Below are 124,510 nucleotides of genomic sequence, written 5' to 3' on the forward strand. Positions count from 1 at the left end.
TGAGAGATTTTGGCCAATAAATTTGGCTTTATCAAAATTTGATGACATAACACCATGAGATTATGCCACATCATCACCTAAGTTATCAAGTTTAGGATTAAAAATGACCTTGATACCATACTTGGATTAAAAAAATACAAATACAAAAGTGGCTCAAATTGTCAAGTTAAAAAAGAAGAAGCACTAATCTTAAAAAAATAAAAATTATAAGTTCAAATTCACTGATATTCATATATTTTTTTTAAACATTAATCTCATTATAAGTTATTATTAAATCTGTTTTTTTTATAAAATATCTAAAACTATTCATAATCCCTTTTCCAACTAAGTGCACTAAAATCCACGTCTTATTACATTGATAAGGATATTAATACTAATCGAACTAAGATTCAATCGGCTTATATCCGTATTTTTTAATATTGTATTACTAAAAGGAATTATTATAAAAAAACTATAGTTCCTTATTCTTTTAAATGATTAAATTAAATAAAACTACTGATTTATCACATTAATATTTGAATAGATTAGGATTTAAAAACCGGTGTCTAAGCCCAAACCCGAAATTTTCCGGATATTGACATGGGTTAACGGCCCGACCTTTGGGCTTATCTTAACCATAACCCTGGCCCGTTCAAAGTAAACTTCCTGGTTCCCAATAAATACCAGCTTTTCTTCGGGGAGCGTGAAAATCACAGCCCAACCACTTTGATAGCTCAAATTACCTTTCTGGGATTCTATATTTTATGGACATTGTTGATGGCAAATCTTCAAAGTAGGGCGTTCTTTACACGCGACATCGTTTAGCGCGTATCAGCAAGATCAACACCGGATTTATGTTGTACTATACATCACGTTGAAAGGACCTTTTCGTAATTTTAACTCAACCTCCATTCTCAGGGTAACTAAAAACCATTTTTTTCCCTCTCGTTCTGAAAACCAGAGAGAGAAGAGAAAGAGAAAAAAGGCAAAAAGGCGCAAATCCAACACCGTTACTCTTTGCTTTGCTAACTTACGCTTCTGCTATTCTACGCACCTTTCTGTTCACCTTTTTCCCTTCTTTCTCTCTCTCTCTCTCTAGGATTTTTTTTTCCTTTTTTTCTTTTTTTGTCGTTCTCTCACTAAGACCTCCGCAATGAGGAGGAGACTCGCGGCTCTCTTCTTCATTTGCGATCTCTTTGTGTTGTTCGGTTTCGCCGCCGCCTTCGACGCCGAGACCTTGTCGGCTGCGGAGTTCAATGCCACCGCTGCCCTGACCAATGTGTCAGACCCGAGATCCAGAGAGGATAGTTTCGCTGACATGATCGATCGCGCTCTTGAGAAGGAATTTAATGACACCGACCAAAATGAAGGTACGTTCTAGATCTGAACTCTCGCTCACCTTATCATGTCGGATCTGCATTTGCTTTAATATCAATGGTGCTTGAGCAAGGGTTTTGAAGCCTGTGGATCAGCTTTAATTTCCCTTAATTTGGCTTAATTTTCTGTTTTCAAGTGCATTGTTTAATTTTTACATTTATTTTATTTTCCACATTATCATATATATATTGGTTTCGTAGTTCGTAGTATTTTATTTAGATTTTAGCGAGCATTTCCGTTAGAAGATATTTTTTTGTTTGTTTAAGTTATATGACAAAAAGCTGGTGCAGCATCATTGAATTCCTCTATTTTTTCTTTAGTTCCATATTATTGGAATTCTTACTAATGTTTCTCTTTTGCAGCCACTGATCCTGGTAGTTTCAACAATAGCGTTGCGGGGAAGCAGGTTGGTAGTTGGCTCGTAGCATTATTTACTTGTGTTATTCATTTGCAATTACCTTATTACCATATAATTTTCAAAGTGATAATGTGCTCGTCTAAAGCATTCTAACGTAGGAAGTCTTTTTTTTTTTTTTTTTTTTGCATTGCATGAGGCACTCTTATTTGGAATTGAAAGCAACCGTTAAGGCAGTTGGCTGATGTTAAATTGCAATCTCAGTTTAGTGTTAAGAGGACCTTAAACCTGAAAAAGGAAAAACTTTGTTCTAGTTTTCAACCGAGAAAAACCTTTAAGATAAGAATGCATCTTGCAATTAAGATGAGCGTTTTGTTTTTTGGTGATGGCAAAGGGAAGTATATTTTGTTGATCAATGTGAGCTATATACAGTGGTCTGGCTTTGACATTTGAGTATCAAAGAAGCACTTTTGCTTTCAGCTGGTGGTAGCATAATTGGTTTATTTTTTGTTAGGCCGTCTTGGAGACTGTTGCCAGAGTTAAGTCCAAGAAAAATGAGACTAAGGAAGAGAAGTAAGTTATTTATTTTCTTCGACAAAAAAAAAAATCATAAGCAAAGTAGTTTTATCTCTTATAGACTAATTGTTGGCATTCCACTTCACTAGCCCTCATTAATTTACAGCTTACGTTTTTTCTTGAGCCTTATGTCAGGTCGTTTCAGCTCCATGATGTTTTCTATTTGGATAATGAAAATCGAGCAGATGATGCACCAACATTGATAGATCAAAATGTATGTCCAGAAAAAGTCTCTGAAATTTCTATCAGTTGATAATTTGCCTTGGTGTTTATATGAATTATGATGATGCTGCTTCAAGCACTTATACTTTGTGTAGTTATATTTGAAGTGTATTACTTATTGATCATGTTGAGGTTTTTTCCTCAGGACAATGTCTTTATAATATCCAACCCAAAGTCAAAGTATCCTATTCTACAATTAGACTTAAGGTTATACTCTATATTTATATAATTTTTTATTCTTTTGCTGCTGTTACAATTGTTTTCGAAGCAAGTTTTTGATTGTTCAAAAAATTCCTTGTGCAGATTAATATCAGATCTGGTAGTTGTCATTGTCTCTGCAACATGTGGTGGCATTGCTTTTGCTTGTGCTGGACAACCGGTATCGCTGCCGTACCTTATATATTTTTATTCTTAAGTTTTCACCCTTTGCAATGTGGTGCAATGGGAAAGTTTAACCCTTGCATTCTCAATTTTCAGGTTATTACTGGGTATCTACTTGCAGGATCCATTATTGGGCCTGGTGGTTTTAGCTTCGTCGGTGAAATGGTGCAAGTATGTTTCTTTTTCTTCAATGCTTTTGGCAGTTTATCTTCAAATTTACTAGTCATTATTCTAGTTTCTTTAGATATATTCATTGGAGGATTAGATATCAAGAAAAATAAGTGAGGTTCAAGTTGGTTACCATATTACCTTGCTAATGCCAGGACCAAAACCTTTCACCCAATTACCCTTGCTTTGAATTGATGTGTAATTTAAAAAGAAATAAAATTCAGCTTTGGTTAATATAAAATTCTCCTTAGTTCTGATTGTTGGATTTCTACTGGCGTGCATGAGTTCCTCGAAAAAGAATCAGGCCAAATAATGCATTTATATGTATAAAATTGTAATGTGCGTTCTATTACTTATGCCACTGTAGCAAAGAAAACAGTTTGACTGGTTCTTTATGAATTGTTTTAAGGAAATTGTGGTAGTGATAGAAGCTTACAAATTTGTATGGTACCTTTTAATTTTTAATAAATTTCACATACTATTTCCGTATTTTTATTTGCTCATGATTCAGGTTGAAACAGTGGCACAATTCGGTGTAATCTTCCTTCTTTTTGCTTTAGGCTTGGAGTTTTCAACAACAAAGGTTTGCTCATTGCCTTGTACTTCCATATTTGTTTATTCCTATATTCAATAATATTAACCTTGGTAACAATTCTTGCAGCTTCGTGTTGTTCGAGCAGTTGCTGTCCTTGGAGGCCTTCTCCAAATTTTTCTATTCATGTGTTTGTGTGGTATAACAGTCTCGGTATGTTTATCACTTCCGCTTTGAACTTTTGCGCTTCTGTCTACTATTTCCTGCTGCATAATAGTATTCTCTCAGTCTAGCTCATTTTAAATTGCAATGGTTAAGGCTAAACTTACTTCTTCCCAGTGTTCCTCATACCTGTTGGAGTAAGCTGCATGCTGTTATTTGTTTTAGTGGGTGCTAAGGATACTACAGTTTTGGTATTCTCATGGCCCCATATGCTAAAAGATAAATGCATACACCGTCAAGTTGGCTTTTTCTTTGGCTTGAATTATGGTTCTCTCTACTTTCTGTCTTAATGGTTGTTCTGCACAAATATGTGAACAAAAATGGAGGTGTCGATCATTCCAACAAAATTTAACTTAGAAGCTTTGATATATTTCTTATATTGTGATCCATCAGTCATGTACTGTCCTTCTAAAACATCTGTGGCATAAGTGAGCATCATCCAATGGTTGTTAGGGGCTACAACATGAATTCTACACTTTTTCATCGGTTGGGTCAGGACCCATTCATTTATTTGTTCAATTAGGCATGTGGACTGAAGTGCTGCCTTTTTACTGGAGAAGATATGCAGTTCTCTTGCTTTTTCCTTCTTAAACTAGTGTTATGGTGTTTTCCTTCCCTTCTACTCGGATTACTATAGCTATGAGTTTTTGATGGATGCAGCTACATGCTTTTTGCAGTTATGTGGGGGTAAACCTTCTGAAGGGGTTTTTGTTGGTGCATTCTTGTCTATGTCTTCTACAGCAGTGGTAAACCTCTCTGAACTGCATATTGACTCTGATTTTGGTTTGCTGAAATTTTTCAGTGGTTCTTTGTTGACATATATCCTAAGCTAGTAGGATAGTATATCTCTCAACTTTGATAGACCAAAATGCTCATTCAAGGAATTACTTCTGGAAATTCGAGTTCCATAGGCAAGTAGTTTTGCTCAAATGACTGGTATGTCTTTTATGATTCCAGGTTTTGAAATTTTTAATGGAAAGGAATAGTTTAAGTGCCCTTCATGGTCAGGTGACAGTTGGAATTCTTATCCTACAGGTATTTATTTTCATGGTCACTACATCAGTTAAAAGAATATTTACTTGATTTGCGCGTAGATGCTTAGCAAGCATGAAGTTTTGAACTATCGTTGTTTGGCAGGATTGTGCTGTGGGCTTGCTGTTTGCTTTACTTCCAGTTCTAGGTGGCAGTTCTGGCATTCTTCAAGGAGTATTATCCATGACTAAATCGTAAATGCAAAATTCTCTATGATCAGCTGTCTTTGATGTAGTTGTTGCAAAGATCATTCTGTGTTTGTAGGTTCCTAATGATAAATTTTCTCTTTCAAATTTCAGGTTGGTGACTTTGATTACATTTCTGGCAATTTTGACAATATTATCCCGGACTTGTGTGCCGTGGTTTCTTAGGCTCATGATAAGCTTATCATCACAGGTGTGTATACTATTTAGTTCAATTTTTTAATGTATATAGACATTTACTGATACATTTGTTTGTGCAGACTAATGAGCTCTATCAGTTGGCATCTGTGGCGTTTTGCTTGCTTGTTGCTTGGGTTCGCTCATTTCCTTCTCACTTCTTGCATTATAATTAACTTGTGCATTGTAGTTAACTTCTTGTACTTTGCTCATTCTTGCAACTTTTTTCCCCATCCATCAAGATCGATGTGTCTTTTCATTCACTTAGCGACATATGTATGTTTGTATATGCATAACATAACTTGTTGTGACACTCCAGTGTAGTGATAAGCTGGGTCTAAGCCTTGAGCTGGGCTCATTTGCTGCGGGAGTGATGATATCAACCACTGATCTTGGCCAGCATACACTTGAACAAGTAAGACTTCTACCCTTTTTAGAACTTTCAATGCCTAGTTTGATGTAAACTTGTTTGTGATCTAAAAGTATGTTAACTTGTGATGTAAATTTGTTTGTGATCTAAAAATATGTTAACTTGTGATGTAGATTTGTTTGTGATTTAAAAATATGTTAACTTCCTACTTAAAGTTAAATGTTATGGGCTAAATGCTCAATTTGGACCTAAACTTTGGAGACTCACCCCTTACATGAGGATCAAACCTTTCAAAGTGGTCAAAGAAGGACCAAACCTGGACAGATCTGCTCACGTAAGGATCAAACCTTTCAAAGTAGTCAAATAAGGACCAACTTTTTTTTTTGTACCTGCTCAAATAAGAGCTAAAACTTTTGAGCCGTGCCCAAATAAGGACTAAGATTTATTGTAATTATGTTGCATTCCTTTAGTTATAATGGTGTGAAAAAATCACTCATGTATGCTTTACCTTAGCTTCATGATTACTGAACATAATAGTATTGTGATATATATTTTATTTGCCATTATATGTAGAATGGTTTACCTTTGTCCTTGTTTGAGCAGGTCCAAAAAAGTCTGGTCCTTATGTAAGCAAACCCTCCAAGGGTTAGAGGCCCAAAATGAGCATTTAGCCACTTCTATGCTAGCTCATTGACCATCTCTCTACACGGTTAATTTTGCAATCCCTTTAAAGAACGAGTTGTCAGTCTTAATGTTATTGGATCAACTAAATCCAATTACTTATGGTGTGTAGAAAGGTAATTCAAGGTCCTGCCTAAACTGACTGCAGTTAGCAAACTCCTGTCCATCAGGGCTCAAGCAGTATTCTATTCTTCTTGTCTAGTTATTTAGTTGATATTTTCTGCTTACTGGAACTTACGCCCCCTTTTTCTAATTTGGTTTATGATGCTTGTTTGACTTTGGGAGTATTATTGTGAATATGACTACCAAATTACGAATCTCTGTTGTTATTCAGTTTTGTTGATAGTACTCTAAGCTAAGAAAGTGTGCCACTAGAATGTTGTTGCCTTGTCAATACTTACTGACCGCTCGAGTCTCTCTTTTGTATACAGGTGGAGCCCATTCGCAATTTCTTTGCTGCTCTTTTCCTCGCCAGTATTGGGATGTTGATTCATGTACATTTCCTTTGGAATCATGTTGACATATTGCTAGCAGCTGTAATATTGGTGATTGTTATTAAAACAATGGTAGTTGCTGCAGTTGTCAAAGGATTTAGATACAACAACAAAACTTCACTTCTTGTATGAGCTGAACCTACTATTTACGTATTTGTATTCATTTTGTAAAGGTTTCTAAGTTCTTTTCACCTTAATGTGTAGGTTGGAATGTCTTTGGCCCAAATTGGGGAATTTGCTTTTGTTCTTCTCAGCCGAGCTTCTAATCTTCACCTAGTTGAGGTCCACACATCATTACTGTAACCTTCATTTAGTCAATGTTATGTGTTGTTAAGTAGACCACACAATTTTTCTCAAAACATGTAGTTCAGTTTAGTTCATTTATTTTATTTTTGGCTAGTTCATTTATTTTATTTTTGGCTTCCTACCTTCACAATGTTGCTGGATTTTTTGTCATTACTTCAGGGTAAACTTTACCTGCTACTTCTGGGCACAACGGCTCTCAGTTTGGTACGTCAACTATTACTGCCTTGCTTTCACATTTGTCATTATATTCTTGTAAAGAAGAACGGTTCCTTCTATTATGACTGTGAGTACCGATCATGCAACTGGAGGGTAGTTTGAATGCACTTGTTGCAATACGTGTCTACTGTTGCTTCTTCATGCTTTTTCAAGAACAATGTTCTATGACTATCAGAAACAATTCAATCAGTAAATCATTTTCATGTCAATTTGGAAACCTTTACTTCTAAGTACCTGATTTAGCTGCTACTACACGTTTTCACAAAGTTCTTTCGATGTTAAAATGGCACGAACTGGTTTTTCTCTTGAGATTTCAAAATGTTCTCATAATATAAACGTGCAGGTGACTACACCGTTGCTTTTCAAGCTCATCCCAGCTGTTGTTCATCTTGGCGTGCTCTTGCGATGGTTCCCCCCTGATATTCAGAGCGAGGTAATCTTGCAATTCTTTAAACTTTTATCCGAATTCTTGCTGGAACAAGTATTTTGAGGTTTACATGATTTCTCCTCTCAGATGGGTTTTAAAGGAGATAGTCTCCGCTCAGACAGTGGTAAGCAAAGTAATAGTCTCCGCTCAGACAGCGGTAAGCAAAGTAATAGTCTCCGCTCAGACAGTGCGAAACGTATCACGTTGTTGGTCCAAGGCTCTCATGATTCATGATATTAATATATAAAAAACCGAATCAGAAAGCAAAGCAAATGCAAAGATTCAGCATTCACATGATGGGGTTCTTATACTGTGGAGGACATGCATAAAATGTGCACAAAGAAGTGAACAAAAACAGGTTCTTTACTTCTTTTTTATTGCAAAGCTCTTCATATGTTTTTTTGCCCATTTACAATGACAATTTCTGACAAGTCAAAGCCTGTTCAAAAAAGAATGTCAGCCCCGACATATGAACAGCATATATATGATGTCCCCCTCAGCTTACACATTATAAATATCGGTTTCAGGGTCATCACACTAAAAACTGACAGATGACCTTTTGTAAAATAGCTTCCATTTTGTGATGTAATTCATTTCAATCTTTTTCATGTTCCCCGCTCCCATCTTTCATTGATTGATTTATTTGTTTTTTATCTCATCTTTGTTTTTTTTAATTATTATTATTTTGAAAATTTTATGTTGTGAAATAAAATTTTGTTTGGTATGTTGAGTTCTTTGACGAGGTTTGTAACAGTGTTGACAGAAAGGATGCTTAATGTTAGATAATAAAGAATTGTGAAATTTTAATAAAACGTGATTCTTTCTTTTCTTTTATTGAATTATGAAAATGTTTTATCTTTTTTTTTTTTGATAAGTAAGTTGTATTATCTAATGAGAAGATTATTGCTACATCCAACAATTCACAATAAACTGTACACTAAGAACCTATACAAAACCAAGAAACACAATAGATTACAGCAACCAAAACCAAAAACCTAACCTATACATTTCTCAAACTCCGTTGCAAACATAGTTGGTTATTGACAAGGTCTGAATCAGTGGGACATCTGCCACTAAGACGGAGACACAGAATATCTTTAACTTTCTTCAACAAAACTTCAAGTAGAAGAATTTCCAAAAAGCCTGTTATTGTTTTCACGCTAAACAAAGTACACAATTGCATTCTATGCAAGCTTGAGTGTGCACACAAAGAATGACTTACCTTTCAAACAATAAATTGTCCGTTTAAATTCTTGAAGTCACATACCAACAGACCTCTTGATGCCATATAAACTCAGAACAAGTTGCCACAAACCTTGAGAGTAGGTACACTCAAAGAAAATATGATTTCGAGATTCCGTAGCATCAAAACATAACAGGCAACGACGATAAAAACCATACCATGATTAAACAATTTGTCATGAGTGGAAAGTTTGTTTAAGATAGCCATCCAAGCAATTGTTGAGTGTTTAGGCACATAGAGAGCGAACCAAAGGAATTTATGCCAAGAGACCTTAACAGCTTTACGAACTTTCCAAATTTTATGAGTCGGCACAATTGTCCCAATCGGAAAGTTTCTCGAAGAACTAACAACAACATCCTTAAACCACAAAAATCTCCTCCAATTCCAGCTACTAGCTGAGTCGGCAGCAGCAGGCGAATAAGAAGCACCTTTTTTTTATCTCGTACTTTGAATTTTGTATAAAATGAAATTTTGATTCATGATATAAGTTTTAAAAATCGGGTAGAAAGGAGAAAATTGACGTAATTTACAAAGAATTCACTAAATTTTACACCTATATACCATACTTAACGCATAAAAAAAGCTATGCAAATAATTAAAATAATAACAAAAGGCGACACTGGTACGCTATAATATCTTTTTGGCTTTAGGCTTAAAAAGTTTCTGTATTTTAAAAACAATAATTAGGTCCTTCGGTAAAAAAAATGTTAAAAAAACATCAATTAGATTTTTAAAGTCAATTTTACATCTATTTAATTAAAAAATATTTTTTTAAAAGTAAGGAATAGTAATATGAAGGTGTTTTTATCTTACCTTAATATTTCTTTTAACTTTTGCACTTATTATCTTTTTATTACTTTAATCTTTATACTCTTTTTTTTTATATAAAAAAGAAACTAAAGATAAATTACATCAAATAATCTATTTCCTCAAATAGGGATATTTAAAAAATTTGTAGTCCTTGACTATTCAAATGAACCAATTTGACAAGTCTATTAGTTTCTCGATTCTCTTCTCTAAATATATAACAGATATTTCAATGTTGAAATCGAGAAAACTATTAAAGAATTCTCCTCATTAGAGTAGAGTTAGATTCTCCTGTGAGCCCCATATTTCTGGCACTAACTACTCTAAGATTATCTGTCCGAATCAATATATTATTATGGCGTTGGTCAATGAAGATATCTAAGCCATTTAAGATGTCTCACAATTCAATACCGAACACAGAATAACTCCCAAAAATCTATTAAAGCCACAAATCTAATTCCCAACATGGTCTCACACAATTCCTTCTGCAGAATCAGAACCATCCTCAAGTCGCACATATACATCAATATTCAAATAGACCCAATTTTCATTTAAATTAGAGGACAAAGTTGAATCTTGAAATGATCACCATAGGCCTCTAACAATCATCATAAACTGTTTGTCCCAGCTAAAAGAGACGTTAATCTTTATACCGTATAATCCATTACTCCAATTCAATTTTCCAATCATAGATACTTTATTATATCCCTCAAAATTCAATTTTTGAAAAAAAATTTTGTAAATACTTTTTTTTTACCCAGAAAAACTAATATATGATAATCATGTTTACCAAAGTCCCTCTTTTTCTTCTTTAAAACCAATCATATCCAAACACTGTTTGAAAGCGAATCTTCCACGTGTCAACTCCAGGAACTCCCATGACCCTAAGAAAACGTAAAATGATGCTATTTGCACTACATTATGCGAGCGACTTCCAATTGCTTCGGGCTTTTATAATATCGTGTATCGTCACGGTGAAATCTCCGCCCTTCAAGTCTTCACAGCTAAAAGATGCCGGCCGGAGAACTCCGGTATCCTTCTTCGATCTCTTGTCCGCAGATTTCTCAAGCAACGGAAACCCCCATGGAGGAAGACGAGGCGTGGGTGTGGGCGCAGATTAAAGCCGAGGCACGCCGCGACGCCGAGTTGGAACCGGCTCTAGCTAGCTACCTCTACTCCACGATCCTATCTCACTCCTCTCTCGAGCGCTCCCTCGCCTTCCACCTCGGCAACAAGCTCTGCTCCTCCACGCTCCTCTCTACGCTTCTCTACGACCTTTTCCTCAACACTTTCTCTTCCGATCCTTCGCTTCGAGCCGCCGCCGTCGCCGATCTCCGTGCGGCTCGCGTTCGGGATCCCGCTTGCGTTTCCTTCTCTCATTGCCTACTTAATTATAAAGGATTCTTGGCATGCCAGGTAAATAATTTTTCTCAATTTTGAATTTCCTCTTATTAATTCACATTTCGCGAAAGGAATTTTAAGCTTTATTTAGTTATTTATCTGTTCTCATTTTTAAGTTTTGTACGCCATTAATTAAAGTTTTGAACAGGAAAACTGATTTTCTTCTTGTTAATTGAATGTTGTAAATGGAATTTGTGTAAAGCGTTGTTTGTTTTTCATAAGAGTAAAAAATTGATGATCATTGGATTTTCCTTCTAATAATACCTAGAAAATTTGTGTTATTATAGGCTCATCGAGTTGCACACAAGTTATGGACTCAGTCACGTAGGCCGCTAGCATTGGCATTACATTCTCGAATCTCCGATGTTTTCGCCGTTGATATACATCCGGCAGCAAAGATCGGGAAAGGGATCTTGTTAGATCATGCCACCGGTGTGGTGATCGGAGAAACCGCGGTTGTTGGCAACAATGTGTCAATTTTGCATCACGTTACCCTCGGTGGGACCGGGAAGGCATGTGGAGATCGGCATCCGAAGATTGGTGATGGAGTTTTAATTGGAGCCGGTGCAACCATATTAGGGAATGTGAAGATTGGGGAAGGAGCAAAGATCGGGGCAGGGTCAGTAGTGCTGATCGATGTGCCACCTCGGACCACGGCTGTAGGAAACCCTGCAAGGCTCGTCGGAGGGAAGGAGAAACCGTCAAGGCATGAGGAATGCCCCGGAGAGTCCATGGATCACACTTCATTCATCTCTGAATGGTCAGATTATATCATTTGATTCAGTTTTCTTTGCTATTAGAATTCTCTAGTCTAAAGCTGTTCTGTTTTTGCATGCTATATGGTGTTGAAGCCTGATAAAAATTGTAGTCTCTTTCTATCTTTTACTTAGCCCTATGAGTATATTCAACTGTTTTTCTCGTATCTTTATACTCGTGCTCGAAAATTATATCGAATAAAGGTGTTAGACAGGTGATAGCTGTTGCCTGGATGCTGATATCTATGTCTTTTTGTTGTTTATTAACTGAACCAGATGCTGTTGCAATGTCTTTTTCCTACTTGTTTATTAACTTAGTACCCTCATATATATAGTTTTTCAAGTGTGTTTTTATTCTAATTGAGTGCTCAACATATTAGTATTTTTTTAATCAAGTTCGTCCATTGGTTTAGCTTAGGCCTTAAATGTGATTTAAATCACATTAATCAAACTGTAAACAAGCGGATACCTATTATATGGAGATGCATGAGATTCAAGTTAACTATGGGTAAAAGTACTATGGTAGTCCTTGTACTAAGAGTCGGATTGCATATTTTTTACTCTAAAAATGGGCATATTAGTCCCTATACATTAGATCAAAGAGTAAACTAGTCTCTTTTATAGAGGTTTCATCTATTTCTACTGTTAAAACTAGTCCATGTAAGTCAGAATAAGGTATATGTGGCACACAATGTGTAATTATCTAGTTTTTTTTGTCAGTCACCAAGGGCGAAACTAGAAAATTTATTTAGGGGGCCAAAATTAAATTATAATTTTTACGATAGTAAAAATACAATTTTACTATTTCATAGCTTGTATTTTTTATAATTTTTAAAAGATTAAATTAAATTTATAATCCTTAGGTCACTGGTTCGAATCCGGTAGGTTGGATAATTTTTTCATTTAGTAGTTTAAAATTTTATTCATCCAAAAAAAAGTTATATTTTTAGCTGAAGTCGAAGTATAATTTTACTTTTATTAATTTAAAATTTTAATTTTAAAAGATTTAAATGGAAAAAAAATTATTTTAAGGGGTCGAGGTCCCTATAAACTCTCTAATTACGTTTTTATCAATTATACCAGTTTTTAATAGAAAAATAGATAAAATTTTAACAAAAATAAACAATTTGATCTTTAATGATCTTTAATTTAATATACAATTATTTATTTATTTATTTATTTTACTAACTATGCTACGTGTTATAGATGAAAGAACCTAAATATAGATATTTTGAAGTTAAGAGTGACATTAGAGAAACATTGGCGAAAAGTATCCTTTTGGAGTTTACAACCATTTCTTTCTGTCTAATCTGTGTCTCGAAGAATGGTGCACTGAAGGTAGATATTTTGCATTAAAACAGCCCAGCTGAAGAGGTGAAGCAAACATGATGCCAAATTTGGCCGATTGATTTGTTGTTTTAACTTTTGTGCCATCACAAGATGGCGATTATTTTTTATGGCAATGAAACCATGACCTGGATATGAATTTCAATCCATTTTTTTGTTTTTTTTAAAGAAAAAAACTATCTTTAAATCTTATAGTTTTATAGACTTAGACACCAATTTTAATTTTTTTTCAAGAATTTTTGCTGGCTTTTATCTAATTCACGTTAAACGTTCAACTGTTATAACCAAGTGTCACTCTACAATGTTTCACAACGCTTTAGTAAAATTTAGTCTAGAAATTTATTTAATTTTGTTAAAATATCAAAAAATAATATTATTAAAATTTACTGTTAAATTATAGACATGAAAATTAACAAAAAAAATTTAATTATTCAGTTTTTATAAAGCACTAAAAATGCATAAAAAATCATAATATTAAATTTAATTTTTAACATATATTTTTTATCAAAAAAGTGAAATCCTTAACAGCATGGGTATATAATAACTACGTTGTATATTTTAAGCTAACATTACATCATTTATTTTGTATACATAATTTAAAATTATAAAATATTTAAAAAATAAACATGTTTTAATGTTTTAGTATTCTATTTTTTTAGGAAGTTAAAAAATTCGGTTATTTTTAAAATTTTTGAAATGAAATTTAGCTGCAAAATAAGATCTAAACCGTAAACTTGAGGGAGACGCTGTCGTTTTGGTGGTATAGTGTTTGATAAATATCATAAACATCAAAAACTCATAAACACACAAGGCCCTGCAAGCAAATTAATAATGGCATCATTGGTATCGCTTCAAAACAGTGGAAATTCCATAAGCTTCTCTTCCCACTTGAAGTCTTCAATCACTACCAACCACTCTTTCCCTCTCAACAACAACAAACTAAAGCTCAGTTTCTCTCAAGACCCAAACAAGCTTAGCTCTCTATGCACCTACGCCGCCTCCGATAACAACAAAACGAACAACTCCACCAGGGTGTATCGCCGCCATGGTTCCAACACTCACCACCGCCTGGCCACAAAAAACCGACCTAACCCCCGGAAGCTCAACACTGAAAATCGAAACGAAAACCACCAATCTCCTGCAAACCCAACATTCCAAAGCGTTGATGTGGATTTGATCAAGCTATGCCAAGAAGGTAAGGTGAAAGAAGCTTTAGATTGTATGGGTCAAGGCGTTTCAGCGGATTATAATGATTTCGGGGCGTTATTGGATGCTTGTGCGGACACGAATTCGCTTGAATTGTCCAAAAAAGTTAATGATATGTTGAGAAGGTCGAAGTTCGCGGGTGATATCGATTTGAACAATAAATTGATAAGTGTTTATGGGAAATGCGCTAGTATGAGAGATGCTCGTAGGGTGTTTGATAAAATGCGTGAACGGAATTTGGCCTCTTGGAAGTTGATGATTAATGGCTACGCTGCGAATGGGAATGGAGCTGATGGGTTGTTGTTGTTTGAAGAAATGAGAAACGGTGGATTTCAGCCGGATAACGAGACTTTTCTGGCTGTTTTATCGGCTTGTGCAAGTGCAGGCGATGTTGAGGAGGGAGTAAAGTACTTTGAATTGATGAAAAATGAATATAGTATTGCTCTGGGGATTGAACATTATATAGGGGTTATTAGTGTTTTCGGGGAAGCTGGGCATTTGAATGAGGCTGTGGAGTTTATTGAGAATATGCCGATTGAGCCGACAATCGAGATTTGGCAGGCAATTCGGGGCTTTGCACGAATTCATGGAGATATAGACCTTGAAGATCATGTCGATGAGTTGTTGCTTGAATTTGATCCTTCGATAAGCAGTGAGAACGAACTCCGAGTTCCTACGAAGAAGAAACATTCTACAATTAACATGATTGAGGAGAAGAACAGAGTGAGTGATTATAAGTGCATAAACCCTTTCAAGGGAGAAGGAAATGAGAAGTTTAAAGGCTTGAATGGGCAAATGAGGGAAGCCGGATACGTGCCGGATACAAGGTATGTGCTTCATGACATCGATCAAGAGGCGAAAGAGCAAGCCTTGCAATACCATAGTGAGCGATTGGCGATCGCTTATGGTCTTATTAGTACTCCAGCGAGGACACCTCTTAGGATCATTAAGAACTTGAGAATTTGCGGAGATTGCCACAATGCGATCAAAATCATGTCCAAGATTGTTGGAAGAGAGTTGATTGTAAGGGACAACAAAAGGTTTCATCATTTCAAGGATGGCAAATGCTCTTGTGGAGATTACTGGTAAAGCTGTAGAAAACCTGGCCTTGATTTTGTACTTACTGTTAATCGCTTGCATCAAGACATTGTGGAATGCTTGTATTGAAATATAAACATCCAGTCAATAAAATTTAAATCCAATAGCAACCTTTGAGTCATTGAAATATTTGTTCACGTCAAACAAGTTTTTGCTTCTGAACATTCAAGGTCGCAATGATGAAAAAGAGCATTTGTTTCTTTTGCAAATATATCATTAAGAACTTAGGTCCTCAGTATTATACACGCACATGCATGCATGCATACATATATACATACATGGCGTTTGCTTTAGTAAACTGAGACATGAACAGGGCTCTGATATATATTTCTCAACCCATCAAAACCTAGGTCCTCAGTACTATTATAGGTAGCCATATATGAATCATCAATGCATGTTGAACCTAGATTGGCTAGCATGCAAATATGCATACATACATATATACATACATCATACATGGCATTTACTTCAGTAAACTGAGACCGGAAAAGGTCACTCATATTAATTTCTCAATCCATCAAAATCTAGGTCCTCAGAACGATTTTAGGTAGCCATAAATGAATCATGAACACATGTTGAATCCAAAGTGACTGTATATATGCATACATATACATAATGTTTGCTTCAGAAAACTGAGAAATGAACAAAGCACTGATATCACTTTTGAAAAGTTGATAGAGAGCAGCAGTCAAAATTCTTTATTGATTTACACCCAAAATTATGTACATTGTTTATGAATCTAATTTTTCTATGGAGAAACTGCTCCAAGAATATGCTAGCTGCACCTATTACAAATTTTATTAGGTGGGGAATGGAACCTATGGATGTCCTATTTTCGGAGCTTAAAACAATGGAATGTACAGGTTAGATGGCCTGATTTAATCAGTTGTAACATGAAGAATTTTAAAGTTGAAGCCAAGCTCCTTGCTAGCTAATATAAAGAATAAATGTGATGAATATTACTTTTTTTTTCCCTAAGTGTGGAGAGATGATGTTTGGGTATTTCCTTTATTTGTTACCACTTCTATCACAGCTTCATCATGGGATGGAACTCTCAGGTATGATTTCATCATGTCATAAACTGTAAAACCAATTGCAACAGATGGTACAACCTGTAGTAGACACAAAATTATCAATAAAATGTTCCTAATGGAAAGTTATGTTGTTCTAACTCTTAATTTTTCTTGAAGTACTAGTATCCAACACCCATGTCCGACATATTTTAGGACATGAGTATGTGAAAAATGAACATATCCATGCTGGATACATACCCGTATCCAACACACACAAGTCCGAGAATATAGATGAGAAGGGGAGTTTTCTTACCTTAAGGTAGTTGATACTCAGCCCTGAAAATAATTGCTTCCAGCCTTGATTTTTAGCTATCATAACGAGTGTTTCCATTGTTCCTTTCAACTCAGGGCTATTGGATGCCAAGAGCCTTTGGACCTAACCACAAGAATTCTCATTATTACATAAAAATCCCAGGTTTGATCACTTTTCAACCATGAATTTGGGTTTAAATGAGTTTGAAATACCTGCATTTGCCTCCTCACAACATCAAGAGGATATGTGAAAGTTTGTCCCAACAAACCAGCTACTGATCCACACACCAGATTCACCATTATATTTTTCTTCTGATTATCTGGGACATGGCGTTTCATCTCCTCGTAGAAGTAGAACTTCAAACCCGCATACGGGAAGATTCCATAAAGCGATGGAGCTGCAAATCGAATCCCACAAGCATGAGTCCACCGAAACACAAGTTAAAAGATTCAATAGCACTAGTGTTGAAATGCATACCGACACCACGGTAGAGACCCCTGAGGCCTGACCCTCTGTAAGTTTTTGAAAAACAATCAAGAATGCCATTATAAACTTGTTCTGTATTAACTACACCTTTCACATTAATCTTCGGTGGACCAACAACCTGCACTAGCCAATCTTACGTGTTATAACTCACAGGGAAGGATCCAAATTCGAAATTTCCCGGGTACTCCTCAGAGTGACTCTGGGTTTATATTCAACTACTAACCTGATAAGCTAACTTAGTCCGAACCAAATCAAGAGGATAAGTAAAAAGCACAGCAGTTCCACCAGCAAATGATCCAGCCACAAGATCAAGCACAGGGCCTCTTCCAATGCCAGGAAAACTGTCAATGATCCATCTTCGGTACTGTTCGTAAGTCATGTAATGAAGTGCGGCATAGGGAACTATTCGAGCAACACTAGCACCATTCCCTCTACAAGACATCCCAAAAACTAGGTAAACAAATTGAAGATAAGTAACAATCTTTCATGTTAAATGAATTGGTTATTGATTCACCTGTAAAAACCCATTACTCCTTCGGTTTTTGCAATCTTTTTGAATGATCCAAAAAGGCCTACGCTGTGAAATTCTGCTCTTCTTGTCTGAAAAAGAAAAAGATCGCTGAATCAGTTTCTTTTGCTAAGCCATTCCCAAATACTGTACAAGATCAATATATCATCACCTAATTGATGTTCAAGATTATCAGAAATAAACCCATTTTTGCTTAAATCATAAGCAACCTCAAAACAATATGATCTTTCACCTTTTAGTTTAAGCTTGAAAAAAACAACTATGGATGCAAACCCATTAGTGAAAAAAGAGTCAAAAAAGCAAAAGAAGTCCCCCAAACCTCACCTGAAACAAAATCTTGACACGCTCAAGCGGAGCAACGGCGGTCTTTGCAAGCCCACCAGCAACACCACCAGCAATCAATTCCTTTACAAACAAAGGCATGGACTCTATAATCCCATCAAAGAACATCCCCATCTCTCTTTCTTCACCTTTCTTACCCATTTCAGCAAACACCTTCAAGACACAGAAAATATAGAGAAAAAAAGAAACAGATTTATCCTATAAAGAACGGTAAAAGAGCAAGAAAGGCCAAGAAAAAAACAGAAACAGGAAAGTTGCTGTCCTTGGGTCAGATTGAGTAGGAAAATTGAAGAGTCTTTATATGTTATGGGCAACTAACGAACCTGAGAAGTACACGCGTTGCTTCCACGATAGATTCCTAAAGAGAGGAGAGAAAAAGGGAAGAAGATTTAATTGGTTAAAACACGAATTTGGTGGACCTAATCTCAGTATCTTTTTTATACCTGTTTGTTTGATCAAAGAATCTCGTAACCTTAGCCGTTCAATTACTGCATCTAACTTTTTCTAGCTGAAAGTTTTTTTTTCTTGTATTTCTTAGATATCAATTAAATTCTGGGGATCCAAACAAAAATTAGTGAGAAAATTCAATACTCAAACGAATACCATAACCATTCAAAGTTGGCTCCTGCAGCACGCCGCATCTATTTTTCGAATATTATTAATATTATAATTTTCGAATATTATTTTGTATTTTTTTCTCAACGGAATATATTATTTATACACTGTTGAAAGTCAAGGGAGGTGAAAGCATCCTATTTATTTAGTAGTGAGCAAAATTTAATTCGATAACAATTCGTATTATCTAAAAATCTAAATAAGAAATGATAAAATTATGTCGTTTTGATAAATATTTATTTTTTCTAAAGTTAAAAGTCAAAATTATTAAGTTAAAAGGTAAAATTCGTTATTTTAATAAATATTTACTCATTAAGTTAAAACGTAAAATAATTATATTGTTTATGTAGTTAAATAATCTTGTTCTTCGTCTACTAGTTAAATAATCGGTCTATGTAAACGCAACATCGAGTATAAATAATATAATTCGTTAACTCGACTCGACTTAACTCGAAATTTTTTTCACTTGATTCGATTCTATTCAAATCGAAAAAATTTAAATTGAATTTAGTTGCTAAAATATGATTCGTCAACTCGATTAACTCGAATCTTTTTTACTCGATTCAATTCGACTCGGCTCGACTCGATCGAATACTCACCCCTATACCTATGAGTCTATTTGCATGGATAGCACATGGTTAAATTATGCTATTAGTCCCCTATACCTTATGAAAGTTATGAATTTAATATTTTTTATTTTATTTTGATCAATTTTAATCTCTATACTTTTTAATTTATTCAATTTTAGTCCCTATATAGATTTCTTTTTCCATGAATTTTTTTAGGATTGCCATGAATTCCAGTTAATTGAAATTTTATATTTTCATTTCTTATTATCCTTAATTGATATTTTATTATTTATTATTATTTATTGATAATAATCTTATCAATTATTAAGATAAAAAAACCTTAAAAAATTGGAAAAATAATTTTTTCTGATTTTAAGTTTAGAATGAATAGTTTTTTTTGTTTAAATTAAATTGATCGAATCAATTAAAATATAAATACATGTGACTAGTTGGGTAGCGAAATTTGAAGTTTGTTCTTAATCAGTTCAATTTAAATTATTGACATAAGAATATAACTCAATAATCAGACTAAATTGGTTCTTAATTGTTTGGATGATGATTAATGGAAATTTAATATTCAAGTTAATAATCAACTTTATTAGGATAAATTAGGTGGAGATATAACAAGTAGCTAATTTGCTTTGTTAATTTTATTTAGGCATAATGATTTAGTTGGTTCTCTAACTTTACAAATCAACAAAAAATGGATAGAAAAGTTAAGTCAGTTGACTTTTGCTAATATGACATACATTACGTAGATATCACATCAACAATTAATTATTTTTTAAAATTAAAAATTAAAAATTTATTTAAAAAGTATAAAATTATAAAAAAATATTCCTTAAATTCTTTAATTTTTTTTAATTTTTTAAAAAACAATTAATTACTAATATGATGTCACGTGAATGCCACATCAGCAACGTTAACTTTTACATTTATTTTGGAGTGATTTGATAAATAATGCAAATTCAAATGCCAATACCTATATTTACATTCTCTTGCACTAGCAATACCTATATTTTCTTGTATTGACAACACTGACATTATCTTATATTGAGAATGATGCTGATACCAATCGAATTAATACTCAATCGATAATTTTTTTTATTTTTGAAATAAAAAATTTTCACCAATAGAGTGTGTTATGGATTCTAATATTACAAAAAAATTTGAGATGGATACATATTATACGGGAGACTGATCGGTCGCTAAAACTTTGCTGGCAGTTTCTTAAGAGGGGTATTGCAGTAATTTTATAATTCCTCCCGCGGGTTCAGCGCGCGCACTAAAAAATAACAATACTGTTTTTTTTTCAAACAAAGAAAGACCAAAATTGATTTCCTTTATTTAAAAACGACAACAAATTGAGATCCTGCTAAAAAAGAAATTTTTTTTTACGAAAACGTGCAAGGGCAATTCGGGAAGAAAAAAAAGGAGAGCAAAGGTTTATAGATCGTATAACGACGAATCCGCGATAGAATGCTGCCCAATGCTGTGCGTTTCGTAACGAAATTTACCTTTATCTACGTCTTCCTCACTGTCTCCGCCGTCTCCGCCATCAATGATTCTCAGGTAATAATAATAATCCCAAAGCCCTACCTCTTTATAAAAAATCCGATTAAGTACGATCTCCATTTTTTATTAACTTTTATAATTTATCTCCCTTAAAAAAAATAATAGTTCTAACATTTTCTTTTTAAATTTACGCAGGTATGTAGCAGAACCTGCGTAGCTGAAAACTGTGATAGTAAGCTCCATTTTCTTTTACGTCTCCAATGGACTTTAATCGTTAATTTTACGTGATAATCAATTAATTTTTAAAAATCTGGAATGTAGCGGTTGCGATCCGATACGGAAAGTACTGCGGCGTAGGGTGGTCCGGCTGTCCCGGAGAAAAACCGTGCGACGATCTGGACGCTTGTTGCAAGATCCACGACGAATGCGTCGGGAATAAAGGTCGAAAGCATGTTTTACATTTGATATATTCATCGATTCGCTTGAAATTTGAAATTATGATAATGAATTTATTTGTTTACTATTATTATTATTATACAGGTTTGATTGACGTAGAATGTCATGAAGATTTTAAGGTTTGCATAACGAAAGTACAAGAATCCGGGAAAGTTGGATTTTCTCGGAAATGTCCAATTAATATGGTGGTGCCTGCGATGATTAAAGGTATAGATATGGCTATTTTACTGAGCCAATTAGGCAATACTAAATATGATGAACTCTGATTTTTTTCCCAAATTAAAAAATTCATTTGAATTGGGACTTTTCGTTTATGTGTGGATTTATTATATTTGATGAATAATTTTGTTATTTTCTGGGCAATTTAGTATTGATTTTTTTAACAATATTCTGATTATATTTGTTCTTGTTGATACAGTATTTTGAATTAGTTATAGTCTCACCTCAACTCATAAATAAAAAGATAATGCGCTTCAGCTCGAACCCACATCCTCCTGTATTGATAATAATGTCTATGTCAATCAAATTAAAACTTAATCGATTATTGATTTTTTTTTAATTTTTAAGAATTACTATAGTTAGCACTTTCAGACTAACAATCAGATTATATCTAAAGCTAAATTAGTATAGTTATCAAAATAACTTATATATGATGAGATTTAATTTATAATACATCTCTAATCAATTCATTTGTGATTTATATGATATAAAAGTCGAATCTTAAGATATTAACATCCTATTTATCGGTACTACGAAGTTCCCATTCACAATTTCAAGTACTTTTATTAATCAAACCAAATAAATAAACGAAGAAAGTTTTAATTTCACAAACAATATTCAATAATACGATCACGTATCCTATAATTTTATTATTTTTATTTTTCGACAATCTAAAGGATGCCATCTTTTTACCCTTTTATTGTGGAATATATATCAAATAATTATCCTATATGTATGTATAAAAAATATTTTCTAAATTAAATTTTTAGAGATTAAAATATGCTTCAAATCCTTGCACTTTTTTTACATTTAAATTTAATCTCTTTACTTTTATTTCTATGAATTTAGTTAATTTACTTTTTAAATTTGGCAATTCAAGTCTAATTGTTAACATTATTAAAATTCTCCATTAAATTTGTTGGCACAACATTTTGAAAATAAAAATCACTTAATTGTCATTTAACAAAAATATCTTGCAATAAACTTGAATTTAATAGAAAGCATTTAACGACACTAACAATCGAACTTGTATTTTTAAATTAGAAATAAAGAAGAACTAAATTCCTTGAAATAAAAGTAAGGGCTAAATTTCAACAGAGTGAAGAGTAAGGGGACTTGGAACAAATTTTAGCCTTTTTTTTATAATATTAAAGTAAAGAAGTGGGTGGAATGGGAGCAATCAAAGTAATTGGGCCTAAAATGATGGTTTTGGGCTAGATTTTTTAAACCCAAAACCCAACAGGGAAAACTCTGAAAACCCTAGATTCAGGAATCAATATATTTTGGCCAAGCTTCCGTCTTCCTCTTGTTGCCTCTCTTCTGTGTTGTAGCTTTCTGCTTTGCTCTTTTTTGGGGGTTTCAAAAATGGTTGAGAAGACAAGGGGAAGAAAGGAAGAGGTTGTTACCAGAGAATACACCATCAACCTTCACAAGCGTCTCCATGGCTGGTAATTTGATTTTTTCCTCTTTTTACACAATTTTTCATTACTTGCTTTGTGGATCTCTGTTGTTTCGGTTCTAAATTAGATTTTTTTTTCTGTTTTTTTTCAATATTTCGATGATTTGTTTTCATTTATTTTGTATTCATCTTGTTTATAATCATAAACTTTGTTCGCTAAGTATTGGCCTTTCACGTGGATAAGAAATGGTGGAATTTAGGGTTTAGATTCATGATATTTTTATCCGTTACCGGCAATAGATTCGTGGTTTAATCTTAAACTAATTATATTGAAATTGATGATGTTCAATGTAACGAGCCGAGCTCAATACTTGGTTCGAGCTTGATCGAGTTTCCTTTTGAAGTTTGAGCTTAATTCGAGACAAAAATCGAATTGCTTAAGGTCACTTAGATTGGATAATTCTTGTGCTCGACTTCGAACTCAATTATTTTCCGCCCAAGTTTTATCTTGAATAGAAAATGATTGTGTAAGATTGGACCTTTTTCGAATCAAATCCCAGCAGGTTGCAAGTATAGTTTGAGTGATTTGTTTTTTAATGAAGTCCTTGGTAATCTTTGTAAACAGCACATTCAAGAAGAAAGCTCCCAAGGCAATAAAAGAGATCAGGAGATTTGCAGAAAAAGCCATGGGAACCAAGGATGTGAGAGTTGATGTTAAACTGAACAAGCACATATGGAGCCGAGGGATCCGAAGTGTCCCCAGACGGATTAGGGTTCGCATTGCTCGGAAGAGAAACGATGATGAAGATGCAAAGGAGGAGCTTTACTCTCTGGTATCGGTTGCCGAAATCCCAGCCGAAGGACTCAAAGGTTTGGGCACTAAGGTCATCGATGATGATGATGAGTAATCTCCGATCTCTAGTTTAAGAAAAGCATTGCATTTTGTTTACTGAAAAGTTTAAACCCAGGTTTTGGCTAGTTTAACGATTTTGTTCATCAACTGTTTTTCCTTTGATACTCGGTTTATCGTTGTTTAGACTTTTAAGCTTGGTGCAATATATGTTTCAATGGCGGAATCAGGTTCTTTTTGCAATTGAGTTTCGCATACATTACGAAGCATTGCTTTATTATATTCATGTCATGAATAAGCCGATTATGCACGAACTGCTGTAGTTTTATCAATGACTTGGACATGATTAATGTTGAGACTACCTGGTTATGGTGCGAACCACCTGTAGTTATATTAGTGACTCAGACATGATTAATAACGGGTCTGAATTGCTCTCGGTTGTTCGATGGCTGTCATTCTGTTATTAATTGTAGGAGATTCTTGTTGTCGAAATATAACCCTAAGCCGGGTCTAAGGCCTTCAATGATGGAAGTGTAGCCATTAACATCAAGGGTCATCTAAATAATGACAAAAACTACATCAAATTCTTAATCCTGATAGACAATCTAGTGTTTTGAAAGCTATTTGCAAGTCCATTGCAATTTCATTGTACAAAGATTGTATTAGAACTCCATTTTTATTTTCATGTTATGTGGACTAAAGGTGTAAGTGTTGGATACAAGTATTTTTATTTTAAAAAAATGTATTTAGAGGACTCTTGTAAGATTTTAACTTCATATATTTGGAAATATAAAAAAGAATTGTTGCCTATGGAAGTAAATCAAATATATTGAATCAATTAACTGTTGATATTGTTGTCTATGTAAGAGAATATGGGTTCAAGCATGTTAAATGTTAAAGTGTATTTATTCTTCTATTGAAGGAGATATTATAAGTAATGATTTTTTCAAATTTTCATCTCATTAAATTTATTTCCAGGAATATCTCGAAAAATGCAAAGCAAACAAATTAGATGAATTTTTATAATAAGGTCGCAATAAAATTCAGAAAATTTTTTTATATATCTTCTATTTTTTGGTCGAAAGATACGCTACAAATTAACAAATTTCTCTACTTATACGACTAAAAAAAGGGAAATACCTAAAATATACGAAAATACTAAATAAATTATACAGAATTGTATAATAAGGATATTTTTTAATGAATTAGGATATCATTTTTTTTGTTAAAATATACTGTCCCTATATCCTTTATATATTTGAAATTTAATCTATTATATTTTTAGAAATTTGATTTTTTTACTTTTCGAACTTAATCATGTAAGTCTTATTTTTAACATTGTTAAAATTCTTGTTAAATTCATGTCTATTAAAACGCTTTTATTGCTTACATTGTTACCAAGTATTTTTCTATTTCAAATCATCACAGATCATTAGAAATAAAAATAAAGGGGTTAAATTTGAAATGTGTAAAGAGTCCAGGCACTTAAAGCATATTTTAACCTATTATTTTTACTTATGAAATAAAGGCTTTCACCTTATCAGGTCTTAACCCGGCCCAAAATAATCAACGCTATATAAACTTACCAAAACCCTAACCCTAAGCTGTATCATACCTGCTCACCGCCAGAGGCGAATTCGAAGAGCTAAAAAACCCGCAGTTCAGCAACCGGGGAGCACTCATTCGACAAGTCCGCCATGGGTAAATCTCAAAAGCTTTCTCACTTAGCTTTCTCTTTGTTATTACTTAGTTTTTTTTTTCTTTTTACTGTGTGTTTTGACACTGATTATTTTGAATCGCGTTGATTTATTTCAGGTAAGGTTCATGGATCTTTAGCTCGTGCCGGTAAGGTGAGAGGTCAAACACCTAAAGTGGCTAAGCAAGACAAGAAGAAGAAGCCCCGTGGCCGCGCTTACAAGAGGATGCAATACAACCGTCGTTTCGTCACCGCAGGTGATTATTGTTTCTCTCCCTCTTGTCAATTCCTTTGAATTTTTGTTGTTGGGTTTTCCGTCTTCAATTTGGATAAAATGCTACGAATATTATCTTATTGATGGTTCTTTTTACATGGCTAAAAAGAAACCCTGTTTATGTGTTTGTTTATAGTTAATTATTGTTGGGATTTTCACTGAAAAGTAATGGAATTGTTCTATGTGTGTGTATGTTCATTAATTTTGATTAGTAATTTACGTCTGAAACAAAAACCCTAAACCGACGGGTTTTGACCTGAAAGGATTGGTTTTTCTTTTTCCTTTTGGAAATGGGATTTGGGGCGGGGTGGGAGCCAATGCTCTATCATCGGGTTGGGGGTGAGCAAAAATTTGACCTACCTTTCCCGATTCATTTCTTTTGTGCGAAGAGTGGAAAGTGGTGCATTTTTTTGCCGTTCATTGACCAAGTACCTATATTTCCTGACTGATGAGTGATCTATGTTAAATCTCTGGTTTTTGCAGTGGTCGGATTCGGCAAAAAGAGGGGACCTAACTCATCTGAGAAGTAAGAACTATGCAATTTAAAAAAGTTATTGTTTGAAGCTTTTATGGATTTAATCTGTATTTTTCCCTGTTTTTTTGTAATGTTTTATGATACTTATTTTTATCCACTGGTAGTAAGGATGAAGTTGAACTTGAAGTTTTGTTATCTAAATATTATGTGATTTTGATATTAGTTAAGCTTAATTCTTGGTTCATTACGTATTTCTTTTCTGCTTCATCGCTGCTGAATTATTGCCATTTCAAATGCTTAAAGTTTTATCTATCTATTTGTGAGGTTTGAAATAACTGTATTTATCTGATTATTCATTTCTTTATCCATATTGATATAATTGTGTCTGGATTCATATCCTTGAAAATTTTGAGCCTTTGGTTGCTCGGCAAAGGCCTCGAGTATTTTGGTTCATGTTACATCATGTGATCTTATGAGTTTTATTACGTTTGATTTTTATTGGAATTGTGCGAGTCTTTCTTTGTACCGTTCGCGACCTAGGATTTTATTTTCTCATCAGTCCAATCACTGCTCACGGTTTTTCTTATTCTTTATCAATGAATTGATTTCTTTACTTATATGACTTAGAAATGTATTTCTTGAAATATGATTCGATTGATGGGATTTGGTATGATATCGATGATATTCAAATATTTTAATAGTGTAAAGGATAATAGGAGCTAATTGTATCAAACATCTCCAAACTATGACATTTATTTGAAATGGGTCCTTGAACTTGTAAACGACATATTCTCAAATTACTGATGATATTCAGGTCTTTGGACCTTACATTTTTGAAGCCATTAAATGATGTGGAAAATTTCCTGTCATGTTATTTAAATTTAAAAAAAAAATTAAAACATCGGATGACTTTTATAACTAAAAATTAAAAATAAAGTAAAACATTTGGAAAATTTAAAATTTAAGATTTTTATAATTATTTTTACAATATTGATATTTAATTTTAAATTTTATTTTAATTGTCATAAGATTCGATGTTTCGGTTATAACATTGATAGTTTGATTTTGATGTTGTGTTTAGAGTTTGAGGATTAATTTATAATGAAGATTATAATTTGAGGATTTTTTTATTTTTAAAATTTTTATTTTTAATTAATTAGTTGATTCGTTAATTAATATATTTTGGTTGAACCAGTTATGTTTTTTAAATTTTTAATGATTTATTTATTTTGGACTAATCAAATAAAAAATTGGAAATTTGATTAGTTTCATCATTTAATCCGATTTTAAAAATCTTGAATAAAAAAATCACTATTGAATCATGAAAAATTTTGAGGAATTTTATGGCCGCAAAAGTATTTGCATCAACAATTCACTGTTCTTTTTTATTTTTTTAAATTACGATTTGGGAAAAGAGAAATAACAACATTGATTAAATCTTGAACTCTAGGATGTGAATCAAAGGTTTTAATTTATTTTATATTAAACTGGTAATTGAATCAATCAAGTTATAATTTATTAATTTGATAAATTTGATTAAAAATTTATTAAAATAATAATAATTCAATTGTGAATTTAATTGACTTGTATCGATTTTAAAATTAATAGATTTAAAGTCATTTTCAAAATTTATAAAAATACAGTTGTGATTAAAATTTTATTTATTATCTATAGAGTTACATATTCTAATAGTCGATTTAGTAAAAAAAACATATAAAATGTGATTAATAATTATTGATTTTTTTTAAAAACGTGCTTAATATTAAGCTCTTGTTGATCCCCTTTGCCATATTTAACCTTTAATCTAGAAATATTTAAAATAATATAAAATATTTTATTCATAAAATAATACATAATCTTTTAATTTATCAAATAACATTTCAATCTTAAATAAATTAAAAAATTCATTAAAAACCCATTTTAAACTCGTTTAGAAAATTTTAAAAAGTCTCCTTAAAAGATTTAAGGAAGTCAATGCTATTACATATTAAAAAAACTAAAGCTTGAATACCATATTTTAATATTGCAGCACTGAAACGACGGCGTATAAATGTATGGAGCAGACGGGGCCCAATCTATTCCATTAAACCGACCTAGTGGCTGCCACGTGGAAAGCCGACAATTTCAACCGTCGTGAAGACGAGGCAAAGCTAACGCAGTTTATTTCCCTCGTAAAACAATACGCTGAAGCAAAATAAAAAAAAGGGAAAATCAAAATCAAAGTCCTCAAATCCCTAAAATCTCTAAAATCTCAAGTTTTACAGGTTAGAAGATTTCCCCCTTTATGTAAATATTCTTTATTTTTTATTGATTCTTTTGTTTTTTGTTTTTTTCCTGTTATGAGTGATTTATTGATTGTTTTATTATGTTTGTTTTGATCTGATCTTATCGTTTTGGTGATTGTTGTTGAACAGGAGATCGGGGATTTTGATCTCAAAGAGTTCATCATGTTTAATCGACTGTTCGGGAAACCTAAGCAGGAAACAAATGCTCTAACCACGTTAGATAAATTAAATGAGGTGTAGTATTTGATTTTCTTTTGTTTTTTCACTTTAATTGGGAAATCAGTTATTCATTTTTGTATTTCTCTTGCTTTGTTCGAGTTCAAAAATTTGAAAATTGGTGATTTCGGTGTGTTGAATTCAGTAGTCATGACTCGTTAATTGACGATTGATTATTGCTTTAGGAATTTGCTTGAAGGATTTGAGTTGATGGCTGACGGGTTTATGGAATTTTATGATAACTCCTTGTTTTGAATTCTTATATTGTTTGATTACATTTCGGAAGTGTTGTTGATTTGTTGTCAGTCGCTAATGAGCAATAACATTGAAGTTGAATAAAAATTTCATACACAGAAAGAAAGAAAGAAAATTAAATTACTTGGCTGAGATGCACGAAGAGAAATTTATCCGCCTAGTAGATCAGTCCTTCAGAAAATCAGACACTTAATGGAGATGGGGTAGTTGTTTACTTTGGTTGATAACTTGGACGTGAAATTTTTGCAATAAATGTAATAGTTTTCTGACCCAAAACTGGTTAATATATGGAATTCATTTGTTATACTTAAAGAACAACTTATCTAGTATTGTTATTTAGTTGAAGAGAAGGGTTTCAAGGATAAAAGGAATGAATATCTCTTTTATCGTGTATGCATATTCCTTGCTGATCTCGCTAAAAGTTGATACTATGATGGACTGTGATCTTTTCTGTATTTAGAAGTTTGTGTATTAGGGATAATTTCAAAATTTTAAGAATCTTAATTTTAGTGATTTTTATTTCGTCTGGTGCTGCAAAATGCAAATTGCAGTCTGTATTCGTTTCCACTGAACGACTTACATTGTTTCTTTTCTACGTTTTGCATTAATGGGATCCTATATTGATCTCTATCATATAGACCCTTGAAATGTTAGAGAAAAAAGAAAAAGTACTTGTGAGAAAAGCAGCTGCAGAGGTTGAAAAGGCGAAGGAACTTGCAAAAGCAAGAAACAAGAGAGGTATGGTTGCAATGTATATGCAAATATAGTTATTGTTTTCCTAGTTTTCATTGATTTTCTCTGTTGCAAAAACATATCGATGATCAATGGAACTGGCTGACTTTTGACCTTGTAAATTACATTAATTCCCACCTTTGGTTTCTTGATGATTCAGTATAAATATGTGGAAAGGGATATGAAATGCTGTATAATAGAATTATCATGATAAATTATTGATATTATTTTAGTATTTATATTAGAAACTTTTTTTGATGTTTTCTCATAATAATCCTCAGCCGTCCCACTTATGTCCCCCAAAAGGAAGGAAAGAATTTTTTAGTTGCCCCTGAAGAAAAAAAATGAAAAAGAACTCAAATGTTTTACAGCGTTGCAAGCTTTATCTTTTGGGGTCCTTTGATACCTCAATGACTGTAAATCCTGGAGCTTTATCATATCATATGACTGTGAATGTGATGTGCTCATGTCATATGTACTTCTGACTTTTGAAGTTATTTTCCTTGTGTAGGAAAATAAATGAAAGTATTTGTTTATCATCTGACTTATGCCAATTTAGAACCCTGTTGAATACATTAATTGCCAACTTTACTTAGTTAACTCTTAGCACTCATCGTTACTACTATCAAGCAGCGGCTGTACAGTGCTTGAAGAGGAAGAGACTATATGAACAGCAAATAGAACAGCTTGGAAACTTCCAGCTTCGTATTCATGATCAAGTGAGCTTGGATTTTGTTTTGTTTTGTTTTTCCTTTTTAGCGTTTTAATTGTGCTCCAAAAGCTTTTCTTGATTTTTTTAACATTTCTTATGATGCTATATTTATTGGTATATATCAACGTCTACTGTTCCACAGATGATAATGTTAGAAGGTGCCAAAGCCACAACCGAGACTGTAGATGCTTTGAGAACTGGAGCATCTGCAATGAAGGCAATGCAGAAAGCAACGTATGTGATCAATATTGTTCTTTGTTAGCTAGAAATTTGCTTTTCAGATTTTTCTTTATTATAGTTGTCCCTTATGAGGCACAGACAGGCAGTGCCTAATTTTCCTTGTTTTATTCAAATGGCTTCTTTACAGTAATATAGATGATGTTGACAAAACAATGGATGAGATCAATGAACAAACCGAGAACATGAAACAGATTCAGGATGCACTTTCAACTCCTATTGGAGCTGCAGCTGATTTTGATGAGGTCAGTACTTTTCTTTTATGCACACTCTCTTCTTATTCTCTTACCCTCTATTATTATCTATGTTTACACCTATCATGGCTAGCATTTATTCACATCGAAAAATGAGTTGGAAACTTTCGATGCTGCAGGATGAATTGGAAGCAGAACTCGAAGAACTTGAAGGTGCTGAGTTGGAGGAACAGCTTCTGCAGCCAGCAACAACTGCTCCAGCAGCTCCAGTCCAAGTGCCTGCTGGCAGACAACCAGTTCGTCCTGTTCCTCAGAAGCATACTGCTGAGGAAGATGAACTTGCTGCATTGCAGGCTGAGATGGCACTTTAAGGTAATCCATTCTTGTCCAGTTTTTAGAATCACAGATGGTGCAGAAAGCATTGCTAGTCGATGTTGATATGGATAGCTAAGTCACCAATTATAGCGTAACTGGACTGATCCTTTCAATGCTAATCGTTTTTCTTTCTTTCTGCAGGCATCTCAAGTAGAGAACTGTTTTTGTTGCTGTCTGCAGTTCATGTTGCATAGAATGAAAGAGATACCACACTGTATTATTGAATCTGCCCCTTTGATTTATGCGCATCTAATCTTTTACGTACACTGTAAATGGAGATCGCGTGAACCGAACAAAACCCTCTCGTTTTTTTCCGTGTTCTTTCGATAAACACTTGTTATATTACACGAATCCTTGTAGCTATCTTGACTTCCTGTGTAATGTCAATAAGAACATTTGATGTTTTTTTTAGTCCCAATGAATGTGCTTTATCGTGGTTGGAAGCTTGGAATCACTCGCGGTGTTGCAAAGTGATTTTGGCCAGAGTGAGAGGCTCGAGTTACTACTAATTTATCATAAAATTATAAAGCTTGGAATCACTCGCGGTGCTGCAGAGTGATTTTGGCCAGAGTGAGAGCCTCGAGTTACTACTAATTGATAATAAAATTATAAAAATGTTATCGTAAATTTCTTTTTTTTAAAGAATTTTACTATTTTTAAATAGTGAAACAGCCCGCTGAACCAACCAATTAAACTGCATTACATATTTGAAATTACATATTTGAAAAGTATTATTTAATTATATGATTTTTTTTTTATTGTTTACCCATCCTAAATTATTAAATTTTCATAATGTTTGTGTGATTACACAAACATTATTTAATCACAAATTATTACAATATTAATATTATAAATCTTATTTTTTTATGCAATATTAATTAATACAAAACCTTACTCAATTAATACATATATTACAAACTCTGTCATGTTATAAAAACACAATATTATCTAATTAAAAATTTATTACAATTTTTCTAATATTTTATTTAAGTTGCACAAAATATTACCTTATTAAAAAAATATTATAATATTAGTAAAAAAATTAGTTGACATATTCATAACTAAATTTATAAACAATTCTAATATCTCAAAAAGTGAAATAAGTAAAGAAAATTCACTAACATGTGCATATTTACTTGTAGTTTTCAATAAATTTTTTTTCACTTAAAACCTATAATATAAACTGAAAAAAATAAAAATAAAATTTTTATCATGAAAATCTAATAAAATATGGGGATCATTCTTGATATTATGTCATTTTTATCTGATAAAGTCAGATACCTTTGCTGACTTCACCTATTTTCACTCCAATTCAAAAAAAAATTAAATAAGCAATAATATTTTCTTAGCAATTTATTTTATGCGTATTTAGTTAAAAATTATTCTATTATCTATGAATAGGAGTGGAGTAAAAGAAGCCCATTTATTACAAGTCAAGACTTTAGTTCCATCAACGTGTTACTTAGTCAAAAATTATTCTATTATCTATGTATAAGAGTGGAGTACAATAAGCCCATTTATTACAAATCAAGACTTTAGTTCCATCAACGTGTTTGTAATAGGCCCATTTCACCCGGGCCTGTTAGAAAAAAAACCAGAAATTAAAAAAACAAAAAAATAAATTAAAATAAAAACCAATAAGAGTTCATTAGCAAAGTCCATTTACAAATCACTTATAACCCAACAATAAAAGTCCAAATAAACCCGAGACCCAGACTAAAACCCAAACCACTCACTTAAAACCCGACCCAGTTATAGTGGCCCAATGCTCGAACAGCCCAAACATACACCAAGGCTCAAAGACCAAGACCCTAACCCAAAATCACATTACACCCAAAGCCCCTAACCTAATTCATAAACGGCCGAAAAGAGCCCAATAGCCTGAAAACACCAGAAACCCTAGAGGTTTCTGGAATACGCTAGAGTAGCGCCAGAGGATCCGCCTCCCACGATCGGTTTCCCACGCACGGCCTCTACGTCGCCATGAACGACTTCCTCCGTACGATCATTCCTGCAACAGAATACACAAGAAGCAGCAATAACAGAATACAAGGGAAAAATAGCAAAAAAAAAATGGAAATAGATTGTTTGTAATTTTAATTCTTATTTTTCCGGCTATAAAAAGCCATCGAATGTAATCTGTCGAACTTACACATACTGAGTAAAAAAGCAACCAAATTATTGAAAGGTGATTTCGAGTGCTTTACGCTTTCTTTCTTTTGACTCTGTTTCATTTTGTTATAAAAAACAAAATTTTATAACAACAACCCATCTACAGGAACACCTAAAGGAACCAAATTTGCTTAAATTTTTAAGTAATAGATTGCATGTTTCTTCATCTTTGTTACTGTTTGATCTTTAAGGTAGAAAAGAAAGTCATGGCTGGTTGCTCTTTTGGAATTTTGGGATCCAAAATTTCTAAGTATAACAAGTAGATAAGAATGGAAAGATAAATATTTTATCATTTTAGATAAAATAAAAATGTTGGAATGGTGTTGCCTATCTGTTTGTTGTTGAAGGATTAAAATGAGGGATACATCAATGCTTGCGAGACGGAGTTCCTGATTTTGCCAGAGAATAAGTGGAAAGGGATCGAAAGGGGAAGGCTCTCTGACCATATGTTTTTTGATTTGGGGGAGGGGAGTCTTGGGTGGATGTAGGATCTGGAAAGGGCATTTTTGCAGGAAACGAAAGGTGAAGAAGCTTGGGAAGGGAACTATTTAGGTAAACGAAGAATTAATTGCTGAAGGTTGCTTTTTAAGAGAGTTTACTGCTTTTGTTTCATTTTGCTGAAGTATCAGTGGCTTCTAGAGCTTTCTCCTGGTTGGGTTGATGGGCTTTAGTTTGTTCTTGTTGATGAAAAATTTAGGTGAAAGGGAAAAAAATAATGGGGGAAGAAAGTGACGATGGCCATTGCAGTTTGGGATTTTGGTGGGTGGGCTTGGTTATGTGGTGGGATTTTATGGTTAAATTACACTCAAGTTATTAAATTATTGATAATTTTATATTTTGGTCATTTAATTTTAAAAATTACAAAATGATCATTAAATTTAATTAAAGGATATATTTTGGTTTTTTAATATTTTTACAAAAATAAAAACATAATTATATTAAAAATGTTATTAAATTATATATTATTAAATTATATATAATAATAATTATATTAAAATATGATTAAGTTATTTATTATTATTTTTATTAAAATTTAATAACAATAGCAATAATCATTTATTTAAAAAAATTATGTTAAGGGTGTTCTGGTCATTTTAGCTTTTTTCCTATGCTATTACAACATCTATTCCATTCAACCAAACACAAGAATTCTATTACAGCTCTGTTCTATTTCATTGAACCAAACAATTGAATTACTGATTACAGCTCTATTCCATTACAACTCTATTCAATTACAGCCCTATTCCATTACAGTGAACCAAACGTACCCTTAGAGTTTTCCATTTCCCCATTTGCTTTGCCGAAATGTTTAGGTTTTTTTTAGAGGCTGTTTTTCTCTTTTAATTGGTGACATGGAACGACGCCGTTTAAGGCATGATTTGGTAGCCTTGAAACGACGCCGTGTAGGTCTATCCGGCCCGATCCGATCCCTTGCCCCTAGGATCCGCACGTTTCTGTAGAGAGGGGATAATTGCGCGCTAGGTCCTCCCTTTTCGCTCGATCATTCAATTGCACATTATTTGTTTTACTTTGTTTTTTTAAATTTGGCTTTGTAATTTGTACACGAATTCATTTTGGTCCGCGCCTCAACGTTGTGTTTTGGGATCTGAAATATTTCCAGCTTTGGTCCCTGTGCATTCGTACGCATTGCGCGTTGGTCCCTATTTTAATTTCAATAGTTTATTTTATTTATAAATTATTCCTTCTATTTTAGCTCTATTTTAATTGAGTTTTCTATTTGTATAACTTACTATTTTAGAATTCATTTAATATTTTTTATATATGTGTTGAGCTATTTTAATAATTTTGCTTTGTTTTTATTTGTATAATTATTTTGAAGTTCTTTTTTATATCATATTATTTTAACATTTTGTATAATATTTGGTTTTAATATTTTTATATATATTTGTACATATATTATTTTGATTGAGTTTTCTATTTGTATATTACTTTAAAATTCACTTAATATTTTTTATATGTGTTGAACTATTTTTAATAATTTTACTTTATTTTTATAAAATCATTATTTTGAAGTTATTTTTTATATCATATTATTTTAACATTTTATATAATATTTCGTTTAAATGTTTTTATATATATTTGTACATATATAATTCATGGTAAAATTAATTTGATCCTATATACATATTTAATTCCATGTTATTTTTACATATAATTGCTTCTGAATTTATTTATGTATATATATGTTTTTTAAAACCTATTATGTTCATAGTTTATTTCCTAAGATCATATTTTATTATATACCTTTGTTTTCCTTTCATATTTTATGCATTATTTAAGTTATCTTTTATTGTGTGTATATTGTCAATTTTAAACAAATGTAATTTTTTTAAAACATTTTGCATATTATTTGATTCAAATGTCTCCATTTTATAACAACTATTTTAATGATTATATATATTCCTAGTTTTTTACGTGAATTATTTCAAATTCTAGGGTGTAATATTTGTGCATCAATTCATCATTTTATAATTGTTTTGTATCATATTGGCCCCGAATTTCTATTTTGTTTTGTACATTTTGTATTGATTGTTTTATATTATGCTATATATTATTGTTGCGCATATTATTTATTCGTTTTTTTTGTATTATTATAATAATTGTTGTTCATCCATGCTTGAAATTTTGGTTATATTTTTATTGGATTTGTTATATTTTATTGTCTGTTTATTAATTGGTTTCTCAAGTTTATATTATCTTCATTCACCAAGTATAGTACTTTATTTGTGCATATTGTCCCATGTTTATAATTTCGCTTTTTGTTTACAAATGTTACTTTGTAATTTACAACTTTTTATTTTAAGATTAAATATTCAATTTTATTTCAAGTCAAATTAATGCGTTTTAAGTTGGTTTTACAATTATTCATTTGAAAATTCCTTAAAACAAAGGCAATGTTTGATGTTTGGAAATTCGGGGAATCGTGCCCTATCGTGCTGGGTTTCGATAGTTTGTTCAAAATAATCAAATATTCCTTTAGAATTTCACTCGTGTTTTCTAAATTCTAAAACAAGGCACTGTTCAATGTTTAGAAATTCGAGGAATTGTGCCCTACCGTGCTGGGTTTCGGTTTTCTCGTTGGACTAAGTAATTGGGCATCCTTTTGTAATTTTCAACGTACGAGCTTTTGGAAGTCAAAAATTAATCGTGGTTTCAAAGGTATAAAGGATCGTGTCCTATCGTGCTGGATGTGATGCTGTATTCCTTTGAAACAAGAGAATTTTAACGACTAATTTGAGCCATTCAAATGTTTTAAAAGGAACCATATTTCAAAATATGTTTAAATCTTAGACATAAGGACAGTTCTTAATCAATTTGGTACCAATTTTGGGCGTAGTGAGGATGCTAATCCTTCCTCATACGTAACCGACTCCCGAACCCGTTTTCTCAAATTTATGTAGGCCAAAATTAATTTAAATGGAATAAAATGTTTTATTAGGTGATCCAATCACACCTAAACAAAATGATTGGTGGCGACTCCACACTTGTTTTAAAAGTCGATCTCCGTTTTTTTCCAAAATAAAAAAATGGCTTCGACAGTGTTACTTCAATCTTGTGAGAATTAGTTAACCTCTGGACCTAAACAAGTACAGTAAACACTAAGAAGTTTGGGGAATCCTAAAAGAAGTTAATTACAAATGAAGGTGGGCTGCCTCCTTTTTATATGCCAAGCCCCTTTAATTCTCCAGCTAATGATACCAAGTCTCTAGAATATCCTACACTATCCTAGATTAATATATGCAATGCTACATTATTCTAGAATTTTCGGAAGATTCTATTGAACTCCACAAGGTTCTGGTGTCATCCATGACCTTCCAGACTCTTCCAAGGATTTTAGGTCTTCTCCCACATCCTAAGACCATTTGGCAAGGCTTTCTGGGCTTATTTTTGGTTGAGAATCACTATAGGCCTCTTGTGCCTAAAAGAGCCTCCTTGGGCCTTTAGTGAGCACCATTCGCACACTTGGTTACTTCCTTTCACAAAGACCGGTGAGGGTAAATTTTAAACTTTTAAGGAGAAAGTAAGAAGAGATGAAGTTTAAATAGGAACACAAAGAAATTTCATACTCAAACCTCTGATAAGTTTTGAGATTTATTGAAAAATAAATTTGTATATTCCTGTAACCATTGAATAGATATTCATTGGGGATGACACTGAATTGCTATTTAATGATTTTGAGGAATCAATCCATAATGACTATTCAATGGAATAGATTTTACAGTCAACCAAACAATTGAATAGCTTTGTTGTGTTGAATAAGGTAGGAATAGTTATGCCATTCATGTGAACCAAACATTGTGTTAATGATCTCTAACTGTATTTGGGTGGTCTGCTTCACGCCATGGGTTGCTCTGCTCATTGGCAAATCATAACGCATTTCTACTAAACTTCACCCCTGCAAGTTAACCTAGCATTAACCCCTCTTATTGGAACTAATAGAGGCAGTAGAATGACCATTTAGCAAGACTAAATAGGTGACAATAGTCAAACAAGACACGATCAAATTCACCCAATGTGCACTAAAACCCTACTTGAACATCATACATACCTCTTAGAAAACCTTCTACTTAGATCTATCGTACACTTTCCAACTCCCTTTCCTACTTCTCAATGAATGCATTACCTCATAGGCAACTGAAAATAGATAAATATACTTTTTGGTATTTATGTTTAGTTTTAATATTTATTTTGATATTTATATTTTTTTTTCAAATCGATACTTGAGTTTGATTTCTATTACACAAATGATACTTGAGACTAATAATGTTAATGTTTTCATATTTCTAATAAATCTTTAACACTTAATTCAGTGATTAATTTACAAAAAATAATTCAGATTTTAATACGAAAACAAATACGAAATTTAAACTTCAAAAAATTCATTAATCCTAGTGATTATTTCAAATCTAAGTGGTGAGCTTGTAGAGTAAAAAATTTGGACCACATTACATTTGAGCGCAAATCATAGTACCAAAATCGGTCCACTGGAACATCAAATTCCCAAGTGGTCAAGTGCAGTAAAATTTAATATCGTCAGCCTCTTGCCATCAAACGAAAGAAATATTCTGTACCAACCCATTTTATGTACATTAATTGGGCTGCCCATCTAGTCCATGCCCAACATCAAACACTTATTCAATTATTACCAGAACATGCCAGTTTTCTTTTACAATACAATCTCAAACTTAAACACATCTATACGGATTTGGTTCCACATCATTATTTTTCATTCATTAATATTTAATACATACTTAATCACCATTCACATGTAATAAATCAACCGTATATGCATCTTACACATTTACCATACGGGCAAACTTGGAGATAAATCAAGTATAGGTAAACTCCCTTTCGACCAATTGCTTAAGTTTAGAATAAGCTGGCTGCACTTCATAAAAAATTGGGTTAAATTTTTAATAATGATATTTATGATACAAATTATTAAATAAATATATTTAGAATTAAAATATTAAATTATTCTAACAAAACTATGCATACGAAATAAATTTCAATATTAAATTATCAGGTCACGAAAAATAAAATAAGCATAAATATATATATATGTCAAATTCTATATAAAATGAATTTTTAATAGGTAAAAAATCATATATATATATAAAATTAATTATTAATAGGTAAAAAATCATATATATGCTATAATGAGAATACAACGCAAACTTTCTCTAAATTTAAGCACTATGAGAAATATTATGCAAAAACAATTAATTATGAAAATGGCATGTGAACCAAATTAATTATAAAAATAGGTATTTGTTATAGTGTTGTGTCGGTGTCATCTGATATATTGGCGGCACCAAATTAAAATGTGATGATTTAAAATATTCATAGACCTGATATGTAAATTTCTCATTTTGATTGACTGTTAAAAAAAGCTTTTTAAGGGTGCTGCTAACAGTATTTTTACTTTGTATAAATTATAATTATAATTATTTTTATTATCAATTTGATTTAGAACACGGTATAAAATTATAACTATAAGAACTTTAGAAAAATATTGTTATGTATAAATTATAATTATTAGTTAAATTTATAGTTTCCAGATATAATGTAAGCAAAAGAAAACTATTATTAATACCGTTAACTATTATGTTAGACATAATTTGAACAAAAAATTATTTTTTGAAAAATAAATAAAAAAATTCCAGTTAAAATAGATGTTTTTATAAAAATATTTTTTAGTATTGAAGAGGAATAAAAAAAAGTAAATAAAGAGAGTTTATGAAGCAATTTATCTTATAGTTCAAAATAAAGAGGGATATGAATAATACCAAAATGAAACCGACAACATAATACATGCATTATTATGTTGAAAAATGGGGAAAAATGAGGCAAGCAAAGAAATAAATAGTTGGTTTAGTGGGGGATGAATTCGTTGAAACATTGTGGTTAGATTGTAGGTAGGGACTAGATTTATAATATTAGATAGACAAACCATGTGTGTTCTCTTTTATGTCAATAGCCATTCACTTTAAGTAGGTCGTCGGTTGAAGGGACACCATTATCCGGATTTATTTTGAGGTGGTATTAGTTATTATAGGGGCATCTTAGTTTACGAGAGGTTGATCGAATCGAGTGAATTTTTTTTAAGTTAATCATGTTGATAAATTTTATTTTATTAATACATTAAAATTTTAAAAATCAGTTTAACCTCTTAATTCTCAAGTCAAAAATTTTAATGACTTCCTCCAAATTAGTACTCTTGTTGATTTTGGTTTAATCGGTCCGACTGATTGATCTGGTTAAATTTAAGTTTTTATGATTTTTTTTATGAATTTAATAAATTTATATAAATTTTAATATTTTATTAATTTTTTATCATTTTTATAAGTTTTTAAGAATTTTAATATATTTTTATAAAATTTTAAATATGTTTTTATTAATTTTATAAATTTATTAAGTTTATTATAATATTTATAAGTTCTAATTATTTTTTATAATTTTTAATTGTTTATATCAATTTTAATATTTTGAAATATTTTTACAATGATTTTTTAATCATTTTATATGAGAAAATATTATATCAAACTAGAAACTGTCATGTGTCACCATCGGATTGATTTGTCAATTTATTTTAACGGTCAATATGGTCAATGACAAAAACCATTAAAGAATGGGCTTAATTGATTATTTTAATTATCATCAGTGCTTAATTGGGTATGAATTTAATCTCAGGACTTAGTTAATTTTTTTCATATTTTCTTAAGGGCGTTTTGACATATAAGCCTTCTTTTCTATATGTTCATAATAAACTTTATAGGGTTTAATATTATTTTATATTTATCTTGACTTGTATAGAATAGTAGTTAAAACTATTGTCATACACCCGTTTGACATGGGTTCAAACAGTGTAACATTTATCCCCTACCCAATGTAAAAAAAAATTTATATCTATAGGTATAAGTAAAATATGTCATAATGACTTATTTGGCCCTCCTACTTTAAAAAAAAAAGTCATTTAGCTCACCATTTAATTTTTCGTCTATTTTAGTGCTTGAATGAAAAAGTTAATGTTTGTTAATTTTACTGACATGAAATCCTCGTGAAAGTTCATGTGTATGTTACATTAGTAATTAATTAATTTTTTAAAAAGTAAAAAATATATAATTTTTATACGTTTTTTAAGAATTCTATTCACTTTTATTTTATTTTTTTATTTCTAAAATTTTAAAAGTTAATTAATTACTAATGTGACATACATGTTATGTAAACAAACTTAACAAACATTAAATTTTCTATCCATTTTTGGGATGATTTGACAAAAATCCAAGTTTAAAAGTTAAAAAGAAATAAAATTTAAATGGAAAATTAAAATAATTTTTTTTGTAAAGTTAAAAGATCAAATAAGTCATTATACTTTAAAATAATTTAATAAAATGTGATGTTAAATAATCTTAAGTTTCATCGAACAAATTCAAAACCTTACATTTTAACTAAATAAAAAAGTGTAATCATTTATGGAACCACTAAGAGACCGAGGAGGTCAAAGCACCCTCTAAAATGGTAAATTTTTAATTTTACATCTTTTATAATTTATAAAATTTTAAATTAATAATGATAAAATTATATTTTAACCCCCTCAAAAAAATAAAAAATTAATTTAAATCTCTAAATTATAAAAATATAAATTATTAAAATGATAATATTATATTTTTACTATCGCAAAAATATATAATTTAATTCCGATCTTTTTAAAAGAAATTTTTAACTCCACATTTTAATATAATCCAACCTAATAATATTTTACACGCCTCAGAAAGAAGAACTTAAAAATTAAAAGAATTATTTATTTTTACCATCGTAAAAATATATAATTTAATTATGATATTTTAAAAAAAATTCTAACACCACAAGTTAATATAATCCAACCTAATAATTTTTACGCGCCTGAGAAAAAAAGAACATCAAAATTGAAGGAATTATTTGACAAACGGCCCGACGGTTTAAAAGAATCCATGAGAGTACATCAATCATATCATCGTCACCATCATCTCTACAAAGAGCTAATGATCTTACAATAAATTTTTACTATTAGATCTTTCACTGTGTATACGCTATAAATTTAATAATTATATTTTAATTTAATAAACTTTAGTTCTTGTAATTTTCAAATTAATTAGTTTTAATTTTTATGCTTTTTAAAATTTTAAAATTTAGTACTAATTAAACGATAGCAATTAAATTAATTTAGTTAATTTCTGTTATTAATCTTGTATTACGTATAAAATTATAGACTTAAGGTATCTTAGTTAGATAAAAAGTGGATGAATGGGAAGATGCAGTGAAAATGCGGGAAAAAAAAATTGAGTTTGCTTGATTATAGAAAAAAGTGAGATGCAATAAAATAAGAGGAATAATTATTTTCCATCATAATATATCGAAATTAATACATTCTAATTGGAATAATGAGAGGAGAGAAAATAAAAGAAAAGTGTATGTTAATTCAAAATTATACATTTTTAAATATTTTTTATTTTTTTTATTTTTCAAATCTACTAAATAACAAACGGAAAGAAAATTAGTTTTTTTCTTTTCATTTCTTCGTTATTCCTATCAAGCACGCATAAGGAAAGAAAAAAAAATATGTTTTTCATCATTTTAATTTTCTACCCCTTCAATTTTCCTTCTTTCCAATTTTTTTTTTCTCATTTTACCAAGCAAAGCCTTAAAGCCCTTTTTGGATTGACGTTTATCTCTAGTGCGATACATTTTACTTTCTTTTTGTTTCACGCTACAATATATAATCTCATCGCCACAACTATTTTAACACTAACAGCAAGTAAACGTACCGTTCATCCAAAAGAACCCTTTTAGTCACTATATTTTTTAAATTTTAAAATTTCAATCTTAATACAAACAGTAGTATTTAAATCTATAATTAATTTTTTTAAAAAATATATAAAAATAATTAGTTTACATGACATTATATATACAATAATATATTTATTGCATCAAAATTTTAAAATAACATAACCTAACTTAATAAATTTGATAGCTAACATTTAATAATGCCTATAATTTTAATATAAAAATTGAAAATCATCAAATTAAAATACAAAAACTCAAATCCATAATTTCTACTAATGGTAGAATTTGACAGTCACTCTCGGCTATCTTTCCAAAGACGTCTCTTTCATACTGAATTAATACAGATGATATAATTTTTTATATAATATTAAAAAAAACAATTTAAATAGACATAAATTTTAAAATATTCATATAATTAATTAATACATAAATATATATAGCTTACTTTTTATTTAATATTATAATATTATTATAAAATTTCATTTCATCACCATCATTATTTTTATACTTATACTAATTAAAGATAGAAATACTATCTACCTAAACCCACCCTAAACTCAAATGTGAAATTTAAATTTTGACGAAAATTTTTAATAATAATAATCTACTACAAAGTTTTTAATAATAATTAACAATTGTAAGCATAAATTCAACCTTTAAAATAATATTTTGTAAGAAATAATATAATATTTTACACTGATTCGACCGAATATATATGGCTCGTATTTTCTTCTCATATCCTTCGGAAACTATTTACAGAGAAGAAAAATAAATGATGGAAGCGAGTTTGCTCAGTTCACCAGGTCCGAAACCCAATCCACATCTGGACCTCCGGAAACCAGACCCGAGTAAACCCTTTCCAAAGAATTCGCTTGGCTCAGTTTCTCAAATATTTTTGAACGCAAGTGCTTTCCCGATTCCACTCTTTCCATCACAAACTCTTCTCCACACTCGAAATCCAAGTACCCAATCCCAGGACGGGTCAGGTTTCGAGTCGGAGTACTAGGTAGGCTAGATAAACTGGGTCGGATCATTGACCCTTTTGGAGACCCGAAACCAGAAGAAGGTAAAGACTTGACTTTACCGAGCCGCAAGTTCCTTAAAGAAGCCACCATAGTGTTAATAGTAGGCGGCTGAGCTATAGGTGAAACCGATGGCGAACACTCGGCCGGTGGAGAACCGGAAAACGACATTGCTTTCGTACAAGGTGGTGAACTATCAAAAGAATCAGCAAAGTTGATAACCCTAAGCTGGTCCGGAGTATGAGCAAAGAAACAGACCCGACGCCGACAACCCGACCCGTCTTTACACGGCAGGGTTCGGTAACGAGCAGGGTGTAGCCAGCACTCAAAAACTCCATGAGCGAACTCGCAAGAGTCTCCTTTCCGACAATTCCCTTTCTTGAAATCGGAGCAAGCCATACCGGAATAATGAAACTTCCTCGGGTCCCTCCGGCGAGCTTTCTCGCCGGGATGAGCGTATGGACACTCGGTCCAATCATGCGACCGGCCACGCCCGCACCGCCGGACTTTGAACTCAAACATCCGAAAATGATCGCACGAGTAAGCATCGACTGGAGAACCCGGATTGTAAAGGCCCGAAATCTCGGAATCCGACTCGAAACCCGGCTCGTCGGACGGCAAGTAACATTGCAGCGCTGCTAACGCTTCCTGGAGGTAAAAGGGGTTGCCGTTATCACTGAAGTTGTTCTCCGCTGCTAGATCATCGCCTAGATAAGGCCAAGGCGGAACGAGGACCGTCGGATTGAGTTGACGAGTTTCTTCAAGCATCATCTTTTGATGGCAATTTTATGTTTATTAGATATTGTATGGAAAAACTCCGGCAAGGTTAGCTAGCTTTATAGGCAGAAGCTAGCAGTGAAAAAAAAGGAGGGAATTTAACCATGGTTAAGTTAAATTAACCACAGTTAGTTAAATAATCAAGGAGGTATAATTTTGTGTGTTTCCCCTTTCAACTGCAATAGAACTATATAGGTGGAGGGGAAGTGTTGGTGTTACGGACTTTTTATTTAAGTAGAGGTGAAAGTTCTTGTTTGATCGCCAGTGCTGTCAGAAGTTGAATTTTACTGGAGAAATTGAATACTCATTGCTACGTGGCTTAATGATGAGGAAGATTCGAAATCGTTGGTGACAGAGCTGTAAGGTAAGCGAGGCTTTCGAATAATTAATTTAGCTAGGTCCCTAGCGTTTCAAAAGCGCTGGAGCTTCAGATCCGCTGGATAAAACTAGAAATTCTATTTTTTTCTTGAAGAAAGAAAATAAAACTATTTTATTAAATAAAGAAAAAAATTGGCAAAAAAATAAAGAAAGTAATTTTGGTAATAGGGAGGACCAAAAAAGAAAAAGGAATATAAAATATGACAAGGGGTATTCTTTTAGGTACTTTTGAGTTAAAAATTGAAATAAAGTAAAATTTAGTCTTTAATTTTGATATTTTTTTAATTTAGTCCCTAAATATTTTTTGGTTCACATTAATATAGAATCGTGATAATTTTTTCAATTTCTAATATTATGCCACATCATCACATAAAAATATAATTTTTCCTTAAAAAAATGAGGACTAGAATTAAGAAGTTTTGTCGAGTTTAAAGATTAATGTGGACGAAAAAAGCTTAGAAAACAAATTGAAAAAAGTTAGGGATTTTTACCAAAATAGTACCAAAAAAAAAGAAGAAAAACACGAACATAATACAGTGAAAATGTTATGTACCAAAATGGTACACCAGGGTGGTGTTGCTTATGGGAGAGGTGGCACTGAAGGTGGAGGTGCCAGAGGCGGCAGCAAGGATGCGCGGCCTCCTTTGTTTTTTCTGTTTGGGGACCATTATAAGGCTCCCCAAGTTTAGCAGCAGCTCTGGTGAAGCAAGAACCAAGGAGAAGAGAAAAAGGAAGAAAAAGAGAAGGAGAAGGAGATGGAGGCACTGGTGAGGGAAAAAGAAGAAAGAAAAAGAAAAAGAAAAAGAGGAGAGGATAGAGAGAAAGAAGGAAGGAGAAAGAAAAGAGTAAAAAAAATAATAGAGAAAAAGGTATTTTTCAACGGCTTTTTTGTTTTTTTAAACAATTTTTTATTTTTTTTTAATTTTTTAACATTTTTTTTGTTAGATTTTCGGGTGGTCACGCCTCTACATAGGCGGCACCACCTTAGGTGTACCATTTTGGTGCATAATATTTTCACTGTATTATTTTTGTGTTTTTTTTGTACTATTTTGGTAAAAAACCAAAAAAGTTACCAAATTAAATGACTAAAAGTTAATTTACCCTTAAAAATTTGCAATCAATATATTCCAAAAAAGTAAATTTTCAATATTAATCCCTTTCAAAATAATAAAATTACACATTTACCTCTCAAAATTTATAAATTTATTCTAATCTCCTTTAAGAAAAAAACATTATCTTTGCCTTTGTTTATATTATTACAAATCAACGAGTCATATGACATATGAATAATAAACTAAAATCTAAAATAACTTAAAAGCAATACAAATATATGCATTTTTAATATCTTAAATTTACATAATATAAATTAAGATTCATCTACAAATGAATAATAAATTATTCTACTGATTTTTTATTAGTAGCGACCAACTATTTATCTATTTAGAGAGCACTTATGACGAAATAATTAGTCATTATTACTGTCGCGCGATCACAATGTAAATTTCTATTTACATTTTTTAAAATTTTACCATATATTAATATTTTTTATATTTTAATAATTCTGTGAAATTTTAGTTTTGAGTGTTAATTATAATTATATACAATATATATTTTTTTATTTTTTAGATTTGTACTTTTATTTGACCTTTGAATTTTGCAATTATGTCCTTTATTTCTTTCATGCCGGTAAATGTGAGTCCTGTTCCCTTTTCAGTGAACTATTTCTAGCGCATTCTAGAACAACTTCATTCCCCACCGCTAACGTGCACAGTCGGTGCCAATGTAACGATAACGTTTTGTTTTAGACCTTTTAGTTTACATTTCTGCCCTTTATACAGCAGCGTTAGTTAATTTTAAAATATATAATATAATTTATATTTTTCACATAACAATCAATTTTTTAATAAAATAAAATAAATTTATTTTAGTAATTTTTGAGGATATATACAAACCTGTTTAAACACATAATGTCTTCCACGTTAAAGATTGAGAGAATTATGACTAATTTAAGTATTATAAATAAATTTAAGTTTTTAGCAATTTAATATCAATTTAAAGTCAAATTAAAACTTTTAAATTTAAAGTAATAAATTTTAAATAATATATTTATTTGTTTATCACGGTGAAGCATTTCTAGTTAATTTTGTAAATCTTTCAGTATTGTGATTATTATCATATTATTTTTCTCCTTTATATAAAATTTTAGTTTGATGGTTAAATTATGTAAAATTGATTAAAAATGTTAATTGTACTTAGTTATTTTTTTTTTGAAATTAAAAATAATTAATTTTTTTATTTTTAATATAAATTAATTTGTTTAACATCAAAAATTTTAAGGGAAGTGGAGAGGTTTTTTTTATTTTTATTTTATCATTTTAGTATATGTAAATGAAATAGTGGGACATAAAATCACCATAGAGGTCTTTGTGTTAGGAGTCAATTAGTATTTTGTACTCTCTACCAAAAAATAGACAAATTAGTCATTATATATTAGATTAAAAAGTAAATTAATACAATGACAAATTGTGTGTAGGCCCAGCATTGAGAGTTATTTGAAAGTGTAACCACCTATGGCTCTAACTGAAATGGGCAAGGTAAATGGGCAACTAATGGGGTGAATGACAGTCACGTGAAAGTCGAGGATGAAATAGAACCATATTTAAAGAGAGAGAGAGAGAGAATTTGCAGAGAAGTAGAACAAACAAAAAGAGAAGAAAGAAGGAAAAGTGAACGTACACGTGGCATGTCATTACTGTAAGGAAATCCTCTGTCGCTTGCCGACAAAACCCACTTGAAGCTCGCTGTACGAGACAAATCCCTTCCCTCACTTCGTGTCAACTTTTTATTTGTACCGACAACGTGTTTTGTCAGTACTATTATTATCATCATTTATTTTTATATTTAATATAATTGTTTTTTATTTTTATAAAAATAAAAAAATTACTAACATTTATTTTGTATAACATTAAAGGTAGGAGGGGGTAATATGATTTTAAATTATATTAAATAAGTGTATGATAATAATTTTAAGTACTTACTCTATATAAGTCAAGATATGCATTACCAATTTAAATAATTCGACTCTTTAACATATTATAATATTATAGAATTAACTTCGTTTTACACCTGTGTCATTGCTCATAATTATACATGTTACATATTTAAATCATTATTATGATTGATGAGTTTTTTAAATTGTGTAATTAAAATACTTCGATTATATTCATCTTTTCTTATAGAAAAATTAAAACTAATCATAATAATTTCTAAAATTTTATGTTTTTTTTAATTTTAAAATTATATATAAACTTTAATTTAATGTACAATTTTATACATAAAATTTTAATTTGATTCAATTCTCGTAAATTATTAACAAAATTATTAATATAACATCATTTTATATTTATATATTACATATATAAATAATTATATTTATTCAATATAAAAATAAATTAATATATTTATTTTTTAAATATATACAGTTAAATCAAAATTAAAGTTTTAAATATATATTTAAATCACAATCAGAATTTAACCTGTAAAACTACACCAAATTAAAACACATTTAATTAAAATTCATGTATAATTTTAAGATTTATCTATCTTATTTTTAAAAATGCAATTTCATTAAAATTACATTTCCATCAATTACAATGCAATGTAATTACATTTTTATAAATATTTTATGATATTCAAAAACACCCTAAATTAATATTTAGCGAGTAGATATGTATGTGGTGGAGGTTCCAACGAAAGGAATAAAATAAAGGAAGTGTTATAAATTGACAAAAGCATAGTGATTGATTTTGATGGCCAATGAACCCATCTTCGTTGGATGTCATTGTCCAACAGTTACCAACATTATTTGGAACTGTCCGAGGTTTGATTTCTTTTCTCTTCTTTTTTTCTTCTCTATCTTTTTCCCCAAAAATAGAGGACTTGGAGGTTTCAATATGATAGATTCAATTTTAATGGTATCCAAATCCAAAGGGAAAAAGCCATGGAAGTAAATATATGTTTTGTCAAATTCTGTTTTAGACCTTGTATTTTGTGTAAATTATGAATATAATACTTACATATTAATTTGGTCATCTTTAGTATTTACTTCTAGAAATTGAAAATCTTAATTTTAACCAAATAATAACTATTAAATTCATTAAGTTAAATTCTAAAATTTTTAAATTTTGATATGTCAACATATTATTATTACATATGTAATGCTTTATCTGTTTATTACTTTCACATATTACTCAAAAAATCAATGAATAGATTTAACGGCTAACGTTTGCATTAAGACTAAAATTTTGAATTTAAAAAAATGTAGCTACTTAGAATGAACCAATTGGTGAAAGTTAACCGAATCTACAACTTGACGCATAATATAAGACTAATGACATAATTTAATTAAACAAATTTAACCATTACCATTGTTACCATTGGACCAGCACTAAAATTTCAAAATTCGAAACATATAGATCAAATTAAAGAACCAAATATTAAATCCACAATCTACACAAAGTACAAGGTCTAATAGCATAATTTGACCAATATGTTTCTAATGAGCGTATATTCCATAAAGCTTTTTTAAGTTTTCTTTTCCTAAGTATTTTATCACATTCTGCTGTTTATATAATTCAAATATGTACATAAAATTATTGCTTTAAGAAATGAGAAGTTAAATAAGATAAGCTATTAGTTTACTACAATAAGTTAATGACATGGCATCACCTTGTCTTGTGTTAATAGGATTAGCTGTGCAAATAAGCTATTTGAGTTTGATTTAAAAAATTAAAGTCAAATCCATAAAATACTAATTGTTAACTTATCAAAGGTTACATAAATATAAAATATCTAAAATATAATTATAACATCAAAAAGAATACATATATGTTATATGAATTCATGAATTTTTGTGTTTTAAGTTATCTATGCTATTATTTGACAGTAGACGAAAGTAATGTCTCCTGGATCCCGATTCAATTGTGAAATATAACAATAAACAAGGAGACCCGAGGTAAATATAACAACACAAAAAGAAAATCTAAATTTTAATAATACCAATTTAACAAAAAGCTACCCATTTAAACTGTGATCAAATGATTGTTTCCACCAAATAATGCAAACTGGGGCCATATGCAATCCACAAGTTGTAAAATGCAAAAAGAAAGATATAACAGAGATGGCTGGGTAGCTTTCATAAGAAATATAATATATCTAAGTGCATGCAAGTATAACGGGTGGCTCCATATTTTACTTGAGTACTAAACAAATGCATGTGAACTGTAATGCCTAAATTCTTGCAGTGTCTGAACCTCTAAAGTTTTGCCTTGGTTCTAAAGATTGAGCCAACAAAGTGGGCTATAAGCTCTCTTTATTTAAAGTTGAAGACAATGACTGCCCTTTGTTGAACCAATTGTCTAAAGATCAAATATAATTTATTTTTGCTTTTGATAATGTTAAGTAGAGTATTGATTCGGTCTAAAGCTACTAGGTTGGACAATTCCAATTGCAAGGGTCCAAGGTTTCTTACCACATGCATATTAGGATGGGGAATCTTTTTTTCTTTTTCGTCAGTCGAGTTTTGATTTGATTTTATAGGACTTTAAAACAAAAAAAAAAAACGAGTTCGAGTGAGGCAAGCAGATTTCTATTGAAATTTTTGAGGCCAAGTTGGAGAGGATTTAGATCCCAAGCCGTTGCATCCCTATGATATTCCAACCCTTAGGAACTAACTTATCTTTCCTGATAACCAGGGCTAATCTCTAACCCAAAAGGGAAAAGAAAAAGTGGCCTAAAGGCTAAAGTATAAGATGTATTACATATATATGCTTTTGAACTTGTACATACATATGAAAATACATATGTATATACATATACCTTTTGGATGAGGGTGATATAGTATGGCTTCACTTCCTCAATGTTGATCCTCTCTCCTGAAGAGGCAAAAATATGAACAATGATCACCCCTACCCTACTTATGCCATGAATCAAATGATGCTTGTGGTTAATAAATCTAACTCTGAATACATGCAGATGATTCACCACTAGAAAGAAGACTTTTCCCGAAGAAAAATCCATAAAAAACTTAAATAACTGTTATTTTCTGTGGAAGGACGGGCACAACTGAGTGCAAAAGGGGAACTGAGGTAGAAAGCCTAAGGATTAAGGCTCCCAAGGAGGGCTTGAACAATAGAAAGGTAGCTAAATTTATGCTGAATTTCCCATCAAGATGCAAGCTTCCCAAAAGTGAACAAGGGTCATAGGATGTTTGATAGGACGTTTGAATAACTTGCTAAGTATAAAATTTTCAAAGCAATGCGCCATTTTTATGTCTTAACCTTTTAGGAACAGAAGACTCATAAGGCCCCTGATTTGAACTAATAGGCCAGAAGGTTAAAGTAATAAAACTGAAGCAAATGTTATATCGTGAGACCAAAGACACAGTGAATGTAGCTAAGCGATGGTTAGTTGGTATAAACATGAGCAAGTATAAGAGGGTGTAAATTGATATTTTCCACCAATTTCAACGGAGTATAATTCAAATTGCCGCTAAGCCACCTCTACCATGATACTATGATACAAGCAAACACTGCATATGATTCAGTAAGGAGAAAACTCTCAACAGTTTGTATTCTACTTAGCTTATTGTACAACTTGCTAAACTTTGAAAATTGAAGTTTATATAGGAAAGGGAGAAGAAAAACAGTAAACAAACAGGGAGACAATAACAAACAATTTGCCAGGGCTCGCAAAGAAAATCACAATATTCAATCTAGAAAATTAACTAACCCCTTTTACACCCTCATGATGCTTTGTCCATCAGCTGAATCGGACTTAGAATATTAGCCTTGCTTGTCTCAACGATAGAACCGTTCATAACCATTTCCTCCAGCATGAAATGTGCCTTCTCTAAGTGGAACATGATATCTAGCTCACACTGCAATCAATTTGATAAACAAAGAGCTATCGATGAGTAAAAGACACAAATATACAAATCCAGTCACTTTGAAGGGGTTTGAGACTAATACACATCTTCTTGGGGAAGAACTTACCACATTGCCAAAATGGCGGTCCATGGTTTCAACCAAGAGATGTATAAATTCCAATATTGCAAGCTCATTCTGCCATATTGAAGAATAAAAGGAGGATAAAAATGAATATAAGTTGGCAAGCAATAAGCAAACTGGAAAATATATAAGCATGAATCAGGTCTTGTTCATAATAAAAAACCAACTTCTAATTCATTTTCTCTTCCATGTTCCCTCCAAAATCAATAACATATAAGCTAGATCCTTAATTACGTCTTTATTACAATTAAGTCCAACAGGCCAGCAAGCACACAACCCGGACTTTGAGCCGAATCCATCAAGCTCAATAGCTCTGTCTAGGACCAAGAAGTACTTGAGGGTGTCCTTGGATCTCCAGAGGTTACACTGTCTGACACCTCAAAGACCACACAGGACCCAAATTCTATTATGAGGCCACTCAAAACTCCAACCACCAAAAAAATGGCAACGCATAGCAACCAGTAGGTTGCCCGATTGCATTAATAGCTTCCTCCAAAGCTAAGGAAGGATAGCACCCTAAACGCTCTTTGCTCATCATACGCTCAGTTTCAGACACCAAATTAAGCTCTAGATCGAGACCCAGAGACCAACCTCCGATGCCCACTTACCCTTTCCCTTCTCCACAAGATTTCAACCATTAAGGCATCCACCTCTATCAAAGGACATCAAATAATTACCAACATCAAATAAAAGAAACGGAACTCACTTCATCATTGTCAACTCCAACTAAGAAAAACAGCGAAGCGTAACGCCTGTATACAATTTTGTAATTCCGATGCTCAACAAATGAACACTGTCACGAATTTAAGCAAATTAATAACTGGAAATTAATAAATAGAGCATAAATTTTGAAGTAACTAAAATCCTACACTTAAATTCTATGGAATTAAAATTTGAAAATTCCATATCCCTAACAAATCGCGAACAGACAAAATTCCAATTAGAAAAATATGAAACACGAAGTAAAAAAAAGAGGAAAAACATAGAAAGTAAAATCATGGGCAAATAATCTCAGGTTTCCTTAAATATTAAGAACCTGTTGCTCGTTGCGGGCCAAGCACTTGCGGACGATCTCGCCTTCGAGGGCACGTCGTTCTTCGAGGGTGAGCCATTCATAATATTGGGCAAGACGAGTCTGCCCTTGCTTGTTCACCATTAATATGAATCTGATTCCCATCTGTTTCGTTTTTTCTTTCCTTGTTTCTCTTCCTGGATCTGAATCTCTATTTTCTCACAGCCAAATTGATCACGTATTTTTGTTGTAGTTGTTGTGCTTAATGGAAAATTGCAGATTAGGACCAAATACTTTTCACGTTTTCATGCACTAATAATTTCAACTTTTTATAGATTAACCCCTGTAGAGCTGTTCAAGAATCAAACTATTCATTCTAAGTCCAAAATCTCATCTGGCAAAATTTTTAAGTCTTTTACTCGTTTAAAATATGAAGAAACCTTAGACTCCAATATTCATAACTCGAGCTTTGCTTGGGCTAATTCTTTTCAAGGTTATAATACGATATATATTAGTTAATTTATATCATATTAAATATACTATGCTATAAAATAAATATTTTAAAAAATATGTTGAATTGTTTTTATTTAGGAATCTAATAAATGTATATAATGGTGGTAAATATATATGACTACATATTAAATCTAAAAATTATATTTAAAAAATAAAAAAATTATGGGCGTATTTGAATTGGCTTCGATTAATCATTTATAAATATGGACAAATTTGACCAAAATTTGAGACTCATGTTCCAAGTCGCACCAAGCTTGGGCAATTATAAAAATTATCGATATCATGTATAGACCTAACCCAAACCAAATTCAATCAGACCCATTAATATTTCTACCGGTCAATTCGTAAACATAAAATATAATGAGATTTTGCTTTACTATAAGGTTGAGGTCTAATTTATCTAAATCATGTATGAATTTTCAATTCAAAATTTAATTTAATTTATGTTCAGACTCTATTATTATTGTACTTTATAATGGTTGAATATAATTATTATAAATATATATTATTTGTAATTATAATTATTATTGCACTAATTAATTTTAGAAAATATGATATAAAAAATATAAGTGATTGAAACTTAATATAATGTAAATTGTTAATTTATTAAAAAAATATTGGTGAATTACAATAACAAGACAAAGTCTGACCAACCAATGTAATTATAACTATACAACAATAATATAAGAGGATAAGTATAAAATTACACAAAATTCAAATTATTGTATAAAATTATACATTAAACCAAAGTTCATATGTAGTTTTGAAATCTATTCCAAATGTGGGGTGTGCCTCGCATTTATTGAACTCTTTCCGAGCACTTAGAAAGATGATTGATGAGCAATCGACGAATGGTCAAAACAGACCTGGTGTCATGACGACACAATGTGTAACGGCCTAATTTTCAGTGGTGTCGGAAATAGTGATTTGAGATCACTAAATTCGAAAAATAAGATTGAACAAGATATTAATTTAATATTTATGAGTCAAGTAAGAATTTAGAAGAATTTGTGAAATGGTGAAATTAGTGAATTAAAAGAATTTATTAGGTCAAACGGGTAAAAAATGAGGTATCGAGACCTCAAAGTTGAAAATCGAGCTATAAATATTTTTATAAATATTTATGGAGTGTCATTGAGTTAGTATTAAAGCTTCGTTAGAAAATTTTAACGTTTGGATGGCTAATTAATTAAAAAGAACTAAATTGAAAATAGCGCAAAATTTGTTAAATTGTGAGTAAATAGCTTAAGTATTTAAAAAGATGGATTTAAGGAGCAATTAGACCCAAAGATTAATGGCTGGACGGTTTGGGTATGAAATAAGCAAGAAAACAATGTGAACAAGGGGCAAAATTGGAAATAGCATAAAAGTTAATAGTTAAATAATGATGTAATTGAAAAATCTAGACATTTCTTCATATTTTCTCAGCCAAAACGCCATAGAAGGTCTGGAGAAAGCTGGTTTTTCATATTTTTACATCATGTGAGTTTAATTCTTACTTTTCTTGATAAATTTTATGTTTTATGACTTTTACAATTAGGTCCACTTGTAGAATTCATTAGTTTTTGATTTTATGGGTGAAATTGGAAGTTACCCTGGATGGATAGGGAAATTTTATGATGAATTATTACGAAATTTAAGTTCTAATTTCATATTAAGGTGGTTTTATTAAGTGATTTTGATAGGAAATGATATTTAGGACCTAATTGTGAAAAAGTTGTGAATTGAAGGTTTCTGTTGAAATTAAGAATATAAAAGGTTTTGAAATAGTTTATAATGCTAAAATAAAGTTTTAATTGAGAAAAATTAGTTCAATTGATGGGTGAATTGAGCAGGGACTAAATTGTGAAAACTATAAATTTTGGGGTAAAAGTGCAATTTCGAAATTTGAACAGCATAATTTGTGAAGTGAAATAGAATTGAAATGGATGCTAATGAAGGAATGATTTTATAATTATAGATCAAGAAACGAACTGAATCGTGGAAAGGAGAAAATTCAAGAATAGTCCCTGAATTTCTACGACTTTTGCAAATTAGTCCAGGTAAGTTCATATGGCAAAGTTCAATGTTTTGATATGAAAATCTTATGATTGTTAAAGTATTTTATTGTTGATGAATACTATCAATTTGTATTAACTAATGAATAATGTGTAACTAAAAGTACAAATTAGTATGAACAATGGATTTGAGTGCTTCTATTCTGTGACCTTGATGAATTGACGAAAAATATGTGATAAGTGTGCCCGTTTAAGACCATAGCTGGGCTATGGCATCGGTGCAATGTGATAATATGACTCCGTATAAGACTATAGCTGGGCTATGGCATCGGTATAATGTGATAATGTGATTCCGTATAAGACCATGTCTGGGATATGGCTTCGGTATGATATGTGAACCGTGTAAGACCATGGCAAGGCTATGGCTTCGGTGTGTGATGCGTAACAATGTGAAAGTCCATAGTTTACTATGGCAATGTAATAATGAAGCACTCAATTCCCTTATTGTTCCCTAATTTGACAATGAAGGAAATGAGAAATGGGCCTAAGGGAGTTAAATTGTGAGTAGCCATATGGAAATTATTCCAATGAGTTATTAATGAAATTGTGATTTGGAGGATGAAATAGTTAAACTAATAGATATATGATTGTGTACGATATTTGATATGATTTGTGTTTATATGCCTATGAGCTTACTAAGCTTCAATAAGCTTACTTGTGTGTGTTTAATATTTTTATGTAGATTGACTTGAAGTGAAGTGGGCAGATCGGATCAACACAACAGGGCACACTATTCAGATCAATTCTGGTAGTTTTTGTTTTATGTTTAAAGATTTATATGGCATGTATAGAGTTTGAATGAATTGAAGTAAAGATGTTATGAACTAGTTAACAATATTTGTACTAAAACAGTTTTTGGTAAGTAGCAGTAGTTTGACTTTGAAAATTCACCATAAATTGTGGAAATTGAGTTAAGGGCTAAAAAAAAATGAGATCAAAGCCTAATGAGTCTAGTTTCATATAGAGGAAACGGCGCATGCAATTGGATTTTATGTTACGAGATATTTAAATTGTGGTGAGACAGAGTCTGAATGACTTTGAGTTCCCCTGTTTTGATTTTATAAAATAATTAAAAATTGCACAAAAATAATTATGAGTCATACTGTATATGTATGGATTCCTCATTGGGTCTATTTTTAAGAGAAACAAACGGCATGGTTATTTGAATTTTGTACAGTGAGAAATTTGGTTCGTAGTGTACAGGGGTCAAAGTAGCCAAACCCTGAAATAGGGGAGGATTTAACTAATAAACTGTACTAATTGGACCAACCAAAAATTATATAAAAAAATTGGTAAGTAGATATATGAGTATAAATTCGGGGAAAATTTACGGATTTGGGTTTCGAATTTTATAACTCGAGATATGAATTATTTAGCAACTATGACGCAGTTGGACAGCTTGTCTGAAAAGTATGATATAAATTATCTGAATTTGGTTAAGTGCTCAAATAAGTTTAGTAGTGCCTTGTGCTCGACTCCGGAAACGGTCTCGGGTAAGGGGCGTTACACAATGAAACCTCAAGATTAACGTGGCATCGATGTCGTGATGAGGAGAGCATGGACATTACGACGTTTTCCCAACTTATGCAACCGCGTGCCAAGCAGGACTATTTCTCCTAGTCAAACTTTGATCCCCTGAAGAATATTTTAGTCGTTTTAGCCCTTTAAACTTAGTCTATTTAAATGGGTCTAACATACATGTTTCAATTTAGACAATTAAAGATGTAGTACTATAGGTTTTTTCTTTTGAGGGCGGTAAGATGTAGTTGCAGTTGAGAGAATTTTGTACATTTAGATTTATTTTTTTCATATTATACTCTCATTTGTTTATTCATTTAATGAAAAATTAAAATTTCTCTTACCCGTGATTTTTTATCCTCTTAATTGAAGGTTTTTCACGTAAATTTATGTTCTTGATATTCTCTATTTTTCTCTTTCATTATTGATTCGAGTTGATTCACAACACCAAACAACAATATGATAATTTTAAAAAGTCAAAATTTCAATTCAAAATAAATAATAACAATCATTAATAAATAAGTAGAAAAAAATGTACAATCTATTTCATAATAATAAACTGCCAGGATCTTACACAAAATAAACCATTCAAGGTTTATAGAAGAACACTGAGTAGCAGACTATTATATAACTGTGAGCTAACCATTACTATTCGATGTTTTCTTTTTCTTTTAATGTAGTTATATACATATCCAAAACATGATGAATATATATATATTTGAATATGAATATAGAGGAATATATTTTTTTTTTGGTGAATTATAGTAACAAGGTAAAGCTCGAACAAACAATTGACTAATGTGACTCGAATCTAAATCACATCTGGAGTAGTGAACATCCTTAACCATCAGGTCATCACATAGAGTTCAATACAAAAAAATATTTTAAAAATAGATATATTTATAATAAACATATATCTATATCTAACACTCAACTCGAATTCTGAGTATCAGTGAGTTACCCTTTTGTCCAAACTCTTTTGGCTACCGTTTTCGTTACTGAACAAGTTGGTTGATGGTCTCAAAAAGCTGGGTTGATTTGTTGAAGAAAGAAGCCTTGCCCACATCCTATCTGTAATCACAACCTTGTTTTGTTTCTCGATAATTCGCTGCCCATAAAATCATCAAAGCGTATTAATTACACTCTAATCTTGATGACAGTGTTCAGTGGTTGCCTCCATAAACATGGATGACGCTATGAAATTGTTTTAAGAGCCAAAGACGAAATATAAATTATTGGACTAAAATATAATTTTATCATTATACTAATATACAATTTCATGAAAATTTAAAGGATTGAATGATAAATCTATCATTCTTGATAGCCAAGTCTTAATTTTGTCTTCGTCCCTGAAACATGGACGTAAGTGTTTTTAAAGGAACAATAGAGAAGTTTAAGAAGCCTCGTGAACACAATGAACGAAAGTGATATTAAGTTTTGATGGATTTTAAATAAAAAATTCAAACATTTTGGGGTTTAATGTGAATTTTCAAAATATTTAGAGGGTTTATTCTTTTTTAATTTTTAGAAAATCGATGATGATATTTGAAAATTTTAAAGGGTTTTATTGAAATTTTCAAAACTTTTGTAATTTAATTAGAATTTTTTTAAACTTAAATAAAATTTTCAAAAAGTTTTAAGGGCTTAATAATAGTTTTCTAAATTTTTAAGGGTATGCAAAGAACCAAAAAAACTGATAGATTTCTAAATAAAAATCCGGATTAAAACTCGATAAAAATAACACAAAAGCCTTTATATTAGAAGTCAGATTGTATTTTATCCATTTACTAAAAAGTGAGCAAATTAGTCTATATAGATTAGATTAAAGAGTAAACTGGTTCTTTCTATTAAAAATTCCATCAATTTCTACTGTTAAAAATTGGCGTGGCTAACAAAATAACCAAACAGAGTTACACATGACATATCATGTGTACCTTATTTTAACATATAGAGACTAATTTTAACATTAAAAGTTGATGAAATTTTTAATAGAAAAATTATTTTGCTCTTTAATTTAATGTAAATATATTAATTTACATTTTTTAATAAACTCCTAATAAAAATTTTTCATAACACTTTTACTTGTTTTTAATTCATTTCAAACTACTCAAAGTTTGATACGAGTATCGTATAATTAATATGTATAGCATGTTTGAAGCATCGAATACTAATATTGAGAAAACAAAATTAAGAGTTAGAGCGGCGAAATTGGAATTAACTCACGTTGAAAGGTATGTAAGTGTGCCTGCCATTGACAAGTCCGCTTGTGAAGCCAGTGTATCCCGCCATCGCTCCATGGACAGCACTTTGAGCCAGAAGTGTACAGTAGACATTATCCGATGCATTGCTTGGAACAGCACGAATCATATAAGTAGGATCTGCCCGAATACAAATTAATTTAAAAAAAAAACTTTAATAACTTCTTCCAACAACACTTACATTTTTATTGGTAAAAGTACCATGAAGATATCGTATTAAGAGTTTAATTATATTTTATATTTGTCATTCAAATAATAATAAATTAGTTTTTGTACATTAGATCAAAAAATAAATTGATCATTTTTATTAAAAATTTCATCTATTTTTACTGTTAAAAACTGACGTGATTAACAAAATAACCCTACAATATATCTCATGCCAACATACATGGGCAAATTTTTAAAAATAAAATTAAATAAAATTTTTAACAAAAAAATTAATTTACTTTTTATTCTATGTATATGATCTAATTTATCATTTTTTAATAAAAAAAAACAAAATAAAATCCGATTATTAATACAATTACTTTTACCAAAATGAATCCTTAAAAAAACATTACTCTACTGACCTATATATTTGAGGTTTATGGGCATCTTTTGTTTTGAAAAGTGATCCTGAAAAAATGACGGTCCCAAGCCAATGAATGAAGTTTCATATATCACAAGTATTAGACATGGATTAACATTTCAACGTATTGCAAGTTCAAAAGATGTGAATAATTGATTATTGAGTTGGTAGCATATAATAATACCTTGATACTTTGTGATATCCACAGCCCAATATCCTGGAGAAGCTTGTTTCCTGAAGCATCTGTCGTGGATTGAATGCTTTGGGAAAGTAGTTCCTGGCCTGCACCTTCTGCAATCACAATGACCATATGCCCATCTTCTTTAAGTCGTTTCTCAATGAATTCAAAAAGCCCTCCAGGTCCTTCAAGATAAAAAGGTGACTCTGGGATTAAGCAACAATCCACATCTCGGCTTGCTAATGTCGCATACATTGCAATAAAACCTGCCCATATTAGTTGGTTTAGACGTTAGGTTACTACGTCACAAATTAAGACATGAGTATGAAGATATAAGTACGAAGATATAATATTTCAAGAAATATATAAATAATAATAATTTGATAAAAAAATCCTTCTAGTTTCTTTCAGATTTTTAATTGAGTAAATTGGTCACTTCCTAAAAAATTAGAGTAATTTAATCATTAACAATTTCGAAAGTTAGCAGCTATGGATAATTAATCACGGCCTTAATGTTTTCCATCTATTATACATCATTTTGATTAGTATAATAATAAATTTAGCCCTCAAAATTTAAATGTTCTGTCAATTTGATCCTAATTTAACAAATTTATCCCCACAACATTTGTGTAAATGTGTAGGTTGAATTTGTTGAACTATTTACAATTAAGGCCAAAATGACAAAATATGTAAACATCGAAGGCTAAAATTTTTATTATATCAATCAAAATTATATAAATTGACGGAACACATTAACACCATAATCAATTGTCTTTAAGAATTTGACCGCGACCAAATTGCTTTAAATTTTTTAGGAGAGATCAATTTACTCAAAATTAAAATTAAATGGGATTGAAGAGATCTTTTTACCTAATAATTTTAACATATTTATATCATATAAATGCTTTATATTCAAGGGTCACACTTAAATCCAAGTAACATAGTTTTCAAGACAACAAATGCCATAATAAAGTTATAACCATGGTCATTGGTTCTAGAAAAATTTGTGTAGCAAGTAATAATATAAAATAAAAATATTTAGATAAATACTTGAGGTTCCTTTTAAGGGTTTTTTAAGCTTGCTTCTAGGATGCAACAAGTAATAACAACGGAAAAAGATAAAACAGCATTATTGAATATTATATAAGCATAAAATAAACTGTGACTTAGTACATAACTTATGATACAAGTTATATTTTTTCATAATATAATAATTTCCTAAAAAAATTGTTTCTTCATTTTGAAACTTTTCTGAAAATGTTATGTTCTTTGAATAAATTAGTTTGGATGTAAATAAAATAACTATTATTTATGCCCAGGTGCAAATTTTTTATAAGTAAACCTAACTATCCAATAGGTTAGACACCTAACTCAATTACTCAAGTTATAAAAAATTTATTTATTTAAATTTTTATTATATTATATAAGTGTTAGTAACTTAAAATTTTAACATTGCAAATTATTAATAGCTGAAATTAATCCAAATCAATGATTAAACTGAAAATCGATTCAAGCTCCGAAAACCATGGTTGTAACTCTCTCACTCGTTTGTTGCAATGCACAATTTAACACTTCAAAAGCGAGACAGAAAGAGAAACTTACCACTATAGCGGCCCATCAGCTTCACAAGACCAATACAATTCTCGAAACTTTCAGATTCAACATGAGCGGCGTTAATGGCACGTTGAGCCTCCTCAACTGCTGTGTCGAAGCCAAACGACTTGTCGATAACCTGTCTCGTGCGACAAAATGGAACAGAGTTTCAAGATTGTGTAATAACCAAAAAAACCAAGGTTGTAATTCCAAACAGGCTTGTGGTTAAAATAATTTGGGTAAACTATATTATTAGTCACTAAATTATGGGTGAGTTTTTGTTTTGATCACTGAACTATTTAAAAGTTTTCATTTAAGTAATTAAACTATTAAAATTAATGCTATATGGTTAAAACCGCTTTTTTCTTCAATTTTTGATATTGATCGTTAGATCGACTTGAACATAAGGTTTGTTCTTCTACTCATCTAATGTAACAATCACTGAATCATCACTTGGAGTTTGTTGGCGAGACTTATTTAAAAAAAAATTAATAAATGAAAACTTTTGAATAGTTTAATAATCAAATTATAATTTTTTTAGTTAAGTGACTAAAATGAAAACTCAGCAATAATTTAGTTACTAATAGTGTTTACCCAAAGTATTTAATCAACTCAATTGAATTTACCGGAATGTCATTGTCAATAGTTTTAGGGATACCGGCAACTGAAACTTTGAGACCACGCCTTCTAATTTCCTGTAGAATTTGGAACAATTTTTTTTAATAAGCACAAACTCGCATTGCAACAATATTCTATTTTCTATTAAAGATATTTTATATAGCTTTATTTATTTTATTTTTTGAGATATTTCATTCAACTTATGTATCAAATGCATATTTCAGTGGTGTGATTTCAAAACTCTTCAAAACAGATTAAAAAAACTTTGAAAAATTTTTAACACGTCCATATTGACAATTAATCAAAGATAAAAAAAAAAATTGACCTCGAATATAAGAGCTGCACCTCTTTGAGTTCCATCTCCTCCAATAATGTAAACCTGAAAATATCAAATGTATCGATGTGTTGATTATATAATTCTTATATTCTTCTTAAATTTAAATTTTATTTTATTTTTATTTTCAAAATTTTAGCTCTTTTACTTTTTAAGATTTCAAAATTTATTTTCAATTATTAATATAATTAATTTTTTTATTAAATTTATTGATGTGACATTTTTAAATTAAAATAAAAAACTCACTCAGTAGCCATGCAGTAAAAAAATTAATGTTGTAATGAACCTAATTTTAATAATGTTAACAATTGAACTTAAATTTTAAATTTTGAAAAGTAAAGGGATTGAATTCCTGAAAATAAAAATATAAGGACTAAATTTTAAATTTAAAAAGAGTATATTGACTTATGACACAATTTAACCATCCCATAATCATATAAAAGTATGGGATTTTTTTATTTATTTTTTACTTTTACACAAACCTGATTAATCCCACGATCCTGAATGCTATCAACAATTTTTGAGGTATCATGTCCACCTCGTGATGTCCCGAGGATAGTTCCACCACGTTTATGTATATCATTAACAACCTTGGGATTTAAATACACTGTATTTTTAGCATAAAACCCCTTGTATCCTCCCTGCAAATGCATTAAACTCGTTAATTGCATCCGAGTTTGAATAAATAAATTTTTAGTTGTCTAATACTTATTTTAAAATTTGTATTTGATTTTGTTTATTAAGAATTTTAAATTTTTGTTTTAACTTAATATATTTAAAATTATATCTATTTATGTTTAATTAAATTAAATGAACTTGTTTATAAATATAAATAACCTCGGGGTCTAACTCTGTATTTTTAGCATAAAATCCCTTGTATCCTCCCTGCAAATGCATTAAACTCGTTAATTATTAATACACCACTTTATACTATTTTGAAAAGATTATTTATGAGGCTCATATTTGTTAAAAATTTTAATTTTGTGTTTAACTTTTTAAAAGTAATTCGTGTTCAATCTCATTTCATTAAAAATTATGTATTTATGTCTATTTATTTAATTTAAATTAACTAAAATTCTAAATATTAAACGAAAATATTCATAAATATAAAATCTAACATGCCCTCGAAAATGAACAACAATGTAAACAACAAACAAACCTAAATTGATTTAAGCTAACAAACAAATAAATATGTTTAAATCTAAACTGATTTAAATATAATAAGTTTTAACAGCTATGTTATAAATAAAATAAAGCACAAATAATAAAAATAATATTACTATTTATATTATAATAGAACAAAAAATAAAATTTAAAATAATTTTGTAAATAAATTTTTAAAAATTCATTAACGAATTTATTCGAGACTAAATGATCACTTACATCGATCCCCAATACTTTCTTTACACCGTACATGTGGTGCAAGCCACATACAATCTCTCTAACCACAGTGTTGAGTCCAGGGCAAAGACCACCACACGTCACAATACATGCATGAACGTCATCAGAATGAAAATATACCTACATAACCATTAAATATCCACCACGTTATAGTAAAAACACATATCAAACTTTAGAGTTTCATTATTCCATATCTAATTCAATCATTACTAGAATATTAAAATAAATGTTTTTTTACTTAAATAATATAAAATAAACAATTTATTACTTAAATAATATATACCCAATATCATTTATCAAAATAGAATGGATTGAATAGTGTTACGAATAGGGATATAAGTTTAACGCAAAATCAACACTATTGATGGCAAATTGGGATGACACAAAAATCTGTTCTCCACCAAGAATGTTGATTTGGGTAATAGAGCATGTAATGGGATTAGACCTGGTTATGGATAAATTTGGGTCAGGTCAAAGTCCAAATTTAGGTCCACTCTAGGCCTGGATCGATTTTAATAATGGGTTTAAAATTTTATCTAATCCTGACTACATAAAAAGTGTTAAATTCGAACTTAATTCGGTTCATTTGTATTAAATTTTTCATATAAAAATAAATTTAAAAAACATAATACATCAAACACATTAAAAATATTAAAATAAAAAATTTTCAACAAATTAAAAATATATTAAAAAAATCTTTGTACTTAAATAATAATAAGATACTTGCAACTTAGTAAGCAACTTCCAAAATAGAAGTAAAATTAATAATAAAATAAGAGTTATATAATATTCAAACAATAACAATAAATTAATAATAATATAATAATCAAATGATAGTAAAACAATAATAAAACAATAATAAAATGACAACAAAACAATATATGAGAAAAAAATTTAGGCACATTCGGGCCGGGCAAAAAAACTTACCCAAAGTCTAGCTTATTTTTTTATCCAAGTTCATTTTTGACTCTATATAATTTTTTAAATCATTCCACTTTTTAAGCGAACTTTCGAGTTTGGACATGTGACTTGACAAGAGAACCAAAGCTTCCTCAAGTCGTCGTCACCAACTATTGGTGGTGATGTGGGCTGCCCAAGATGCATAGAATCTTGGTTCAGCTGGCGGGAACATGTTTTATCTCCGTCGATTCCTTGGATGGCTGGCCATTGCCCACATCGCCACAAATGAGTTCAATTTAACGTCAAACTCATATCCCTTCCCCATAACACTATTTGATTCTTTTCTGTTAAAGTTCGTATGATTTTATATTCAAATTAGATCTTTCCGATTTCTATATCCAATTAGTCTTTCAGAAAAGGCTTATGGTAAGTTTAGACACACGCTTTCGTCCAACAAAAAAAAGGTTTAAACACACGCCTTTTGACGTGCTCCAGCTCGTCGGAAATGAATTCCTTTTGGATCATCCTTGTGAACTACAACCTATAAAGATGAAAATAAGCATTGAGTATATTAAACTAAGAAGAAACAAATGCTTAGCAAAATTTTGAAAAGATGTATATAAACTATAAAGGAAGGACGGCTAACCTTTTGAGGGACGCTATCATCAACGTGAACAAAATATTGCCTAGTGAAATTTAAAAAATTCGATCAAATTAATACTCATTTAGCAAATATTTCAACAATCGGTGTAAAAAAAATAGCTCAAAGTTGAAGCTTACTTAACAACAGAGTATGCCGGATTGTCTTGCAACGGATTAGGATAAGTCTGTCATTAAAAAAAGTCAGAAATCAAATCAGATTTTTAAAAATTGAAACTAATTCACTCATTTTCGATCAATCAATTGAAAAAAAAAATGGTCTTGAATTCGAGAGAAATGGAAAACGAGGCTTTTGAATCAAGAGAAACTATGAATGCCTGCAAATTATACGTAGAAATGCCTTACGGGGAGATCAGGAATATAATCAGTTAAGTGAGGAACATCTTCAAGTACATAACCGCCGGGACCCTCGACGATCTTAGGCTTTGAAATCTCAGGCAAAGCAGCGGAAGCCATCGTATAGCACTAGCGGGAACTCCTCGAACGACAACCGTAACCTTAAACCAAAAAGAAATGTACTGATCAACTTTTTCTTTCTCAAATTAGAGATCCAAAATACAAATCAAAGGCACTGAAAAGCGGCGATTTATTCTCACAAATATGGAAGATAATTATCTGCACAAGCCCAAAGCTCCACTCTATATTTGGAGAGTTTTTTTATTAGTTTAGCTAGGAATGGTAAAGAAATCCCAGAGCATATTTACTAAAATATTCTTATATTAATTTTATAATAATTTATAACATATATTTTAATTTTATAAATATGTATTATATATTTCATTATAATTTGTTACTTTTTATAAGATTTGATAATATATTTGAGTTAAATTTAAAAAATTAATATATTATAAAATATTATTTAAAATTTCGAGACAAGACGAAACATATTAGATAAGTTATGTTTTGAATTAGATTGGAGTCGAAGACGAAAGTATTATGTAAAATTTAAGGCAGTAAAAGTTTAATTATATATAAATAAAAGTTATAGTGGGACAGGTCATGCAAAAATCTATGTCATCTCTATTTTTGATAAAATATAACGATAAAAATGAATTTAAATGAAATCTTAGACCTATTTAAAATGTGGATTGAATTTGAAATTCAATATTTAATGTTGGAATTATATCTTTTTATTCTTATGTATTATTAGATTTGGCATAAAAAAATAAAATATAGAATACTATAAGTAAATGTTAAAAAAGCATGGCAAGTAGTTTATGTTATAATTTAATAAAATAAAAAAACACAAATTTACTAAATATTAAATATTAAATATTAAATAAAAATATCATATTTAAAAAAAACCATTTTAAACGGATTTGGATTAATAATTTATAAATATGAATGAGTGTGGACAAATTTTTAGATCTCATTTTAAGTCTAATCAAATTTTAACAACTATGTATAATGTTAATGTTTATATATGCAAAACCTTTTTTTTTTTGATAGAAAACCTTTTAAAAGAATGAATAGGGGTCAATTACACATTGGGGTAAAAGTATCATAGAGGCGTCCGTACTAAAAGTCAAATTATATATTGCCTCATCTACTTAAAAAATAGGGAAATTAACCACTGTATGTTAAAACAAAGTACAAATCAGTTATTTCTATTAAAAATTTTATTTATTTATACTATTGAAAACTGGCATGACTGAGATAGGTGGTGTGCCTCATGTACTTGATGATAGTGATAGGTGGCGTGACTCATATACATGATGACGATGTACATAGAGCAGTTTTTAACAATAAAAATAGATGAATTTTTTAATAGATAAACCAATTTAGTCTTTCATCATCTAAGGTATAGGGCCAATTTGCTATGATTCCAACCTACTACAAGCTATAATATTAAAGAGGTGCCTATTCCTTTACAACTATCAATGATAGAATAATGAAACTATCAAGGGGGATGAATAGTTGTAATTGTATCACAAATATGGATCGTCTTCCCCTGTTTTGATTCGGTATTATTTCCGTTCATCACATGTATTATCTTCATCTTGATGTTTAGCTACTAATGGATTGCGAGTTTCAAAATTATACGTAAAATTTATTTTAGTGTATAATTTAATATATGAATATTGATTTTATATAATTATACATAAGTAACTTTGATCGTGGTTTAAATTTATACATAAAACTTTAATTTGATTTGACGATCAGTGCCATAAATTGAAGAAGAAAGCTTTTTAAATTTTGGATCGTAAATTCTTAACGTTCAAAGATAGTTCTTGAAAACAAACTGAATAAAGAGAGCTTTATTGGTATAAGTGGTATGAACAAAGAATGCTATACAACAATGATTTTAAAGCTAGGCGACTTAAAGGAAAATTTTTGGATAGTTCAGTGACTATTTTATAACTCGTTGAAGTTCAATAACCAAAACATAAACTTAGTAATAGTTTAGTGACATTGGGTATAGTTTAACTAAAGTATAAGAATCAAAGTCATTAAAAAGTAAAAATATGCATAAGTCCCTATACTCTTCTAAAATTTGAAAATTTGTCATTGTGCTTTTTATTTCCAAGATTTTAGTCATTCTACTTTCGAGATTTCAAAATTCAAATTGAATGGTTAATAATGTTATTTTTTTGTTTGATCCAAGTTAATTACAATGCCATTTTTTTAATTACATGGTTATCAAGTGAGTATTTTTTTTTATTTCAAAATGTCATACCAACAAATTTAACAAAAAGAAACTTTTAACAATTGGCCCTAAATTTTAAAATCTGAAAAGTAAAGTGACTAAATTCTAAATTTTTTAAAGTACAGGGAATTATGACATATTTTAACCAAGGACTAATAAACTTTTACCTTGGTAAGTAGTACGCCGATCGGACGGCTACGGAGTTTATCATCAGCTAGCATACCATAACAGACGGTTCAGATAGCAACTCATCTATTCGCTCACGTGTGGATATCCTCATCGGCCAATTCTTCCAACATCACCGAACCAGAGTAAAACATCAACGGCTCAAAACGAGTCGCCTCCCATTTCCAACAAAACCCTGCGGCAGTGGCACCCAAAACCAAACAGACTACAGACCTTCACAGGGTCCGTACACTCTAATTTCTAGGTTTCTTAGAGATCGCCGATTCAAGATGTACCGTGCCGCGGCTTCTCGCCTCCGGGCTCTCAAGGTCGGTTCCGTAATTCCCCCCAAACCCTAACTTATGAGCGCTGATGATTCGATCTCACTATAACAATCAATCTTCAATCTCGACTGTAACAGAGATTACTCGATTTCGATATTTGCTTTTTGAGATTGCTTTTGTTTATAGACAATAGATCTGTTCTTTTAACCCAATATTGATGCTTAGCATGTTACTTTGATTTCTTAATTAAATGTATTTATCTCGGGTAGTCATTGCTGTAACTGGGTATTGATGTTAAGCTGTTTCATGTATCCGGTAAAATTTTCAAATATTGTTAGTCTCAATGCTTGGAGTAGTGATATGCTTTGAATGAAAATGCGAATATAGGGTCGGACATACCATAGAGTACCTGCAAGGTTTTCAACTTCAGTTGCTGCTGCTACAACATCATCCTCTTCAGGTGGCCTCCTTGGTTGGTTCACTGGGGGTCAGTCCAACTCCATACCATCACTAGATTTTCCTCTACCGGGTGTAGCTCTACCATCTTCATTGCCTGACTATGTTGAACCTGGTAAAACTAAGATTACAACTCTTCCAAATGGCCTTAAAGTTGCTTCAGAAACCTCAGCGGTACGTACGAATTTGCTTCTTGTGAAGAATATTTTCTTACATAAGGTCTCTTATTTTAGAAGAAAATTAATTTTGTAACTCATTGTTGAATTTTCTATTTGATTTTGTTGCCAAGCAGAATCCTGCAGCATCAATAGGATTATATGTTGACTGTGGTTCAATCTATGAGTCACCTGCCTCATTTGGGGTCTCACACCTGCTTGAGCGTATGGCCTTCAAGAGCACGACAAACCGCAGCCATTTGCGGATTGTTCGGGAAGTAGAGGCAATTGGTGGCAATGTACAAGCTGCAGTTTCTCGGGAGCAGATTGGATATACCTTTGATGCTTTGAAGACTTATGTTCCTGAAATGGTAGAGCTGCTTATTGACTGTGTGAGAAACCCAGCTTTCTTGGATTGGGAGGTGAATGAACAGGTAAATTGTCTTGAGCTTGTCGTTTTTAGGCTAAATAGTTTTGAGCATATTTAGAATTAATGCCTTGTGAGATGATAATTCATTACTTCACCTTCTACAGCTTCAAAAAATGAAAGAGGAAATTGCTGAAGCTGCAAAGAATCCTCAGGGCTTGCTCTTAGAGGCCATTCACTCAGCTGGTTATTTTGGTGCTTTGGCGAATTCTCTTTTAGCCCCTGAGTCTGCTGTAAATACATTGAATGGTACAGTTTTGGAGGATTTTATCCTGGTAAGTCTTAAGAGAACTTTATTTAGTATGTTTTCAGTGCAAACCGCATCATTGTAGTTATGAAGAAAACTATTTATTAGTATGCTTTAACCTTTCAGTGTTAATTGTTTCATCATTGTTGAGATTGTTGCTGATCTTTGTCTAACATTCTCACTAATAAGCTTGGTTTCCTATGAAAATATTAGGAAAACTTTACTGCTTCTCGGATGGTACTTGCAGCATCTGGTGTTGAACATGAGGAACTGTTATCTGTTGCCGAGCCACTTCTATCAGATCTTTCCAATGTCCCTCGTCCTCAAGAGCCAAAATCTGTGTACACCGGCGGTGATTATCGCTGTCAGGCTGATTTAGGGGTATGTATTATAAATACTTGAAATGATCTTTTCTTTCATATTTCTCCCCAGTTTGAGTTGTTAATTAGTTTCAACTGCAGGATCAAACACATTTTGCTCTTGCATTTGAACTTCCTGGTGGTTGGCACAAGGAGAAGGAAGCTATAATTTTGACTGTTCTTCAGGTTTTTAACTTCGGGTTACTCTGTCTGCTCAATTTCTTATTCCACTGTGCTCTATTTTAATATAGGTCATAGAATTCTTCCTAGGAGTATCCTATCTTGGCCAATTAATTTTCATTGTGTATTTTTGGTTTTTCCTACTTGTTACCATGATCACAAGATAGGAAATTTGATAAATGTAATTATTCTATAGATTCTAATGGGAGGGGGTGGATCATTTTCAGCTGGTGGCCCTGGGAAAGGAATGTATTCAAGACTATGTAAGTTATATTTCGTGCTGCACACTATTATCTTTCAGTATATGACATGTTGTAATAGAGCAAGGTGGATGAAGTTTTGTTTGTTTTTGTGCATTTCTTTATTTACAAAATTCTGCTGCTACTAGACACTCAATTTCTTTTAAATTTTTCTAGTCAATTTGTTTAAGTCTGTATGAAAGTGATGATTATGTTATGAGCAGATGTCCGTGTGTTGAATGAGTATCCACAAGTTTATTCATTTTCAGCATTCAACAGCATTTACAATCATACCGGCATATTTGGAATACAAGCCACCATTGTAAGTCTGCTCTTAAACCTTCCTTTACTAGTTTTAGTACCGTTCCATTCCCATCTCCATCTTTCCCTGCCCTATTATGTTTTCATGAAGCAAGATCCCTAGTTGATTCTTTTGACTATGCCATACATCTTTCCCCGTGTCTTGGTTTTCAAGTGCTAGTCTATTTACAATTTAGTCATGATTCTTCTGAATTATGCTACCCAAGAGCTTTCTTCTCTGTATGCCCAAATTTAATTAATTTACGAGCTTGTGTTGAAAGTAATCTCACAACCAAATCTTTTCTCACACTTTTTCAGGCCATACATCTATTTGTCAATGCTAGTAATTGGCATTTGAAAGTTTTCTTAGTGTAACTCTTTTTTAAAAAAAAATATTTGTTACCTACAGGTCTTGACTTTTTTATTTATGGTCTTGGCCTTCCACTGAATTTATTCCAAATTTCCAATTTGGGACACTTTGTGCTGATAACATCTTCATCGTAGTAACACTCTTGATGATACTCATGTTTCTTAATTCAGGGTTCTGATTTTGCACCAACTGCCATTGATGTAGCTGTCAAGGAGCTTATTGCTGTTGCAACACCTGGACAAGGTTGGCTGCTCTTTATTTCAGCAACTATGATCTTTTCTGCAACGGTCATTCAATGGATAGTTTCTGAAATGCTTTTGATGGTGTTTTTTGCAGTTGACCAAATACAACTAGACCGTGCTAAACAGTCAACCAAGTCTGCAATTTTGATGAATTTGGAATCTAGAGTACGTAAACTGTTCTCTTTAAATTCTTGATTGTAGATGATATTAATGATTTTGGTTAAGGATTCATATTTGCATGCCTAGCACTGCTGTTTAGTGTTCACTTATGAGCCGATTTCTGCAGATGGTTGCTTCAGAAGATATTGGGAAACAAGTCTTGACATATGGTGAGAGGTATGACTTGTCTAACTTCTTTGTTGTTGTCCTTCGCTCTGATGGACCAATGTTGCTCCAACTTTTATTTAGGTATCTGTGTCTGATACCCGTGTTGAGCATATAAATATATGGGTGCAAAGGCTCTTAAAATAAATGAAAGAACTAAGAAATGAATATATATCCTTGTCAGATTATATACCTTTTATATGTCCTATGTACAATGAGAAAACTATGATAATTTTCTTCTCTGAAACAAAACTGTTTTGAACCTATTAGGAAACCTGTGGAGTATTTCTTGAAGGTGGTTGATGAGATTACACTGAAGGATATTTCTTCGATAGCCCAAAAGCTTCTATCGTCTCCTCTCACAATGGCATCATATGGAAATGGTAGTTTACAGTTTACTCGAAACTTAAACCACTGAATTTGTTGTTTTATTGCAAAGCATTTTAGATATATTAACTTTTTCTTTTCTTCATATTTTGCAGTTATTAATGTCCCAAGCTACGATTCAGTTAGCCGCAAATTCAAGTGAAAAATGAAATTGCTTTCCTGTGTCAAACTTGACGAGAATCGGACCTTGTTTTACAGTGTTATGCATCCGAATACCTTTGACTTCTTTTGCAACAAGGTGCACCCATTTTTAACAATAAAATTGTTTCCTCGGCAAACAATCGATTAGTGAAATAGCTTCTGCAGACAATGGGATACTTGTATGTTTTCTGCTGAATTCCATGATTTTGGTCATGGTTGGGGAAAAGTGTCTCCAAACTTTTTATTTTTCACTTTTGTTTTAAAAATTACCCAAAGCAAATTCAAGAATTATTTTTTTACTCCGAGCATACATTTTGACTTGAAATTTTTTGGTGTATATGTTAAGAACATTTGCCCTTTATGGCACAATTTTCAGGTTTTATTTTGCACAATTTATTTTGGAATTAGATTTAGCCACTGCATTGACATGCCAAAGATGATTTTTGTGCCCTCAAGTTATTATGGTTTGAGTTTTTTTAATTTTTTTAAACATTTTCCAGGTCATGTTTGGGGGTTTATAGCTGTTCTTTTGGAAACCTTCCTTTAGGAGTGCAATTTTGATACCACAAGGTTCCAATATATTTATTTTTTATTTTTTTAAAGTATTCGTATTTGATGTTTTGGTTTTTTTCATTTTCGGAGAAATTTTTAAATAAATGAAAAATAGTCCTCCACTCAAACAAAGCAATGACAGCAAAGGAATGTTTTGATACAGTGAAAACCTATAGTAAAAAGCACAAGCATAGATGGTTTATCAAAAAGGCTTACACGCCAAATTTCTTTCATAGAACTGGGTAGACAAATCTTACATTTCATAAGATGATCTTTATCAGATCTTGCTCAAACTTAAAAAACCAGATGAATTGAGCAAACATAACATAGTTCAAAAGCTAGCTAGCTTTCAGCATTGATTCATTTCGAAGTTTAAATAACATGGACTTCCTCAGAAGGTCAAGGCATCCACTATCTGGTTAGCCCTTACGTTACTAAACCAGATTATTGGCCCATTAAGCAAGTGAATTTGAACCCTGGACATGAGCTATTAATGAATGACAGGCACCAATACCAGTTAATTCATGTATGGTGAGATCATGGAGATGGTGACGATGAGGGGGTTACATTAGGGTTCAAGTTCTCAAACAATGCTCCACAAACTAGAGGCTGAGGAGAAGGGATTCTCAAGCAACTCAGCCCACTTCCAGGGATAACATTGCACTGAGGCTGGGGTCTCTGCATATCTCTCCCGGGTATACAATTCAATGAGAAATCAAACCCCACATCCCTATAAAAAGACTTGGAACATTCTTGGCCAAACCCAGAGAAGAAATTATATGCAACAGTCAAGTTCATAAGGCTCCTTAATGAACAAACAATGTCGGGCAACACACCAGATAACTCATTGTGTGCTAAATTAAGGACCTCAATGTCACTCATACAAGACATAGTATCAGGCAAATGACCCATCAATGAATTATGGCTCACATCAAAGACTTGCATCTCTGAAAACAACCCAACACCTTGTGGGATACAACCTGTTAACTGGTTGTTCAAAAGTAAAATCTCTTTCAATTTAGAACGCATGAAACCAAAACTAGCTGGTATGTTCCCATTGAATTTGTTGTTAGCTAAGTTAATAACAGAAGCTGGTGAATTCCCAAAGTTTGAAGGGAGTTCACCTTCAAATTGGTTGTTATTGAGGAAGATAGCATCAAGTCTTTTGTAGAACAAATCTTCAGGAAGGGTACCCGAGAAATTATTGAACCTAAGGTCCAAATAAACAAGATTTGGTATGTATAAAGTAACCATAGGAAAAGAACCAGAGAAATAATTGCCACTAAGATCCAACTCTTGAAGTGAAGTAAGGTCATTGAAAGTATCAGGGACTGTCCCTGAAAACCGGTTGCTGTTAAGGTGAAAGATTGTGATATCTGTAAGAAAAGAGAGTTCTTTTACTAAAGTACCTTGAAGGTTACCATGGTTGAGATCTATGGCTACCACAAATGGTTCATTTGATGAATCTACTGAACAAAAGACCCCTTTGTAAGAGCACACATCTGAGCCATTCCAAGTCTTTAAAACCCCCAAAGGGTCATCAGTGATGGCTGATTTCCATGCTTGAAGAGCAGTGTAAGCATTGTTGAGCTTTGACACTGAAGGACCAGATGGTGTTGGGTTGTTGTTGATGTTGATTCCACCACCAAACCAAACACCGCCGCCGCCGCCACCATTGCCAATATTGATGCCAACACCACCACCAACAGCAATGGCTGCTTGTGTTGGAACATTCATCATTTGCCAAAGTATAAAAACCAGGAAGAACCAAAAACAAAACCCCATTTTGCTTTGTTTGAAGACACCAAGAATGGTTGAAGTGATTAGTTAGTTTGCTTGTAAGGTTGTACAAAATTAGGCTGCTGTTGCTGGCATTGATGAAAGGACAGAATGGGGGGTTGAGTGATTTGAGTTCTTCTTTTAAAGCTTTGAAGACTTTTGTACGAGTAACTCTTGGGTGTGAAAATGTTGACTTGATAACTGAGCTTTTTCTTTTTCTATTCTTTTGATGAATCTGGTCAGTAAAGGTTTGGGATTTGATTGAAGTTTGTGATAATTGTATTGCTCAAGCAAGACTAATTCTAAATGCCCTTATTCTTAAACAGGAAAATACTACTATCAAGCTTGGTCCCTCCATGAACTACATTATATTTTATTAAGAAATAATCAAACCCTCAAAAGTGCTTGATGTGTCAATGACTCGGGTTTTTTGGGCAAAAGAAAATATATTATAAAAACTAAGGATAATATAATTTTTCCCCTTGAATTTGGTAGTATCGATATTTTTTATTTATTTTAGATTTAAATTTAATAATTTGGCCTGTTTTAATCTATAAACTCAAAAAAATATAAAGTGTAATGATGTGATACTTTGAAGTTATGCCATATCATCACTTGAAAATTAAAGTGTGGTGTATTCTCGAAGTGTCAAATTCAATGTTTTAATAATCAGATCGGTGGTTGAACAAGTAGACCACTGGTTCCTGATTCAACAAGTTCAATTGATTCGATTATTGGATCAACAATAATTAAATAATTAATTAAAAATTCGTAAAACTCTAAAAAAATTAATAAATTGATTCAACTTGTTCAACTATCGGTTTTTCTCTAGTTTTCAATTTTTACAAATTGCAAGCAATTTTCAAGTCAATCGGTTCAACAAATTTATTCAAGTTGTTATATCAGTAAGTCTTCGATCTATCTAATCCAATTATGTTTTAGTAATATAAGCCACATCATTAAATCTTGATAGAATATAAGTTTAGAGATCGAAATAGATCTAGTTGCCAAGTCTAAAGAAAATTTACCTTAAAAAAATTTAGATTATAAGTTAATAATAGTAAAAATTATACTTTAACTCTCCAAGATGATAAAATTTTAGTTTAATCTCTTTAAAAATTCTAAAAAAAAATTTATATTTTTTCCCTTAAAAGTTACCTCATACACATTGGGTAATCTAATTTTTTTTAAACATTAATCTCATTATAAGTTCTTATCATATCTTTTTTTTTTATACATTGCCTAAAACTACCCATAGTCCCTTCCTAACCCTTAAATAGGAGGATAATATGCTTCAACGCATTCGAACCCACATCCTCTTGCACTGACGATAATGTTGATGCTAATCGAGTTAAGACTCAACCGATTTGGATAATCTAATTTCTAAATTGAACATCTAAATAAATAACAATAAAGGCTAAATAAAAAGTCATTATATATTAGAATGGAGCTCTTTTTTTTTGATAAAAACAAAGAAAAACTAATTTAAATTACCAAGATCACAAAGCTGCTAGCTCTCTCAGATTGTAAAACTGCTAAAAGTTTCATAGGAGCTTCAGCAAATACCTGCACATCGATATTTCTGTCAAATACCATCTTAGCTAAACGGTCAACATTTAAATCTCTCACTTGGGATATGTCTTATATGCCACTGTCTTATATGTTATAACGCCTGAATGATCCTCCTAATAAAGGCGAAATTCGAAATAGTTAAAACCCCTTTTTAAATTACTTTAATCACATTTAAGCTTTCAGATTAAATTAACACTTTATCACACTCTCTTCTCTGTAAAAGAATTACCCGAATAAAGCTTTATTAGGTAACAACAAATGCAAATGATATGTTTTTCATTGCACTACATTGATTTTAATTAATTATGAATGTAAACAAACCTTAAATTCATCTAACTTTATTTATTTTTTAAAATGATGTGTTATAAATATAAATTTCTTTTAGCTTAGATAAATAAATTAAATGACGCCTGCCAAACTCAAAGCCAAGCCCTGATGAAATTGATGATGCCTTTTATAGACCTAACGAAATAATGAACCATGTTTTAGGGATAAAAAAAAAAACGTTCACATCCTTTGTGGGGTAATTTTTAAGCTTCAAATGTGATGATAAATAATGAATGTTTTGGGTGCAGTTCAGTTTTGAGGCAGAATTTTGGGTAGTATGATTCTTCTTAAAAAATGAGAGTTTAATAAACTTTGATTCATATTAACAGTTTAGAAGTAATTAATGCTTTTTAAGATAGATAATCGGTGGATTCATCCTCAGCCTTGATGAGAAGGATTAATCGGATATTAAAAGCTATGAATCAATAGAGCATCGGGCACGTTCTAAATGAGAGGAATCAAGTGGCTAATTGCATTGTGAAGATAAGACAATTTTAATTTCTGGTATTTTTACATTAATTTACCACTTTTAAGTTTTAAATCATGCGTGTGTTTTTCATTACATTTTCAACCAACCCTGATGGCAATTGACTATGTAAAACCTACCAATTTCTGGTCATCATTTTAATGATGGGTACACCCGACAGGTGACTGGAAATGGGGCCTCCTTTTCTTTTTCACTTTCTATTGTCTAAGCCTCGACCACCATAGATCAGTTCACAATCATCTGTTCATTAAGTTTCAGCTACTACAAAACAGCACACACAACATTCATATGTTGGTGGGTTAAAAACGTGCAATGTTTCTTTCCTCTGTCTGGTGGGCGTGGGATTGTTGTTTGTTCCAATAATCATTAAAAAGAAAAACAAAAATGGAGAATTTCATGTGAATCAATTAATAAAGCAATAATGCAAATGCAAACTTTCATTTCCCTATTGGGTTTTTAGTGAAGGATTTAATGAGATGGTTTAAAAATTTTGATAAATCTAATTAAAATTTTCAAAAATTTTAAAAGCTAATGATAATTGACACAAAATTTGGAGGGGTCTAATTAAAATTTTGACAGGTTTAATGAGAAATTCTAAATTTTTGGGAGGCCTAATTAATATTTTTGAAAATTTTTGTGTAAAAGAAATTTTCAAAAATTTGTGTAGGGGGGCTTTATTAGCTTCTAGCAACAGATTTTGGGGTTAAGATTGGGGTCTAATTAAGATTTTTAAAATTTTTAAAGGCTTAATGAGAAATGAAAAAAAACTAAAGGGATTTGATTAAAATTTTTGAAAGGTTTAATGTGAAATTCCAAATTTTTGGGGGTTTAAATAATTTTTTTTAATTTAAGGGTCTAAATTTTTTTTTTGGGTAGGCCCCGTGGCCTCTCTGCTAGCTTCCATGCCCTTTTCTTTGTGGACTTTGTTTAATTGATTCGTACAGTATATTTTAAGGTTAACATACTATTTAATATTTAAATTTAATTTTAATGATTAATTTAATATTTAAAATTTTGTCTCGATTTAGTACTTGAGCTTGGTTTCAATATTTAATTTTTTGACATTTGAGCCTTTTTCTTTTTTGCCTCATTAAGTATCTACGTGTTTTTTTTAGAGTAAATATCAAATATTCATTTGGCCAAATGATACGATTTGATATGAAGTATCAAATTGAATATTAAAACTAAATTTAAGAACCAAAATGATATAAAAATTTAGGTTACCAAATTAAGCATTATATATACAATACCTTTCCCCCTTTCCCTTATTTTCTGGAATTGATATAGGTAATTTTAATCAATAAACATTGGATTTGTCTCCTTGGGGTTGTTCATTTCATCATTATCAAACCCCTGACAACTACACGTCGATAGGTTTCCCTTGTGTCATTGCACTCAACCTGTTTGAAATAATGCCCGTGTGAAGTAAATTCAACAACACCTTGTTTAAAATTTGAAACCAGATTTCATTTTGCGACCCTCAACAACTTTGTTTTTTACTGTCATGTCCAAGAATCTGCCTCCACTTTGTTTTTTTCTTTCTTAACAACATTTATTGGTTTGTTTACAATAAACTTTTGTTAAGATATTATTTAGTTAGTATACGTGGATACCACAATAATTAAATGAAAGTGTAATTATTTTTTTTATAATTGTAAAAAATTGTAATTTTTTAGATACCTATCATTGACACAGTATAATTACATTGTAATTCCCTATGTCATGTTTGGTAGTACGAATTATAATTATACAGTTATATAATTTATATTTTTAAAAAATATTAGTATGATAAAAGTTAATTTCTAAATAACAAAAATTAAAATCAAATTATTATATTTATTATGTTAGTCTAAAAAAGTAGTTGGCAATGCGGTTACTAATAAAAATAGTAGAAAAAATAAATATCATGTACAACTTTATCTAATTACTTTAGTGCATATTTTGTTAGGTTATTCCCTCTTTAATATCCATTATATACTCCTTCTCATATGTTGGTCTTTGATAGAGTTTTCTTGATACAAAGCCTATAATTACTTTTAACCAATTCCTAACCTTTAAATAAGAGAATAAGCGTGATTCAATGCGTTTGAACACACATCCTATTGCACTGACAACAATGTCAATAACAATGAGTTAAGACTCAGTCATGTAAAGATACAAGTTAGATCTCACTAATTAATATTAATATTAATATATTTTATTTTTCAAGTGTTAGTATTTGATACATTGACAGTGTACTTTCTTTATTTTATAAGCAATCTTAAAAATTTGCTACATTTTTTTTAAATAATTTTTTATATTTTACTACACCCTATAGGACATTTGTCAACTCTCTAATTCTATTTGTAGAGTCTACAAACGTTACCGACATAGTACCAAATATTTTCCCATTTTTTAATTTAAAAAGTTAAAAAAAATTAAATATGATATAATTTAAAATGTTGTTATAAATATATAACAATTATCATTTGATACACAACTGGTGCTATTATAGAAAAATGTGATTATTATATGTGTGTGAACTCCACCTCTTGACAACTCTGGCCAAAGTACCATGATCAAATAGCTTCGCCCATTTGGTTCCACCAACCTTACTTCTTCCATCACGAGGATTATTCTTCGAGAATCTAACGAACGTGCAAGCCAATCACCTTGACATTAAGGCCACTCTAATAAAATAATCATCACTTAGAACACATATATTTTGCAATCAAGATAATATCAGATAATTCACCTAACAATGGATTATGAAAAAGGTCAATAAAGCTATTAAGAGACTACACGTGGCAAAAGAGATCAAGCCCATATAAGTATCTCTCTAAACCTCGAAAATTGGAAATGTTCAACAACCCTCTATCCCGAACTTTATCCATACATATCTTCTTCCTTGAATTCCACTTCTTTCTTCACCTCCTTCTACCACTTAAACTATACGACTCTTGACCTAAACAGAATCAACTGTCTTCAACCTCCACCACATCTTCCTCCATATTGACTTTTGGTCAGAGGCGTAGCCAGGGGGCTGGCATAGGCCCCGGCCCCCACTAAAATAGAAAATTTCATTTTAGATCTTCGAAATTTTTAAAAAATTTTAAATTAGTAAAGGTAAAATTACACTTTACCCCCTCAAAATTATAAAAATTCAATTTAATCATTTAAAAATTATAAAAATATAAACTATAAAAAATTAAAATTTTATCTAACCCCTAAAATTTTTTTTGGACTTCGCCACTGTTTTTGGTATGCTTGAAAAACCTTTATTGCTCTCTCATCTGTCATGCAATTTTTAATATTGGACTCTCCCAAAAGAGATGTTTACTGTTTGCATGATGTATAAAAATGGAGATGGCCTGTTGGATCATCTTTATAATGTAGAATTTAACCACATAGTGGATTGCAAATCATTGTAATAATAGTATCTACACCAACTTGAAAATTGTGCCATTTAATCCATTATAATCTCATGATGAAAAATATTATATATATTATGATGGAATTATTGTAATGGCTGCTCATTGATTTTTATAATCTCATGATTAAATGTTTTATACATATATATATATATATATATATTATAATATGATGGAACTGTTTTAATGGCTGCTCTTTGGTTTGGTTGGTTAAGACATTGTAGGGTAATTGTTGGATTGGTAGCAATAAAATTAATATCCAACCAAATTATACGTTACTCATTAATTAGGAGATTTTAGAATGGTTGTTGGTCCGATTGAGTCTTAATTCAATTGGTATGTGTATTGATATTAATGTCGGAGGACATAGGCTTGAGTATGCTGAAACGCATTATTTTCCTATTTTTAGGTTAGAAGAGACTGTGGGTAGTTTTAAACATTATATCAAAAAAGAATTATTGTTGATTATGTGGTTTTAATCGTATCAAGTCATTGAAATTTAATAGATAAAGTATATTTAATAAGGTGTTCAAATTATTAGTAGATTTATGTTTTAAATATGCATTTTGGTCCGTTGATTTCAAAAAAAATTTCTAAAATAGTTCTATTGAACAAATCAAAAGTTTTTATTTAACTCATTGAGCTTTTTTTTTTAAGTTCAGCTAATAAGCTCTAAGTAGTGATTTGGCGATCGATACTTTGAATCAATACCCATCAACAAGTAAAATAACATACCTTAGGTTTAAACGGATTTGATGGTTAGTGTCAAAGATCGAAAAAGAAAATTATTTGAATTTTAATTTGCAAATTTGTGACCTTAAAATATTTTTCATGATAAAAATTTAAACTAAAATTTTAACCATAAATACTAATTTAAGTATTAATTACTAAATTCTAAATAAGAAATAATAATTAAAAACAAAACCCTAAATACTGTATTATATCTATTCTTTTTAATACAATGTTTAGAATACCCATAACCCTCCTCAACCTTGAAATAGGAGGATAATGTTGCTTCAGTGCTCAAACTCACATCCTCCTACATTGATAATAATATCGATACCAATCAAGCTAAAACTCAATTGACACGAAATATATAATTTGAAATGTTAAATTCTAGTAAATTAAACAAAACCAGCCAAATTAACTTGAATTATTTTTTTTCATGACTAAATCATTCTTCACAAATTCAATTCCATTAATAATTAATTTTTTATTAATTTTGACAAATTCAATTAATAAAAATCTGATTTGGTTATCAACCCGATAGATTGATTGAACATGCTCCAAACAGTGAAAAAAAGAAGACTGGCATCAATCAATAGCCCAATATAGTTTTGGGCCATGAATGGAAATAGGCCCAAACTAGGAGTGAAACGGGCCTCTCCTCATACCCATTAAATAAGAGATGCCTAGCTTATCTAGAGTTTGATTTTAGATAAAATTGAGTTATTTATGTTTTATTTTCATTGTTTAAGGTTTTTTGTTTGATACAAAATAAGTAATGATAAGTTTAACTTTTAATATTTATATGTTTTGTGAACTAGATTTTTATTTTTAATTAAATTTAATTATATTAACCTTTGAAAAATAATTAAATTGTTTCTTTTTTAAGAGAAATGTTGATTAAAATATTGATTTTTTAATGATATTAGCATGGTAACCCGTATGGCATTTCATGAGGACTTTATGTTGACATGCTATATTAAGAAACAATTTTAAAATTATAAAAAAATATTTTAAAAAATAAAACAAATTTTTTTATAAAAATTCAAAAAATTACCATGAAGTACATGTAGATTGTTATATGGGTTGCCATGTTTAGAAATTACAACTCGTTTCTTTTTGAAACGTTAATTTTCAAATTCAATTTTTTTTAAAAGATCGGGGGATCAAATTTAGCTTAAAAAAAATAAGGGCCGAATTTGAAAATATGTAAACATTAAGGACTTAATCTATTGTTATAATTTAAAAATAAAAGAAACTAACAAGTGTTGGATACGATGTGAACATTGCATTCCTAAAAAGAATTGTGGATTTGAATATTTAAAATGATATTGTTGAAAGAAACAACTATAAACCTCGAATATAAACCATAAAATGAACGTGTACTATATTAATTTTTTTAAAATTAATATCACAATTAAAATATTCATATTCTAACTTATTTTTTATTCAAATTAAATGATTGAATCAATTTTATTTATTTTACAACATAACCCGAATAAATTAGTACATATGAAAGTCCAGCTCCTAGCTGTCCACATGAAATGGGGGAATGGGGGCCTAATGAAAGTGAAGGCATGAATAATTTTATTTCTTTTTCTATTATCTTTGATATTGTTTGGTTTAATGCATTATAATATTGGGATTAGTGGTGCTTATGGGTCGGGTCGGGTCTGGTTGGGCTAAATACGATATTAACATACTATATGTTAGTTTAAGCCCGTCCCGTTTTAAAATTTGGGTCTAATATTTTATCTAAATCCGCCCATATTTGCAGAGGACTAATCCAATCCTATTTTAGGTTTGTCTATATTATCTTTTAATTTTTTAATAAAATATTTATATTATATTATTTTTAATTTTTAATAATTTTAAACATTTTTATTTATTAAAATTTTTTACATAGTCATCGTAACATTATTTTAATGTTTACGTTAGAATAATATTATATATTTAGTATAAGTTAATGTGTTCTAAGTTACATAATATATAAAAATATAATATAAAATATTATAAACTTAACACAATCAAACTCGGACTTGAATTTAAGACCTGAGCCTGACCCATATTTTAAACATGTTTAAATTTTTTTTAAACCCATTATTTAGACATAATATTTTTCTTCAAACTTTTTCAAATTTCGATTAGATCTTCAAAATATTATTTATTTGTACAATATTTAATTATTTAATTAAATACAATTTAATTGAATATTAATTCAATTTAAAAATATTAAAACTCTATTCTTTTAAAAAGGTGATATATATTATTATAAAAATAATTTTTTCTTTTATATAAAATCTGTAAAAAATTATTTAAATAAAAAAAAAACCACAAAAACCACCTTATCTTTGACTATCATTTTTTCATAAACATAACTAAAGATAAAAATATTTTTATAATAATGTAATTTATTTAAAAAAAAAGTAAATTTTAATATTCTATAACTGACTTGGTATTGGAATGACACCTGAAATTAATTCAATAATAGATATATAATTAATAAAAAAAATTAAAAAGTTCGATGAGTTTTGAATTAAATATTTGAAAAATTAAATAATAAAAAAGGGGAAAAAAAAGGGAAAAAAAAAAGAAAAAAAAAAGCCGACAGATCTCATTATTTTAGCGCTATATGCCTATATCTCCGTGTCTGTCACTCAGCTCAGCTTCGGCCCTTTACAGCCAAATACCTTTCTCGAGCGTTTCTTTTTTAACTCTCCAGTTCTCCACGAATCCATAGAATTTCACCAAGAAGAAGAAGAAGATGTCGTGGCAAACATATGTAGATGAGCACTTGATGTGCGAAATCGATGGCAATCATCTCTCCTCCGCCGCCATCGTCGGCCACGATGGCAGCATTTGGGCCCAGAGCTCCAATTTCCCTCAGGTTTTCTTCATTACCCTTTGGGTTTTTCATTAATCCCTTTTCCCATTTTGGGTTTTAGTTGATGCTTTGAATGAGGTGATCTGTTTGCTATAAATTGAATTCACTGCTCATTATTTGTTCGCTGATCTTATTTTCTCCGAAAAGCATTTACCCTAATGGATTTGGTATGCTAAGTAGGGATCTTTTTGCTGTGATTTGTTAGTTCATATTGCATGTCGATTGAGTATGTGTATTGATTTCTGGGTTTGTTTATTTTTTCTTAGTTTTAGATGCTAAATGATCTCTGCAAATGACCTTACTTTTAGCAATGGTGATAAATGTTATGAGAATAATCAATCTGTGCTTATTGCTTCTAGTTTTTATGTTAAATTTTCAGTTCAAACAAGAAGAGATTAATGCCATCATGAATGACTTTGCTGAACCTGGGTCACTTGCTCCAACTGGATTGTACCTTGGTGGCACAAAATATATGGTGATCCAAGGCGAACCCGGATATGTTATTCGAGGGAAGAAGGTAATGTTCTCCATCCGTTCTTAGTTTCAATTTGTTTTATAACACTGAAAAATCTCATCTGTACATGCATTCTCTTACATTATTTGACTGGGAATAGGCTTGTCATTCCAGAATTTTGCAGCCTTTTGAGACGATAAAAATAAAACCAAATCCGTATTATTACGACTCAAAATTTGTACATCGATGCTTTTTTGTATGCACTTGCCTTTTCTTCCCTCCATGCAGCTGCAACCTTGTGCCTCCATTCACCAATATCTGTAGAGAGTGTATTTCTCCGGACGGAGACACTGCAATGAAAGAAAGGAGGCCATTACCGCACGACTTTGCAGTCATTTTCTCATTGATTTAATTTTAGTGTCATGGTTGTATTGTATTCTAAACTTTATTTTTTTCATTTTAATTTCAGGGATCCGGAGGTATTACTATTAAAAAGTCCAATATGGCTTTGCTCATCGGAATCTATGATGAGCCAATGACTCCCGGCCAATGCAATATGGTTGTGGAAAGGCTTGGTGATTATCTCATTGAACAGGGTTTTTGATCTTGCTGCTGTGGCCTATTTTGTTTCAATTCTTCTCTATTTCTATACAAAACTCGTATCCACCACCTCTTATAGTGATGGTTGGGTGCAGTTGAATAATAGTATTACCAGTTACTAGTGTGAAACTCATAGAGAACTCAACGAAAAGCTCAGTGTTTGTAATGGCGATGTTATTGATCGCTTAGTTTGTATTTGTGCTTTGTTTGATGTATGGTATCATGAAGATTGTTGAGGTACATTTGCCTACATTTACAATTTTGGATTTTTCTACTTTTGTTGGTCTTTGATTTGGGTGGTTAAATGAAGTGTTCTTGGTGGTTTTATGTTTAGGGTTTTGAAAGTTAACACCTCATTGCCGCTCGGTTCGCGTAATTGGAATTGATTATAGTTAGCTTCTGCGTAAAGAAATGGGGTTACTAGGATCTTTGTTGAGTTTGAAATTTTTTTTCTCTTCTTTTTGGTGGCAATACAGCAACTATTGAATGCTGAAGATGCATGAGAAACTAGATTATCTTGCTCAAAACATGGCTAGATTATGTAGTCTAGGTCGTTATGCACATTCAATTTGGAATAGGGATGGTCATCTAGGGGAGCGGTGGCGGATGTTGTTAAATCCACCATCGTTCTACAACTGGCTTGATCTCTTCACTACTTGTTTCGCTCTATCACGGCGGTGTAATATTAAAAATCATTACCACTATCATGGATGCATCTATCTCTACTTCACTTAAAATGGCTTCAATCTTATTTTTGTTATTTTTTTATTATAATATTTTTAATTTTTAATGGTAAATAAATATTTAAATATAATATTTTTAAAAATATTTAAATAGGAAACATACTGAGTGTTTTTATGTACTTACCCCTTTAATTTAATAATTATATTATACAAAAATAAAATAATAATTTCTTTTTTAATAATTATATTTATACAAGAATAAAATAATAATTTTTAAAGTGGAGCGTGGTAAAATATTAACTATGGCAATAATTAAATTAAAATTTTTAAATAATTACGTTTTAGTGAATATTAATTGAAGCAAGGCTAAACTGATCGGAATGGGAAAAACATGTCTTTTAAACAACTATATTGAACGATTCAAATTTTTATTCTCTAAGGATCGATTCGGTAGAAGTGGTAAAGTACAAGGACTAAATACTTATTTACCCTAAAAAAGTTAAATTAGTTTTACGCGGCCTTTCCCGTTTGAATTTATAACGAATCCATCATCTTCACTTTCTCAATAAACATTTTAAAAACAAAAACACTTTCTTTTTATCTTTCTATAAGAACCCTAACGGAACAGTTATAAAAATCTTTCAAAAAACAAAAAAAATGAAGAGCAAGAAGCCATTGAAGCAACTGAAGCTCGCTGTTCCAGCTCAAGAAACCCCTATCTCTTCTTTCTTGTAAGTTTCTTTTTTCTTAAGACATATTTCTTGATGGCTTCGATTTTGGATCAATACTTTAGCTTTTTTAGTTTACTTGAAATCGCTTCTTGAAATTCGAAGTTTATGGCTTGATTGGTTTCATGGTTTCCGTTACGTTTTCTTCTGTTTCGCTGCCGTGAAAATATTTTGAATTTTGAATTTTTTTTATACTGTAATGTCTTACAGGACGGCGAGTGGGACATTTCATGATGGTGATTTGCTTCTAAATCAGAAAGGATTGCGTCTTATTTCCGAGGAAAAGGAATCTCGAGTAAGTTTTTGTGACTAATCTAAGAGGATTTTTAATTACTTTGTGTTTTGGAGGTCACTTCTGATATACCCATATAGAAAACTGGAATTTTATTCTTTTTTATTGTATTAGTATTATGTAGTAAGTGCACCTTTGTTTATCATTTCTATAGTTTATTATTTCATCTTTTTTTTTGCGTTTCGCTTGAAAATTAAGGACAATTTTGATGCTAAAATATTGGAATTAAGTTGAAATTATTGTGAAGTTCATTGGCTAGCTAGTTATTCTACAGCAATGCTTGTTCAAGTTCCCATAGAGTTCTTTATCCTTTTACTTTTTGGTATCAATTTTCTTGGGATTCAAGATATTCTTTTCTCTTTTTTATTTTTGGGTTACTTTGAGCAGCCTTCTGACGCCAAGGAGCTTGATTTTGAATTCTCATTGGAAGACCTTGAGACAATCAAAGTTATTGGGAAGGGCAGTGGTGGTGTAGTACAACTTGTTCGCCACAAATGGGTTGGAAGATTGTTTGCCTTGAAGGTAAATTGTTCAAGACTGACAAACCTTGTTCAATTACTTGTTAGTTTTTGAACTTGCTATGAACAGACTCTGTTTATTTCCTTATTTGCCTTTAACTTTTATTTTTCATTAGCATGTTAAGGTTACTACCTTAGTATTATCCTCGGATTCCTCCTTTGAATTAATGTAGGATGTGAGAATTTATTGATAAATATATATATTGCGGATCAAGATTATTTGGGGTGAGAAGATGGTGACCAAATAAGGCATGCTAATACTTCTTTTCATATTTTTGCTTCTCTTTTCTTGTATGATAATTGGTTCGACCACTTCATAATTGTTTGATTTCTAGCACTGCAACATACGATCCTCATGAACAGGGTTCATCTTTTTTTTTTCCCCTGTTTGTTGCTAAATACTAACATCTTCACTTTTTTTTGCAGCTATATCTGCTTGAATATTGTCTTAAATATAACGTGGTAGTAAAAAACGTTGAAATGATTTGAACATGATGGTTATAAATGAAGAAAAACTTATTCAGAGAAACTTTTGGGCTATTAATTGCAGGTCATCCAAATGAACATACAAGAGGAAATTCGCAAGCAAATTGTGCAGGAGCTAAAAATAAACCAAGCATCACAATGTTCGCATGTTGTAGTTTGCTACCATTCTTTCTATCACAATGGGGCCATATCTCTGGTGCTAGAATACATGGACCGTGGATCTCTGGCTGATGTGATCAGACAAGTTAACACAATTCTTGAACCATATCTTGCAGTTGTGTGTAAGCAGGTATTCTTCCTTTTGACTTGAAATTTTATGAATGACCTAAAAAAAGTCATTTCAAAAGCTAAACAAGTGAGTTGTTCTTTCTACTCATATCTCTTTATGTTTCAGGTTCTACAGGGACTTGTGTATTTGCACCATGAAAGGCATGTAATACATAGGGACATAAAACCATCCAATCTACTGGTAAACCATAAAGGGGAAGTGAAGATCACTGATTTTGGTGTCAGTGCAATGCTAGCTAGCTCTATGGGCCAGAGAGATACATTTGTTGGGACTTACAACTACATGTCGGTATGTGGAGCTTCCACACTGTTGAAATTGTCATTCATCATGCATTTTTTGCTGCTGGTTGTGATTAACGTGTTTAATGTGTCTATTTTTCACTAAGATTTAATGTAAAATCTTAATCTCAATCATCTTGTTTATGATTGTAGCCGGAGAGGATTAGTGGGAGCACTTATGACTATAGCAGTGATATTTGGAGTTTGGGAATGGTAGTGCTTGAATGTGCTATTGGACGTTTCCCATATATGCAATCTGAAGATCAACAAAGCTGGCCTAGCTTTTATGAGCTTTTGGAGGCAATAGTGGAAAAGCCTCCACCGACTGCTCCATCAGATCAATTCTCTCCAGTGTTCTGTTCATTTGTATCAGCCTGGTAAACACTTGCATGTTTAGTTTGCATTTTTATCATATCATGAACTTATCTGCCAAACTTGGTCTGTAAAATGCTTGTTTCTTTGAATTCTTTTGCCATAGTCCTGGCTTCTAGTGTAAGCTAGCAGCCCTCTTGAATATGCTATCCACATTTGATGCACGTAGCAATAGAAATTGGTGTTCAAGTTCATTGAATAATGTCATCTTACCTTACTAACATCACTAGAATCCAATATTTCATCCTCGGAGGCACAGTTTATGTTGTCTAAAAGTGGTGGATATCGTAATAAGAGTACAATCTTTTCCTTGATACATTTAGATATTGGTTTCCCTCTTTTATCATTGCCATTTTCCATTTGCTTTTGTTGTGATAGAAATAATCAATTTTCTAATTTTGCTTCTTTCCTTCCCATTTTTTTAGCATAAAGAAGAACCCTAAAGAAAGAGCATCATCTTTGGACCTCTTGGTAAGTTTCATAGACTTAAGCCCATTCGTGTATTCAAATTTCAATACATTAGTAACTCTTATTATATTAATTTGCCACATCTTTTTTTGTTAATGAAGAGTCACCCTTTCATCAAAAAGTTCGAAGACAAAGACATAGACCTTGGGATTTTGGTAGGTAGCTTGGAACCTCCTGTGAATTACCCAAGATAATTTGCTTTGTTATAATATGCTTTTGGAATGTAAAATTTGTTTCTCATCTGTCACTTTTTCCTTTTTACCTAGTTTAAACTCACTCTGTAGTAGTTATGTTACTTGAATTTAAATGCGAGTGTCGGATATAAATATGTATCCATGCAAATATAACAATTTTCTTTAATTTATCATGTATTCTAAGAATTATATTATATCATACAAGGATATGTCAAAATATATCAGATACAAATAATTAAAACAAAATAAAAAGTCAATGTAACAGAGTTACCGTTTTGCACTATTATATTATCAAGGTTTCGCACAAAGGCTAGTTAGCGATTAAATTACTACTATTAGATGTTTTATCACATAGGTATATATATATGTATATATATATAAGGAAATTACAAATTTAAAATATAAATGAAAAGATTAGATTAAATTATTTATCATGTTATTATTAATTTTAAGTTAATGTCGAATTAATTTGTGATACTAACTCAATTAAATATAAAATAATAAAATATGCACAATAAAACTAAAATGTATAAAAATATTAAAAAAAATTTAATTAAATTTTAAATTAAAAGTTCCATTAATGCAAATGATACGAACTCAAATCTTATCATATGCAATTGCTTCTATTGCATCATGTTTTCAAAATTGATTTTTTTAAGAATGACATTTTTTTAAAAATAAGGTTCAATCCTTTTATAGAAGTGATTAAATAAGTTGTTATTATATCAATGATAGTGAAAAATTTTTAACTCCACAAATAAAATTTAATTTAATTTTTTAAATATTTTCTAAAGACACATAACAATATTACTTATTTTAATTACGAAAGAACATACTCGTAACTTCTTAGTCGAGCTAATGGCCCAATTGAAGGTAATACTCAATCAATCAGAAACTTAAATAATAATATAAATGTTACATCTGCTTTCAATTGTATCATATTTTGAAATTGATTCTTTTTAAGAATGACTATCGGTTCAAATCATTTTATAGAAGTGATTGAAAATTTCAACTTCACAAACAAGATTTACTTTAAAAAAATTTAAATATTTTCTAAAAACACATGGTAATATCTCATTTATGCTTATGGAATTTTTTAAGCAAAGTTTTTCAATGCTACCTGCAATGCACGAAATAATTTTCCTTAAAATTCTCTGCTTTAAGCCAGACTTAAACACATAAATATGATATGAGCATTATATCTTAACTTGACCTAAATCTGATGTTAACCCTGAACCTGATGCGTTACAGATTACAAAGATCAAGCGAAACCTGCAAAATCGTTTTGATTTATATATTGTAATTCTCAAAGAAAATCACCTAACATAGCCGGCGTAATCAAACTCTATCACGGGTTTGCTCGATAGGAAAGCTGAAAAAGAGTCTGAACAATTATTGGAATAACAAACTTCCCGTCTCCTTTCATTCTCGCTACCGAGCAAAACCTAAAAGGCTCTTTTGGCAAACAAACGATTCTACTCGAGTTACAGAGAAATTTTTACCATTGGTATCAATATTCTGTTTCCTACTGCCATGGATTCTTCTTTTTGGTTCCACTTCTTTTAGAACTGCTTGTTGAACTAGTTTTCTGCAAAGCATAATATAGAAAATGAGGTATAAGTTAACATCGAGTCGGATCTTTCGGCACAGGATAAAAGAATCTACTTCTGTGTGTGTGTGAGTGTGTGTTTTCGTGTATGAGGATCATTGAGTCGATTATATGTACCAATTTTGATTTCTTTGCCTTTCCCCGAATCCTGTTCTTAAGAGGCTTCAGTTTATATATCCGAACCATCCAATGATGTGTTGTGAATACCTAAATTCAACAAAATAGATAAATAAAATAAAGGCATCTTCTCGGTAAAATACTTGAAAAGAGAAATTTTATTCATTCTCATCCATCATGCTATGTTATTTGAACACGGTGAGTGTCGGTTATAGTATGTGTTCAACACAAATATGCTCAATTTAGGCCGAAAAATCACATTAATCGTGTTAAAATTATTTTTAAAAGAATAGTATTGGGAATATTTCATGTTCTGCGGTTGTTATTTAAATCAAGGGAAGAAATCAGGATCATCTAACCTCCTCAAAATGAGTGAGTTTAAAATATTTCTTTCCGATCTCTGTCCGCCTAACTCTATCATAGGCTTTCCCATCGGTTTCAACAAACCTGTACAATGTGTAAATTGAGAGATTAAGTTTAGCTGCTATAACAATAGTGATAAAAAACCACATATATATACTCGGAAGTCAGAAGTTAACAGCTACGGACCTGTAATATGAGAGTTTATACATTAGACAATTTAGCATGGTTGGAGTGGCCTGGGAGTCAATTCGATATTGTCCGTCTCTCTGTAGACAATAAGTAAAATAACCAAGTCAGGAAGGAAGCTTAAGTATCGTTGTACTTAATAAGGAGGAATTTTTCTCGCAAAAAAAGAAGTTTCTTTGTTGTTTAACTTTCAACAAGGGTGCATCTTTTAAGCAATGCCAGCACAGAGAACTTACAAGATAATCTGGTTCCTTGATATGAGGAAAGACACCACCTCCGATTCGAACCATCCACAGGAACTTATTAATATCATCACTGGGGTAACCAATGAGGCCTAAGGAGGAAGTAAATTGTCAGAAAATTAATACATTAAGACAGTGTATTTCATGTGAACAAAAAAGAAACCATACCTCCAAAGACTACGAGAACATATTTGACATCCAAGGAGTGGAAAATTTCCCAAGCTGCCCTTTCAGGAGAAGACATGGCAGTACCAACAGTTGCGATATGAGTATTGTTCCAGGTATTATTGTCAACAATAACAGTGCGATTAGCCATGGCGGTGGTTTGGTAACCATAGTCCCACCATGATGCAACCTGCCATGAAATTCACTTACACGGTCAAACTAGACCCCTTTTTGCCAACTTAAAAAGGTTATAATATGTTATATTCAACAGTGAAGTACAATGCTACATGCAAAACGAGCTCAGCCAAGAAATTTTAAGAGGAAAACACCTAAATCGGCAAAATTATCACCAATGAGGAATCACGGCCCACCCGTTACATGCTCAAAATATCAACATTGACCACAGAGCTTGAAATATTATTTTTTGATTAATTAGTATTTATTCTACAAAAACGTAACCCTAAAACTTCCATGCAGACTGGTAAAAAAAATGTTCAAAATCCAGAGAAGCTAATATGGGGAGAACTTACTTTATCATCGACATCTGTATTATGGCTCAACCATGCATAAGCCTCTCTAAAATCATCAAAAACATGTAGACCATCACGTGAACGAGTGGTTAAAACTATTGAAGGAGCTGAATAAGCTTCTGCTGCAGCCCAAACAGAATGAACCTGCAAAGAGAAGTGCAACAGTATGTTAGGCTTTTTATGATAAAAACAAGAAGTGACCAAGAGATGAACATGTCAGGAAATTTCATGCAAAACTAAAATTGAAAGAATTAGTAACAAAGTTTTAATTCCCATTTAGATTAATAAATAATATATTTATATCTTTCAAACAGAGCAACCTTTAATTTTTGCTTTATCAATTAGTAGATTCTTATTTCTTACAACTCTTTCATTGGCATTTGGCAACCTATTAATGCCACTGCTAAATCCGAACTCAAAGAATGGAAGAGAATTTAAAACTTTTTGAGATCATCAAAAAGCAGAAACTGTCTTTTTATTAGTTGCAAAAATTATCCCTTCCTTTCAACATGAGCTCTACAACCAGCTCATAGGAACATATATCCACACAGAATTTGAGACCAAAATTAACTAAATAAATCCTTCTCTACAACCAGAACTATCGCTCAACAGTTAAGATCAACATCATCTCATTGCCATAACAGTCTATTTAGTGATGCACAAACTTCTAGAACAAAAGCACTGGCAAGCACAAGCAATTAGAGGATATAAGAGGCCAAATCAGAATACCACATAGAAGGCGCCCAGCACAACCAGTAAGAGAAGTGAAATCACAGATGCCTCCAAAGGTAAAGCAAGAAGCCTCTTCTTCTCAGCTTTGGCTTTGGCTTTGGCTGTGGCTTTGGCAGGAGGATTTTCCGCAAGCTCCCTTTCCTTCTTCTTGCTTTTCTTTAAGGGTCGATTCTTTGATGTGTCATCAGGTTTCTCTGCCTTTACTTCATCAGTCTGTGCTTCACTAGTATCAGAACTAGTTTCCCCTGCCTTAAAGATCAGAGGCAGCAGAAAAGATATTCAGTCCTGTAGCTAAATGACTTCATCAAATGGTTGACCTAGTATGGATAAATAAACCTGCTTACATCAACTTCAGCATTGCTTGTTACTCCAGGTAGCTGAAACTTTATTGATCCGGTTAAAACATCAAAAGCTTCGGAAAGGGCAATTCCAGATGTGATGCACGCAGCTGGAGCAAGCACAAGCATTAAGCGGACCTGTATGATTAGACCACGAGAGGTTCTACATTATTCGGACAAAGGAACAGAAGCTAGCAGAGTAATGGCATGAAATTGACTGTGTCCATTTTCCTCTTACCATTACTCCAGAGAAATATACAGAGGTTGCAATATAGAGGACAACGAATGAGCTTGCATCTGATAAAGGCAAAAAGCAGGCCTTCCAACAAGGGAAATAAAAGTTATTGGTTATAGTAGATGAATTTCTAAATTAGAAGCAAAAAGCTACAATAGTTGTGAAAGGTAGAGACTTACAATGATACCAGCTGGAACCAAGAAGGCCAAAACATTAATGTCCATGAAATAAGATGGCCAAGTAGGTGGTTGATGTTCACTAACACTAGCAATGATTGGTATATATTTGCTTGCATAAGTTCTGTCAAAATGCATTAAGAAAATGGAAAGAACTTAAACAGCTAACCTTTCAACAAACTCCAAACTTGTACCCAAAAAAGAAAAAAAAACTCTAAACAAATCATACAAGGTATAAAAACAGAAAATACTGTTTGCATGGCAAGTGGCAACACACTTATTACTAAACCAACCAAATAGTTTTCTGGCACCTCGTTTATGTCTTAGGTTTTAAGAATTGCACAGCACAAAAAGCCCCTCAAAACTAGATCCATGCCAAACTAAGATGTCAAGATAATTTGAGCTGCAAGGAGCATAAGACTGCACTATCATTGACCACAATTCCTTCTACTTGGCTTCATTTATAGTTTCATGCAGAAACAGTCACATGTAATATACTGAAATGAATTAGGTACTTACGGGTCAAGCAGACTTAAGCTTCGTCCACTCCATCCCTTTGTTGGACTGGAAGCTACTAATGCTATAAGTACAGCTATCACAGCACAACACACTGCCCTGAGAACAGAAACCATGTAAGGTCAATTAGTCCTGCATCTTTTCATATGCTTATCAATCAAATCTACAAGTTATATGGTTTATTGTTCATTGTATGCTAAACTGATTAATAAGAAAGTTTAAATCACAAAATACTCATTCCATTGGTATATCAAATCATGTTTCCCTGAAAAAGTTATGGAAACAGAAGAGAAGGAAAGCTTACAGGCCAACAGTCACAACAAGTGTCACAGCAACTTTAAACATTTTGGGGGAAAGAATCCCCTTGATATAGTACACAAAAGCCACTACATGGATAATAATGAAAACCTGCAGAGGGGAAAACAAAATCAGATCAAGGAGCAAGGAATAGCATCACATGAACCAAGAAATAGAAAATGAGGACGTGAGTTAATTCGGAAATCGGAATAGTGCTTATGCTAACAAGATTTCGAAGACTTCTATTTGTCTCTTGTTCTAGAGCCTAAAAGCACATCTGTGAATCGTAATGTCATTGGGCATTTTGCACAAAATAGTTGGTCATACAGCAACAGCTCCTCAAGTGGAACAGTTAATAACATGAAATGCTAGCAAGAATGATTGACTCTTGATAGTTACCTATACCTAAAAATGGCACGGCTATAACAACCTAAGATTGCAAGACAAATGAATTGCAACAAGAAAAACAAGATAATAACAAAAGCAGCCAACAAATCAGGGAAAAGATAAAGGAAAAACCTTACCAAAAATGATGCAAAATGCTCTGATGTCATCACAGCATTAAACCCCACTACTGGCACCAAAGCAGCTAGTAATGTTCCCAAAACAACCTGCAGCAAACAGTTACAATTAGACTTATAATCAAGTCCAAGTAGAGATCTGCATAAAGATTTTGGTCCTCTATTCAAGGGTGGGAAAAGATACATTCTTTAAAAATGCCACCATCATTAACTGAGAAAGAAGACTATAACACCTTTATTTGTACAAATGAGTTTTCCATCCACAAAGACAAACTCAAGGTTAAAATTAAATGTAATACATAAATGCACATCTAACAAGTTAAAGTATCTATATAATGGATAAATAATTTCAAATATTAGGAGTTCGATGAAATATTTTAATTTTAGCACATTGCCAATCAGCCTGATCCCTACAAGAAATGTTTTCAATGGCATACTGAAAGCCTATTCCTGTTGCTATTGACTAGTATTCCAGCTTCCTTAGTAATTCAGATACTTACGAGAGGAGCATAAGCGATGTACAATCGAGAAGAATATCGACCAGTTACAATGCATAGAAGCACATGCATTGGAATGAGGTTAATAATGAATGTGTATCCTCCCCAAGAGCAGACCTAGAAAACAAAATAATTAACCGAGAAACATAAATAATGAGTGAAAACAAGAACACAGATAAAAGTTAGCACAAGAAGCCTACCATATAAAAGTATGCAAGTGAATTTAAGGTGGCATAAAACAGGGATCCAGTATTTAGGGTCTGCGGATAACCAATAATGAAGAGAATAGTCAGACTTGAAAATAGTTAATGGAAGGAAACTCAAGTGAAAATAAATAGCAGATTATTGTCAAAGGTGAGATACCATTCACCAGTAAATTAAACCGAACTATACCTCATGCATTAGAACTCAAAATTATAGACAAATAAAATGAACTTACATCAACCAAAGTCTAACCTTTAAATAAAGATAGAAAGTGAAGATCAAAGCAAATATTGCTACAGCTTCATTGTCATAGCTACCGGCAACAGACCGGGAGATATATGATGGAACCTGCAAAGAAGAATGTAAATGAATTGAAATAAGATGTCATTCATAAGACACATTTACACCATAAGTTGACATAGAAACATGCCATTGCCAAATATTGCCAACAGAGACATGGATACAGACCAATAAAAGCAATGGTAAGATTTACTCATCAATGCGCAGAATGAAACGATGTTCAACCACTGTTGTTCAAAATTGAAGTTTTAAATAGTTATAATAAATGAATGAACTCTGATAATGCTACATATATCTCTTCCTTGATTTACCATGGCTAAAAGAACAGCAGATGTCAGTCCAGCACCAGCACCCTTAACTTCCTATAGAAAAGGCAATAGAATATCAAGAATATTTAAGGCTAATAACCGTATAACAATTCACTACACATATAAATTTAGGCATAATAAAGACCTTAGTCAAGAGGTATGTCGCCCATGAAGCAAAAGCAGAGAATATAGGTGCAGTAAAAACACAAACGGTTTCCACAGACAGTGGAATATTTAAAGAATTTAACAGCCTGATGCAACAGGGAAAGAAAAACAAGTCAAACGCAAAAAAATGGAAATTTTATACAAAAAATATAAATTTATATAGAAAATTTTAATAGAAATAGTTTTTCTTTTCGCCTATTAACTTTCAGGAAACATACCACCAAATGGTGCCAGCTGTCAAGGTCAACCCAGGGTAAACAGTTCCGCCAATCACGCGCCCAAGAGGGTACCTTGATTATACCAAAAACAAGCACGCTTGTTCAGAAATGCTGAACAATAACATAGTAAAAACCTAGAAGTCTACAACCATAAACAACATAAATTAACTACTAATTTGCAATTACCAAGTTCGATCATCAAACCAATTCCAAATTCATAAATTCCCTTCTTTGTAAGAAACTGAAACCAACAAGATAACCAAATCATCTTGATAAGTAACTTAAGATCCAAAACTTGACAAAATGACATAAGGGACTAAAGATAGCAATAAATTGAATCAACTGACCTGAGTGACTCTGTAATTAAAGTAAGGATCGAACTCATGAATAACACTCTCGTATTTTATAACCTGAAAACGTAAAAAGGACAGAAGAATTCCAAACTACTAAGCAATTCATACGCAATAAATAGAATCAAATGATAAATTTCCCTTCACATTCCTCTGTCTTATCATCCAAATTGAAGAACATTCAAATTGAACAAAGATTAAATAGAAAATGGAAAAAATTTTCAAATATGCGAGTCAATATTCAGCTCAATTTAACTTCGTTTCGTTTTTAACCATTCCTTCGCGGCAAAAGGGGCGAAAATTGAATTCTAGGAAATAATATTACAGATCGATCCAGAAGAATAACAAAAGGACGAGGAATAAAAGATCTTACAGAGAAAAGACGGATCGAGAAAGCGAGAACTCCGATCAGGAGGAGGATGAAGAAAGAGAGAACACCGCCGAAAGCATTTCGCAAGGTGTTATTGGTATATAGAGTCGGTACGGCGGCGGTTGAGGCCTCTGGAGCCGCCATTGACGGCCAATCAACAGTCCAATGCGAAGGGACAGAGAGAGTGTGTAGAGAGGGGGGTTTGGCCGTTGCAGATGGTATGACTTTGTAGTAGGGAATGAGAGAAATGATGGAATTACGAAATCGCCCTTACCCTATGGAATGTCTTTTTTTTTTTTTGGGTGTATTCGAGGTATTAGAATGACGATATTAACCTTATATTTCCAGATGGCCGAATGTAAAATCATTTTTGGTAACTAGGTTATCGTATGAAATGGTTTATATATATATAAGGATGCTAAACATATGACATTCATGTTTATTTTGATAGCGGCGTTAGTTTTAATTATACAAATAGATTAATTTTTAATAAAAATAATTAATTTATTATTTGATATAATATACAATAATTTATTTATTTATTTTTTAATAAAATAAATAAAATACAATTTAACTTTTAATATATAAATTTTCATAATATTTTTACTATGTAAGATTATTTAGTACATTATCAAATGTATTATTTTAATTTGTTCGAATTTATTTTTTTGTTAATTGATTAAAAGATTGCATCCTATTTTATTAAATTATCTTTATTAGAAAATTTATGTTTAATAAGTTTATTTTCTTTAACATTAATCGAAATATATTCATATAAAAGTTTATGAAACTCTTCCATTGGATCTTAAAACTTTTTATTCCATTTTTTTTAAAAAAACCTTAAATCTTATTTTATTATTTGAATCCATTAATCTCAATTTTTTTATTACTACATAATATTTTATTTTTATTAAAAAGTATTTTAGATTATTTTTAAATTTGATTAATGTTGTACTTATATTAAATATTATAATAAAAAATATTTTTATTACTGTATTAATTTAAAATATTATATCTTAATTATTTTAAATATATATAATAATTCACTTAATATATAAAAAATTATCACCTCTAGAATTTTATATTTTTTTTATTTTTCATATCATTTAACAGTTCATATTCGGGTTTATAATTATCCCTTTCAATAATATCATATTCAATATTTGAACATATATCTCTTAAAAAGAATATAACATGCTTTAGCATTAGACTAATCAAATGGAAGTTAAAGTAATTCACAATTTTTTTTACAAAATATAGACTTTTTGCCTTCGTACTTGAACATAAGCTATATGTATATTGGTACGACACTGAATTATTTATTTTTATCAACGCTTTTTTTCATTTAATAAAAAAATAAAATTTAAAGGAATGTAAATATATCTTATGAGAAATACTCATGCAAGCATCAGCTGACAGTGGGAATTTACATTATGGATGTTGATATTTTATTAGTTGATATTAAATATTTAAATGTACTACACTATTTAAGATTGTAAGAGTGATTGAATTGATCAAATTATCGATTTATTGATTTTATTGATTCTATTAGTTCAATTAAAAAATTATAAAAAATTCAAAAAAAAATTTCTAGTTCAAGCACCAATTTATACTAATTCCAAATCTAAACGATTCAATACTATTTTTTGAATTGATACTTTGATTGATTTTCGATCCAACCAACTGATAGTATTTACTTCAAACATCTTTGGTTTTACCTTAAATATAGATTTATTAGGTATTAATTATTTTTTAATTGGTTTGATGATAAAATCTTCTAGATTAAAGGAAAAAAAGAAAAGAAAATTACAATCTTATTGTAGAGCCTGTTAATAATAAATCCTCTTGATGTAGATAGTAGGTATTAGTAACTTTTACAAATATTTACATTAACTTAATTTAAACAGTAAGAATCTATTATTTATCACTTGATTATCCAAAAAATATTATTATTATTATTATTATTATTATTATTATTATTATTATTATTATTATTATTAGGTAATAAAGGTGGACCAATGTAGCCCAATCTTGGACTGTGGAAAAGGTTTTAGGCGTTCTCGAATATCATGGCATACATTCTGCTAGGCAGTCAGGAATAGCGACCGATTGAATATTTTAACTTTCTTAAATATCTAAATCCACTCCATCTATACTAAATTAATGCAACAAACAAACTATTGAAATTATAAAATTAAAATATTATAATTAAACATTATTTCAAGTTTAAATTTCATTATGTTAATTTTTAAAATTTTAAATAAAATATAAAAGTACAAAAATATGATATTAAACAATGAATTCAATAGGCCATTGAACTGTAACAGTTTTTTTTATTTTTGCACTTAAAAACATTTTATCCATTTTAATACGCCAACTATTATTTTTATCTTATTTTACTTTTAAAAAAAGAGAGGGGATGACGGTATGACAAATGGCTATTCTTATTGAAGGTAAATATATATATATTTTTTTGTAAAATAGAAACGAAAATAATAGTTTCGTTGTTCTAAGTACCAAAACCTAGTGCCCTAATCCGCCATTCAGGTGCTAAAGAGAGTATACTTAGAAATAGTAGAGGCGTCTGTTGATTCTCTTGAAAGCCTCCACCATTTTATGCTTAAGAGGATTCAAAAAGTCTCAGCCTCCAGAGTACCGACTGGTGCCAACAATGCATTTTCCCCCGACATCGGGGACAGTGAAGGATAGACAATAATAGAAGCTTTGCATGTTGAAGAGAAGGCGGCTACGGAAAAGTGGAGGCAGTGAGATGTTAAGGTGCAGAAAGATGTTATGATGATGGTGGTGGTTAAGGAGCGGAATTGCGGCCTTTAGTTGCTTGAGTTCTCATTCTAAGAGAACTCGGGCTGTGTCAACTTCAGCCGCTGTTATAATCGGACTGAAAGCTAAATACACCAAACAAATCAAAGAACAATAAGGAGGGCCTGTTGCAGTGCAATAAAACTCGTGAGAAAAAGGTTGGTCGGTGACAGAAGCTGTCATCGGTAGAGCAGAGTATGATTGCAAGATATAGTGATAGAGATATTGGTGAAAAAACTGACTCTTCTTAAGGCTATTACTGGTGCCTGAAAAGGTGGGTAAGGTAACCTATGATCCAAGGCATAGAAAATACAAGATAATACCGATAATATCGAGACAATCAGTATCAACCTGACCAATATCAGACCAAAAATGGTATGTCCAAACGTACCATCACATATATACCGGAACAAAAATGATAAACTCACTAATACGAGGCTAATATGTACCCCATAATAATGCTTCAAGCATATATGCATCATTCAAGAGTTTCGGAACTGAATGACAACCCAGAAAGTCTAATATCGTTATTCGCAAGATAGATAGCTTGAAATATAAGTTAAAACAAAAAACAGTTGGTATAAAGAATGCCCAAAAGATGATTAATATTACATTTTAATCAACATCGGATGATTAAATAAGCCTAGTCTCCATAACCATTCCAGATTTGGGGCAGGCTTCTGGAACCCCGTTTTCCTGTAACAAAAATGAAAACTCAGTAAACTGCAACAAATAAAAGACGGTAGATATTTTACATGAATATATTTCCCACATGATTGCAAAATACTGACCTTTAAGCTACAACATTCCAGTCAGAACTGTAAAAACTTCTAGGCAAATATGCTTGAATCGATTTGCTCGATATTGGGGAAAATTTGTCTCAGGGTAGCTTGGTAGTTTGGAGATTTTGCCTGCAACAAAACAATAAGTTTGATCATATATGGATTGGTTAAGAGAGAAAAGAATGAATATTAAGCTAGCAGAGTTGAGATTAGGAAATGTGGAGCATTAATCATGAATTTTCAAAAGTTAAAGGCATTAATAAGATAAATACTAATATGCTATTGCTAAATCAAATGCAATATGTCAAGCGAAGGATGATATAGACAAAAGGTTTCACTGAACTCAGTCTGGTAAGGTAGACAACGAATTTAGTTTATGCGAGAAAATAGTGCGTGTATGAATCAAAATACAGTCCATCAGTAATTAGTGTCTTCTTTCAATACTAATTCAAGGAAAATAATAGTGAAGATAACATATACAAAGTCAGGAAAAAGTGATCAAAAGAAAGGAACTCCATAGCAAACAAGATTAAAAAAGAATTATGGTCCAAGTATGACATAGAACCAGATAGAGAAATAAAGATACTTTACTCATTAGCCATAGCAAGGAATGTGGGATCACAAAAATGAATAAGAAAAAGTTGAAAAACAAAAGTTCTAGAGATTTTAAGTCCTCGAGCTGCAGACGTACACATGGATTGTTTTCAAGATAGACAGTGGTGAGCTTTTCTCTTGAACCAGAAACCGCCTCAGCTACACTTTCAAGTGATTCTATTTGGTTGTCATTGAGCCATAAGTCCTCCAACCTGCAGGTAAATTTAGTCAACGACCAAAGATAAGATAATATCCCTAAGGACAGAAAGGGAAATTCAAATACCTTGTCAAGTTTTGTATGCCATTTACTGATGTTAGCTTATTTGATGAAACATCTAATACTCGGAGGTTAACCAATGTTGATAGACCTTCCATTTTTAAAATACCATTGTGGCTCAAATATAACTCTTCTAGAGCAACACATTCCTTGAAAACAAAAATTCCAAAGTAAAACATCATCAAAATGTCATGGAATATAAAAGATTTTCTTAGAACGGCATTTTTTAAAGTGCAATACCTCCAATCCTATCATAGAAGTTAAACGATTACTTTGCAAGCTAATCTTCTTGATGTATTTGAGCCCACAAAGGTTTATAGCTTTAATTCGATTCCTTCCCAGCCACAGCTCTTCTAATTTTGTGAAATTTTGCAAATTTTCCATTACCTAAGGAAAGCACTTCACAGCTTAGATCATGCTTGAAAGACACTAATAAGACAGCTCTCTGATCTTATACTTCAATCATAGATGTATACTACTTCAACACTGAAAGTAAATGACAAAAAACTTATGTCGAACTATTACATACCATGAATACTTGGTACTTGCTTATCCAAGAAAGATTATTCAAGCAGTTTATAAACTAACCCGTAATCTGTTCGAACCAAGTTCAAGAATTTGCAACTCATGCAAGTGGTCAATCTCCTCCATCTTAGTAACTTCATTTTTGGATACATAGAGTTCCTTCAGTGTGCTGGAGACCTTCGACATTCCATGAAGAGAAGTGATTTCGTTGAAAGAAACATCAAAAACCAAGAGCTTCTTGAATAAGCTGACATCTGGTACTTTCGTCAATTTATTATCCCTGAGTACTAACTCCTGTACAGAACAAACAAACAGAAAACCCCAAGCTTCTTCATTGTTCTACAAATAATCAACAATGGATAATACAGAAAGGAAGTGAAAAAAAAAAACATTTTTTTACCAATTTGATAACATCGTAAGAGTCTCACTGGTTGCAAATTGTTGCTTTCTTTTATGTACTAATTACTTTCTCAAAGAAAGCTAAAAATCTAAACCAAATAATAAGATATAATTGCAAATATGTGATTAAAAAATACATAAATAGTTAAAATATTCCAAACAATCTAGCATCGTACGAGCGTTAAAATTAAATTGTTTACCTTATAATTTAAAAAAAAATCCTAATATTCAATTATCCAAAAAATCTTAAATTTACATCTACCTGCTTCTTCTTTTATTCCATTTAGTATAGAGAGACTAGTAACCAATGATCCTAAGTACATAAATTTCATATCTCTTAAATAATTTCTACAATTTGTACCCAAAAAAAAAAGTTAGACAATAGTGAAAAATTAAAGGAGCGATACAACCAAAAAAAAAACCGAAGCTTTGAAGGGGTCAAGGAAATGAAAAGGGTTACCTCAAGACCAGATAATGAGTCCCAGCTAGAGATCGACTCGATAGCAGCATCGTCGATGAGGTTCTGCCGAAAAGAGAGCTTTCTGAGGTTAATGAGATTCGCAATCCGAGGGTCCAATTTCGACAAGCGATTCGCAGTAAGGTCCAACTCGGTAAGGCTTGACGGCAATTCCACCGAGTCGAGATCGTGGAGCTGGAAGCTGGTGAGATCGAGAGCGGTGGTGGATGATAAATCAAACTCCATCGCTTGATCGTCTTTGTCCGAGTTAGTTTCCGGCGGTGGTTCGGTTTGATTTTGCATTTTGGTGGTGGACTTAGGAAGGTGGCGGTGATCGGAGATGGGAGTAGCTTCCGTCTACCGTCGTGGCGGCAGTTTTGTTATTCTTTGTTATTTATCCTCCTCCCTGATGGCTTTAAAGGGAACAACTATTTTGCTAGAGAAGCGACACGTCGTTTATTAATTTTGTTCCCGTCGAAACGGTGCGGTTAGCAAACTACAAGTAATTTGGAATTGGGCCAAGCCCGTTATATAAAAAATTGATAAGTTTAAAAGTTTTATTTAAAATTTTGTTGTATGGTTTTTTTTTTACCAAACTGGAGCTTTTATTTTTTATTTTTTTCGTAAAATAATTTTGAACATCATTAATCAGTAAACTAAAATCTAAACAGTTCTCTTCTTTGATTTTTTAAATTGACCACCATCTCTACTATCTAAATTTTTTTTTTACTCTCCAGTGAGTATCGATCCATCGTACTGATAGTCAAATCGTCATTCGGAGCTCGCTAGCCTAACTTCAAAAGAAAAAAACGTTGACAACACAATGACTTAAATAAAAACTTTCAAATATTTCAATAACTTGAATGAAAACTTTCAAATAATTTAACAACTATTTTGTAACTTTTTAAATTAAATAACCAAAATGCAAATTTAATATCAATTTAATGATATTGGAGGTACTTGAAATTTTGCTGATCAAACTTATTGGTCTTGTTTAAAAAGATCGACGCCTTAGACAATTATCATATTTGATTTTATTTTATAGTAACCTTGATATATATATATTTATATTTGTAAACTCTAAAAAATGATACGCCAATGAAGTCATTACGGTGTTGGCAAATACCTTAACTTATTTCAATGTTCGAGACTTATCATTTGCGAATGTCATATATTGATTCTCTTCAGTTTATTCTATGCTTAAGTTTCACCATATATTAGGCCCATTTGAATATATTTATGTTGTTAGATAGATATATTTCAATATTTGATTTGTTGTATTTTTGTATTGATTTGATTATAATTTTAGATTATCAAAGATATATCATTTAAAATTTATATTAATATTTATACTTTAAATATAATATAAGATAAATTTAAAATTGTAAATATATTACTTTTTTATATTTGGAAGTGAATTTGAATTTTAACTAAAATTTATTTTTAAAAAATTAGAAATGAAGTAAAACCGAATCAAATCCTTAAACAAATTCAAAGTTCTCTTAACACAAAACTCGAATCCAAACTTTACTTATGTAACACCAAAGTCTTTACCATTTAAATTAACATACATTAATAAATAGGAACGAAGCCATAAATTATTTTGGGGGCTCGGAATTAAATTATGTATTTTCTTAAGGTTATTATCATTGCATTAACTTATACTTTTATAAATTTTAAATGATTAAATTAAAATTTTTATCATTTTAAGGAAGTAGCTTATACTTTGTGGCATCAATTTAATTTCATAATCCAATGAATCAAATTTAAATTCAATAGATTAAATTTTACTCTGCTCATCTCTGCTTATTTAATTTTACTATTAAAATATATTAAAATTGAGCTAATTGATTTGTAAAAATATATTAAGTTAATTGTACTAAGCATTCCTAAATTTTGTCACTCATTTTAAAATAGTCTTCAATTTTAAATATATTTTAAATTATCGAGACTATATTAACTAAGTTATTCTGTTATTAATATAGATAAATGACACACATTAAATTTTCTGTGACATAGTTTATATACTTTTTACATATTTGGAATTTATTTCTTATTTTATTTTAAAAAATTCATTATTTTTATTTGTTAAAATTTAAAATTTAAGTCTAATTATTAATAATGTTACATTTTTGTTGCTAAATTAGTTGGTATGACATTTTAAAATAAAAAATAATCATTTAATAGCAATATAACTAAAAAATGATATTATAAGAAATCTGTTTTTAATAAAATAAATTTAACAATATTAACTATTAAACATGAATTTTAAAATTTAAAAAATAACAAATAAAATTCTTAAAACTTAAGAGCACGTTTGGTTCGCTGTATTGGATTAGAGGTGTATTGGATTGGATTAGAGGTGTAATGGAATAGAGGTGTAATAGCAAATCAACTGTTTGGTTGAATGTAATGGAATAGAGGCGTAATAGTAAAACTGTATTTGGTTGAATGTAATAGAGGTGTAATAGCATAATGGAGAAAACTAAAATGACCAGAATACCCTTAGCATAAATTTGTTTTGGTAAATGATTATTGTTATTGTTATTTAAATTTTAATAAGATTATTTATTATCAAAAATAAATAATTTAATCATATTTAAACATAATTATTATTTAATATATTTTAATTAAAATATATAATTTAATAAAATTCTTAATAATTAGCAGAAATTTGTTTTGGTAAATTATTTTATTTAAATTTTAATAAGATTAATATCAATAATAAATAATTTAATCATATTTAAACATAATTATTATTAAATATATTTTAATTAAAATATATAATTTAATAAAATTCTTAATAATTAGCAGAAATTTGTTTTGGTAAATTATTTTATTTAAATTTTAATAAGATTAATATCAATAATAAATAATTTAATCATATTTAAACATAATTATTATTAAATATATTTTAATTAAAATATATAATTTAATAAAATTCTTAATAATTAATATTCTTATATGAATTTACTCAAACCATAATATATAATACAATTTGGAGACCTGGATTTGTAGTAATTAAGTCCAATTCATTTCTGTTTTTATCATCTTCAATGACTTGAATCTAATGAATAAATATGAAAAAAATCTGCAAGAGTACAGCAACCACATCTGACATTGGAGTAAAAAAGCTTACTTCATTCATATTATTAAGAAACTAATTACAAGTGCTAATCCAACTACATTGAAGAGGAAAGCTTTCTTCATCAAATATTATTAAAGAACTAATTCCTAATTCCAAAATGCTAATCCAAAAGAAAAAAAGAAAAGAAAGTGACCCAATTCAAGAATCACTAAGTTCAAGAAATTGGGTTCAACACATACATTTTGCATGAATGAGGGTTCAACATTGTTGTAATATTGCCCACAAATCGGTTCTTCAATGTTTTATGCTGCAAGAGATTCATAAATGTGCATGAATAAGTGAACTAAAGCAATGGAAAATGACAGTAGGATATACTATAAAGCTTGTAGCTATAATTTGAGTACCTCCCAAAGGTCCCTAGCTTCAACTACAGTGTTGGGGTCTAGTCCCATATCCTCCCAGAACGCGGTTACAGAATAGCGAACTGAACCCCTATTGAGAATGACAACTACTGTCCTATAGCTGGAAAGTGGCGCAACCCAAATCTGTTACAAGGCACCGAAAAGGTAAGTGACCAATCCGAGCATGTTATATGATCATATGGTTAAGCAAAAGGGGTTGTTGCATAGGTTTCACCTCTTCATCACCGTGCATCCTAGCCTTCCTAGCTTGAATACCATAAGAATCTAATGCAGAAGATCGCATTAAGTTAAAAAAGTTCGATAACTATTGATGCATTAAAGCGTTTTTGAAGAACTGTACTTCTAATTATGTACCTTGGTTAACAGCAATGACCTCTTTGTTTGAAATGATCTCTATAGTCTCTTGTGTCATATTCCTTATGTCGCAGCCGAGAAGAAGAGGAGCCTGCAATAGCATTCATGTTTTTCAGACCAGATATGCAACATCATGCATATCAACAAGCATAAAAAAGGTGAATATCAATTGTAATACCTTGGAAATAGCCCATAAGCTGAAATGTACTATATATTCATCTTTCGTCATCCCTCCATTCCCGATCTCAAGCATGTCCGGATCTATCGATATAACAAGAATTGTAATCACAAAACATTTAATATGGTTCAAAAAAAATTGCAGAACTAGAAGAAAACTCTAACCATTCCAACCACCGGGCCTTGCATATTGAGCATACAATTCATTTTGATCAGCTCTCGAAATCATACTGCCAGGCAACAAAATATCGTAAGTTATACTCTAGGCCGACTCTAACATCCTCCAAATACGTTAACAAATCTTTACCTTTCCCATGTATCAGTTATGTCACAAGTTGTCCTCCAGCTATTTCCTACATGGAAACCCCATTCAGCAGGGTGCATTTCTCCCCTAAGAAACAAAAAATCAAACACATGGCAAAGTAAAAAAAAAAAAGAATCAGAAAATCGTTACTTAAATTAAAAGCTTAAATCAAACTGTGATTTAGACAGTACCATTCACACAGAGAAAAGAATATGGGGCGGCCAGCCTTCTTCAAAGCTTTAGACATAACAGGATATCTACACGAAAAATTAAAGCAATATATAAGCATATAATATGGCTGCAAATCAAAACAAAGAAGACAACTACACCACCTTTCAATTGGCTTTGATCCATCATGGTGACAGTTATCATACTTCAAATAATCAATACCCTGCATACAAAACAATTATCGCACGAACCAACTTGATTAAGCTTTAGGTTCAATTAAAACAAGGGAAATGATCACTGAAAATCATACCCAGGAAGCAAAGGTTTTAGCATCCTGTTCTTCGAAACCGAGTGAACCAGGCAAGGGATATTAAACCCAGAAAAACTTTCGTTAACTAAAACTACAGAAGAGTAAAAGATTCATAACCATGAAATCAGCATTAAACTACTGAAGAATAAAAAGCCACAAGTGCAATTATACAATAATTCCAATGAAATCAGCAACAATTTCATAAAATAAAATAGCAATTTCAACAGAAACTACTGAAGACTAAAGATTCATAACCATGCAAAAATATTTGATAAAAGATTGTCGAACAAAAGAATTGGCAGATTAATTTCGGTCCGAAATAAAACTCACCCGATATTGGATTAGAGGTGATGACCCGAAAAACGCTTCACTTTCAAAGGGGTTGGGAGGAAATGGGAGGAGACAGAGACTGAAGAAACGATGTGGACAGAATAATAAACAAAAACGGTGGGAGATGGAAGGAGAAATTTTGAGGACAGAATAGGAGAGGGTCGGGTAGGGAGGGAGGGTAAAACAGAGAGCAGGGGACGGAAGGCGGACGTAATAGGTATTTGGGAAGGGATTACAAAAGCAGCGAAAAAGGGGATTAGGTCGGGATTGGTTTACGCCCGTAATGCCTATTACAGCGAACCAAACGCCGGATTAGAGGCGTCATGTAATACGCGCGTATTCGGCCTGTATTGTATTAGGTAATACACTGAACCAAACATATCCTAAAGGTAAATGAATTAAATACGAGTAGTAGCTTATCCAAAACAATGTCACGTGAGAACTGCTGAATTTGAAAAATTTAAAAGCGTAGAAGCACGTGACACTCTTATTTTGAAACCTAAAATAAAACCAACACAGAAAAAACTTCCTCTTTTCTATATTTCCCGTTGTTTGTTATTTACTTTCTTTTTTCTAAATTGAACCAATAAGAAAGAAGAAAGAAAGAAAGAAAGCAAGAAAGCAAGAAAAAGAAAAGAAGAAAGGCGCCATGGAAGCTATACTCACTGACTGTGTTCAAAACAGTCTCCGCCATTTCATGTTCAAAAACGCCATCTTCTTTTGCGAACGTCTTTGTGCTGAGTTCCCTTCCGAGGTAACTCACTCGCTCATTCCAAAAAAAGAAAAATTTGAACTTTTTCTTTTTTCAGATTTGTTCTTTTCGGTTGGTGAAATGAAAATCTTTTCTGGTCTTTTTAGAAAGAACCTTTTGATTCTTCAATCGTTTACGAGTAAAAGGGGAACAACTGTTCGTTGGATTTTCAAGATCCACTGTTGGCATTGCTTCAATCATTTGTTAATGATTAATCGGTTTCTTAATTTTCTTTCCCGGAATTCTTTTTTTTTTCGTGTTTAATGCATGGCATTAGATTCTTCAAATTTCAATTCGTATTGTTCAATTAGTGTTCAATGTTCTTTAAGTTTCGCGGAGAATATAGATTTTGGTTGTGGAACTCGATAAATTAGTAACATTAAGGTTCTAAATTCAATTTTCTTTTTATTTTTTAGTGGGTTCTTTACTTTGAATTGCGAACTGAAATATGATTTTTTGGTTTAAATGTAGGTGAATTTGCAGTTGTTAGCTGCTAGCTACTTGCAGAACAATCAAGCTTACTCAGCGTATCATATTCTAAAGGGTTTGCGTCTTGCCTTGTTTTAATTGTTTGAAGTTGTTTTAGTATATTAAATCATAGCCCCTGTGATAAAAAGTTTTTCTTCATATGAAGGAATGCAAACAAGTCAATCCCGCTATTTGTTTGCGATATCATGCTTTCAGATGGATCTACTTAATGAAGCTGAAACGACTTTATGTCCTAGTAATGAGCCTGGTGGAGAGGTATTGATGATGTTTTCTTAGACAAGTTAGTTGCCTGTGACTTTCACATGATAGTAATGGTAATATCTTGATAGTCCATTTTCGTTTTCGTTTTTTCTTTTGCAGATTCCAAATGGTGCAGCTGGTCATTATCTTCTTGGCCTTATTTACAGGTTGATCTGAATTATTTCTTCTTAATCTAGGAGATATTTTAGAAATTTAGGGAGAGACAATATACTGTTGTTTTCTGAAATTTGCATTGATATTGTCTAAAAGTTATTCTCCAAAGATGGCTTCATAAAATGCAGGGGATGGTTATTGTTTTGTGTTGAAGTCCACCTTCTTTCTTGCTTTTATATAATGTTACTTAGTCTCATTACTGGCTAGACAGAGGCAGAAAATCTTAATGGGATCCCCTACAATGAAGGAATTAAATCCTCTATACTTTGACTTTTCCTTTGTTTAACCACTTGGATGGTCGGACTATATTTCAATTTTCAAATAGTTTTGATCTTCACGTTTCATAATTGAGTAATGTCTCTTTTTCAGGTACACAGATAGAAAGAGAAGTGCTATTCATCATTTTAGGCTGGCTTTGTCTATAGATCCTTTACTTTGGTCTGCATACGAGGAGTTGTGTATATTAGGTCTGTCAAAAATTGTTCTCAAGATTCTATATTCTTTCTAGAGCTATGCTATTATGCTAGGTTGATCAGATCCTCAATCTCACATATCTTTTAGTTAATGTCTTTGAACTGCTATACATCATAGGTTCAGTTCAATTTCCGTCTGCTATTACCATTGGACTTATAAATAATAAGTCACTAAAATGGCTTTGCAAATTGCTATCAGTAGGCTTGATCTTATATTCACTCTGTATTTCTCTTATCTATTTATATGATTATATTAGGTGCTGCTGAAGAAGCGACTGTGGTTTTTGGGGAAGCAGCTGCTCTTTGCATTGAAAAGCAGTACTTCTATCATGGGTTAGCTTCCCCAAATTTGCATGTGGCGAGTGAGGGTTGTAATCTGGTTTCTTCCCGGAACTTTAGTTCAGAAGATGTCAGTCGTAGGCAGCTGAAAAACACACAAGTGAATAGCCTTAGAGACATCCCCAGTAATCATCATGGAGCAGCAATATCTGCTTCACAGCCCCATAATGGTGGTCCTTCAAATATATCACTTTATAATACTCCTTCACCAGTGGCTTCACAGGTAAGGTGGCGTGAAATTCAAAATACTGAATCACATCTTATGTAGAGTTCTATGTTTTTGATTGGTTAGTTAATTTAGGGTAGATGCTTTGAGGTTACTTAGCTTTTTTTTTTGGGGGGGGGGGTTGTATGAGTCTGATTAGGGGCAACCAACATGAATTTCTATGTATGTTGTAGTTGTCAGGAGTTGTTCCACCACCTTTGTGTAGAAATGCACAGCCAAATGGTTCCAATCTCAACACAGTTAATGCTGATGGTTCTCCAAAGTCAGTGGTGAACTCTCTTGTTCAAGCCCCTCGAAGAAAGTTTGTTGATGAAGGAAAATTACAAAAGGTAAAAGTGTTCATAAATGCAGTATTTCTTTTTAATCCTTCTTGGCATTTAAATCTTTGTTGAAACCGTTATTTTGCATGCCATTGGTTTCATGGTTCTTGACCATCAGAAACCGAAGAATAAGTAATGTATAGATATAGATATGTTGTCCATCATTTATGTAATCAACAGAATCATGCTCATTGGTGGTGTAACATGGTTTTCTTTATAGAACTTTTGGGGTAGGATGAAATAAATTTTTAGTAAAATTTTGATACGAACAGGTGTCAGTTATCTTTAATTACTTTGATAGTTTGGCACGTCCATGTCCAGTTAGTGGAATCAGTGCTTCGGTATTATACTTGTGCTTACATGTTATACAATATGAAACTTCCTTGTACTATAACTGAAGTAGTTTGTTAATCCTTTTTTGTTAGATTTCTGGGAGGCTATTCTCCGATTCTGGTCCCCGTCGAAGTACAAGACTTGCTGGAGATGCTGGGGTCAACACAAATGCAAATACCACGGGAGTAGCTGGAAATGGGACTAGCTCTTCTAAATACCTTGGAGCTAAGTTGAGTTCTGTCGCCCTTCGTACTGTGACAGTTCGTAATTCTCAATATTGGGCGAACGATAATATTGAAGAAGGTTATAAAACTTCTTATTCATCGGTAGTTCTCTGAATTCCGCTACTTCAGTTTTTTATAAGTTCTCTAATAAGTTCCAAATTGAGATTGTTAGTTGATTTATGATTCGTGGGCACGACGAAAGAACGCTAATTTGTTTCATGTGTTCATTTTGGGAACCTAATTGTGATAGTTATTTGATTGAACTGAGCCAAAACGCTATTCTTCTTCTGATGAATGGAAACACAAATCCCTCTTCCCATTAGCTACCATTTTTACCTGCTCTGATATCTAGAAACTTTGATTCTGATATTGTTTAGGGATAAGAGCTGAAATATTTGATGATATTCGTGCAAATTTGGCATCAGCAAATTCAAGTTCATCTCCTGGTGATGTTAGATCCCTTGACCAAGATGAACCTACTGTTCCAGTTGGTGGGGTTGTTACTAGCAGATCAAAAGTTAGCAGTGGCGTTTCAGAAGTTTTAGGCCTTCTAAAAACCCTTGGGGAAGGCTATAGGCTTTCTTGCCTGTATAGGTGTCAGGTAACTATGCATTTAGCTTGAAGAAACAGTAATATTTCAAATCTCTGGGGCAATGTTCAATGCTTTTGATAATTCTTCGGTCTACAGGATGCACTGAATACCTTTCTAACACTTCCACTTAGGCATTATAATACAAGCTGGGTGCTGTCCCAGGTAACACTTCTGGTGCAACATTCTCTGTTTTCTTCCTCTCTTGATGTCAGATTGTCTCATACCAGGTTGATCAATCAGTCTTGATTTGTGATTTTAGAAATCTTTCACAGAGAGAGACATGCTTTCCGTATTTTATGCTTTCCACTTAGACTTGTAGGCTAATTTAGTAAAGTTTTTTACTTAATTTTGTTGGTTAGCTGAAGGACTTGGGTGTTTTCACAAGTCTCCTACATATATTTTCACAAGTCATTTCTATGAAGTATATTTCAAAATTTTCTGACGCAGGTTGGGAAAGCACATTTTGAATTGATTGATTACTTAGAAGCTGATCGGGTATTTAGTCTTTCCCTTCGAGTGTCTCCTTACAGTTTAGAAGGAATGGATATTTACTCCACTGTTCTATACGTGAGTTTCCTTGATCCTTGAAAAGTTATGTAACATGTTACATTGCTTGAAATGTTGTTGCTTTACTAATTTATACTCATCAGGATGAACTCTATCTGGTTTCTGCTTGCGAAAGTCTCATAGGAAGTGGTCTCTTTCAAACTTTTACTGATTTTCCCTCTAATTTTTTGGCTAAATTTCTTTGTTGAGAGTTGTCTTTATCTTCTTGCAGCATTTAAAGGAAGATATGAAGTTAAGTTACCTAGCGCGGGAACTGATATCAACTGATCGCTTAGCTCCTCAATCATGGTAGATTTATCTAACTTTTCGTTAAGTAGTGAAATGGCATTAGCCTTTCTCGTTCTTGAATAATTCGTAAATATTACCAATTTCACTATCCCAAGTTTCTAAAAGCTGTTATTTTCCTTAGACTAATTTCTACCCATCTGCCTTGTTTAATAGCTGCTTTGAGGATTTAGAGAGCAGCTTCGATAGTTAATATAATGACCTTTATTTTATTTCTGTTTTTTATATTCAAATTAACTTGCAGGTGTGCCATGGGAAACTGTTACAGCTTGCAGAAAGACCACAAAACAGCTGTGAAAATTTTCCAACGATCTGTGCAACTGAATACAAGATTTGCATATGCCCACACCCTTTGTGGTCATGAGTATGTTTACATGGATAATTTCCTTTAACTTTAAACTTGTTAATTCGCACTTCATCCTTTATTTGTTCATTAAAAGTTCCGCCAGAACATTTTCATCTGCAGGTATGTTGCTTTAGAGGATTTTGAGAATGGAATCAAGAGCTACCAGGATGCCCTTCAGATCGATTCAAGGCATTACAATGCCTGGTATGGTCTAGGAATGATCTTTCTTCGCCAAGAGAAGTTTGAGTTTTCCGAGCATCACTTTAGAACTGCTTTCCTCATAAATCCACGTTCTTCTGTTATATTGTCTTATCTTGGAACCGCTCTCCATGCCTTAAAGGTCAAGCTACTTTACATACTGTTTATATCTTGACTTGAATGGTATCGTCTTGGGAATTCTTTGAATTTTTCTATCAATCATTCTACAGAGAAGTGAAGATGCCATCAAGATAATGGACTGCGCGATTTTTTCAGACAGAAAAAACCCGCTTCCGATGTATCAAAAGGCTAACATACTGATGAGTCTAGAGAAATTTGATGAAGCTCTTGAAGTTCTACAGGAACTTAAAGGGTATGCCCCTCGTGAAAGCAGTGTATATGCCTTGATGGGTAAAATCTATAAGCGACAAAACATGCACGAAAAAGCCATGCTTCATTTCGGTATTGCTTTGGACTTAAAGCCATCTGCAACCGATGTTGCTACGATTAAGGAATCAACTTATACTTGATCTTTCTTTTATTCTTATCTTGTTTTTCCTTTCTTTTCAGTATTGCTTCTCCCTAGGAAGAAATGAACCTTTGCTCTTTAAACCTAGGACGTGTTTCAATATATTTTTTTTAACCAGGCTGCCATCGAGAAGTTACATGTACCGGATGAATTAGAAGATTAACCTGTAAATCGAACTGAGTTTTCAAGAAGCAAAGAGGAAGGCCTCAAAAACATGCTTGTCCAGAAAGAGTAGCTCTGCTTGTGCTTTCGATTCGTGCTCGAATAAAACGGTAACAATCTCGAAAGCCCATTTATTTGTGCAGTTAGGTCTGATTCACAATCTGAAACAGGACTAGTTTAACAAAATTACTGAAAGTATACATGTATCCCACATAGTTGTAATTGTCTTGGGCTTTTGTAACCATCAATTTTTACTTGTTTTATAGTTTTATTTGTTTCATAACATTTGAGGCAACATGAAAATCAGTGTTGGCTCATAACACCATTGTCATTCTAGTTCATCACGTACATTCACTCAGCATTTTAACCACACCGAGCTCTGGTTCTGATTCCTAAAGTTGAGAATTTGAACGTTTGTTGGATATAGATATCGGATATGGATACTTGCAGCGAAAACAAGTAAAAATGGAAAAATTGTGAATAACTTTTTATTAGGAATGATAACCCTGTTATTGTAATACATATACATTTTGAGTAAAATAGATTTTTCTAACGTTTGATATTAGCACATTGAAATTGATAATGAGCCTATGATACGAAAATTATAAGGTAACCTTATACCTAGACATAATCCAGGAGGACTTCAAGTTTGATGTTTCTCGTATAAGCTTAACTCAGCATGAGTGTCCTTGTATCGTTGGCTCAGGTACGTTGCACAATAGATCGGTGGAAACCTGGTTAGGAATACATGCAGCAGCTTGATTAGAGTTGGTATTCAGACCATACAAGATTATCTAAAGGTATGTTGCTTTGACTGGGGTTGTTCTCGAACAGGGTATCGGATAAGGGTACTAAAAGAAAGCTCGTAAAGAAAAATGAAAAGTCAAGAGTTTTGAGATGGACTTCAATCCATATTATCTATAATTAGAACACTTTTGACAATAACACTTACTTGGGAGGATTGTTTTCGGACTTGCAAGTGGGTAAACATTCGACAAGACAGTCATGACTCGGCTCAACAAAGTATGCAATCTGTAATCAGAAACAACAGACATAAACCATAGTTATATGTTATGTTATATGCTGTTGCTATATGCTATGTTTATCAGATTTCGATACAAGTGTCAAATACATGTGCTCAACAAAGATATGAATTTGGAGGTTATAACTCTACACCAATGTTCTAATACAACATACATCTTATGTGGGTATTTCAAGAAGAATAAAGAACTTAGCGACATAAGACATACATCAGATCGAAAAGCATCAGATTGAATACGAACAAGTACATCAAAAATAGATATATAACAAGCACAAAAGTCAGACTTGATACGTAAATAGCAGTTATGATGGGATGAATATATATTGAAGCAACCTGATATAATGACATGACAATAATGAATCATGGAAAGGCAGCAATGGCTCTTAAAACATGGATGACAAAAATCGGGTTAATGAAGGTAAGGAGCCTTACAGAATATCTCTCCTGACCATTCCCCAAAACTCGGTGCAAAGTGGACCTGGGTACATTTGAACACCAAGTATTTAGTCACAAAGTAAGAAACCAAGGAAAATACAGCAACATATGCCCTAGATCAATGGAGATGCGGCCTTGGATAACGGATTTACACTTATCATGACAATAATACGAGTCATATATCATAATATAGTTTACCACAGAAAGTGGCTTACTTGAATATACAGTTGCTCCAGCGTTCAAGCATGTCCCCAAGATTGACTATAAAAGCTCTGTAAAAAAATGAAAAGTTTTAAGCATGTCATCAGCAAAGTAACCCAAAAAGCTTGAATCTCAGCAAGCCATTAGCAACTAACCCTTTTACCGGTGCTACATACTCCCATATCTGAGGTTTTGCATCTTTATCTTTGCATATCTGCCAAAAACCGTAATAAACTTTATGTTAACTAGTCAAATGTGAAGAATAAAGGTAATAGAATCACACGTTTAAGGAAAATGTTCATACTTGCAGACCCATCACAGCATCTGTAGCCAAAAGCGTAATCAATCCATAATCAGAATGTGCTCCAGCTCCATATATTCCTTTTGATGGATCAGAAACTTGACCTGAAAAGCATATGAAATTCATATAATGAGTTAAAATCAACAGTGCAAATACTTCGAGATGAAAATAAGAGCAATCCCATGATCTTTCCACCACCTCCATAGTGTAGTAACCGCAAGGTGGCAATAGGCTTCCCGAGCATCTCAGGCTTATCAAAAAAATCAACCTCTAAGCCAAGTGCAAGCGCTATGATCCTTGCAACTGCTTTTGCCACCTCCCTGGTTTACACATTATAAACAAAAACAAAATCTTATTAGCTTATTTTTTTGCATACGTTACCACGAAATCACACAAAGCTACTTAAATAACATACTAGCTTATAAACTTACAATGCCTGGTGATGGAATTTTTCCATAGTTTGCCTCCATCCAGGCAAAAGACCTAATCAAAAACCAAAAAAATGTCCCAAGAATATCAGGGAAAATTTTTCTTTAAACCACGTCTTGCAAGACACACCAATCAACAAAAATCCAATATGGTTACCATCTTCAGGCCAAACATTTGGTCCATAAAACGGCTTCTCCGCTTCAGGATCATCTTCGGGTACTTCCACACCTATGTAATACCCCTCTTTGTAGTCTCCTACTACCTCACAAGCGAAAAAAAAGCTCAGTACTTTAGTTGAACTATTTCATTAATGATCAATATGAAAGGAAAACCAAATATATATATATATAGTCCTGTAAAGGGGAACTTTGTCCCTTGACTCTGTCGAAAGCGGGGCGGAGTTGATCAAGTGATAGTACTTATTCCCGTTGATGCCATTCAAGGCTTGGGTTCAAACCCTACCAATAGCAAACGGGTTGCTGTGCAACATGAACAGCCTGATCTAACTAGGCGCTCTCACTCTATAAACCCGCCTCTGGCTCGAGTTCTTGACAGAATAAAGGGGCAAAACTCCATCTGAACTTAAGGACAATATTGACACGTTGAAGGGTACAACGGGTTCGCAAAAACTTCTCCGGAAGGAACCAACTTGATTCTCAAATAGTATATAATCAGTAAGAAGAAAGAATTGCTAACCATGAACTTGATTATCAGGGTCAAGAAGCTCATCAAGCACTGGGGTGTATCCTCTGTGTTTTTCATTCCTCAAAACTTTCATTTTCTCATTTAATGGCAATTCAAAAAAGCTCTTGCTTTGACCAAATACTTCATCCATGAATTCCTGGCTTATCCCATGGTTTACCACATAGAAAAACCCACAATCTAAACAAGCCTAAAAAATTCACCAAATTTCCAACACATTAATTCTGGGTTTATCTTCAAAATCATCAATATATATATATAACCAACTTCAAAACCATAACAAAAATTTAAAAAAAAAAACCTTAAATCCCAATGAAAAATACAATAACAACAGAAAAAAATTATTGAGAGGGAAACAAAAACCTGCTTTAGTAAAGAGACAGATTGATGAATATCAGGATTAGAAAGATCGATGCAATTGAGAGTTGACACTTTGAGAAGAGTTTCATTTCCATTCTGGCACTGATTCTCCATTTTCTTTTTCCTTTTATTTTTTGCTTGGCGTAGCTTTAATTTGCTGTTTCGATTGTTAAAGGCCTCAAGTTCCTAAATTCGAGAGGAGAATTTAATTTAATTTATAGGGGATGAATCCAGAAAGACCAAAGACAACTTTCTGGGTGTGTCGATTCCATAACACGACAATGCTACAGCAGCTACACATGACACGAAACAAAAATGGTTTTTTTAGTTTATATGGATCCCGAAAATGCCGAACACACAATACGAAAATAAAAGGACAAAAAAAGACTCATAGAACATGATTACTGCAAATGAAGAGAAAAAAAAGGCTGAACCTTTCTTTTCTTTTTCTATTTTTTCATTATTTTTAGTTATAAATAAAAATTATAATTCATAAATGGGTTATTATATACCTATTTATACTTATTAGTGCAAAATACATCAAGTTCATTAAATTTTTAACAATTTTATGTTTTGGTCCCTTAATTTCAAAAAGTTATAAAACAGTTACCGAACTATTTGAATATTTGTATTTTGATAGATATAGAAAAATAGATACACAAAGAGAAAATTACGAGACTCGAATGTTTTCATATCAACTTTTTTTTATATAAATTTGTTACATAAATATTTTCATTTACATTGACATATGTGAATTGTCAAAAAATGATTAAAATATAAAATCAGGGCAAATCTAAAGGGGCTGGCAGGACCCCGACCCTCCTAAAATGAAAATATTTCTATTTAGGCCCTTCGTAATTTATAAAATTTTCAATTAGTAATGATAAAATTACAGTCTGACCCCTCAAAATAATATAAAATTATTTTAACCTTTTAAAAATTATAAAAATATAAATAATGTATATAATACAAAATGCTATGGTTATAATATTGAGAGAGAAGAAAATGACTGTATTATTCGAAGAGGAACTTTAATCATTATTTAACCAATTTTTATTAAATATTTAAAAGTTATATAAATATAAATAATTTAAATATGATTTTGATAAGTGTAATTTAAATAAATTATAATACTAAATGAATATATGTGGATCAAATATAGATATTTTAAATTTTATATAAAAAATTATTAATATATTAAAATTTTATACAAATAAAAAGAGATTTTAAAAATAATAATCTTTTATATATATGATCGCTAGCTAAAAAGTTTTTTCTCTTTTCCTGTTATCTTTTTAAGATGCTACATTGACCCAAGAAAAAGAGCAACTTTTATAAGATGCTAAAGATACATGCTTGATTATTTGTGTGATTAAATTAGTAATTTTTAACTCTTATTTTAGACCTCAAAGAATATTTTTTATTTAAAATTAATATATTTATTTAAGTAGTAAAAATATATTTAATAATAAATCAGGCTTAAGTGAATTTCACTCAGAGTTATTTATGATTAGGTCGGTATAAAGATCTGTCCGAAAAATAGACTTGAGCAAAAAAAAAGACTCGTTTTTGGAAAGCAAGCTTGGCCGTAAGTAAGGTTTTTAACCCGGTTCAAGTTTCCAATAAAAAAACTGTTGTTTTTGCTGCTGTTTTTTCACCTGTTTTGCTACCGTTTCACTATTATGTTGCTACTATTTTGTTGTTAATGTTTGGATATTGTATAATACTTGTTTTATTGTTAATTTTGCTACTATTTTAGAAACATTTACTTGTTAAGTTGCAGTTGTCTTAGTATTATTTAAGTATAAAGACTTTTTTTAATTTATTTTCAATTTGTTGGGAAACATTTATTTTAATATTTTTAGTGTATTTGGTGTATTATATTTTAAGTTTTCTTATATAAAAGATAAAATTAATACATATTGGACCAGAGTTTTAGCATTTTTATCCGGGTCGGGCTTTGAAAAAAATTGAGGCTCATTTTTCGGGCCGAGTCAGGTCCGAGCCAAGCAATCAGGCCTAAAATTTTGTTAGGATCCTGTCCTGCCCATGGACAACTCTAGTTTCACTATTTAAAATAATATTAATATTTAAAATTAAAGTAAAAATATTATTAAATATGAATTTAGGTCTGTCCAAATTAATGAAAACTTCTGCCTCCTTTTAACCTGTAACCAGATCAATAGCTCGTAATTTATAAATAAAAATAAAAAATACACAAATAATAATACATTTATATTTCATTTCACAATTTTTAATAAAACCGCATTATATAATTTACTAATGTATACAGTAACTCAAGTATACGAATATTTAAACAAAAGGCAGAGACTAAGGCAGAATATTTTTAGAATCAAAATTGACTATGAGAGGATTAAAATGCAATTTTATTATTATATTAATTTAAAATTTTAGAATCTTTTAAAGGACCTTACAGCAATTTTACTATCCTGGAGTTGTGCTCCATGCGTGGCCGAAAAAAAAAAGAAAAAAAAAAGACAATTTATCTGTTCAGTGGACCGCTTTCAATGGAAAAGGGAGAGAAAAAGCGATCTTCCATCTTTAATGACCCATCAATTATTTGTTAATTTATTTTTTATTAAAATTCCTTCCTTCCTCAGAAAATAAATATTATTATTTCCTTAAATAAATTGAATTGAATTTGTTATTTTAAAAAATAAAATATTTCTAATAGTTTATAACTTATTAAAATATTTTTATCAATAATATAATAATTTAAGTCAAATTAATTCTAATAAAAATTAACTGAGTTAATCAAAATTAATAATTGGTAAAGCTTTAACAACAATGCGACTAACACGACTCTAACCTAGGCCGCACTTGAAGCGGTAAACACATTGACCATCAAACCAACATATGAGGTTCAATCAAAATTAATAATATTATACTATATACATACTAATATTTAGTTTTCTGATTGATTTGATATCACTAGTTAACAGAGCACCGATTTGATTAGGAAATTACATGAATGGGTTTCCGTAATTAAAATAAGTAATATTATTCGAGAGTATTCTAGTTTTTTCACTTGAAAAAATTAAAAAAAAAACATGCATATGGTGGGATTTCATATTTTTATATATTTTAATTTTATTATGCACACTTTATTACCTCTATCGATTGTATATAGTTTAAAACCATAAATTTCATTATTTAATGTATTTGTGTTTTAAATTTATGATCTTCATACGCATACACACGTAATTTTGTTTTTAATATCAATAAAATAGACCCAACAAACAAATGATAATTAGAGATGCTCATGGGCCGAGTCGGGTTCGAGTCAAGCCCAAATAAAATTTTAGGCTCGTTTGCTATCCCCTGGCCTGGCCCAAAAATGGGCTTAAAATTTTGTCCAAACTTGACCCGAATAAAAATGTTAAAACTTGGACCTGAACCAGCCTATATTAATTTTTGTATAATTTTTTTAAAAATATAATATATATAAAAATACTAAAAAATATTAAAATAAATATTTTCCAACAATAAAATACTTAAATGACACTAAGATAGATGCAACTTAACAAGCAAATGCCTCTAAAATAGTAACAAAATTAACAATAAAACAAGAGTTATACAATAACAACAAAATATTATGAACATAATAGTTAAATTGTAGCAAAATAGAGAAAAAAAAAAGAAAATAGCAACAAAAAAAAGAGTAAAAAACAGCAAAAAAAGAAGTAGTTTTTTTTTGCCGGGCCGAGCCCGAGCTAAAAATGCCTTACTCGAGGCCTAGCTTGTTTTCTAAACAGACTTTATTTTTTTGCACAAACTCATTTTTCAGACCTATACTTTTAACCAAACCCTCTTACTTTTTAGACAGACTTTCAATCCGGCTCGACCCATGAATAGGTCTAATGATAATATGACATTTAATAATGTTTTGCGGGCTAAAACATTTAGAAATTTAAAAATTAAGATATACCCAAAACAAAATTCACAACTCAAAAAAATTAGAAATTTCCATTAATTCAAAAACCACTCAAATTAATCGAAATTAATTCGAGTCAATTGATTATTTTTTAATTAATTCGATAAATGATAACTTAATTCATTAATAATCGTATGTACTATTTTGAATATTCATATCCAAGCTGTGGGAATTTTCTTTAATTTTCTTTTGAATAGAGACTTGACAACTTCAATATTGGCAACTCAACTAAAATACTTGGCAAGAGAAAAAGGAAAAGACCACTATGGATGAAAACAATTAAATGGAATTAGATGATGGGGCGCTTAAATACTAAGCACTTAAATTAATCAAAATTAATTCGATTAATGATAACTTGATTCATTAATAATCGTAATGACTATTTTAATTACTCGTATCTAAGTTGTGAAAAATTTCTTTTAGATAAAGTAGTGGCCTAATTAAGGGGCTTGTCAAAGATCCCACACCTAAAATTGAAAATTTTTCATTTAAATTTTTTAAACTTTTAAATTATTAAAGGTAAAATTGCATTTTATCCTTTAAAAATGATAAAATTTTAATTTAATCATTCAAAAATTATAAAGATAAAAGTTGGTAAAATAGTGAAACTGTATTTTTTTACTAACGTAAAATTACAACCTAATTTTAACCCTCTTAAAAAAAAATTTAACTTCGCCTCTAAAATACAAATGTGAGAACTTCAATCTTGTCAACTCAACTAAAATATTCAGTTAAATGTCAAATACTTCAAAAACCACTTAAATTAATCAAAATTAATTTCATTCAGTTAATCATTTTTTAATTAATTCGGTTAATGATAACTTGATTCATAAATAATTGTACCAACTATTTTAAATACTCATAGCTAAGCTGTGGGAATTTTCTTTTGGATAGAGCAAGGGCGTAGTTAGAGGGCTTGTCACAGGTTCCGGTCACGAAAAATTAGGCTTTTTAAAATTTTAAATTAGTAAAAGTAAAGTTACACTTTGACCCCCTAAAATTATAAATTTTTTATTTAATCATTGATAAATTTTTTATTTAATCATTTAAAAATCATAAAAATATAAGCTATTAAAATAATAAAATTATATTTTTACCATCTTAAAAATTATAATTTAATTTCGATCCTCTTTAAAAAAAATTCTTACTTTGTCCTTAGAATAGAGACTTGAGAACTTCAATCTTGTCAACTCAACTAATATACTTGGCAAAAAAAAAACATTATGGATGAAAACAATTAAATGGAATTAGCTCAAATACTTTAGAAATTTCCATTAATTCAAAAACCCTTTAAATTAATCAAAATTAATTTTATTCAGTTTTTTTTTAAATTATAATATTAGAGCAAAACTCGAACAATAAATACAACTATTATAACTCGAACTTAAATTAACCATCATGCCATCACATAAAGTTCTAATTAATTATTCTTTTAATTAATTCTGATTAAATATTTTAAAACTTCCATTAATGATAATTTAATTCACTAATAACAATACCGACTATTTTTAATACTAAGCTGTGGGAGTTTTCTTTTGGATAGGACTTGAGAACTTCAATCTTTTCCACTTGGCAAGAAAAAAAAAGGGACCACTATGCATGAATACAATTAAATGGAATTAGATGATGGGGCTGGTAGACTCAAAAAGGAATTCACATATTT

The 124,510-nt window shown here is 31.3% G+C and overlaps 20 protein-coding genes across 27 annotated transcripts; 11 read left to right on the top strand and 9 right to left on the bottom strand.

Moving 5' to 3' along the window:
* The first annotated feature begins 774 nt into the window (after nt 1-774).
* Nucleotides 775-8,326, top strand: LOC107893327 (K(+) efflux antiporter 4). The gene is made up of 20 exons (XM_016818281.2): nt 775-1,349; nt 1,719-1,762; nt 2,226-2,284; nt 2,423-2,501; nt 2,655-2,716; nt 2,813-2,888; nt 2,987-3,061; nt 3,570-3,641; nt 3,720-3,803; nt 4,490-4,558; nt 4,770-4,847; nt 4,950-5,038; nt 5,144-5,240; nt 5,308-5,361; nt 5,544-5,639; nt 6,707-6,895; nt 6,974-7,051; nt 7,235-7,279; nt 7,635-7,724; nt 7,806-8,326. The coding sequence occupies exons 1-20, from the start codon at nt 1,133-1,135 to the stop codon at nt 7,950-7,952; spliced, it is 1,800 nt and encodes a 599-aa protein (XP_016673770.2). The 5' UTR covers nt 775-1,132; the 3' UTR covers nt 7,953-8,326.
* Nucleotides 8,327-10,608: 2,282 nt separating this feature from the next.
* Nucleotides 10,609-12,164, top strand: LOC107894457 (serine acetyltransferase 5). The gene is made up of 2 exons (XM_041085652.1): nt 10,609-11,184; nt 11,457-12,164. The coding sequence occupies exons 1-2, from the start codon at nt 10,780-10,782 to the stop codon at nt 11,946-11,948; spliced, it is 897 nt and encodes a 298-aa protein (XP_040941586.1). The 5' UTR covers nt 10,609-10,779; the 3' UTR covers nt 11,949-12,164.
* Nucleotides 12,165-13,932: 1,768 nt separating this feature from the next.
* Nucleotides 13,933-15,685, top strand: LOC107893325 (pentatricopeptide repeat-containing protein At2g15690, mitochondrial). The gene has a single exon (XM_016818279.2). The coding sequence runs from the start codon at nt 14,103-14,105 to the stop codon at nt 15,564-15,566; it is 1,464 nt and encodes a 487-aa protein (XP_016673768.2). The 5' UTR covers nt 13,933-14,102; the 3' UTR covers nt 15,567-15,685.
* A 565-nt stretch (nt 15,686-16,250) lies between these two features.
* On the bottom strand, nt 16,251-18,898 carry LOC107893326 (mitochondrial carrier protein CoAc2). Its single transcript, XM_016818280.2, has 9 exons — nt 18,702-18,898; nt 18,582-18,616; nt 18,241-18,411; nt 17,902-17,987; nt 17,611-17,818; nt 17,379-17,505; nt 17,114-17,298; nt 16,902-17,024; nt 16,251-16,687 (listed from the first exon to the last, which is right to left on the bottom strand). The coding sequence occupies exons 3-9, from the start codon at nt 18,397-18,399 to the stop codon at nt 16,550-16,552; spliced, it is 1,026 nt and encodes a 341-aa protein (XP_016673769.1). The 5' UTR covers nt 18,400-18,411; nt 18,582-18,616; nt 18,702-18,898; the 3' UTR covers nt 16,251-16,549.
* A 1,886-nt stretch (nt 18,899-20,784) lies between these two features.
* LOC107893322 (probable phospholipase A2 homolog 1) lies at nt 20,785-21,776 on the top strand. The gene is made up of 4 exons (XM_016818275.2): nt 20,785-21,014; nt 21,153-21,189; nt 21,279-21,398; nt 21,498-21,776. Exons 1-4 carry the CDS (start codon nt 20,922-20,924, stop codon nt 21,677-21,679), a joined length of 432 nt encoding a protein of 143 aa, XP_016673764.1. The 5' UTR covers nt 20,785-20,921; the 3' UTR covers nt 21,680-21,776.
* Nucleotides 21,777-22,819: 1,043 nt separating this feature from the next.
* Nucleotides 22,820-24,124, top strand: LOC107893323 (60S ribosomal protein L31). Its single transcript, XM_016818277.2, has 2 exons — nt 22,820-23,080; nt 23,657-24,124. Exons 1-2 carry the CDS (start codon nt 22,998-23,000, stop codon nt 23,937-23,939), a joined length of 366 nt encoding a protein of 121 aa, XP_016673766.1. The 5' UTR covers nt 22,820-22,997; the 3' UTR covers nt 23,940-24,124.
* A 1,298-nt stretch (nt 24,125-25,422) lies between these two features.
* LOC107893324 (40S ribosomal protein S30) lies at nt 25,423-26,570 on the top strand. Its single transcript, XM_016818278.2, has 3 exons — nt 25,423-25,582; nt 25,697-25,834; nt 26,335-26,570. Exons 1-3 carry the CDS (start codon nt 25,579-25,581, stop codon nt 26,379-26,381), a joined length of 189 nt encoding a protein of 62 aa, XP_016673767.1. The 5' UTR covers nt 25,423-25,578; the 3' UTR covers nt 26,382-26,570.
* A 1,862-nt stretch (nt 26,571-28,432) lies between these two features.
* LOC107893321 (vacuolar protein sorting-associated protein 32 homolog 2) lies at nt 28,433-31,736 on the top strand. Of its 3 annotated transcripts, none has more exons than XM_016818272.2 (8): nt 28,433-28,590; nt 28,741-28,845; nt 29,721-29,820; nt 30,448-30,533; nt 30,669-30,760; nt 30,894-31,008; nt 31,137-31,329; nt 31,474-31,736. In XM_016818272.2, the coding sequence occupies exons 2-7, from the start codon at nt 28,774-28,776 to the stop codon at nt 31,326-31,328; spliced, it is 657 nt and encodes a 218-aa protein (XP_016673761.1). In that variant the 5' UTR covers nt 28,433-28,590; nt 28,741-28,773; the 3' UTR covers nt 31,329; nt 31,474-31,736. The 3 variants fall into 3 exon arrangements, with proteins under 3 accessions (XP_016673761.1, XP_016673763.1, XP_016673762.1); XM_016818274.2 differs by having other exon boundaries at nt 31,513-31,736; XM_016818273.2 differs by having other exon boundaries at nt 28,501-28,612.
* Nucleotides 31,737-43,500: 11,764 nt separating this feature from the next.
* LOC107894456 (zinc finger CCCH domain-containing protein 20) lies at nt 43,501-45,895 on the bottom strand. Its single transcript, XM_016819729.2, has one exon. It carries the CDS (start codon nt 44,643-44,645, stop codon nt 43,644-43,646), a length of 1,002 nt encoding a protein of 333 aa, XP_016675218.2. The 5' UTR covers nt 44,646-45,895; the 3' UTR covers nt 43,501-43,643.
* Nucleotides 45,896-50,660: 4,765 nt separating this feature from the next.
* On the bottom strand, nt 50,661-53,502 carry LOC107893318 (AP-4 complex subunit sigma). The gene is made up of 5 exons (XM_016818271.2): nt 53,133-53,502; nt 52,803-52,889; nt 52,082-52,150; nt 51,819-51,966; nt 50,661-50,962 (listed from the first exon to the last, which is right to left on the bottom strand). Exons 1-4 carry the CDS (start codon nt 53,271-53,273, stop codon nt 51,832-51,834), a joined length of 432 nt encoding a protein of 143 aa, XP_016673760.1. The 5' UTR covers nt 53,274-53,502; the 3' UTR covers nt 50,661-50,962; nt 51,819-51,831.
* Nucleotides 53,503-57,911: 4,409 nt separating this feature from the next.
* On the bottom strand, nt 57,912-66,239 carry LOC107894800 (ATP-dependent 6-phosphofructokinase 7). The gene is made up of 13 exons (XM_016820011.2): nt 66,052-66,239; nt 65,827-65,873; nt 65,693-65,732; nt 65,525-65,587; nt 64,129-64,266; nt 63,228-63,386; nt 62,737-62,790; nt 62,420-62,488; nt 61,803-61,932; nt 60,207-60,466; nt 60,024-60,069; nt 59,420-59,574; nt 57,912-58,304 (listed from the first exon to the last, which is right to left on the bottom strand). The coding sequence occupies exons 1-13, from the start codon at nt 66,160-66,162 to the stop codon at nt 58,146-58,148; spliced, it is 1,431 nt and encodes a 476-aa protein (XP_016675500.2). The 5' UTR covers nt 66,163-66,239; the 3' UTR covers nt 57,912-58,145.
* Nucleotides 66,240-68,547: 2,308 nt separating this feature from the next.
* Nucleotides 68,548-72,998, top strand: LOC107893316 (mitochondrial-processing peptidase subunit alpha). Its single transcript, XM_016818269.2, has 13 exons — nt 68,548-68,847; nt 69,190-69,432; nt 69,551-69,847; nt 69,948-70,115; nt 70,301-70,468; nt 70,549-70,632; nt 70,823-70,889; nt 71,090-71,187; nt 71,706-71,778; nt 71,872-71,942; nt 72,064-72,113; nt 72,372-72,484; nt 72,584-72,998. The coding sequence occupies exons 1-13, from the start codon at nt 68,809-68,811 to the stop codon at nt 72,628-72,630; spliced, it is 1,518 nt and encodes a 505-aa protein (XP_016673758.1). The 5' UTR covers nt 68,548-68,808; the 3' UTR covers nt 72,631-72,998.
* Nucleotides 72,999-73,153: 155 nt separating this feature from the next.
* LOC107893317 (leucine-rich repeat extensin-like protein 4) lies at nt 73,154-75,270 on the bottom strand. The gene has a single exon (XM_016818270.2). It carries the CDS (start codon nt 74,964-74,966, stop codon nt 73,719-73,721), a length of 1,248 nt encoding a protein of 415 aa, XP_016673759.1. The 5' UTR covers nt 74,967-75,270; the 3' UTR covers nt 73,154-73,718.
* An 8,773-nt stretch (nt 75,271-84,043) lies between these two features.
* On the top strand, nt 84,044-85,660 carry LOC107893315 (profilin). The gene is made up of 3 exons (XM_016818268.2): nt 84,044-84,369; nt 84,746-84,883; nt 85,290-85,660. The coding sequence occupies exons 1-3, from the start codon at nt 84,247-84,249 to the stop codon at nt 85,422-85,424; spliced, it is 396 nt and encodes a 131-aa protein (XP_016673757.1). The 5' UTR covers nt 84,044-84,246; the 3' UTR covers nt 85,425-85,660.
* A 1,008-nt stretch (nt 85,661-86,668) lies between these two features.
* LOC107893314 (mitogen-activated protein kinase kinase 6) lies at nt 86,669-89,876 on the top strand. Its single transcript, XM_016818267.2, has 8 exons — nt 86,669-86,834; nt 87,042-87,126; nt 87,511-87,645; nt 88,192-88,416; nt 88,522-88,704; nt 88,848-89,071; nt 89,492-89,537; nt 89,636-89,876. The coding sequence occupies exons 1-8, from the start codon at nt 86,761-86,763 to the stop codon at nt 89,726-89,728; spliced, it is 1,065 nt and encodes a 354-aa protein (XP_016673756.2). The 5' UTR covers nt 86,669-86,760; the 3' UTR covers nt 89,729-89,876.
* A 1,125-nt stretch (nt 89,877-91,001) lies between these two features.
* Nucleotides 91,002-98,442, bottom strand: LOC107894455 (dolichyl-diphosphooligosaccharide--protein glycosyltransferase subunit STT3A). The gene is given in 24 exon segments (XM_016819728.2): nt 91,002-91,316; nt 91,455-91,544; nt 91,814-91,901; nt 92,004-92,083; nt 92,240-92,337; nt 92,414-92,600; nt 92,941-93,084; nt 93,670-93,921; nt 94,017-94,148; nt 94,249-94,329; nt 94,425-94,545; nt 94,941-95,036; nt 95,242-95,345; nt 95,759-95,845; nt 96,256-96,369; nt 96,453-96,512; nt 96,709-96,804; nt 97,068-97,118; nt 97,210-97,315; nt 97,448-97,519; nt 97,634-97,661; nt 97,664-97,688; nt 97,795-97,857; nt 98,171-98,442. Coding segments are annotated over 24 exon segments (2,379 nt in total). The 5' UTR covers nt 98,312-98,442; the 3' UTR covers nt 91,002-91,253.
* A 3,059-nt stretch (nt 98,443-101,501) lies between these two features.
* Nucleotides 101,502-104,494, bottom strand: LOC107893313 (protein phosphatase 1 regulatory inhibitor subunit PPP1R7 homolog). Its single transcript, XM_016818266.2, has 7 exons — nt 104,025-104,494; nt 103,229-103,459; nt 102,881-103,027; nt 102,647-102,789; nt 102,461-102,575; nt 101,779-101,898; nt 101,502-101,683 (listed from the first exon to the last, which is right to left on the bottom strand). The coding sequence occupies exons 1-6, from the start codon at nt 104,322-104,324 to the stop codon at nt 101,818-101,820; spliced, it is 1,017 nt and encodes a 338-aa protein (XP_016673755.1). The 5' UTR covers nt 104,325-104,494; the 3' UTR covers nt 101,502-101,683; nt 101,779-101,817.
* A 2,717-nt stretch (nt 104,495-107,211) lies between these two features.
* Nucleotides 107,212-108,938, bottom strand: LOC121212575 (alpha-galactosidase 1-like). Its single transcript, XM_041085654.1, has 10 exons — nt 108,845-108,938; nt 108,699-108,757; nt 108,558-108,623; nt 108,370-108,453; nt 108,228-108,292; nt 108,064-108,146; nt 107,886-107,976; nt 107,746-107,795; nt 107,514-107,654; nt 107,212-107,416 (listed from the first exon to the last, which is right to left on the bottom strand). Exons 3-10 carry the CDS (start codon nt 108,611-108,613, stop codon nt 107,324-107,326), a joined length of 663 nt encoding a protein of 220 aa, XP_040941588.1. The 5' UTR covers nt 108,614-108,623; nt 108,699-108,757; nt 108,845-108,938; the 3' UTR covers nt 107,212-107,323.
* Nucleotides 108,939-109,718: 780 nt separating this feature from the next.
* LOC107893311 (cell division cycle protein 27 homolog B) lies at nt 109,719-116,540 on the top strand. 5 transcript variants are annotated; one of them, XM_041085655.1, is made up of 17 exons: nt 109,719-109,928; nt 110,397-110,469; nt 110,560-110,669; nt 110,775-110,821; nt 111,198-111,295; nt 111,559-111,863; nt 112,040-112,195; nt 112,612-112,822; nt 113,121-113,344; nt 113,432-113,497; nt 113,783-113,902; nt 114,114-114,190; nt 114,432-114,551; nt 114,654-114,873; nt 114,962-115,243; nt 115,379-115,532; nt 116,129-116,540. In XM_041085655.1, the coding sequence occupies exons 1-16, from the start codon at nt 109,824-109,826 to the stop codon at nt 115,421-115,423; spliced, it is 2,259 nt and encodes a 752-aa protein (XP_040941589.1). In that variant the 5' UTR covers nt 109,719-109,823; the 3' UTR covers nt 115,424-115,532; nt 116,129-116,540. The 5 variants fall into 5 exon arrangements, with proteins under 5 accessions (XP_040941589.1, XP_040941590.1, XP_040941593.1 ...); XM_041085656.1 differs by having other exon boundaries at nt 114,962-115,193; nt 115,302-115,532; XM_041085657.1 differs by having other exon boundaries at nt 109,720-109,928; nt 114,962-115,104.
* Nucleotides 115,889-119,300, bottom strand: LOC107893312 (2-oxoglutarate-Fe(II) type oxidoreductase hxnY). Of its 2 annotated transcripts, none has more exons than XM_016818264.2 (11): nt 118,896-119,300; nt 118,527-118,722; nt 117,987-118,085; nt 117,833-117,884; nt 117,600-117,721; nt 117,405-117,505; nt 117,256-117,314; nt 117,115-117,171; nt 116,897-116,942; nt 116,375-116,454; nt 115,889-116,156 (listed from the first exon to the last, which is right to left on the bottom strand). In XM_016818264.2, exons 1-11 carry the CDS (start codon nt 119,004-119,006, stop codon nt 116,066-116,068), a joined length of 1,014 nt encoding a protein of 337 aa, XP_016673753.1. In that variant the 5' UTR covers nt 119,007-119,300; the 3' UTR covers nt 115,889-116,065. The 2 variants fall into 2 exon arrangements, with proteins under 2 accessions (XP_016673753.1, XP_016673752.1); XM_016818263.2 differs by having other exon boundaries at nt 117,987-118,088.
* Nucleotides 119,301-124,510: the final 5,210 nt, after the last annotated feature.

The sequence above is a fragment of the Gossypium hirsutum genome, chromosome A13 (genome assembly GCF_007990345.1).
Source record: "Gossypium hirsutum isolate 1008001.06 chromosome A13, Gossypium_hirsutum_v2.1, whole genome shotgun sequence".
Classification (NCBI taxonomy): domain Eukaryota; kingdom Viridiplantae; phylum Streptophyta; class Magnoliopsida; order Malvales; family Malvaceae; genus Gossypium; species Gossypium hirsutum.

What these genes read in the sequence shown, in the direction of transcription:
- LOC107893316 (XM_016818269.2), top strand. Translation starts at nt 68,809, where the DNA reads ATGTACCGTGCCGCGGCTTCTCGCCTCCGGGCTCTCAAG. An exon ending in TTGCTTCAGAAACCTCAGCG is followed by an intron (nt 69,433 to 69,550) that starts GTACGTACGAAT and finishes GTTGCCAAGCAG; the next exon opens with AATCCTGCAGCATCAATAGG. An exon ending in GCTGTCAGGCTGATTTAGGG is followed by an intron (nt 70,469 to 70,548) that starts GTATGTATTATA and finishes TTTCAACTGCAG; the next exon opens with GATCAAACACATTTTGCTCT.
- LOC107893312 (XM_016818263.2), bottom strand. Translation starts at nt 119,006, where the DNA reads ATGGAGAATCAGTGCCAGAATGGAAATGAAACTCTTCTCAAAGTGTCA. An exon ending in TATGTAGCACCGGTAAAAGG is followed by an intron (nt 117,172 to 117,255) that starts GTTAGTTGCTAA and finishes ATTTTTTTACAG; the next exon opens with AGCTTTTATAGTCAATCTTG. An exon ending in ATGGTCAGGAGAGATATTCT is followed by an intron (nt 116,455 to 116,896) that starts GTAAGGCTCCTT and finishes TTCTGATTACAG; the next exon opens with ATTGCATACTTTGTTGAGCC.
- LOC107893313 (XM_016818266.2), bottom strand. Translation starts at nt 104,324, where the DNA reads ATGCAAAATCAAACCGAACCACCGCCGGAAACTAACTCGGACAAAGAC. An exon ending in CTTCTATGATAGGATTGGAG is followed by an intron (nt 102,790 to 102,880) that starts GTATTGCACTTT and finishes TTTGTTTTCAAG; the next exon opens with GAATGTGTTGCTCTAGAAGA. An exon ending in GGCATACAAAACTTGACAAG is followed by an intron (nt 102,576 to 102,646) that starts GTATTTGAATTT and finishes ATTTACCTGCAG; the next exon opens with GTTGGAGGACTTATGGCTCA.
- LOC107894456 (XM_016819729.2), bottom strand. Translation starts at nt 44,645, where the DNA reads ATGATGCTTGAAGAAACTCGTCAACTCAATCCGACGGTCCTCGTTCCG.
- LOC107893321 (XM_016818272.2), top strand. Translation starts at nt 28,774, where the DNA reads ATGTTTAATCGACTGTTCGGGAAACCTAAGCAGGAAACAAATGCTCTA. An exon ending in AAGGCAATGCAGAAAGCAAC is followed by an intron (nt 30,761 to 30,893) that starts GTATGTGATCAA and finishes GCTTCTTTACAG; the next exon opens with TAATATAGATGATGTTGACA. An exon ending in CTGCAGCTGATTTTGATGAG is followed by an intron (nt 31,009 to 31,136) that starts GTCAGTACTTTT and finishes TCGATGCTGCAG; the next exon opens with GATGAATTGGAAGCAGAACT.
- LOC107893317 (XM_016818270.2), bottom strand. Translation starts at nt 74,966, where the DNA reads ATGGGGTTTTGTTTTTGGTTCTTCCTGGTTTTTATACTTTGGCAAATG.
- LOC107893318 (XM_016818271.2), bottom strand. Translation starts at nt 53,273, where the DNA reads ATGGGAATCAGATTCATATTAATGGTGAACAAGCAAGGGCAGACTCGT. An exon ending in TGGCCCGCAACGAGCAACAG is followed by an intron (nt 52,890 to 53,132) that starts GTTCTTAATATT and finishes AATTCGTGACAG; the next exon opens with TGTTCATTTGTTGAGCATCG. An exon ending in TTGGAGTTGACAATGATGAA is followed by an intron (nt 52,151 to 52,802) that starts GTGAGTTCCGTT and finishes TCAATATGGCAG; the next exon opens with AATGAGCTTGCAATATTGGA.
- LOC107893322 (XM_016818275.2), top strand. Translation starts at nt 20,922, where the DNA reads ATGCTGCCCAATGCTGTGCGTTTCGTAACGAAATTTACCTTTATCTAC. An exon ending in CGTAGCTGAAAACTGTGATA is followed by an intron (nt 21,190 to 21,278) that starts GTAAGCTCCATT and finishes TCTGGAATGTAG; the next exon opens with CGGTTGCGATCCGATACGGA. An exon ending in CGAATGCGTCGGGAATAAAG is followed by an intron (nt 21,399 to 21,497) that starts GTCGAAAGCATG and finishes ATTATTATACAG; the next exon opens with GTTTGATTGACGTAGAATGT.
- LOC107893327 (XM_016818281.2), top strand. Translation starts at nt 1,133, where the DNA reads ATGAGGAGGAGACTCGCGGCTCTCTTCTTCATTTGCGATCTCTTTGTG. An exon ending in AATGAGACTAAGGAAGAGAA is followed by an intron (nt 2,285 to 2,422) that starts GTAAGTTATTTA and finishes GCCTTATGTCAG; the next exon opens with GTCGTTTCAGCTCCATGATG. An exon ending in CTAATCTTCACCTAGTTGAG is followed by an intron (nt 7,052 to 7,234) that starts GTCCACACATCA and finishes TCATTACTTCAG; the next exon opens with GGTAAACTTTACCTGCTACT.
- LOC107893325 (XM_016818279.2), top strand. Translation starts at nt 14,103, where the DNA reads ATGGCATCATTGGTATCGCTTCAAAACAGTGGAAATTCCATAAGCTTC.
- LOC107893326 (XM_016818280.2), bottom strand. Translation starts at nt 18,399, where the DNA reads ATGGGTAAGAAAGGTGAAGAAAGAGAGATGGGGATGTTCTTTGATGGG. An exon ending in GTGTCAAGATTTTGTTTCAG is followed by an intron (nt 17,988 to 18,240) that starts GTGAGGTTTGGG and finishes TTTCTTTTTCAG; the next exon opens with ACAAGAAGAGCAGAATTTCA. An exon ending in GGACTAAGTTAGCTTATCAG is followed by an intron (nt 17,506 to 17,610) that starts GTTAGTAGTTGA and finishes TGGCTAGTGCAG; the next exon opens with GTTGTTGGTCCACCGAAGAT.
- LOC121212575 (XM_041085654.1), bottom strand. Translation starts at nt 108,613, where the DNA reads ATGTCTAAAGCTTTGAAGAAGGCTGGCCGCCCCATATTCTTTTCTCTG. An exon ending in GGATGCACGGTGATGAAGAG is followed by an intron (nt 107,655 to 107,745) that starts GTGAAACCTATG and finishes GCCTTGTAACAG; the next exon opens with ATTTGGGTTGCGCCACTTTC. An exon ending in AAGCTAGGGACCTTTGGGAG is followed by an intron (nt 107,417 to 107,513) that starts GTACTCAAATTA and finishes AATCTCTTGCAG; the next exon opens with CATAAAACATTGAAGAACCG.
- LOC107893315 (XM_016818268.2), top strand. Translation starts at nt 84,247, where the DNA reads ATGTCGTGGCAAACATATGTAGATGAGCACTTGATGTGCGAAATCGAT. An exon ending in AGAGCTCCAATTTCCCTCAG is followed by an intron (nt 84,370 to 84,745) that starts GTTTTCTTCATT and finishes TTAAATTTTCAG; the next exon opens with TTCAAACAAGAAGAGATTAA. An exon ending in ATGTTATTCGAGGGAAGAAG is followed by an intron (nt 84,884 to 85,289) that starts GTAATGTTCTCC and finishes TTTTAATTTCAG; the next exon opens with GGATCCGGAGGTATTACTAT.
- LOC107893314 (XM_016818267.2), top strand. Translation starts at nt 86,761, where the DNA reads ATGAAGAGCAAGAAGCCATTGAAGCAACTGAAGCTCGCTGTTCCAGCT. An exon ending in GAAGATTGTTTGCCTTGAAG is followed by an intron (nt 87,646 to 88,191) that starts GTAAATTGTTCA and finishes TATTAATTGCAG; the next exon opens with GTCATCCAAATGAACATACA. An exon ending in GGACTTACAACTACATGTCG is followed by an intron (nt 88,705 to 88,847) that starts GTATGTGGAGCT and finishes TTATGATTGTAG; the next exon opens with CCGGAGAGGATTAGTGGGAG.
- LOC107893311 (XM_041085655.1), top strand. Translation starts at nt 109,824, where the DNA reads ATGGAAGCTATACTCACTGACTGTGTTCAAAACAGTCTCCGCCATTTC. An exon ending in GTGCTGAGTTCCCTTCCGAG is followed by an intron (nt 109,929 to 110,396) that starts GTAACTCACTCG and finishes GTTTAAATGTAG; the next exon opens with GTGAATTTGCAGTTGTTAGC. An exon ending in CAAGCTGGGTGCTGTCCCAG is followed by an intron (nt 113,498 to 113,782) that starts GTAACACTTCTG and finishes TTTCTGACGCAG; the next exon opens with GTTGGGAAAGCACATTTTGA.
- LOC107893324 (XM_016818278.2), top strand. An exon ending in CCGTCGTTTCGTCACCGCAG is followed by an intron (nt 25,835 to 26,334) that starts GTGATTATTGTT and finishes TGGTTTTTGCAG; the next exon opens with TGGTCGGATTCGGCAAAAAG.
- LOC107893323 (XM_016818277.2), top strand. Translation starts at nt 22,998, where the DNA reads ATGGTTGAGAAGACAAGGGGAAGAAAGGAAGAGGTTGTTACCAGAGAA. An exon ending in CACAAGCGTCTCCATGGCTG is followed by an intron (nt 23,081 to 23,656) that starts GTAATTTGATTT and finishes CTTTGTAAACAG; the next exon opens with CACATTCAAGAAGAAAGCTC.
- LOC107894457 (XM_041085652.1), top strand. Translation starts at nt 10,780, where the DNA reads ATGCCGGCCGGAGAACTCCGGTATCCTTCTTCGATCTCTTGTCCGCAG. An exon ending in AAGGATTCTTGGCATGCCAG is followed by an intron (nt 11,185 to 11,456) that starts GTAAATAATTTT and finishes GTGTTATTATAG; the next exon opens with GCTCATCGAGTTGCACACAA.
- LOC107894800 (XM_016820011.2), bottom strand. Translation starts at nt 66,162, where the DNA reads ATGGCTTCCGCTGCTTTGCCTGAGATTTCAAAGCCTAAGATCGTCGAG. An exon ending in CTATTGACAATGACATTCCG is followed by an intron (nt 61,933 to 62,419) that starts GTAAATTCAATT and finishes CGCACGAGACAG; the next exon opens with GTTATCGACAAGTCGTTTGG. An exon ending in GCTGATGGGCCGCTATAGTG is followed by an intron (nt 60,467 to 61,802) that starts GTAAGTTTCTCT and finishes TAATATGGGCAG; the next exon opens with GTTTTATTGCAATGTATGCG.